Source organism: Dendrobates tinctorius, unplaced genomic scaffold (genome assembly GCF_039654945.1).
Source record: "Dendrobates tinctorius isolate UK_male_01 unplaced genomic scaffold, ASM3965494v1 ptg000059l, whole genome shotgun sequence".
Classification (NCBI taxonomy): domain Eukaryota; kingdom Metazoa; phylum Chordata; class Amphibia; order Anura; family Dendrobatidae; genus Dendrobates; species Dendrobates tinctorius.
The window spans coordinates 11774754-11888588 of record NW_027361727.1 but is presented as its reverse complement, the minus strand read 5'-3'; the positions used below and the strand labels follow the sequence as shown (position 1 = coordinate 11888588).

At 47.7% G+C, this 113835-nt stretch overlaps 1 protein-coding gene across 1 annotated transcript; it reads left to right on the top strand.

Annotated features, from left to right (window-relative positions):
- Positions 1 to 24044: 24044 nt before the first annotated feature.
- Positions 24045 to 113588, top strand: LOC141092344 (serine/threonine-protein kinase VRK3-like). The gene is made up of 15 exons (XM_073578413.1): positions 24045 to 24338; positions 25651 to 25793; positions 34832 to 34951; positions 41252 to 41380; positions 52144 to 52287; positions 56501 to 56547; positions 57061 to 57127; positions 60276 to 60369; positions 61874 to 61976; positions 82050 to 82139; positions 91102 to 91234; positions 108736 to 108853; positions 109440 to 109498; positions 110217 to 110358; positions 112445 to 113588. Exons 2-14 carry the CDS (start codon positions 25652 to 25654, stop codon positions 110351 to 110353), a joined length of 1383 nt encoding a protein of 460 aa, XP_073434514.1. The 5' UTR covers positions 24045 to 24338; position 25651; the 3' UTR covers positions 110354 to 110358; positions 112445 to 113588.
- The last annotated feature ends 247 nt before the right edge of the window (positions 113589 to 113835 follow it).

Below are 113835 nucleotides of genomic sequence, written 5' to 3'. Positions count from 1 at the left end.
AGCGGAAGTGTATTAATTCGCCTGACAGTTTCTGTTACATTTGTGGTGAATATACAGTGTTGAAGCAACAGCTGAATATTGCAGACTTTGTGAAAAAAGTATACTTTGCATATTTCGGACTAAAGCTTGGAGATCAAGATAAAGCTTGGGCGCCTCAAAGTGTGCAAATGGTGTGTTGAGGACCTCCGAAATTGGTTCAAGGGTAAGAAAAAGCTTTCCGTTATGGGATTCCTATGGTATAGCGAGAGCAAAAGAACCATAGTGACGATTGTTACTTTTGTTCATGCGATGTGAAAGGGTATAATTCAAAATGGAAGCATTCCATTTCATACCCCAATATTCACTCAGCAATTCGTCCCATCCCCCATGGCACAGATATACCAGTACCCAAGGCCCCTGCTACCTTGGAAGAGATAACTAGCTCCGATGAAGGTGGAGTCATACCTGAACCAGATGATGAATCAAGTTCTGACTTTGAAGATGATACAAGACCAAAATTGTTTTCCCAGGAGGAGATGAATGATTTGGTAAGAGACTTGAATCTTCCCAAAGATGCCGCTGAGTTACTCGGATCAAGGCTCAAAAGCAAGAATTTATTGTTGCCAGGAGTGTCTTTTTGATAGTTCAGACACCGTGAAGACGAGTTTGTTCCTTACTTTGCCCAGGAAGATAAGTTGGTTTATTGTATCGATGTCGAAGGTTTGATGGGTCAATTCAAAATCCAATATGATTCAGCGCAATGACGTCTTTTTATAGATTCTTCAAAAAGAAGTATTGTGTCCAGTTTTGGGCACCACATTTTAAAAAAGACATCAACAAACTGGAGCAAGTTCAGAAAAGAGCGACCTGAATGGTGACCGGTCTGCAAACCCTGTCTTATGAGGAAAGGTTGCAGGATTTGGGAATGTTTAGTTTGCAAAAGAGAAGACTGAGAGGAGACTTAATAGCTGTCTACAAATATCTAAAGGGCTGTCACATTGTAGAAGGATCAACTTTATTCTCATTTGCACAAGGAAAGACTAGAAGCAATGGGATGAAACTGAATGGGAGGAGACACAGATTAGATATTAGAAAAAACTTTTTGACAGTTAGAGTGATCAATGAGTGGAACAGGCTGCCACGAGAAGTGGTGAGTTCTCCTTCAATGGAAGTCTTCAAACAGAGGCTGGACAGACATCTGACTGGGATGATTTAGCGAATCCTGCTTTGAGCAGGGGGTTGGACCAGATGGCCCAGGAGTTCCCTTCCAACTCTACGATTCTATGATTCTAAGACTCAAAGCAGTTTTACTCCACAATGGCGGTTTTTATGCTTCCATCCCTGTAGGTCATTCCATACACCTCAAGGAAACCTACGAGAACTTGGAATTGGTTCTTCATAAACTTAAATATGAAGACCACGGTTGGCAAGTGTGCGGGGATTTCAAAGTGTTGTGCATGCTGCTCGGGCAACAGGCTGGGTATACCAAATACCCTTGTTTTCTGTGTCTATGGGACAGTCGAGACCTACAAAATCACAGGACCAAGAAGAATTGACAGCCGAGAGTCCTCACAGTTGGTGAAAAAAATGTCCTCCGAGAAACTTTGGTTCCTCCCCATAAATTTCTTCTACCACCCCTCCACATCAAATTGGGATTGATGAAGCAATTCGTAAAATCACTTCCAAAAGATGGAGAATGCTTCAAATACTTGGTCACCAAGTTTCCAGGCCTCTCGAAGGCAAAATTGAAGGAAGGTGTGTTCGTCGGACCAGACATTAGAAGGCTTATAGCTGATCAAGAGTTTATCAATACCATGACGCATCCTCAAAAAGAAGGGTGGATTGCATTTAAAGAGGTCGTAGAGAAATTTTTAGGCAATAACAAAGACCCTGACTACAAAAAAATCGTTGGACGAATGCTGAAAGCATTTCAAGCTTTAGGTTGCCTGATGAGTTTGAAAGTGCATTTCCTCCATTCCCACCTTGACAACTTTCCTGAAAATTTGGGAGCTGTGAGTGAAGAGCAAGGTGAACGATTCCACCGAGACATTAAAGAGATGGAAAGAAGATACCAGGGAAGATGGAGCATTACAATGATGGCAGACTACTGTTAGACGCTTCAGAGAGACATTACAGATGCTACTCACAAGCGTAAATGTACCAAGAGAAGCCTCACAGGGAAGAAGAATCGATTTTAGTGTGTGTTAGTGAGCTCATTGCAGTTAAAAAAATGATTTTCATGAAACATTTGTAATAAAAAATTAATTTTATGAGTCTATTTTCATTTATTTTGAGGTATTGTCTTATTTAACATAGTTACTTAAATTGTCAGAAAACGTGATGTTCTATGACAAAGCGGATGTCATTTTCGGATTCAGCGCACTCAAAAACATAAAGATTACATGGAATAATCAAAACAGCTCTTGAGAAAATTTTTTTTGCAGACCTGTTATTCAGCATTGCTGTTTCCTCAGATTGTCAGCTCTTGTGATCAGGCCCCGGCTCCTCGCTCCGGTCTCTCCTGTACAGTGAGGCCTCATTATACCCCTGTATAAGGATCTAGTGACACAGTGTAGACTGTTATTCAGCATTGCTGTTTCCTCAGATTGTCAGCTCTTGTGATCAGGCCCCTGCTCCTCGCTCCGGTCTCTCCTGTACAGTGAGGCCTCATTATACCCCTGTATAAGGATCTAGTGACACAGTGTAGACTGTTATTCAGCATTGTTGTGTCCTCAGATTGTCAGCTCTTGTGATCAGGCCCCCGCTCCTCGCTCCGGTCTCTCCTGTACAGTGAGGCCTCATTATACCCCTGTATAAGGATCTAGTGACGCAGTGTAGACTGTTATTCAGCATTGCTGTTTCCTCAGATTGTCAGCTCTTGTGATCAGGCCCCCGCTCCTCGCTCCGGTCTCTCCTATACAGTGAGGCCTCATTATACCCCTGTATAAGGATCTAGTGACGCAGTGTAGACTGTTATTCAGCATTGCTGTGTCCTCAGATTGTCAGCTCTTGTGATCAGGCCTCTGCTCCTCGCTCCGGTCTCTCCTGTACAGTGAGGCCTCATTATACCCCTGTATAAGGATCTAGTGACGCAGTGTAGACTGTTATTCAGCATTGCTGTTTCCTCAGATTGTCAGCTCTTGTGATCAGGCCCCGCCTCCTCGCTCCGGTCTCTCCTGTACAGTGAGGCCTCATTATACCCCTGTATAAGGATCTAGTGATGCAGTGTAGACTGTTATTCAGCATTGCTGTTTCCTCAGATTGTCAGCTCTTGTGATCAGGCCTCTGCTCCTCGCTCTGGTCTCTCCTGTACAGTGAGGCCTCATTATACCCCTGTATAAGGATCTAGTGACGCAGTGTAGACTGTTATTCAGCATTGCTGTTTCCTCAGATTGTCAGCTCTTGTGATCAGGCCCCTGCTCCTCGCTCCGGTCTCTCCTGTACAGTGAGGCCTCATTATACCCCTGTATAAGGATCTAGTGACGCAGTGTAGACTGTTATTCAGCATTGCTGTTTCCTCAGATTGTCAGCTCTTGTGATCAGGCCCCCGCTCCTCGCTCCGGTCTCTCCTGTACAGTGAGGCCTCATTATACCCCTGTATAAGGATCTAGTGACGCAGTGTAGACTGTTATTCAGCATTGCTGTGTCCTCAGATTGTCAGCTCTTGTGATCAGGCCTCTGCTCCTCGCTCCGGTCTCTCCTGTACAGTGAGGCCTCATTATACCCCTGTATAAGGATCTAGTGACGCAGTGTAGACTGTTATTCAGCATTGCTGTTTCCTCAGATTGTCAGCTCTTGTGATCAGGCCTCTGCTCCTCGCTCCGGTCTCTCCTGTACAGTGAGGCCTCATTATACCCCTGTATAAGGATCTAGTGACGCAGTGTAGACTGTTATTCAGCATTGCTGTTTCCTCAGATTGTCAGCTCTTGTGATCAGGCCTCTGCTCCTCGCTCCGGTCTCTCCTGTACAGTGAGGCCTCATTATACCCCTGTATAAGGATCTAGTGACGCAGTGTAGACTGTTATTCAGCATTGCTGTTTCCTCAGATTGTCAGCTCTTGTGATCAGGCCCCAGCTCCTCGCTCCGGTCTCTCCTGTACAGTGAGGCCTCATTATACCCCTGTATAAGGATCTAGTGACGCAGTGTAGACTGTTATTCAGCATTGCTGTTTCCTCAGATTGTCAGCTCTTGTGATCAGGCCTCTGCTCCTCGCTCCGGTCTCTCCTGTACAGTGAGGCCTCATTATACCCCTGTATAAGGATCTAGTGACGCAGTGTAGACTGTTATTCAGCATTGCTGTTTCCTCAGATTGTCAGCTCTTGTGATCAGGCCCCAGCTCCTCGCTCCGCTCTCTCCTGTACAGTGAGGCCTCATTATACCCCTGTATAAGGATCTAGTGACACAGTGTAGACTGTTATTCAGCATTGCTGTGTCCTCAGATTGTCAGCTCTTGTGATCAGGCCCCCGCTCCTCGCTCTGGTCTCTCCTGTACATTGAGGCCTCATTATACCCCTGTATAAGGATCTAGTGACGCAGTGTAGACTGTTATTCAGCATTGCTGTGTCCTCAGATTGTCAGCTCTTGTGATCAGGCCCCCGCTCCTCGCTCCGGTCTCTCCTGTACAGTGAGGCCTCATTATACTCCTGTATAAGGATCTAGTGACGCAGTGTAGACTGTTATTCAGCATTGCTGTCTCCTCAGATTGTCAGCTCTTGTGATCAGGCCCCCGCTCCTCGCTCCGGTCTCTCCTGTACAGTGAGGCCTCATTATACTCCTGTATAAGGATCTAGTGACGCAGTGTAGACTGTTATTCAGCATTGCTGTCTCCTCAGATTGTCAGCTCTTGTGATCAGGCCCTGGCTCCTCGCTCCGCTCTCTCCTGTACATTGAGGCCTCATTATACCCCTGTATAAGGATCTAGTGATGCAGTGTAGACTGTTATTCAGCATTGCTGTCTCCTCAGATTGTCAGCTCTTGTGATCAGGCCCCCGCTCCTCGCTCCGGTCTCTCCTGTACAGTGAGGCCTCATTATACCTCTGTATAAGGATCTAGTGATGCAGTGTAGACTGTTATTCAGCATTGCTGTCTCCTCAGATTGTCAGCTCTTGTGATCAGGCCCCTGCTCCTCGCTCCAGTCTCTCCTGTACAGTGAGGCCTCATTATACCCCTGTATAAGGATCTAGTGACGCAGTGTAGACTGTTATTCAGCATTGCTGTGTCCTCAGATTGTCAGCTCTTGTGATCAGGCCCCTGCTCCTCGCTCCGGTCTCTCCTGTACAGTGAGGCCTCATTATACCCCTGTATAAGGATCTAGTGATGCAGTGTAGACTGTTATTCAGCATTGCTGTCTCCTCAGATTGTCAGCTCTTGTGATCAGGCCCCTGCTCCTCGCTCCAGTCTCTCCTGTACCGTGAGGCCTCATTATACCCCTGTATAAGGATCTAGTGACGCAGTGTAGACTGTTATTCAGCATTGCTGTGTCCTCAGATTGTCAGCTCTTGTGATCAGGCCCCTGCTCCTCGCTCCGGTCTCTCCTGTACATTGAGGCCTCACTATACTCCTGCATAAGGATCTAGTGACACAGTGTAGACTGTTATTCAGCATTGCTGTGTCCTCAGATTGTCAGCTCTTGTGATCAGGCCCCCGCTCCTCGCTCTGGTCTCTCCTGTACATTGAGGCCTCATTATACTCCTGTATAAGGATCTAGTGACACAGTGTAGACTGTTATTCAGCATTGCTGCTTCCTCAGATTGTCAGCTCTTGTGATCAGGCCCCTGCTCCTCGCTCCGGTCTCTCCTGTACAGTGAGGCCTCATTATACTCCTGTATAAGGATCTAGTGACGCAGTGTAGACTGTTATTCAGCATTGCTGTCTCCTCAGATTGTCAGCTCTTGTGATCAGGCCCCCGCTCCTCGCTCCGGTCTCTCCTGTACAGTGAGGCCTCATTATACCCCTGTATAAGGATCTAGTGACACAGTGTAGACTGTTATTCAGCATTGCTGTGTCCTCAGATTGTCAGCTCTTGTGATCAGGCCCCCGCTCCTCGCTCTGGTCTCTCCTGTACATTGAGGCCTCATTATACCCCTGTATAAGGATCTAGTGACGCAGTGTAGACTGTTATTCAGCATTGCTGCTTCCTCAGATTGTCAGCTCTTGTGATCAGGCCCCTGCTCCTCGCTCCGGTCTCTCCTGTACATTGAGGCCTCACTATACTCCTGCATAAGGATCTAGTGACGCAGTGTAGACTGTTATTCAGCATTGCTGTCTCCTCAGATTGTCAGCTCTTGTGATCAGGCCCCCGCTCCTCGCTCCGGTCTCTCCTGTACAGTGAGGCCTCATTATACTCCTGTATAAGGATCTAGTGACGCAGTGTAGACTGTTATTCAGCATTGCTGTCTCCTCAGATTGTCAGCTCTTGTGATCAGGCCCTGGCTCCTCGCTCCGCTCTCTCCTGTACATTGAGGCCTCATTATACCCCTGTATAAGGATCTAGTGACGCAGTGTAGACTGTTATTCAGCATTGCTGTCTCCTCAGATTGTCAGCTCTTGTGATCAGGCCTCTGCTCCTCGCTCCGGTCTCTCCTGTACAGTGAGGCCTCATTATACCCCTGTATAAGGATCTAGTGACGCAGTGTAGACTGTTATTCAGCATTGCTGCTTCCTCAGATTGTCAGCTCTTGTGATCAGGCCCCTGCTCCTCGCTCCAGTCTCTCCTGTACAGTGAGGCCTCATTATACCCCTGTATAAGGATCTAGTGACACAGTGTAGACTGTTATTCAGCATTGCTGCTTCCTCAGATTGTCAGCTCTTGTGATCAGGCCTCTGCTCCTCGCTCCGGTCTCTCCTGTACAGTGAGGCCTCATTATACCCCTGTATAAGGATCTAGTGACGCAGTGTAGACTGTTATTCAGCATTGCTGTGTCCTCAGATTGTCAGCTCTTGTGATCAGGCCCCTGCTCCTCGCTCCGGTCTCTCCTGTACAGTGAGGCCTCATTATACCCCTGTATAAGGATCTAGTGACGCAGTGTAGACTGTTATTCAGCATTGCTGTCTCCTCAGATTGTCAGCTCTTGTGATCAGGCCCCTGCTCCTCGCTCCGGTCTCTCCTGTACAGTGAGGCCTCATTATACCCCTGTATAAGGATCTAGTGACACAGTGTAGACTGTTATTCAGCATTGCTGTTTCCTCAGATTGTCAGCTCTTGTGATCAGGCCCCCGCTCCTCGCTCCGGTCTCTCCTGTACAGTGAGGCCTCATTATACCCCTGTATAAGGATCTAGTGACGCAGTGTAGACTGTTATTCAGCATTGCTGTGTCCTCAGATTGTCAGCTCTTGTGATCAGGCCCCCGCTCCTCGCTCCGGTCTCTCCTGTACAGTGAGGCCTCATTATACCCCTGTATAAGGATCTAGTGACGCAGTGTAGACTGTTATTCAGCATTGCTGTTTCCTCAGATTGTCAGTTCTTGTGATCAGGCCCCTGCTCCTCGCTCCAGTCTCTCCTGTACAGTGAGGCCTCATTATACCCCTGTATAAGGATCTAGTGACGCAGTGTAGACTGTTATTCAGCATTGCTGTGTCCTCAGATTGTCAGCTCTTGTGATCAGGCCCCTGCTCCTCGCTCCGGTCTCTCCTGTACAGTGAGGCCTCATTATACCCCTGTATAAGGATCTAGTGACGCAGTGTAGACTGTTATTCAGCATTGCTGTTTCCTCAGATTGTCAGTTCTTGTGATCAGGCCCCTGCTCCTCGCTCCAGTCTCTCCTGTACAGTGAGGCCTCATTATACCCCTGTATAAGGATCTAGTGACGCAGTGTAGACTGTTATTCAGCATTGCTGCGTCCTCAGATTGTCAGCTCTTGTGATCAGGCCCCTGCTCCTCGCTCCGGTCTCTCCTGTACATTGAGGCCTCACTATACTCCTGCATAAGGATCTAGTGACACAGTGTAGACTGTTATTCAGCATTGCTGCTTCCTCAGATTGTCAGCTCTTGTGATCAGGCCCCCGCTCCTCGCTCCGGTCTCTCCTGTACATTGAGGCCTCACTATACTCCTGCATAAGGATCTAGTGACACAGTGTAGACTGTTATTCAGCATTGCTGCTTCCTCAGATTGTCAGCTCTTGTGATCAGGCCCCTGCTCCTCGCTCCGGTCTCTCCTGTACAGTGAGGCCTCATTATACCCCTGTATAAGGATCTAGTGACGCAGTGTAGACTGTTATTCAGCATTGCTGTCTCCTCAGATTGTCAGCTCTTGTGATCAGGCCCCTGATCCTCGCTCCGGTCTCTCCTGTACAGTGAGGCCTCATTATACCCCTGTATAAGGATCTAGTGACACAGTGTAGACTGTTATTCAGCATTGCTGTTTCCTCAGATTGTCAGCTCTTGTGATCAGGCCCCTGCTCCTCGCTCTGGTCTCTCCTGTACAGTGAGGCCTCATTATACTCCTGTATAAGGATCTAGTGACGCAGTGTAGACTGTTATTCAGCATTGCTGTTTCCTCAGATTGTCAGCTCTTGTGATCAGGCCCCCGCTCCTCGCTCCGGTCTCTCCTGTACAGTGAGGCCTCATTATACCCCTGTATAAGGATCTAGTGACGCAGTGTAGACTGTTATTCAGCATTGCTGTGTCCTCAGATTGTCAGCTCTTGTGATCAGGCCCCCGCTCCTCGCTCCGGTCTCTCCTGTACAGTGAGGCCTCATTATACCCCTGTATAAGGATCTAGTGACGCAGTGTAGACTGTTATTCAGCATTGCTGTTTCCTCAGATTGTCAGTTCTTGTGATCAGGCCCCTGCTCCTCGCTCTGGTCTCTCCTCTACAGTGAGGCCTCATTATACTCCTGTATAAGGATCTAGTGACGCAGTGTAGACTGTTATTCAGCACTGCTGTTTCCTCAGATTGTCAGCTCTTGTGATCAGGCCCCCGCTCCTCGCTCCGGTCTCTCCTGTACAGTGAGGCCTCATTATACCCCTGTATAAGGATCTAGTGACGCAGTGTAGACTGTTATTCAGCATTGCTGTTTCCTCAGATTGTCAGTTCTTGTGATCAGGCCCCTGCTCCTCGCTCTGGTCTCTCCTGTACAGTGAGGCCTCATTATACCCCTGTATAAGGATCTAGTGACGCAGTGTAGACTGTTATTCAGCACTGCTGTTTCCTCAGATTGTCAGCTCTTGTGATCAGGCCCCCGCTCCTCGCTCCGGTCTCTCCTGTACAGTGAGGCCTCATTATACCCCTGTATAAGGATCTAGTGACGCAGTGTAGACTGTTATTCAGCATTGCTGTGTCCTCAGATTGTCAGCTCTTGTGATCAGGCCCCCGCTCCTCGCTCCGGTCTCTCCTGTACAGTGAGGCCTCATTATACCCCTGTATAAGGATCTAGTGACGCAGTGTAGACTGTTATTCAGCATTGCTGTTTCCTCAGATTGTCAGTTCTTGTGATCAGGCCCCTGCTCCTCGCTCCGGTCTCTCCTGTACAGTGAGGCCTCATTATACTCCTGTATAAGGATCTAGTGACACAGTGTAGACTGTTATTCAGCACTGCTGTTTCCTCAGATTGTCAGCTCTTGTGATCAGGCCCCGCTCCTCGCTCCGGTCTCTCCTGTACAGTGAGGCCTCATTATACCCCTGTATAAGGATCTAGCGATGCAGTGTAGACTGTTATTCAGCATTGCTGTGTCCTCAGATTGTCAGCTCTTGTGATCAGGCCTCTGCTCCTCGCTCCGGTCTCTCCTGTACAGTGAGGCCTCATTATACCCCTGTATAAGGATCTAGTGACGCAGTGTAGACTGTTATTCAGCATTGCTGTTTCCTCAGATTGTCAGCTCTTGTGATCAGGCCCCCGATCCTCGCTCCGGTCTCTCCTGTACAGTGAGGCCTTATTATCCCCCTGTATAAGGATCTAGTGACGCAGTGTAGACTGTTATTCAGCATTGCTGCTTCCTCAGATTGTCAGCTCTTGTGATCAGGCCCCTGCTCCTCGCTCCGGTCTCTCCTGTACAGTGAGGCCTCATTATACCCCTGTATAAGGATCTAGTGACGCAGTGTAGACTGTTATTCAGCATTGCTGTCTCCTCAGATTGTCAGCTCTTGTGATCAGGCCCTGGCTCCTCGCTCCGGTCTCTCCTGTACAGTGAGGCCTCATTATACCCCTGTATAAGGATCTTGTGACGCAGTGTAGACTGTTATTCAGCATTGCTGCTTCCTCAGATTGTCAGCTCTTGTGATCAGGCCTCTGCTCCTCGCTCTGGTCTCTCCTGTACAGTGAGGCCTCATTATCCTCCTGTATAAGGATCTAGTGACGCAGTGTAGACTGTTATTCAGCATTGCTGTCTCCTCAGATTGTCAGCTCTTGTGATCAGGCCCTGGCTCCTCGCTCCGGTCTCTCCTGTACAGTGAGGCCTCATTATACCCCTGTATAAGGATCTTGTGACGCAGTGTAGACTGTTATTCAGCATTGCTGCTTCCTCAGATTGTCAGCTCTTGTGATCAGGCCTCTGCTCCTCGCTCTGGTCTCTCCTGTACAGTGAGGCCTCATTATCCTCCTGTATAAGGATCTTGTGACGCAGTGTAGACTGTTATTCAGCATTGCTGCTTCCTCAGATTGTCAGCTCTTGTGATCAGGCCCCTGCTCCTCGCTCCGGTCTCTCCTGTACAGTGAGGCCTCATTATACCCCTGTATAAGGATCTAGTGACGCAGTGTAGACTGTTATTCAGCATTGCTGTCTCCTCAGATTGTCAGCTCTTGTGATCAGGCCCTGGCTCCTCGCTCCGGTCTCTCCTGTACAGTGAGGCCTCATTATACCCCTGTATAAGGATCTTGTGACGCAGTGTAGACTGTTATTCAGCATTGCTGTTTCCTCAGATTGTCAGCTCTTGTGCTCAGGCCCCCGCTCCTCGCTCCGGTCTCTCCTGTACATTGAGGCCTCATTATACCCCTGTATAAGGATCTAGTGACGCAGTGTAGACTGTTATTCAGCATTGCTGTGTCCTCAGATTGTCAGCTCTTGTGCTCAGGCCCCTGCTCCTCGCTCCGGTCTCTCCTGTACATTGAGGCCTCATTATACCCCTGTATAAGGATCTAGTGACACAGTGTAGACTGTTATTCAGCATTGCTGCTTCCTCAGAGTGTCAGCTCTTGTGCTCAGGCCCTGGCTCCTCGGCTGTAGCCTTACCATGTATTGTGGCATTTTTTTGTTCATTTCCTTTGTGAATTACTGTAGTAAAGTGTTGTGATATGTGTTGGTGCACATGATGCATCCTGATGCAAACGCAAGTCCGTGCATCCCTATGTTCAGTATAGGGATGTAATCTGGATCAGGATGCATCAGGATTGCTACCCTTCACAATGCACCGAACCAAAACGCTAGTGTGAAATCAGAGCCACTCGTGCAGCCCCTAACCAAGGTGCCCCCATATTATATACATGCTCCCAATACATTATATTAACATTAACACACTATAACATAGGGCACAAGCCCTTCTAGTGAGGTGGGAAAGATCACTGTATGACAGTTTCAAAACACAAGTCATAAGTAACAACGTTAACAATACAATAATTAAAGCAATATAAGACGACCCTGCTCGTGAGAGCTTACAATCTACAATGAGGTGGGGGAGATACAGAGAACAGGTATGTATTTACAATGGTGTATTTATAGTGATGGTACAGCCATCTTGAGGGAGTGAAGGATGGATGAAGATAGTGAATGGGCTACACACGCACCCTTACACATAGAATGACTGTGATTAGTGAACGTGATAGGCCGCTCTGAACAAAGGTGTTTTGAGGGAGCGCCTAAAACTATGCAAATTGTGGATAGTCCTAATTTCTTGGGGTAGAGCAATCCAGAGGATTGGTGCAGCGCAGTAGAAGTCTTGGAGTCGGGAGTGGGAGGTACAGATTAGTGCAGAGGTTAGTCGAAAGTAGTTTGCAGGGCGCAGCGGTCGATTAGGCCAATAGACAGAAATGAGGGAGGAGATGTAGGGGGCTTTGTGGGTGAGAACAAGTACTTTGAATTGGATCCTATAATGACTGGGCAGCCAATGTAAGGACTGGCGAAGAGCAGACGCGTCCGAGTATCGATTAGCCAGATAGATGACCCTGGCTGCTGCATTAAGTATGGACTAGAGAGGGGATAGTCGAGTAACGGGGAGGCCATTTAATAGAGCGTTGCAGTAATCCAGGTGGGAGTGGATCAATGCTACAGTGAGGGTTTTTGTTGTTTCCATGGTGAGAAAAGGGCGGATTCTAGAGATGTTCTTTAGGTGTAAGCGGCAAGAGTGGGCAAGAGATTGTATATGGGATGTGAAGGAGAGATTGGTGTCAAACATAACGCCCAGACAGCGCGCCTGGTGCCGGGGTGTTATTATAGTGCCACCCACGGAGAGGGAAATGTCAGATTTAGGGAGGTTAGTAGACAGTGGGAGTAGAAGTTCAGTTTTGGAGAGGTTGAGTTTCAGATACAGAGCAGACATGATGTTAGAGACTGCGGACAGACAGTCACTCGCGTTCTGTAGTACATCGGGGCTAAGGTCGGGGGAATGACGTATATAGTTGTGTCATCAGCATAAAGATGGTACTGAAAGCCAAATCTGCTGATGGTCTGTCCAATTGGGGCCGTGTAGAGAGAGAAGAGAAGGGGGCCAAGGACTGAGCCCTGAGGTACCCTGACAGCGAGAGGAAGAGGAGATAACATGGAACCAAAGAACTAAACACTGAAAGAGCGGCCATAAAGATAGGAAGAGAACCAGGAGAGAGCAGTGTCCATAATGCCTAGTGACTGGAGCCTAGAGAGTAGGAGATGGTGGTCAACAGTGTCGGAAGCTGCAGATAGGTCAAGAAGAATGAGCAGAGAGTGGTTACCGTTACGTTTTGCTGTCAGAAGGTCATTGGTCACTTTGATGAATGCAGTTTCAGTCGAATGTAGGGGGCGGAAGCCGGACTGTGAAGGGTCTAGAAGGGAGTGAGTGGAGAGGTAACGGGTAAGGCGGGAGTAAACTAGGCGCTCCAAAAGTTTAGAGATGAAGGGGAGATTGGAGACTGGTCTGTAGTTGTTTATGCACGATGGGTCGAGACTGGGTTTCTTTAGTAATGGAGTAACGATGGCATGTTTGAAGGAGGATGGGAAAATGCCCGAAGAGAGAGAGAGATTAAATATTGCAGTTAGGTGAGTTGTGACGACTGGAGAGACTGGAGGAGATGTGAGGGAATGGGGTCGGTAGTGCATGTGGTTGGACAAGAGGAAGAGAGGAGTCTGGAGACTTCTTCTGTGATGGGATCAAATGTGGAAAGTGAGCCAGGGGAGATGCAGGAAGGGATGGGAGTCACAGCACTTGGTGGTTGGGAGCAGATTTCCTGACGGATATTATCTATTTTTTCTGTAAAGTGGGAGGCCAGATCATCAGCACAAATGTCTGTGATAGGGGCTTGTGCTTTTGGCCTGAGGAGGGAGTGAAAAGTGTCAAAAAGTTTCTTGGGGTTGTTGGCTAGTGAGGAGATCAGGGTGGTGAAGTAGGTCTGTTTGACGAGGTGAAGGGCAGCGTTATAGATTCTTAAAATAAATTTGAAGTGGATGAAGTCTTCTGGTGTGCGGGTTTTTCTCCATATGCGTTCAGCACTCTTAGAGCATCGCTGGAGAAGTTGAGTTTGCGGTGTGAGCCAGGGCTGTTTTACTCTGTGCTTGGAGGTTCTGAGGGTGAGGGGAGCTACTTGGTCAAGGGTGCTTCTAAGAGTGTCATTATAGTGATGAACAGCCAGATCAGGACAGGAAAAAGAGGAGATTGGGGACAGTGATGAGTGTAGGGAGTCTGAAAATGTCTGAGGGTTAATGGCTTGTAGATTTCTGATTGTGTGGTAGGTAGGAGTGAGCTGGGGTGGGCGAGGATTTGTGAGCGTGAAGGAGAGTATGTTGTGGTCAGAGAGTGGAAGCGGTGAGTTATTTAGGTGGGAGATTGAACAGAGCCAGACAAAGACCAGATCAAGGGTGTAACCATCCTTGTGTGTCTCGGAGGTTGAAAGCTGCGAGAGGCCTATAGAGGTGGATAGTGATAGAAGCTGGGATGCAGATGTGGAAGTAGGGCTGTTAATGGGGATGTTGAAGTCTCCCAGTATAAGAGTTGGTAGTTCTGAGGACATGAAGTGCGGCTGTCATGGTCACGTGTGACTGAACACACCACCTCCAGCAGGGCGAATTTATATGACACGCGTGACCCTGGATACACCGCCTCCAGCAGGGCGAATTTAAATAATAGAATGTGCAGCCGGATACACGGCCTCCAGCAGGCGAATTTCAGTAGTACACGTATGTCTGGATACACCGCCTCCAGCAGGGCGAATTTCAGAATAAAGGGGAAAACCAGGAAAACAATTACAATAGTGGCCCTGCGATAGGGAACGGGGACGTGGAGACCTCCTGCACTCCCCTGAGTCAGTGTCTCTACACTCCTAATGATCCCTAAGCCAGTTCCGCAGCGGGCGCCGATCAGGATACCTGAAATCCCTAGCTCGCCCTGAATCAATCCCTTACTAGTGAAGTGGACGGTGCAGAAACTAATCCCACCACTGCACTAAAACACACATTGAGGAAAGTGACAAACAGGGAAACACCACTTAGCTTTGCTCTGTTGCTAATGCTCCAAGCAACAGAGTCCGACACCTGAGTGCATCTTTTCCTCCAACCGGATCCAACACCTGAGTGCAGCTTTCCAGCAACAGAGTCCCGCATCTGAGTGCAGCTTTTCAGCAACAGGGTCCAGCATCCGAGTGCAGCTTTCCAGCAACAGAGTCCAGCATCTGAGTGCAGCTTTCCAGCAACAGAGTCCAGCATCTGAGTGCAGCTCTCTTCCAGCAATAGAGTCCAGCATCTGAGTGCAGCTTTCACCATAGCTGCCACTCCACCAAGCTTTGCTAGAACTCCTCGCTGAAACCATAGCTGCCACTCCACCAAGCTTTGCAAGAACTCCTCGCTGACACCATAGCTGCCACTCCACCATGCTTTAACTCCTCGCTGACACCATAGCTGCCACTCCGCCAAGCTTTGCCAGAATTCCTCCCTGACACCATAGCTGCCACTCCAGGATTCTGACTGAGCTGCCAGGAACTCTCTCTAGCTCCTTCCTTCACCAAGGATGGTTGGAAAACACCAATATCACCAATAGTGAGAACACCTGACACACCTTTATAGTTAGGAGCCAGAGTCTCACACCTGTTAGAGATTCGCGTGCAATAATGCTCACCGCCACCGGGGGCAAACTAGAACAAAAGACCACTGTGTAATAACCCTAATGGCCACCGGGGGCAAAACCAACTCTAAGCAACCAGCTCAAAGGAAAAAAAAGGTTACTTATTCAAAACTTGTCATCATGACAGCGGCAGCCAGGCAGAAAAGTGGTCAAGGAAGTGGGTGAGTGAGCCTGGGGGCCGGTATATGACCGCTACTCTGAGGGAGAGGGGACAGAAGAGCCTGATGGTGTGGACCTCAAAAGAAGGAAATGAGAGTGATGGAACTGGGAGGTTAACCTGGAAAGTGGATTGTTGGGACAGGAGTATGCCGACTCCACCACCATGTCTGTTTGTGGGTCTCGGGGAATGAGAGAATTGTAAGCCATCATAGGAAATGGTAGCACGACAGACAGTGTCAGAATCCTGAATCCAGGTTTCAGTGAGGGCCAACAGATTAAGAAAGTTGTTCAGAAAGTAGTTGTGCAGGAAAGGAGGCTTGTTACAAACAGACCGTGGATTCCAGAGGGCACAATTAAAAGATGGAGATGAGGGAGTGCAAGTAATATTAATAAGATTATTATGATTTCGATATGAGGTAGGGTAGGGGTTGAGGTTGGGGAGTGGTCGACCACGGTTGGGGGAGATGTCCCTTGAAATCAGTAGGAGTAGGAAGATAAAGAGCAAATGGTTGTTTGAATTCCAAGTAGTTTTTTTCTGCGATGTGTTTGGGCAAGATGGGCTGAGGTTTTTCAGGAAGGTGAGAAGTGTATGGCAGCTGTACATGGGAGAGGGAAGTATAGAGGGGTTGATGTATATGAGTCGTGATGGCGGGGGGGATGGGGTGGTGAATGTGGATGGCAAGGGAGCACAGGAGGATAGAAATAAAGCACATGGTTAAAAGGGAATGCAAAGTGTGGGTTACCCGATTCTTGCCATGGATAACTGTTGTTTGCTTGATGCTTAGCTTCTGTGATGCTTTGCTTATGGGATGCCTGTGGGGTGCACGCAGGCATTCCATAAGCAAAGCATCACAGACAGTGCTTCCCCTTAGACCCCACTACAGGGTCAGGAGAGAGGGATTGTGGGAGCTGGTTTGGTATAATTTGGCAGCTGGGGCCAGCACACCAGGGGGTGGTTAGATGATCAAAGGCACGAGACCAGGCTGCATCTATATGCTATAGCATCTTCCACCTGATAAGATCTAGAGAGGCCCCAGTCAGGGATATAAAGGTACTATCACACTTAGCGATGCACCAGCGATCCCGACCAGCGAAATGACGCAGTCAGGATCGCTGGTGCATCGCTAAGTGGTTGCTAGTGAGCTGCCACACAGGCAGATCTCACCAGCGACATAGCAGGGGTTGGGGGTCGCTACTTACCTGTCAGACGAGGCGATCCTGACATCCTCCCGCCCGCGTCTATGTGTCGCTCGTCGCCACCGCAGGAAGCCCAGCAGGAAGCTGACGACGAGAAACGGCCCAGGACGTGCTCGCGCGATCAGCGATAACCAGCGGGGGAACGGTCGGAGGTAAGTGTCACACATATCGATATCGCTAGCAATATCGCTGCTGCGTCACAAAAACCAGTGACGTTATAGCGATATTGCTAGCGATATCGCTTAGTGTGACAGGCCCTTAAAGCAGTAAGTATTAAATACAGTGCAACAAATGAATTAGGCCGGGGTCACACTAACCGACGCAAAATACGGTCTGTATTTTACATGCGTAATACGGATGAATGGCCCCTAAACAGTGCTCCGTATGTCATCCGTAATCAAGGTGTGGTCGCGTATTTTGTGCATGTCAGCATCCGTATGTAATCCGTATGTAATCCGTATGGCGAGATTTTCTCGCAGGCTTGCAAAATGGACATATAATGGAGCCCTATGACAGGGTTTATAACAGAAACCAAAGAATAGATAAAGACACATAGAATGCATATATATATATATATATATATGTATTCTATGTGTATATATCTATTCTTTCTTTCTTTATTAAACCTGTCAGTGTGAGTTTACTGTACAGCGCACTGAATTGCCGGCTTTGCTAAAAGACACCGGTTGCGTATTTCTCGCAAGTCACATGTGTGGTCCGTGTGTACTCCGTATTTTTTGCGCACCCATAGACTTGTATTGGCGTATTACGGGCGTAGTACGCTGACAATCTCAGCATGCTGCGATTGGCACGGAGCGTAGAATACGGATGAGAAATATACGGCTGGTGCGAGGGACCCCATAGAGAATCATTGGTCCGTGTCTAATGCGTGCTTTTAGCGCCTCTCACTCGGCCGTATTCCTTGCCAGTGTGACCCCGGCCTTATACCAAAACTTTAGCAGGCACATTAAAATATGTAGCAAAATGGTAAAGCAGCAGAAGACAGACAGCAAGGAGAAGTATGGACTTGTACCATTTGGATATATTGCAGTAGAAATGACAGCCAGCAGAGGTGGGGAGTTCTGCCATTCAGGCTGCTTGCTAACAGTGAATGGAGTGAATTCAATACTTACCTTACCCTTAGGGCTCATACTCACTTGTGAGAGTCTCTCGCATGAAAACCTGGCACTGCCGCCGACACTGGGACCGGAGCGTGCGGCTGTATAGAAATACATGTAACCGCACACTACGGTCCCAATGCCGGCGGCAGTGCCAGGTTTTCATGCGAGAGACTCTCACAAGTGAGTATGAGCCCTTAGCAGCAACAACTGACGTCGTCTATCCTCCTCCCTGTAGTGTTGTCCTGAATCGTCCTCACTCCTTAGACTTAGGCTGGCCCTGCGTTCAACTGGATCCATTACATGGTGACACTAACGCTATGTAACGGATGTGTTAACGCACCCATTGGCCACAATACTAACGCATCCAAACGCATGCCAAATCGGCATGATGCATTACTTCATGACGTACCCTTGAACGCGGTCTGCAGCATTCGGGGGGGGGGGCGTCATGAACAGTGGCGTAGCAACTGTTTGTGGCGCCCGGGGCGGTCGAAAAATTTGCCGCCCCTTTGGTCGTTGATAATTCGGAAGCATCCGAAGAGCCCACACTACACTCAAAGATCTAATTTTTAGTCTGCTACTAACTCTGCTATTATTTCTAAATTTCTAGACTTTCAACTTCTTGCAGTTCTCTATATATATGTATGTATTAGCTTGATGATGCTGGATGAAGACCTAATGGCTTTTTTTAATAATAATTTTTAATAATGTGACAGAAAAAAAACCAGAAAGTACAAATTATTTTGGCGGACAGGGGGCGGACACTGACAGCTTGGGGTCCCTGTGCAAGAAATGTGTCCGGGCCCCCCTCCTTTTATGGCGTCAAAGCTACGTGTGTGTGTGTATATATATATATAGATAGATAGATTATTGATATTATATAGCCACACACACACATACAGGTATATATTACATAGTCTCCTTTATTATGTATATTGCTGTCCCATACACAGTGCCTTCTCTTGTTATGTACAGTTCTGTCCCTTACATATTGGATTATATAGAGCCCTGTTTTTTATTACATACCGTCCTGTCTTGTTAGCTGTATAATGCAATGATGGCTGATGGAGCATGGGAAAGCTTCCTTTCTAATGGAGGAGCTGATGGACTGGTCGTCTGGTCACCGGCTCCTCGATCAGCAGTCATTTTATATCTAACAAGAGAGGGGACCATGTAATAAAAGAGGGCGCTGTGAATAACAAAAATAACAAAAATACACTATGTAAGAGACAGCACTATACATAACAGCAGAGGAAGCTATATAATAAGGGACGGCACCATATATAACTAGAGAGGATGGTAGGTAATAAGGGGCGGTGTTATACATAATAAAAGAGGAAACTATGTAACTAAGGATGGTGTTATACAGAATTAGTGAGTACACTATATACTAAGGGACTGTGTTAGACATAATAAACGATAATGTCTTCCTCCACCTCCCCCTGTTCCTAAGGCCATTATAAGTCCCCCTTCCTCCCATCCCAATCCCCCACACCCCTCATTGTCCTCCTCCCCTCGCATCCCATTATTGTCCTCTCCCCCACCTCCATCATTTTCTTCTCCACCACTATCTTTGCTTTCTCCCCCACCACTCCCATCATTGCCCATTCCACCACCTCCATCATTTCCTCCTCCTCCACCACCCCCATTTATTGCCCTTTCCACCACCACCATCATTGCATTCTCACCCACCACCCCATCATTGCCCTCTCGACCATCACCCCATCATTGTCTTCTCCCCATCACTGCCTTCTCCATCACCCCATCACTGTGCCTTCTCCCCATCACTCCCATCATTGCCTGCTCCATCACCCCATCACTCCCATCATTGTCTGCTCCATCACCCCATCATTGCCTGCTTCATCACCCCCATCATTGCCTGCTCCATCACCCCATCACTGCCTTCTCCATCACCCCATCACTGCCTGCTTCATCACCCCATCACTCCCATCATTGTCTGCTCCATCACCCCATCACTGCCTGCTCCATCACTCCCATAATTGTCTGCTCCATCACCCCCATCATTGCCTGCTCCATCACCCCCATCACTCCCCTCATTGCCTGCTCCATCACCCCATCATTGCCTGCTCCATCACCCCCATCATTGCCTGCTCCATCACCCTATCACTGCCTTCTCCATCACCCCATCACTGCCTGCTCCATCACCCCCATCACTCCCCTCATTGCCTGCTCCATCACCCCATCATTGCCTGCTCCATCACCCCCATCATTGCCTGCTCCATCACCCCCATCACTCCCCTCATTGCCTGCTTCATCACCCCATCATTGCCTGCTCCATCACCCCATCACTGCCTGCTCCATCACCCCCATCACTCCCCTCATTGCCTGCTCCATCACCCCATCACTGCCTGCTCCATCACCCCCATCATTGTCTGCTCCATCACCCCATAATTGCCTGCTCCATCACCCCATCATTGTCTGCTCCATCACTCCCCTCATTGCCTGCTCCATCACCCCATCATTGCCTGCTCCATCACCCCATCATTGCCTGCTCCATCACCCCCATCATTGCCTGCTCCATCACTGCCTGCTCCATCACCCCATCATTGCCAGCTCCATCACCCCATCATTGCCTGCTCCATCACCCCATCATTGTCTGCTCCATCACCCCATCATTGCCTGCTCCATCACCCCATCATTGCCTGCTCCATCACCCCATCATTGTCTGCTCCATCACCCCATCATTGCCTTCTAGACCATCACTCCCATCATTGCCTGCTCCATCATACACACAGACACACACACACAGACATACATACATACATACACACAAGACACCACCTCTCTCCTCTCACCTGTCCGCAGCATCGCCCGCGCTTCCTCCCTCACACAGCAGCGGCCGCTGAATGATGACGTCACTCAGCGGCGCTCCTCTGTGTGAAACAGGAAGCGCGGCCTCCGGGCAGGAAGCAGGACGGACCATTGCCGCTCCGCTCCTGCTATTCACTCTTGCAGGCAGCGGAGCTGCCGTGATCGCATCGCTCCCTGCCCGCCGCTGCACTGCACTGCAGGGTGGAATTGCTGCTGCCGCGCCGCCCCCACACACATGCCGCCTGGGGCGGACCGCCCCCCCCGCCCCCCCCACGCTACGCCAGTGGTCATGAAGTAACGCATCATGCCGATTTTGGCATGCGTTTGGATGCGTTAGTATTGCGGCCAATGGGTGCGTTAGTGCCGCTATGTGACGGATCCCGTTGAACGCAGGGCTATTAACGCAATGTGAACCCGGCCTAACACTATGAGAAGATGATATACCAAACAATGTGCGGAGTCTCTCCTCCTGCACACACCATATACTGTATGTATACGCCAGGGAGGAGGGGCCGGTGAAGTATATATTTGGGACTAAAGGTAACGCACAGGCCATTGCAGATGATGATGATGAGCTGCGTCCCTCCTCTTACACAGTCACATGTCATATACGCCATGGAGGAACTGGCAGGATATTTTCCGGACTGAAGGTAACTCCCCTGCATTTATCCACAGTCCACAATTCCACCTTTCCCTCTCTCCCCCAGATGAGTCACAGTCAGGCCCTGTCACACTAAGGCCTGTTTCACACTTCCGTTTTTGTGTCCGCCAAACGGATCCGTTTCCGTTTTTTTGACGGAAACGGATGCTAACGGATCCGTTTTTTAAAACCCGGATCCGTTTTTTGACGGATCCGCAGTAACCGCTATGGGACAAAAACGGATCCTGCAAAAAAATTGGCGGATCCGTTTTTTAACGGAAACCAACGGATTTTGACGGATTTGAAAAAACGGAAGTGTGAAACAGGCTTAAGTGATATCGTTAGCAATATCGCCATAACGTCACTGGTTTTTGTGATGTTATAGCGATATCGCTATGTGTGACACTTACCTCCGACCGGCTCCCCCGCTGGTTATCGCTGATCGCGCGAGATCGGCCTGGGCCGTTTCTCGTCGTCAGTTTCCTGATGGGCTTCGTGCTGTGACGACGAGCGACGCGTGGACGCGGGCGGAAGGACGTCAGGATCACCTCGTCTGACAGGTAAGTAGCGACCCCCGACTCCAGCGATGTCGCTGGTGAGATCTTCCTGTGTGGCAGACCACTTAGCGATGCACCAGCGATCCTGACCGCGTCATATCGCTGGTCAGGATCGCTGGTGCATCGCTAAGTGGTCGCTACTGAGCTGCCACACAGGAAGATCTCACAGCGATGCAGCGCACGATACTCACCTTTCACACACAGCGATCCTGACGTCCTCCCGCCGCGTCCAGCGTCGCTCGTCTCCACACAGCAGGAAGCAGACGACGAGAAATGGAGCCGCGCGATGAGCGACAGACAGCGGGGGAGCGGTCGGAGGTAAGTATCACACACAGAGATATTGCTATGTGTAGAACCCCCTTTAGTGTGACAGTACCTTAAGCTGAAGCAGCAATGGCGGATCTTAATAGGGGCGGATGGGGCGGTCGCCCCGGGCCCAAGGTTTTTTGGGGGCCCAGGGGCAGGGGCGGGCTGGGCCGGGTGGCAGAGAGGCAAATGCCCCCCGGACCGCTCCCCCAGCACCTGTACAGGGCCGGCCATGCCCTGTGCTGTGACGCCGCCTGCAGCAGACAGCCGCCCGCCCGGGTCAGATGTCGGGCGTGCGCGATGACGTCATCGTGCACGCGCCGACATGTCCCGGAGGATGCTGAAAGCAGAGGCGCTGCTGGGGAGCGAGCCGGCTGTGAGGTAAGTATGGGGAATTTTTTTTATTTTTTTTAATTTATAAAATGAATTAAATGGGGGAGGGGGTGAGTGGGGGCTGTACACAATGAAGGGGGGTGACTGGGGCCTGTATATGATGAAGGGGGGGTGACTGGGGCCTGTATATGATGAAGGGGGGGTGACTGGGGCCTGTATATGATGAAGGGGGGGTGACTGGGGTTGTACAGGATGAAGGGGGTGAGTGGGGGCTTCACAGGATGAAGGGGGGATGAGTGGGGGCTTCACATGATGAAGGGGGGTGAGTGGGGCTTCACAGGATGAAGGGGGGATGAGTGGGGGCTTCACATGATGAAGGGGGGTGAGTGGGGCTGCACATGATGAAGTGGGGGATAAGGGGGACTGCACATGATGAATTAAGGGGTAAGTGGGACTGAACATGATGAATTGGGGTAAGAGGGACTGCACATGATGAATTGGGGGTAAGAGGGACTGCACATGATGAATTGGGGGTAAGGGGGACTGAACATGATGAATTGGGGGTAAGAGGGACTGCACATGATGGATTGGGGGTAAGGGGGACTGAACATGATGAATTGGGGGTAAGGGGGACTGAACATGATGAATTGGGGGTAAGGGGGACTGAACATGATGAATTGGGGGTAAGAGGGACTGAACATGATGAATTGGGGGTAAGGGGGACTGAACATGATGAATTGGGGGTAAGGGGGACTGCATATGATGTGGGGGTAAAATTAACTGCACATGATGATGGGGGAGTGGGGCTGCACATGAAGTTGGGGGAAAGGGGACTGCACATGATGAATTGGGGGTAAGAGGGACTGAACATGATGAATTGGGGGTAAGGGGGACTGAACATGATGAATTGGGGGTAAGGGGGACTGCACATGATGTGGGGGTAAAATTAACTGCACATGATGATGGGGGAGTGGGGCTGCACATGAAGTTGGGGGGAAGGGGACTGCACATGATAAAATGGAAGGGGGGATAAGGGGCTGCAAATGATGAAGCGGCACTGCAGATGAAGTGAGTGGGTGATAGGTGACTGCAATGGATGAAGTAAGGGGACTTCAAATTAAAGTGGGGACATTAAAGTGGATCCCCTATGGCCAGGATCACGTTGGGCGATTTTGTGCGTATTGGCCGTAGGCCTACAGCTTATGTGCAACGTCTTTTTAGGCCATGTCCACACGTGGTGGAATGGTGGATGGTTTTCCGTATGGACCCGCAGCAAACCAAGTGCTGCGGTCCGTACGGCTGTCAATTCCCGCACGGGGACTGCAGCGCTCAGGTGGGAAGGGGGGTACAGGGGCCCAGGTTTTATGAACAGCCCCGGGCCCATAGTCCACTTAATCCGCCACTGTGAAGCAGATAAGCTGCTGCCAAGAAAGGAACAAAAAAAAACCTCCGCTCGTTCTCCCTGCAGAGCCGGCTCATTTCATTCACAGCAGGGAGCCGGCTCTTTGTATCGGATCGTTCACGAACGACACATCACATTATGAACGTGTTCCTGTGGAAGCTGATACACAATCGCTGTAAGGATCCAGTGTGGGTTAGGTGGGAAGAAGTCACATGATCCGGACCAGTGCGCCCTGATCCCACCAAGTGCCCACAAAGGACTCATAATCTCACAGAAGCTGCAGTCATCATGAGTGGGCGTTACCCCGGGAATTGGGGCGTTTCTAGGCCGGAGGGGGTGGAGCTAAAGCGTCTAAATTATCAGTCAGCAGATACAGCATCACGTGACCGCTGTCATAGGGGCGTGCGGCGAGGACGTGCACCACCTGTGCTTCCCGCCGATCACCAGCAGAGGGGGCTACTGCACACAGCTTCCGCGAAGTTTCGCTTTCACTGGCGGCTGGTCACGTGTCAGCGACGACATCCTCATCAAGTGTATTGTCTGTTACCAGTCAGCGGCAGTCGCTGGAGTCACCGGGTGAGTGCTGGGTGTATGTGACTGACTGTCACGTGTGTGATTGACTGTCGTGTGTGTTTGTGTGTCTGACTGTTGTGTGTGACTGACTGTCACGTGTGTGTGTGTGTCTGACTGACTGTCTCGCGTGTGTGACTGACTGTCGTGCGTGTGTGTGTGTGTGACTGACTGTCGTGTGTGTGTCTGTTGTGTGTGACTGACTGTCCTGTGTGTGTGCGTGTGTGACTGACTGTCCTGTGTGTGTGCGTGCGTGACTGACTATCGTGCGAGCGTGACTGACTGTCGTGCGTGTGTGACTGACTGACTGTCGTGCGTGTGTGACTGACTGACTGTCACGTGCGTGTGTGACTGTCGTGCGTGCGTGACTGACTGTCACGTGCGTGTGTGACTGACTGTCACGTGCGTGTGTGACTGACTGTCACGTGCGTGTGTGACTGACTGTCACGTGCGTGTGTGACTGACTGTCACGTGCGTGTGTGACTGACTGTCACGTGCGTGTGTGACTGACTGTCACGTGCGTGTGTGACTGACTGTCACGTGCGTGTGTGACTGACTGTCACGTGCGTGTGTGACTGACTGTCGTGTGCGTGTGTCTGACTGTCGTGTGCGTGTGTCTGACTGTCGTGTGCGTGTGTCTGACTGTCGTGTGCGTGTGTCTGACTGTCGTGTGCGTGACTGCGCTGTAGCTGGGACGTTCCACCATGCTGCGCCCCCTCGCTGCGCTGTAGCTGGGACGTTCCACCCCGCGGGGCCCCCTCGCTGCGCTGTAGCTGGGACGTTCCACCCCGCGGCGCCCCCTCGCTGTGCTGTAGCTGGGACGTTCCACCCTGCGGGGCCCCCTCGCTGCGCTGTAGCTGGGACGTTCCACCCCGCGTCGCCTCCTCGCTGTGCTGTAGCTGGGACGTTCCACCCCGCGTCGCCTCCTCGCTGCGCTGTAGCCGGGACGTTCCACCCTGCGGGGCCCCCTCGCTGCGCTGTAGCCGGGACGTTCCACCCCGCGGCGTCCCCTCGCTGCGCTGTAGCCGGGACGCTCCACCCCGCGGCGTCCCCTCGCTGCGCTGTAGCCGGGACGCTCCACCCCGCGGCGTCCCCTCGCTGCGCTGTAGCCGGGACGTTCCACCCCGCGGCGCCCCCTCGCTGCGCTGTAGCCGGGACGTTCCAACCCGCGGGGCCCCCTCGCTGCGCCGTAGCCGGGACGTTCCACCCCGCGTCGCCTCCTCGCTGCGCTGCAGGTTGAACTATACTTTGTCCTGACTTGTGTCTTTACGTTCATCACACTGGTTGTTGGTTTTCATTTTTCTCTTTTCATTTGCAGAATGAAAATAAATTTTTGCCCTCAGTGTGGGAAGAAAGCAGAAGACAAGTTCATCTATTGCCCATTTTGTGGAATAAAATTTCAGAGAGAAGAAACTGCTGAGTCCGAGAGTGATTCAGAGGACGACCACGTCCCCCCGCCAGGTACAGACACCTGTGTGCGACCGTCTGGTGTTACTGCGTGGCCTCTTCACAGCTGCTCACCGGGTACAGTCCAGATCTAACTCTTGTCAGGCTGGAAATGTCTTGTTATAAGATTTAGGGCCATGATTTAGCAAAAAATCATTGTCGGTACGGTGTGTAGCAAATGAAAGTGACTCTGATCTGTTATAGTAGATTACAGCTTCTCTTTGCCTTGTACTCTGTATTTCCCCCTCACTGGTGCTATGGCCGGAGTGTACCCCTGTATGCCCCCTCACTGATGCTACGGCTGGAGTGTACCCCTGTATGCCCCCTCATTGGTGCTATGGCCGGAGCGTACCCCTGTATGCCCCCTCACTGGTGCTACGGCCGGAGCGTACCCCTGTATGCCCCCTCACTGGCGCTTTGGCCGGAGCGTACCCTTGTATGCCCCCTCACTGGCGCTTTGGCCGGAGCGTACCCTTGTATGCCCCCTCACTGGCGCTTTGGCCGGAGCGTACCCTTGTATGCCCCCTCACTGGCGCTTTGGCCGGAGCGTACCCTTGTATGCCCCCTCACTGGCGCTTTGGCCGGAGCGTACCCTTGTATGCCCCCTCACTGGCGCTTTGGCCGGAGCGTACCCTTGTATGCCCCCTCACTGGCGCTTTGGCCGGAGCGTACCCTTGTATGCCCCCTCACTTGTGCTACAGCCAGAGTGTACCCCTTGTATGCCCCCTCACTGGCGCTTTGGCCGGAGCGTACCCCTGTATGCCCCCTCATTGGCGCTTTGGCCGGAGCGTACCCTTGTATGCCCCCTCATTGGCACTTTGGCCGGAGCGTACCCCTTGTATGCCCCCTCACTGGTGCTACAGCCGGAGTGTACCCCTTGTATGCCCCCTCACTGGCGCTTTGGCCGGAGTGTACCCTTGTATTCCCCCTCACTGGCGCTTTGGCCGGAGCGTACCCTTGTATGCCCCCTCACTGATGCTACAGCCGGAGTGTACCCCTTGTATGCCCCCTCACTGGCGCTTTGGCCGGAGCGTACCCCTGTATGCCCCCTCACTGGTGCTACAGCCGGAGTGTACCCCTGTATGCCCCTTCACTGGCGCTTTGGCCGGAGCGTACCCTTGTATGCCCCTCACTGGTGCTAGAGCCGGAGTGTACCCCTTGTATGCCCCCTCACTGGCGCTTTGGCCGGAGCGTACCCCTGTATGCCCCCTCACTGGCGCTTTGGCCGGAGCGTACCCTTGTATGCCCCCTCACTGGTGCTAGAGCCGGAGTGTACCCCTTGTATGCCCCCTCACTGGCACTTTGGCCGGAGTGTACCCCTGTATGCCCCTTCACTGGCGCTTTGGCCGGAGCGTACCCTTGTATGCCCCCTCACTGATGCTACAGCCAGAGTGTACCCCTTGTATGCCCCCTCACTGGCGCTTTGGCCGGAGCGTACCCCTGTATGCCCCCTCACTGGCGCTTTGGCCGGAGCGTACCCTTGTATGCCCCCTCATTGGCGCTTTGGCCGGAGCGTACCCTTGTATGCCCCCTCACTGGTGCTACAGCCGGAGTGTACCCCTTGTATGCCCCCTCACTGGCACTTTGGCCGGAGTGTACCCTTGTATGCCCCCCACTGGTGCTTTGGCCGGAGTGTACCCCTGTATGCCCCCCTCACTGGCGCTTTGGCCGGAGTGTACCCCTGTATGCCCCCTCACTGGTACTACGGCCGGAGTGTACCCCTGTATGCCCCCTCACTGGTGCTACGGCCGGAGTGTACCCCTGTATGCCCCCCACTGGTGCTACAGCCGGAGTGTACCCCTGTATGCCCCCTCACTGGCGCTTTGGCCGGAGCGTACCCTTGTATGCCCCCTCACTGGTGCTACAGCAGGAGTGTACCCCTTGTATGCCCCCTCACTGGCGCTTTGGCCGGAGTGTACCCTTGTATGCCCCCTCACTGGCGCTTTGGCCGGAGTGTACCCCTGTATGCCCCCTCACTGGCGCTTTGGCCGGAGTGTACCCTTGTATGCCCCCCACTGGTGCTACAGCCGGAGTGTACCCTTGTATGCCCCCTCACTGGCGCTTTGGCCGGAGTGTACCCTTGTATGCCCCCTCACTGGTGCTACGGCCGGAGTGTACCCCTGTATGCCCCCCCACTGGTGCTACAGCCGGAGTGTACCCCTTGTATGCCCCCTCACTGGCGCTTTGGCCGGAGTGTACCCTTGTATGCCCCCTCACTGGTGCTACGGCCGGAGTGTACCCCTGAATGACTTTTATTGCGCAGCTAAAACAAAAATGGATTTTTGGGAAACACAGGTCTACACGTTCTGAGCTCACACGCTTCTTATGCCAATAAGAAGGAAGTGAGGGAAATTATCAAACCATGGAACAGCGAACACTAATGTAAGGACATGTGAATGAGTCTTACAGAAAATCGCATGTTGTATCATACAGATTCCAGATCTGAAGATAACAACCACCAGAAGAATATGTATGTGTGTATATACAAATGGCTGAAGAACAAGTTATTAACCCCTTTCTGCCATTAGACGTACTATCCCGTCCATGTGCCCTGGGACTTATTTCTCAGGGACGGGATAGTACGTCTAATGCGATCAGCGGCGCCCACGTGGTCAGCGCCGCTGATCGCGGCCGGGTGTCAGCTGATTATCACAGCTGACACCCGGCACAATGTGTCAGGGGCGGTCACGGACCGCCCCCGACACGTTAACCCCTTGTAGACCGCGATCAAACACGATCGCGGTGTACCAGGGGTTAAAGGGAAGCATCGGCAGGGAGGGGGCTCCCTCCGTGCTTCCCTGAGCCCCCCACAGCAGCGCAATGTGCAGCGCTGCTGCGGGGGACTCCTTCCCTACAGGCCCCTGGATCCAAGATGGCGACGGGGGCCTGTAGGGAGCGGACTTCCTCACTGCCTGCAAAGCGCAGGCATGAGGAAGTCTGCAGAACTGCCTGTGACAGATTGCTGATCTGTCACAGTGATCTGTGATGTGACAGATCAGCGATCTGTCACAGGACAGTGATGTCCCACCTGGGACTATGTAATAAACTTAAAAAAAAAAGTAAAAATAATTTTTTAAAAATCGCTAAATAAATTAGTAAAAAAAAAAAAAAAATATTCCCCAATAAATTCATTTTTTGAAAATAAAAAAAACAAAACGATAAAAGTACACATATTTGGTATCACCGCGTCCGTAGCGACCCGCCCTATAAAACTGTCCCATTTGTTAACCCCTTTAGCGAATCCCTTAAAAAATAAAAATAAAACACGAAGCAAAAAATAATGATTTATTATCATACCACCGAACAAAAAGTGCAATAACGCGCGATCAAAAAGACGCATATAAATATCCATGGTACCGCTGAAAACGTCAGCTTGTCCCGCAAAACACGAGCTGCCATACAGCGTCATCCGCAAAAAAATAAAAAAGTTATAGCTCGCAGAATAAAGCGATGCAAAAAATAATTTTTTTTATATAAAATTGTTTTCATTGCAAAAAACCAACAAAGCATAAAAAAACCAACCTAAATGAGGTATCGCTGTAACCGACCCGACCCGAAGAATAAAACCGCTTTTTCAATTTTAACGCACGCGGAACGGTGTAAACGCACCCCCCAAAAGAAATTCATGAAACGCTGGTTTTTGTTCATTCTGCGTCCCAAAAATCGGAATAAAAAGAGATCAAAAAATGTCACGTGCCCGAAAATGGTACCAATAAAAGCATCAACTCGTCACGCAAAGAATAAGACCTCTCATGACTCGGTGGGTCAAAATACGGAAAAATTATAGCTCTCAATATGTGGTGATGCAAAAACTATTTTTACAATAAAAAGCGTCTTTTAGCGTGCGACAGCTGCCAAATATAAAAACCCGCCATAAATAGTAAATCAAACCCCCCGTTATCACCCCCTTAGTTAGGGAAAAATAATAAAATAAATGTATTTATTTCCATTTTCCCATTAGGGTTAGGGCTAGGGTTAGGGGTTGGGTTAGGGCTCAGATTAGGGTTAGGGGTGTGTTGGGGTTCGGGTTGGAGTTAGAATTGGGGGTTTCCACTGTTTGGGCACATCAGGTGCTCTCCAAATGCAACATGGCGTCTGATCTCAATTCCAGCCAATTCTGCGTTGAAAAAGTCAAATGGTGCTCCTTCCCTTCCAAGCTCTGCCATGCACCCAAACAGTGTTTTACCCCCACATATAGGGTTATCAGCATACTCAGGACAAATTGCAAAACAACTTTTGGGGTCCAATTTCTCCTGTTACCCTTTAGGAAAATAAAAAATTGGGGGCAAAAATATCATTTTTGTGGAAAAAAATGATTTTTTTATTTTCACACCCAGGCGTTATAAACTTCTGTGAAGCCCTTGTGGGTTGAAAGTTCTCACCACATATCTAGATAAGTTCCTTGGGGGGTCTAGTTTCCAAAATGGTGTCATTTGTGGGGGGGTTTCCACTGTTTTGGTACATCAGGGGTTTTCCAATCGCGACATGGTGTCCGATCTCAATTCCAGCCAAAAACGTCAAATGGCGCTGCTTCCCTTCCGAGCTCTGCCATGCGCCCAAATAGTGGTTTACCCCCACATGTGGGGTATCAGCGTACTCAGGACAAATTGCACAATAACTTTTAGGGTGCTGTTACCCTTGGAAAAATAAGAATTGAGGGTGAAAAGATCATTTTTGTGGAAAAAATATTATGTTTTAATTGTACCGCTGTACGTTATAAACTTCTGTGAAGCCCTTGTGGGTTCAAAGTTCTCACCACATATCTATATAAGTTCCTTGGGGGGTCTAGTTTCCAAAATGGGGTCACTTGTGGGGGGTTTCCACTGTTTAGGTACATCAGGGGCTCTCCAAACGCAACATTGCGTTCGATCTGAATTCCAGCCAATTTTGCATTGAAAAAGTCAAACGGTGCTCTTTCCCTTCTGAGCTCTGCCCCGAAACAATGGTTCCCCCCACATATCGGGTATCAGCGTACTCAGGACAAATTGCACAATAACTTTTGCAGTCCAATTTCTCCTTTTACCCTTGGTAAAATAAAAAAAATTGAACCTGAAGTATTTTTTTTAGTGAAAAAAAGTTAAATGTTCATTTTTTTTAAATATTCAAAAAATTCCTGTTACACACCTGAAGGGTTAATAAACTTCTTGAATGTGGTTTTGAGCACCTTAAGGGGTGCAGTTTTTAGAATGGTGTCACTTTTGGGTATTTTCTATCATATAGACCCCTCAAAGTGGCTTCAAATGTGATGTGGTCCGTAAAAATAAAATGGTGTTGCAAAAATGGGAAATCGCTGGTCAATTTTTAACCCTTATAACTTCCTAACAAAAAAAAATTTTGGTTCCAAAATTGTGCTGATGTAAAGTAAACATGTGGGAAATGTTACTTATCAAGTTTTTTGTTTGACGTATCTCTGTGATTTAAGGGCATAAATATTCAAAGTTGGAAAATTGCGAAATTTTCGAAATTTACACCAAATTTCGTTTTTTGTCACGAATAAGCGCAAGTTATTTGAATGAAATTTTACCACTAACATGAAGTACAATATGTCACGAGAAAACAATGTCAGAATCACCGGGATCCATGGAAGCGTTTCAGAGTTATTACCTCAGGGACAGTGGTCAGAATTGTAAAAATTGGCCTGGTCATTAACGTGCAAACCACCCTTGGGGCTTAAGGGGTTAATATATTAGTGTAAATCAGTTTTATAATGAATCTAGTATTTAGTTTGAGGATCCAATGTGCTTTACGTTTGAGTAAAGTTTTGGTCCGATTTCCACCTCTCCAGGGACGATGGACCCTGGCGTTCCTCCAAAACATCTCTCTATCCCTGACATGGAGCATTTGATCTATAATGAATTGATCTTCGCGTCATGTAAATGTTCCGCTATTCTGATCTTAAACGTTCGTATGACTCAACCCTCATATTGAGCAGCACAATTCTGACATTCAGCCAAGTACACAACGTGTGGTGTTGCAGTTAATGGAGGAATTAATTTGAATATGTCGTGGGAAGAACTATGGTGTGTGATGAAAATTGAAATGTTTTGGACGTGTATTTGCATAAGCTGCATTTTGGAAGACCGCACTTAAAATTCCTTTTGATAGTTAACCAGGATTGTTGTGTTGAACCGCATTCACAAAAAAAATCTAGGAAATAAAATATATCTCCTAGAGATTTTGCTTTCTGGGCAGAGGATAAAGTATTGGCAAGTCTGTGATCTTGATAAAATAGGGAAAGATTTTTATTGAAAATTATTTTACCGTATATACTTGTGTATAAGCCGAGATTTTCAGCCCATTTCTCGGCTTATACACGAGTCATATACCTGGGGGGGAGGGGGAGCAAGGGTGTCAGAGATCATACTTACCCCCCCCCCGGCGCGGTCTTTGCAGCCCCCCGCTTCTCCCACGGTCTCCCTTCCTGTGTTCAGTGGTCACATGGTACCGCTCATTAAACTCATGAATATGCGCATATTCATGAGTGTAATGAGTGGTATCATATGACCGCTGAAGGCAGGAAGGGAGACCGTGGATAAGTGGGGCTGCAGAGACCGTTCCAGGAGGGGGTAAGTATAGCGATATCCACCTGTCCCGGGTCCATCACTGCTCACTGCTGTCTGCTGCCTCCTGTGTCAGTGACGTTTAGCCAGCAGAGGGCGCGGTGACGTGGTTAGTGCGCGCTGCGCCCTCTGCTGGCTGAACAGTCACTGACAACAGGAAGCCCTCAGGTGCCGGGTCCTGAGCAGGAGAAGTGAGTATGGCTTTTTTTTTAGCAGCAGCATATGGGGGCACAATATATGGAGCATCTTATGGGGGCATATTATATGGGGACATAGTCTATGGAGCATTTTATGGGGCATAATCTATGGATCATCTTATAGGGCATTTTATGGGGGCATAATCTATGGAGCATCTTATGGGACCATAACCTTTATGGAGCATTATATGGGGCATATTATTCTATGGAGCATCTTATGGGGGCATTATTAACCTTTGTGCAGCATTATATGGGGCGTATTTTGTATGGAGCATCTTATGGGGCCCATCATGAACTGTATGGAGCATTATATGGGGCTCCTGATTCAATATGGATATTCAAAAACATTTAACCTACTGATGTCTCAATTAATTTTACTTTTATTGGTATCTATTTTTATTTTTGAAATTTACCAGTAGCTGCTGTATTTTCCACACTAGGCTTAAACGCGAGTGAATAAGTTTTCCCAGTTTTTTTATGGCAAAATTAGAGGGGTCGGCTTATACACGGGTCGGCCTATACACGAGTGTATACGGTAATCGCTTCATAGTCCGTACTGAAAGAGGTAACAAAAGTGATTTTATCTGAGAAATTATTGTGTTGTTGGTGGAGCATCTAATAATCCAGCTATCTTCTGGGCTCATGTGAGAAGATTTATGATGACTTCTGGCACAAAGTCTATTTTTAATGATGGTGGATTCTTCACCAAAAGAGAAGTAATCCGAGTAAACCCACTGGGAGACTTTTAATAACTTGGTGGAGGTGGAAGCTAGTGGCGTGGAGAACTGATTTTTTTTTTTTTTTTTTTTTCCCCCCCCCCAGTGCGTTTTCTATATAGTTTGGTATGAATAGACTTGTTTTATTGATTACCAGTGAGCAAAACATCAAGAAACGATATCTGTGAACCAAGAGATTCCACGGTAAAATGTAAATTCGAAATGTTATTGAGAAAGGTAGTAAATTCTAGTGATATTAGTTAAATTATAATGTCCCTGTCTTATGAGTAACAGGATTTTTGGTTGCTTACCATAAAATCTGTTTCTCTGAGCCTTCATTGGGGTGTGTCCATGGTTCCTGTGTCCCCCAATGAAACGATGGAGAAAGTAGGTCGTCAATATATCTACCATACCATATGATATTGTAACGGAATGGATTGGTAGGCAAATGTAATACCGTTTCCTCCCACCACGCCATGTAAAGGTTAGACAGAGGTGGTGAGAAATTGGCACCCATCGGACAGCCTAGGATTTGGAGGAAAAATGTATTAAAGGAAAAAAAAACTGTTGGTAAAGAAAAACAAGGTAACTTGTAAAATATCAATGAACAATGGTGAATATCCACTATATTTAACCCCTTAGTGACAGAGCCAATTTGGTAATTAATGACCAAGGCCTTAGAAAGAACATGCCATTGATCGGCAGCAATGATCGTAGCAAACGGATTCAAGACAGTACAATGGTCCGTATCAGGAGCACGGTATGGTATACTGTATTCCTCTACATGCTGCAAAATTCCACTGCCATTCTTCCACCACTCCTTGGTTTGTATGCAAGTATTCTACCACCACTCCTTGATTGATCTTCCACTACCCTTATACTAGCAACAGATAATTGTATGATGTAAAGGGATTTCCTTTTTTCATTGACGTCCCGTCCATAGAATACAACATCAATCCTTGATTGATGAGAATTGGGTCACTGGGATCACAACACTTTGAGAAATCTTACAGAATTGCATTTGCAGTCATAATTACTTGCAGAGCATTGAGCTGCCATGAGTGGAGGGGTAGGGTTCTATAATGCACCATTATATTGAATACCGGTAATTGAAATTCTAAAAGTTTGGGAACCGTCACTTACACTTTAAAGGGAATCTGTCACCCCTTTTTAGTGATATCATGTAAAGATATCACCCAATTGTGTGTCCCATAAGGATTCTTTTAGGATTTTTTATTCCCCCCCCCCGACCATGCACCTTTGATGCAAAAATACCTTTGTTATCTTGGTGAAGAGGTATGCAAACCGCCGTGGTCTGGCCCGATGGGCGTGGCTTAGTCGCCTTCTCACCCCCCCTCCTCAGCTTGCTGAGCGTAATTTTCTTCTGTGAATATCACAGATAACATTGTTTGCCGCGCTTGCGCATTCAAAGAGGCCTCCAGCGGCTGCGCAGTATGCTTTGCCCAACTGTGGGCAAAGCATATAAGCGGTACATGTGACAGATTCCCTTTAAAGGCGGATTTTGTATGACATCGATAATATCTAGTGCTCTTACCGTCTACATTTTTTCTTTCTTATAGGACACTGGACACCAGTAAAATCTTCTCCAGATGGTACGTCTTTCCAGAAGAAATTAAGCTGCGATTGTTCAGATAAAGTAGCACAAGACAGGGAATGGCCCAGTACTTCTCCCAAAGCTGGTAAGACTTCCTTCTTTCCTTTATTTGTTACTCCTTTGTAATGTGAGTTGACGATTGACATAAAAAACTATTTCTTTTTCAGTGTATTAATCATACAGTAGTCATACATCATAAAATGTTGCAACTTTTTCTTTATCGCCTTATTGGGGGACACAGATGACCATGGGTGTATGCTGCTGCTGCTAGGAGGCTGACACTATGCAAAACAAGAAACTTAGCTCCTCCCCGGCAGTATACACCCACCGACAGGCACCAAGCACCTCAGTTTGTGCTTAGTGTCTGTAGGAGGCGGACCGGGATCTCCCCAGATCCGCATTTAATCCTTTTCTTTTCAGGTTTTAGTTGTGTTTTTTAATGATTTCCCCTTTCTTTTTCAGATACAGCTCAGGAAACGGGATGTGAGTTCATCCTGCTTTTCCTATTAATGCGGCTGAGCGAGCAATGTGGTATCGCCCACATCGCAACTCTCAGGCCCGCAGGCAGGACCTTTCCCTATCACTTTCGGGTGCTAGGGTCCATGGATAGGTGTCCGGTCCTTGCCGATTCCCCTCCTCATCCCTCTCCCAGGACAGGGCTGAGAGGAAGACGGCGGTCGCCAGCGGTGACGTTTCCCCTGACATGGGGATTGAAGCCGTCTTCTGCACCATACGGCGGTGCGGGTACTGAGGATCACCTCTCCCAGCGGCCTGCGCTCTATCGTGGGCCCCTGTGGTCAGCCTCTTCAGGGACATCAGGTAAGCTTGTCTGAATGTTCCCTGCAGCCCTGCGCTCACAGACCAATCTAGGACCACATTCAGCAATCACGCAGCAGAGTACCTCTCCTCCTTTTTGAATTTCCCGCTCTTTGAACCAGCGCTCTGTCAGGCGCGCGTCCCTCCTGTCGCGAGCGGGGGGGGGGCGCGCTTCCTCCGTCAGCGCTCCCCGTCCTCATTATTCAGCCCACAGGGAGGGAGCGCTTTCGAGCCCGGGGCGCCGTCGCTAGTGAAAGCTGAGGGAGTGCTTTCACTTTCATTTTCAAAAGTGGTTCTCTCTCTCCCTGCGCGCGCTTTCCCCGCACGCTTTTACACCCTATCTCAGGGCTGCTTTCATTTCAGCCCTGTCAGTGTCTTTAGCCGTCCCCCTCCCCTCTGGGGTCTCAGCCAATCGCACGGTGCGGTGGCTTAGCCCCGCCCACCGCCAGCGTTCCTTCCTGGATTGCCGAGCTTCTTCCTCCTTGTCTCCGGACCTCGCCTGGGGGACACATCGCTTCTGATCCTCGGTAGGCTAGACGCTGACTATCCCTGACGCCTAACTTAGCCCCCCCCCCCCCCCCGCAGTTTCCTCAGGCTGTGTTTTTTCTGCACTGAGACTTATGCACAACCCTGCAAGGGCCTTCTGCTCCAGACCCACCACTACTCACTACGCCTGCGCGCGCTGTAAAAAGAAGTGAGCTTCGGGTCAGTCGTCTCCCCTCTGCCTGTCCTGCAGCCCTTCCACCATGTCGGCCCCTCAGGAGCACTCCGAACCCCGGGCGGAGACCACCCCACCCCCGGAGTGGGCCGTGGCGATGTCTCCAGTCAGTTTCTGAGCTGACCAAGGTGTCTCAATCGCTGGTCCAGGTCTTAGAGCGGTTACCTCAGTTATCTGCAGTCACCTGTGCACCGACCTCCTCGCATAGTGAGTCGCCAGCACCGGACCGTGGCCCTCAGATGGACAGACCAAGTAGGGGCTCTAGGAAGCGGGTCCTGTCTGGCTCTTCTTCCGGTTCGCAGGGTCCCTCCGCTTCTCTCAGGCTACGCTCCTCGTCTCCCTCTTCGGCAGACGATCCGGGGTCAGACGAGGATTCACAATCTGGATCAGACTCCGAGGCGGACGACATAGCTAGAACTCGGGAGATGGTAGATAGTCTCATATCGGCTATATACCAAACACTCAAGATAAAGGAGGATAAGGCCCCCCCTCAGGAATGCTCTGTTTCCCTTAAGAAGGCGAGGCCTCCATCTCGAACCTTCCCTAATAGGGATTTCGACACTTCCTTAGCCAATCACTGGCAACATCCTGAGAAACCTTTCTCAGGCTGCAAGTACTTAGATGTACTTTATCCCTTTGATGCGGATCTAGTCACGAAATGGACCAAAGCTCCCGAGGTAGATCCACCAGTTTCTCGTATTTCCTCTAAGACGGTCCTTTCCCTTCCGGACGGAGCTTCTCTTAAGGACCCATCAGACAGGCAAATAGTCGTTGGCTAAGTCTATCTTTGAGGCATCCGGTGCATCCCTCTGCCCTATCTTCGCATCCGCTTGGGTGGCGAAAGCCATTTCGGCTTGGGCGAAAATTCTGCGCAGGGGCGTTTCAGCGGCAGCTCCTCAGGACGAACTGGCAGATTTAGCAGACCAAATTAATCACGCAGGCAAGTACCTTCTGGCCGCCTCCTTGGACGCGGCAGGGTGCGTTGCTAGAGCTAACAGCAACATTGTGGCAGTACGCCGCATTCTTTGGTTGAAGTCTTGGAATGCGGACACCACCTCAAAGAAGTCTCTCACCAACCTGGCATTTCACGGCACTAGGCTCTTTGGCACCAAGCTGGATCAGTTAATCTTGGATGTCACTGGTGGAAAGAGCACTTCCCTTCCCCAGTCCCGCCCTAAGAGGTTCTTTAACAAGAAGGCTTCTCGGCCTTTTAGGTCCTTTCGCCCCTTCTCTCCCACAGACGGTTCATCCCAGCAGGACCGTAACACTGCTTCCAATGACCGGAGAAAGCCATCGTAGAGTCTCTGCGTTCGGTAATAGCCTCAATGGAGCCCGGAGAGTTTCTCTGCTCGGTGGATATACAGGATGCCTACCTCCACATCCCCATTTCTCGGCGGCATCAGAGATACCTCCGCTTTGCGATTCAGAACAACCATTATCAGTTCGCGGCCCTTCCCTTCGGCCTAGCCTCCGCCCCTCGTGTCTTCACGAAGGTGATGGCAACAGTCATGGCCATCCTTCGATCCAGAGGGATTCTTGTCATCCCTTACCTGGACGATCTCCTGATCAAGGGCTCGTCCCGCCAAGACTGTCTTCACAGCCTTCACATAACCTTGGATGCCCTCAGATGCCTGGGATGGATAGTCAACAAGGGCAAGTCCACTCTGTGCCCTACCCAGCGTCTGACCTTTTTGGGCATGGAGTTCGATACGAATCTGGCCCGAGTGTTCTTACCGAGGGACAAGTTTTCAAGCCTTCGCAAGGGGATCCAGTCCCTTCGGCGCTCGAGGGTCATGTCCCTTCGGTCCTGCATGAGAGTCCTGGGGAAGATGATGGCCTCTATGGAAGCAGTGCCATTTGCACAATTCCACTCTCGCCCTCTCCAACTGTTCCTCCTGTCAGTCTGGGACAAGACCTCGTTTTCTCTGGATCGCCCCATTCTTCTTCCGCTCAGAGTCAAACAATCGCTGACTTGGTGGACGTTGTCGGCGTCAGTTCTCCGCGGAAGATCCTTTCTCCCGCCTCGGTGGCAGGTCTTCACCACCGATGCCAGTCTCCTAGGATGGGGGGCGGTCTACTATCAGAGAACGGCCCAAGGGCGTTGGAACGCCCAGGAGACTCTTCTGCCCATCAACCTTCTGGAGATCAGGGCAATCTTCCTCGCTCTCCTTCGTTGGCAGCATCTTCTAGTAGGCAAGCCGGTCCGCATTCATTCAGACAACGCCACGGCCGTGGTGTACATAAACCACCAGGGCGGTGCTCGCAGCAGGCAGGTGATGTCAGAAGTGGCAAGGATACTTCGTTGGGCAGAGCGTCACGTGCCGGCGATTTCCGCCGTTCACATTCCAGGGGTGGAAAACTGGGCAGCCGACTTCTTGAGTCGCCAAGGGCTAGCATCAGGCGAATGGTCCCTTCATCCCACAGTCTTCAGCCAGATATGCCAGCGCTGGGGCACCCCGGACGTCGATCTCATGGCCTCTCGGATGAACAACAAGGTTCCTCACTTTGTAGCCAGGTCCAGGGATCTATTAGCCGTCGGTTACGACGCCCTAGTAATCCCGTGGTCCCAGTTCCACCTACCTTACCTGTTTCCTCCGCTTGCCCTGATCCCAAGAGTGGTCAAAAAGATAAAGTCAGAGGGCATCCCGGTCATCTTAGTGGCTCCAGACTGGCCGAGACGCCCTTGGTACGCGGAGCTGGTGAACATGCTCACGGACGTCCCCTGGAGGCTTCCAGACCGTCCAGATCTTCTCTCGCAAGGCTCCCTTTACCACCAGAGTTCTCAGTCTCTGAGTTTAACGGCATGGCCGTTGAGGCCGCGATTCTGAAGGAATCAGGGTTTTCCAACCGGGTCATTCAGACCTTGATTAAGGCTCGGAAGCCTGCTTCCTCCCGCATTTACCATAGGTACTGGAAGGCCTTTTTTCGTTGGTGTGACGAAAACGATGTTTTTCCACTATCGTTCTCAATTCCTCCCATTCTTGGTTTCCTCCAATCCAGCTTGGATGCAGGCCTATCCCTCAGTACTCTCAAAGGCCAGGTATCTGCCCTAGCAATCCTCTTCCAGACGGATCTAGCTTCCTTACCGCAAGTGAAGACTTTTCTCCAAGGAGTCGCCCATGTGGCTCCTCCTCATCGTTCTCCGATAGATCCATGGGATCTCAATCTTGTTCTTGGCGCTCTCCAGAAGGCGCCGTTCGAGCCGATTCAGGACATCCCTCTGTCTCTTCTTTCATGGAAGGTGGCTTTTCTAATCGCCATTACATCCATCAGGAGAGTTTCTGAGCTGGCGGCCTTATCCTGTCGTTCTCCTTACCTTATCCTCCACCAAGATAAGGTTGTTCTCAGGCCAGTTCCTTCTTTCCTTCCGAAAGTGGTATCCCCCTTTCACATTAACGAAGATATCGTCCTTCCATCATTTTGTCCTGCGCCTGCTCATCCTCTGGAAAAGTCGCTCCACAAACTGGATGTAGTGAGAGCCTTGCGTGTTTACCTTGCCAGGACCGCTTCCTTTCGCCAATCTGATTCCTTGCTGGTCATTTCTGAGGGTCGCCGGAAAGGTCTTCCGGTTTCCAAGTCCACATTTGCTCGTTTGATTCGGTCTACCATCCTGGAAGCCTACCGTCTTAAGGAGAAACGGCCCCCTCCGGGGGTGAAAGCCCACTCCACCCGAGCTGTAGGGGCTTCTTGGGCTGTGCGACACCAGGCTTCGGCTTTACAACTTTGCAGAGCCGCGACCTGGTCATCTTTGCACACCTTTGCGAGGTTCTACAGGGTTCATACCCAGGCCTTGTCTGATGCAGCTCTTGGTAGGAAGGTTCTGCAGGCGGCGGTGGCGCATCGACCGACCTAAGCCCTTCCTTATTTCGTTCCTTTATTGCTGTTCCCACCCTCGGGACTGCTTTGGAACGTCCCATGGTCATCTGTGTCCCCCAATAAGGCGATAAAGAAAGAGGGATTTTAGGTTCTTACCGTAAAATCTCTTTCTTGGAGCCTTCATTGGGGGACACAGCACCCTCCCTGTTTAAGTAGTACCGTGTTGGGTCTGAGAGTCCCTTGTTGAGTTGGTACATATGTTTATGGTTTTGGTTGCTTCTTCTACTGCTTTTTCACCAACTGAGGTGCTTGGTGCCTGTCGGAGGGTGTATACTGCCGGGGAGGAGCTAAGTTTCTTGTTTTGCATAGTGTCAGCCTCCTAGCAGCAGCAGCATACACCCATGGTCATCTGTGTCCCCCAATGAAGGCTCCAAGAAAGAGATTTTATGGTAAGAACCCAAAATCCCTCTATTTCCTTCATGACCCACAGAATAAAGTTAACACTTGACATAAATTTAAAATGCCCATGATAGAAGAATTGCGGTTTGGTTTATATTCCTTTCCACATAGTTTAATAAAATATATTTATTTTGATATAGCTAGATAGACATCGGAAAAGTATGGGTGCCAAGCCTCCCTGGCGTCGACCAAACCATCCCAATGCAAAAAGCAATTGGAGGCAGCACACCAACAAAAAAAAAAATAAAAAATTTTGTTTTATAGCTTATTTTGGCAATGGCTCATGTTCACACTGTAGACCTGCTCCAAAATTTGACACTGACAAGTACAACTCCACCACCAAAAAGTGAGCCCTCATATGACTACATCAACAAAAAAGGGAAAAAAAAAGTTATGACTCATGGAACGGAACAAAAAGTTTGGTAAAAAAGTTGTTCAGCATAAATGCCAAAACTGAAGTGGATGGAAAGGGGTTAAAATGCGGAGGGTTTCTAACTATTAACTCAATTTTTTTAGTTCAAATATAGTAATACCTATAAGATCTTAATATTATAAAACTGTTGACTTATTTTAAAGTCGGAAGTCAAAAATGCAACAAAGGAAATCCGACAAGTTCACCGAGGACTGCGCTGAAGAGAAAAGTGAACTTTACCCCAGAAAAGGAACAGGTGGAAAAAAATGAAGCTTCACCAGCAAAAACAAAGAGTAAGTCATTATGATTTTTTTTTTTTTTTTTTTAACCCTTACTATTAGTGTAAAAAAAAAAAAAAAAAAAAAAAAAAAAATTACTGAGAACTGGAAGATCTGAGTAGACACTGTAGACAATCGTCTTTTGAAGCCGGGACTAAGGTTTATTAGAGAAGCGCAACAGAGCAGATACAGAAGACGGGTGAGCTGAAGCGTGCAGACACACAGGTAGGTGTCCAGACAAGAACAACAACGGTGGGCAATCTGGCGATGGTCTGGCCCGGACAACAGTATAAGGGGCTTTTTAGACATGGTTAGACAAAGAAAATGACTTACTGCTGCAAAAGACGTATACAGTTTAGAACAAAGCATGCAATGATACAACATTTGAGTATGGTGACAAACCTCACTATAATGTTATAAATCTCCATGTGTCTTGTAGCTAATGACATTACTCGCATCACCGCTCACACAATTCTTGACACATTTACAGCCCAATGTTCTTGCTTTCTATTTCAATTCAGCATACGTACAGTACTATTCACTACCATGTAATACCACATATTAACTGTCACGGGCCCCTGCGGCTGTTCCAGTTGGCCTTTATAGACTCCATCTGTACCTGATAATGACTCTGATGTCATTTGTGTCTCCATTCCTGTGAGAGCTTCAAAACCTGCATCTCATTAGCTGCAAAGTTTGTTGGGTAGAGTTTGTCCAAGATGGCTGCAAGGTCCAACATGACTGTTCAACATACTGGGACTGATAATTCTCTTAAAATTCCCCTTCTCATACTCTTTGCAGAGTACAACTTACAGTGCTGTAATATGCAGAGGTGAATTATGGTAAACTGGATTAGCGGGAGGGCCCATCGTTTCATACACTCGGATTTTGTGTTGGAGGGGCTGCTTAAACTTCGTTCGGTAGTAGCAGGACCAAGTCTCTTAGGATTACGAACCCTGAAGGAAAAAGGTGTCTTATAATGCCTCACGAAAGGGGTATGATTATGAACTCGGGATTGAAGACTGTACAACTCCTCAAAAGTAGTTTAGGGTTTTTATTGAACAGCTTCTGTCTATAAGGCTTCTTTTACTCTTCCCGGGTTTTTTGCGGCCCGTTTTTGAATTGCCGTGATTTTTGCGGTCTCCCGTAAAAACGGGCCGCAAAAAACCCCTCTCGGATTGCTGTTTTCCCCTGTTTTAACAAATTAGTGTGAAAAAATACGGCGATCTGCAAATACGGTGTACCGCAAAAGCAAGCTACTGTTGAAATGTATTGTGTCCGTGAGCCGTGAAAAATATCAAGCAAGCTCGATATTTTTTCACGGCCGTATATACGGCACATGGCGCTCCAATGAATTTTGGCAGGACGTTTTTGCGGCCCCATAGAAATCTATTTGGTCCGCTAAAACAGCCCGCAAAAACACGGCAAGTGTAAAAGAACCCTAGCACGTACAATAGGCAACCAAACAAAGCCCATTTCATTAATAAAAGCCCATACTAGGGGATATGCAAAGAAATATCCTACTGCTCTGTTAAGGGGCAAACTATCCCCAAAAAACACACACAAATATACAGTAAAAAGTCATTAAAGTATTAGTCCCTTTAGTAGTTAAGTCTTTTGATCCTTGTCTTATTGTTTGGTTTCCGGATCTTCTCCCCCTTCTCACACTTCACAGTATCAGATTCCCACTGTATAGTGTGAAAAAAATATCTCCCGATCATTCGGTAGCTTCATGGTCACAGGAGTCGAACATGAAAATCTCCGTTTGACCTTGGGAGAAAAAAGTGGAGTATCAATCCTTACCAGAAATCTCAGTCAGATAATTAAGAATTGTACACTGATCAATATGAACAATTTTAATCTCTTTATCTTTTTTTTTTTTTTAAACTCTGCACACTTTCAAAACTGGGGTCCATGACTTGGGAACAACAAGGGGACCTTTCCAATAGGCTTCCCAGGGACCTATCCTGAAATTTTTTTTTATCATAATCTGGGCTTGTTTCATACACTGTATCCTTCAGTCTAGTCTGTAAAATTACGGTAAGCAAGAAAATCTCACTATATATTTTACATGATTCGGTCCAGTAAGTGTCTCATGAACAGAGTGAAGTCTTTTTCCACGGGGTTTAAGCCGCATACAAAGTGAGTAGTCACTGGAGAAGGACATCATGGTCGGACGAATAGGAGGAAGACCCGCAACCCGATGGCTTGATACAATCAAGATAATGGAGGAGAAGACCCTGGTGGACCTATGTGGTTTGCCCAAGATCAATCTTCCTACAGAATTTCAAACCATCCAGTCACCATGGCTCAAGATCGAGCTGAAGGTCGTTAATAATAAAGCATCCTAGAATATTAACCTGGTGCATTCAACTGGCTGTAAAATTCAGGACTATCTTTGGGTCACTTTGTGAAAGTACAGAGGAGACAGATGTATCACCAATGTAGGCTTGGATGTGAAAAAGGATGGGAAGGGTCAGGATTAACGCAGAAGCTGCCGTGAGGGCGTGCTTCAGACCCTCAAAAGTCTGTAAGGCGTCTCCCTGTACAATGACAGGGGCATGATCATTATCCACTTCTTTTAACAAGTCATACACTGGTTTAACTAGATGGGAAAAGTCCTCAATAAATTCTCTGAACAAAATGAACAAGACCAAAAAACTTTCTAAGCTCAATAATATTGGTTGGTATGGGGACAGCTTGAATAGTTTTTACCCTATCATGCGTGGAGTTTTTTTTTTTTTTTTTTTTTTTCATTTGTCTTCTGAAAGTGACTCACCCAGAAATTTTACCTCTGACTTCATCAGTTGTACTTTATGCAGGCTCATTTTGAGTCCTGCGTCATGCAGGGTCGGACACACATTCGTCAACAGTTGGAATTAACAGGTCATCGACATGTTGTAGGACTTTGTCTCCACCGTCAAAGGGTTCTACCTGGCAGCTCCAGGTATTAGGGGTACTGAGGAAAAGCCATTTGCAATTTCCAAACAGGAAAACACTTTAAAATCACTCCTCAACCATTACATAACTTCGGGGACAGATGCAAGAAGGTGAGCATCTGCAGGAGTGTACTTACAAGTCTACAACCATTTGAAATCTGCCATCTTCTTTTTTTACAGGTAAAATGAGACTGTTACATGGATAATTAACTTTTACAACACTTTGTTTTTCCAATTCACTGACCACAACCCATACGTAAGGGACTGCGTCCGCAATAGTTCAGTACTGATGCTGGAAAGGAGGCAGCTTTTCACCATTCATTTTGCGTTAACCCACAATCAGTTTTCTTTGAAATCCACAATTCGGGGAACCTTTTTTTTTTTCCCCAATTCATTTTTTTAAAACCTCATTGTCAACATTTACAACACATTCCTCAGTTCATGGACCTAGACTGGTAATGGGTAATTTGTGACTCTTGAGCTCCTCTTCCACAGACACAATTGCGGAACAAATAGTTGTTCTTTTGTCCCGCCACAGAACTTTGTTACACGAATCAACAACAATCCCTGTTGCTTCCAAAACATCAGAATCCAGAATAGTGGAACATAACTGTGGATTTACCCAAAATATGCATCGAAGACCCCTTTGCATCTATCCCCTTGTGTCCTGAAATCTCAGGTTCACTGGGCAACTTTTTATAGCTTGAATACAGGAGCTTTCAAACCCTACCAAAGTGGTAGTCTCCGGCAGTCCAGGGGGTGACTGCAATTTGCGTCCTGAAGACATCAGCCTTTCTATTCTCTCTATCGTAAGGTCTTCTCCCATCATGCCCAGGAAAATGAGAGCAAGGGGAACAAAGGGAGCACCCCATCAGATATGGTTTCCTGCCGTGGGAAGCCCAAAAAATCCATCAACTTCATCTGGGAATGGCTTCCATCCCACAGCTCCCACCTCCGCCCCAAAGAGGTCTTCTATAAAAGCCCTGTCCTCGTGCTCTTGCGATTCCTTCATTAAAGGAGTATAGGGACAAGGAGGAACGGCTCTTTCCTGAATAGCATTGATCTCTGGGCTCGGATGGCTGGGAACTGGCTGGAGTACTAGGCTTCTGAGAGACAGGTTTAACCATTTGAAGACCGTTTTACTGCCTAGGATCATTCACAACCGGATAAGGACATCATTGGTTAACAAAGTTTCTGCGTCATCAATAGATTCAGCATTCTGCCAGAATCCTGACTTGAAAGTCCCCTCTAAGGGTATTTACTTTCTTTACAAACTATTCCCTAATTGCATAAACTCTATCCTAAACTGCTCCTCCCATGCTTTCAAGATGTCTTGTCAGCACATTGTGTTTCTCATAATGTTCTTCCATACATTCTTCTATGCTAAGTCTCCAGTCCTTTTATCTTATCCCTGCCAACTTCTTGCTCCTCTGCTCCACTTCCCATCTCATCAATGACTTTTGGCAAAGCCAGGTATTCATACCTTCTCTTTCTGTACTATCTCTGCTTGTTTAAGAGTTTCATTCAGCTGTCCTGCTCTCTCTCTCTGAACAATACCGCTCCCTGGATGATCATCACTTAGACATCCTGCAAGACTGCATGTCAACGGACTGATCAAAAGCCGCTGTTCTGCTACAATCTTTGCCTAACACCCTCTTCTTGTCTACTTTCCTGCTTTCTTCTGTAAACCATGACATACAATTTAGCCAAGTGGTTTCAATATTAACCCGCTCCAGCTGGGGAGTGGTAGCGTGCTTTTCTGCCTGTTTCCTTAACCACTCCATACCGGAGGACTACAAGGGCGCTTTTTCCTCCTCTGTGGTATCAACAAATGCAATTTAAGCAAAGGATAGATACTCACATCTCTCTATATGGCTTGAGTCAACCAAAAGCCTCTCTCGCTGCGCTTGCCAGGCATCTCCCTCCGTCTTTTATAGCTTCTCTGCCACCGGGCACCAAACTCTTCTTTGCACACATACTTGTAGATAACTCACACAGAGATTTCTTGGTTAAACATATATTTTTATAATGCTTAGTTTTGTTTTTTTGTAGTTTTCTTATAAAAATTCGGTCAGACTAGGAGGCACTTCACGAGAAATTCTCTTTCTGGCTGGTTTCCTTTCAGCGACTTCTACGTGGCGCCATGCTTTTTTTTTTTTTTTTTTTTTTTCACCCTCCAGTTTGTGGCTCACCTACATATTCCTTTGAGGTTCTTCTGGAGGCAGCCCTCCTGGCTTAGGCTGCGCTACTTGTAAGAAGGTCCTTACTGGGAACTTAAAGATCTGAGAAGACACTGCAGACAATCCTTTGAATCAGGGACTGAGGTTTATTAGAGGAGCGCAACAGAGCAGATACAGATCAGCTGTGAGCTGAAGCACGCAGACACGGCGCAAGTGTCCAGACAAGTACGGCATCAGTGGGCGATCTGGCGATGGTGTCCAATATGGCTGATCATTCTCTTACAATTAGTCTAGGGCCAGACAACTGTATTTTCTCTCATTCTAAAATAAAAAAAAAAAAATTATGCTAATGACACTCTTCTCAGAGTGTGATCCACTTTTCTCGGATGAGGAGAAGATGGGGAGAAATAATTTCTCCATTCTGTCAACCCGTGAAAATCCACGTCATCTAACTGCAGTCTGATTTTGTTCCACGGACTCGCTGACCTGCATGGCCCAAATGCGATCCCAATATCTGATGCAAATCTTGCAAGCTGCAATTTTTTTTTTTTATCCCCTCTAACCGACTCTGTCCAAGGAAAAAAATCAGACTTGTCCATGGCCACAAAGAAAAACAATAGTCCGATCCGATGTTTTGTCAGATCGCATTTGGATCGAGAATTCCGTTTGTCTTCATGACCGCTTACAGCCATTTTTCATGTTTTTAGCTTCCTGTAGTCTTAAACCATTCCACAATTCCACCATTGTTGTTTAAGGCTGTGTGCCCACGTTGCGTTTTTTTAAGCGTTTCCGCAGCGTTTGTGCTGGCTCAGACGCTAAAGAAACGCTTAAAAGAAGCTTCACATTAAACTGCATTAGTTTTTTCGCTTTTTGTGCCAATGCATGCATTTTTAAACACTCAGAAATCGCTTAGCGGCTAAAAACGCAGCATGCTCATTAATTTCCGCATTCCTGAGCGTTTTTAGCCTCCAATGTTCCCAGAAAACGCGCGGAAAAAAACGCGTCAAACGCACGTCTTTTGTGTAAAAAAAAAAAAAAAACACGCAAGAAACACTCGTTTTCTGGGAAGGGGATCAGTTTCCTGAGCGTTTAAAAACGCTAACGTGGACACATAGCCTAAAGGTTTGTTCTCATGAAGTGAACTGTGCATCAAAGATGACCTGTTAACGAAGAACAGTGTAAATCAATTTGCAGGAATCCTGTCCAGCTGGTACGTCAGTAACTTGCAGCCTGCCTTCGCATGGGAGAGCTGAGAATTTCTTCCTATTTTCCAGCGTCTGCGGCTTTTTCTTTTGATTAGGCAATTTGACATGTAAATATTTTTTTTTTTATTTTCAAATATTGAAATAAATGTTACATAAAAATCCAAGTCGCTCTCCGTTTCCTGTTATTAAAACTAAAAAACAATCGTTATTGCTGCCATCTGCAATGGTCCATACTAATAAAATATCCTATTTATCCCATAAAGTACTGGATGCACCTCATGGAGATTGTGCCGTTTTATACCTGGTAATATACATAAGGTAAAATTGTCGGCCCCAGAGGGGTCTGTCGGCGATTTTTGTCCCCCTTTTTCTTCTGAAATTTACTCAAAATCCGATAATGGAAGAGTGCAATTAGCGCCAGCTCGTGTGTACGGCCAGCACAAAGCATTTCAGCCAAAATTGCCAAAATTAAGAATAGTTTTTAGTTCTGTTTGATATATGGCTGCTGAAATGCCATAACCCATCTTTCCTGATCCCAATCACCCGGTATCTCTCTGCTATTACTGGTAAGTCCACTGGCTGCTGCAATACCATAACCCATCTTTCCTGATCCCAATCACCCGGTATCTCTCTGCTATTACTGGTATGTCCACTGGCTGCTTTCTCACCTTATTTCCTTGATGCTAACACACAATTGGCCTTATCTGTCCATTTGAATCTATCTCCTTTTGCATTTTCTCTTCTGACATCTAATTAATCGTCTCCTGTGTCTGTCCAGTCTCCCTGCTGCTCCTCCCTTCTGATCACACCTGGGCCTTTTCATGTGCTGTAATATTGCTATAAATTCAGAGCCATAGGTCTGTCTGGACCTGGGTCTGTGTTTGCAAGGATGTCTTTTTAAGGGTAACATCAGAAATATGCCAGACATGAGCCAGAAGTGACCAGAAGGTACGACTAACCGCTGTGATAACATGTACTAAATTTCTTTTTCCTTCTAACTTACTCTCACCATGCTGACATACGCTCTAACAGTTTTGGCTCCATTACCCCTCACTCTTGTTCGCTATCCGCAAACCCCAGCACCCACGAACCAAATAATAATCTCTCCTTCCCTCTTGCCTCCCCACCTGACCTCCTCCGCTGACCTGCTCCTCGACCTCAGATCTCTCCTAATAAAATACCAAACAAGCCACCCACCCTCCTTCTCCCACCTGCTCTCCCTCTCTCTGCTTATCACTGCTGACAACATATCTCCCAACCCTGGACCCCCACAGCCCATACCTCCCATTATTACCCCCTTCTACCATTCTCAACCCAATATAAACACCAGAAATCTTTCCCACCTCAAATCTGTTCCCTTGACGCCCATCACACTGCTCCCACTCTGGATCACTCTGGAATGTCCGCTCTGTCTGCAATAAACTCCATGTGATTTACAACCTCTTTACCTATCGTAATTTTTCCTTCCTTGGCCTCACCGAAACATGGCTGACACTCTCCGACACCGCCTCTCCTACTGTGCTATGTTACGACGGCCTCCACTTAACCCACACTCCTCGCCCTGGCAACAGACATGGTGGAGGATTGAGCTTTCTCCTTTCTTCCAACTGCACCTTCAACCCAATCCCGCCTCTTACCTCCCTAATCCTCCCCTCTTTTGAAGTCCATTCTGTCCGCAACTACTCTCCCTCCAACCTCCAAGTGGCCATCATATGCCGACCTCCGGGCCCGACCACTGCCTTTATTGACCAGTTCTCCACCTGGCTCCTTCACTTTCTCTCCACTGACATTCCCACCATCATCATGGGTGACTTCAACAGCCCCATTGACAACCACCAGTCAGCAGCCTCCAAACTCCTGTCCCTTACTTCATCTTTTGGACTTACTCAGTGGTCCTCCTCCGCCACCCACACAGACGGACACACATTAGACCTGGTCTTCACCCGTCTCTGCTCCCTATCTAACTTCACAACTTCCCCTCTCCCTCTATCTGACTACCACCTACTCACTTTCTCATCCCTGTCCTCCTCACCTGTCACCCATATCCAGCAACATGCGCACCCCCGCAGAAACCTCGCACACTCTGACTCTACTCTACCACTGTCCTCCATATCTTCACTCCATGACACTGCCACTAGTTTCTACAAAGCCACTCTTGCATCAGCCATCGACTCGGTCGCCCCTGTCATGCATAACAGAGTGCAACGAATCAATAGACAACCCTGGCACAATAACATCACTAAAAAGCTTCAGCAAGCATCCAGAATTGCAGAACGGCGCTGGAAGAAAACACATTCGCAAGATGATTTCACTGCACTCAAGCAAGCAACACTCGCATTGAAATCTGCCCTCACCTCTGCTAAACAGGCCTACTTTACATCCCTTGTATCTTCCATATCCCACAAACCCAAACAGTTGTTCAATACTTTTAACTCCCTCCTCCGCCCACCACTGCCCCCTCCAACATCCCTAATCTCTGCAGAGGACTTTGCCGCACACTTCAAAAACAACATAGACCAAACACGGCAAGTCTTTATTGCTCAACCAACACAACCCCTTGGACACCAGACCAGTGCCCAAACTCCATAACCTCCCTATCTAACATCACTGAAGGGGAGCTTGCTCATCTTCTCTCCAAATCACACCTCACCACTTGTGCACTTGACCCTATCCCATCCCACCTCCTCCCCAATATCACCACCACTCTTATCCCATCCCTAACCCAAGTCTTCAACCTATCACTAACTTCTGGTACCTTCCCTTCTGCTTTCAAACATGCCACAATCACACCTATCCTTTAAAAAGCCAACCCTCGACCCAACAGCCACGTCCAGCTATCGCCCAATATCACTGCTCCCATTCGCTTCTAAACTCCTGGAGCAGCACGTCCACGCTGAACTTTCCTCCCACCTCTCATCTAACTTGCTGTTTGACAATATACAATCTGGTTTCCGTCCCCATCATTACACTGAGACAGCCCTGACCGAAATTACCAATGACCTACTTACAGCCAAAGCTAACAGACAATACTCTGTACTCCTCCTTCTAGACCTGTCCTCTGCTTTCGACACAGTTGACCACTGCCTCCTACTACAGATCCTCTCCTCCATTGGCATAAAAGACCTCGCCCTATCCTTGATCTCCTCGTACCTTTCCAACTGCTCATTCAGCGTCTCCCACTCCCACACTACCTCCTCATCCCACCCTCTCTCTGTTAGTCCCCCAAGGCTCTTTTCTAGGACCCCTACTCTTCTCAATCTATACACTTGGCCTGGGGCAACTCATAAAGTCCCATGGATACCAGCACCACCTTTTATCCCAATGATATTCAGATCTACCTCTCTAGCCCAGACGTCACCTCTCTGCTCTCCAGAATCCCACAGTGTCTATCAGCCATATCCTCCTTCTCCTCTCACTTCCTGAAACTTAATGTGGACAAATCTGAACTGATCATCTTTCCCCATCTCACAGATCTTCCTTACCCGACCTATCTATAACAATTGATGACATCATGCTTTTCCCCGTACCAGAGGTCCGCTGCCTCGGAGTAACCCTTGACTCTGCCCTGTCCTTCAAACCGCACATCCAAGCTCTCTTCACCTCCTGTCACCTCCAGCTCAAAAATATTTCCAGAATCCGTCCCTTCCTCAACCCTCAATCTACTAAAATGCTTGTGCACACCCTCATCATCTCCCACCTCGACTACTGCAACATCCTTTTCTGTGACCTCCCTGCTAACACCCTCGCACCTCTCCAGTCCATCCTTAACTCTGCCGCCCGACTAAATCATCTCTTTCCTCGCTACTCCTCCACTTCTCCCCTCTGCAAATCTCTTCACTGCCTCCCATTCCCTCAGCATATCCAATTCAAATTACTAATACTGACCAACAAGGCCATCTATAGCCTGTCTCCCCCATATGTCTCTGAACTAATCTCCCGATACCTTCCCTCATGTAATCTCCGGTCCTCTCAAGACCTCCTTCTCTCCTCCACACTTATTCGCTGCTCACCCAACCGCCTCCAAGACTTCTCCCGAATAGCCCCCATCCTCTGGAACGCTTTGCCCCAACACTTCCGACTATCAACCACACTCGGATCCTTCAGACAGAACCTGAAAACCCATCTCTTGAGGAAAGCCTAAAGCCTGCAATGATCCCCACTGCCACCTCACCACTACTGGAGCTACCGCCTCACCACTACTGGAGCTGCTGCAACCTCCCCAACCTACTGTCTCCTTCCCCACCATCCTGTAGCATGTAATCCCGAAATAGCAGGGTCCTCTCTCCTCTGTATCAGTCTGTGATTATTAGTTTGTTTACTGTAAGTGATATCTGTAATTTGTATGTAACCCCTTCTCATGTACATCACCATGGAATCAATGGTGTATAATAATAATTAATAATGTATGTGTAATTTTGAACTTTTATGGGGTTTTTTCTCTTTCCTTATACAAGATGAAATAAGCCCCAGGAGTAAGAAAGCGAAGTACGTACCAGTGCAGCCACTGCCAGAAAATGACGTGGTGACCGATAATAACAACACAAAGTGGGTGCTGGCCAAGCTCTTGTCACAGGAGAAGACCGGCTTGTATTACGAAGGTGGCTTTTTAGTATAATGTTTTATATCATTTTTGCACATATTTATACAGTGGTATGTACAGTGCCTACAAGTAGTATTCAACCCCCTGCAGATTTAGCAGGTTTGATAAGATGCAAATAAGTTAGAGCCTTCAAACTTCACACAAGAGCAGGATTTATTAACAGATGCATAAATCTTACAAACCAAAAAGTTATGTTGCTCAGTTAAATTTTAATAAATTTTAAACATAAAAGTGTGGGTCAATTATTATTCAACCCCTAGGTTTAATATTTTGTGGAATAACCCTTGTTTGCAATTACAGCTAATAATCGTCTTTTATAAGACCTGATCAGGCCGGCACAGGTCTCTGGAGTTATCTTGGCCCACTCCTCCATGCAGATCTTTTCCAAGTTATCTAGGTTCTTTGGGTGTCTCATGTGGACTTTAATCTTGAGCTCCTTCCACAAGTTTTCAATTGGGCTAAGGTCAGGAGACTGACTAGGCCACTCCAACACCTTGATTTTTTGCCTCTTGAACCAGGCCTTGGTTTTGTTGGCTGTGTGCTTTGTGTCGTTGTCTTGTTGGAAGATGAAATGACGACCCATCTTAAGATCCTTGATGGAGGAGCGGAGGTTCTTGGCCAAAATCTCCAGGTAGGCCGTGCTATCCATCTTCCCATGGATGCGGACCAGATGGCCAGGCCCCTTGGCTGAGAAACAGCCCCACAGCATGATGCTGCCACCACCATGCTTGACTGTAGGGATGGTATTCTTGGGGTCGTATGCAGTGCCATCCAGTCTCCAAACGTCACGTGTGTGGTTGGCACCAAAGATCTCGATCTTGGTCTCATCAGACCAGAGAACCTTGAACCAGTCTGTCTCAGAGTCCTCCAAGTGATCATGAGCAAACTGTAGACGAGCCTTGACATGACACTTTGAAAGTAAAGGTACCTTACGGGCTCGTCTGAAACGGAGACCTTTGCGGTGTAGTACGTTACTTATGGTATTGACTGAAACCAATGTCCCCACTGTCATGAGATCTTCCCGGAGCTCCTTCCTTGTTGTCCTTGGGTTAGCCTTGACTCTTCGGACAAGCCTGGCCTCAGCACGGGAGGAAACTTTCAAAGGCTGTCCAGGCCGTGGAAGGCTAACAGTAGTTCCATAAGCCTTCCACTTCCGGATGATGTTCCCAACAGTGGAGACAGGTAGGCCCAACTCCTTGGAAAGGGTTTTGTACCCCTTGCCAGCCTTGTGACCCTCCACGATCTTGTCTCTGATGGCCTTGGAATGCTCCTTTGTCTTTCCCATGTTGACCATGTATGAGTGCTGTTCACAAGTTTGGGGAGGGTCTTAAATAGTCAGAAAAGGCTGGAAAAAGAGATAATTAATCCAAACATGTGAAGCTCATTGTTCTTTGTGCCTGAAATACTTCTTAATACTTTAGGGGAACCAAACAGAATTCTGGTGGTTTGAGGGGTTGAATAATAAATGACCCTCTGAATAAACTTTTCACAATTTAAAAAAAAATTAAACAAAGAAATAACATTCTTTTTTGCTGCAGTGCATTTCACACTTCCAGGCTGATCTACAGTCCAAATGTCACAATGCCAAGTTAATTCCGAATGTGTAAACCTGCTAAATCTGCAGGGGGTTGAATACTACTTGTAGGCACTGTATATTGCAGGTATACATGATGTAATACGAACAGGGCCGGGGCTACCAGTGACTTTTGTCAGTGCAGTAACCCATTCTCCATAACTTCATCAGCGCACTTTACTTACATTATGTTTTTTGTTTTTTTTGCTGTATTGATAATTTCTGCACTAGATCCCTTTTCACTTTGATTCATGTATTGCAGAAAAATTGTGGGAGAAAACATTAAATTCATCAGTGTGAAAATCCCTTACAAATGAGTCATATTTCTCATAGTTTGTATGACATTTTTAGCATTTTCACACTGGTTCCTAGGCCCTTTACTAGCTCACACTTCCTGTTTTGTACAGATAATTTTTCAGCACTTATCACAGAGACCATTATAGTAAAATTTAGCACCTCTATGTACAGTAGATAACATAGGCTAGACCATTCACGAAAGGTGATGCCGCAGCTCACCTCCTCCTCCTGTATAATGACTGATAACATCTCTATATACACTAATAACACAGCATCTACCATACACAATAGATGATATCACCGCTCACCTCCTCCTATACAATGACTGATAACACCTCTACAGTATATACATTAGATACCACAGTATCTGACATTCACAATAGGTGATGTCACAGCTCACTTCCTCCCCCTTCATCTAATTGGGAGGGCGGCTGCAAGGAGAAAATGAAGTTATATTCCAATTGCAGCCTCTCTCTTCGAGTCATTGGGGCAGCACCGTCACAGTGAACAGTCAGCGACTATCACAAAGTGAGCACATGACTCAGTGAGCGCAGCTGTAATCTCTCCCCGCTCCTGGAATCACTTCTGGTTATACTGTTGGGAGCGCAAAGCAGGGCATCAGTGAAGGAGGGGGGGAATTATAGCAGCGCTCACTGTAATGAGAGGTGACTGTCCACTGTCCTGGTGGCGCCTCCATGACTTGTAACGAGTGGCTGTAGTGAGAATATAGCTTCATTTTCTCCCTGCAGCCGCTCTGTCTATTAGACATCTGAACATTTTTTAAACTTGTATTTACCTGCAGATTATCACCAAGGCTGCAGGTTACTACATGGATCATTTTGCTGAAAAAGAGAGTGGACAGCACCTCCAAAATCGTACAATGATCTAATGCCGCTAGGCAGAAATACATATGACTGAACATGAGGGTCTTAGTTTAACATTGTGATGAGACTGTATGAAGCCCACTGCCACGTCACTGCAAACCTGGTAGTGGGTCCCTACCGCCCTAAGGGAGCAGAGCCGCGCGGCGATGCAGAGGCAGGGCAGACGGCCCGGTGTCTTCAGACCACGCCACCACAGCAAACTACATGGATCAGTTTCTGGTGGCACATTCTCCGGGCACAGGTTTCATTCTACAGAGTAACACAAAATGAGTAGATTTAGAGAATATTTTTGTCATCGTGATAACCTCTCTGTAAAATACAGTTATGATATTTGTATGGTGTGTGTGTATGTACATAATATATATTAGTCCTCAAGATGAAGTCAGCACACCAAAAGAGTTCGTCAAAGTGCTATTTATTAGCCCATCTGGCTTTTTTCACATATATATGCATGTATGTACCGGTGTATATATAGTCTTTATCATCTCTATTATGTTAGTATTTTGACGACTATAAGATGCTTTCCAAAATTTGGGTTGGAAAATGGGGGGGGAAATTAAATAAAATGGTGGTGCGCCTTACAGTCTGTTTTAACAGTGGCTTACCAGGAGGGCGGTGGAGTGGGGTCATAAGAGGCAGGGTGCTGTTTCAGGAAGCCGGTGGTATGAGTGGGAGATGCTGCAGGCCCTCATAAGATGTCTCGGCGACTGTTAGCGGTTTCCCATTTCCCAATGTTCTTCCTCTGGACTTCGGGAAAATGGCTGCCGGAGGCAGCGTCCTCGCTCCACTGCTGCCACCCCCATCTTCTCTCTTTCCTCGGTAAGCTACCTTCGGGTTGTAAGACGCACCACCATTTACCTCCCAAATTTGAAGGGGGAAAGAGTGCATTTTATAATCCAAAAAATCGCAGCAGCAGTGTTACATAAAAAAATGTTTTCATTTATAATTAATTTATTGCCTAAGGCTAGTTTCACATTAGCGCTTTTGAACGCAGCGACGGCCTGCGCACCGCCGCCGCTAATCCCCGCCCCCTGCCGCGCCTTCGCCAGTAGCTCCGCCTACTGGCGCATAACGCTGCATGTGTCCTGCGTTCCCTATCTTTATCACTGGGGGCGCAGGCCGTGCGCAGTATGCGTTTGGCGGCGCATGCGGCCTTTTGACGGTGCGCCGAGCGCAACCAAACTGCAGCAGGTTGCATTTGGCGCAGGTCAGCGCACCGTCAAAAGGATGTATGCGCCGTCAAACGCATACTGCGCACGGCCTGCGCCCCCAGTGATGAAGATAGGGGACGCATGCAGCGTCATGCGCCGGTAGGCGGAGCTACCGGCGGAAGCACGGCAGGGGGCGGGGCTTAACGGCGGCTGTGCGCAGGCCGTCGCTGCGCTCAAAAGCGCTAATGTGAAACTAGCCTAATATATAAATAAGTAATAAAATATTTTTTTTTATATCTTTACAAGTGCATAGATCCTCTAAAAAAGACAAGAAGCGCTATGTCTTAAAGCTGGTAGGTCATTATAATTAAAATGCTGAATGACTGGCAAAGAATAAGTTTTAAAATCAATGTGTGATTACGATGATCCCGATGAAGAGCAAATTAATAAGTTTTATGTATAGAAATCCGATATCACTTAAAAGTTAATAGAAATCCCGAGTCTTTCTGTACTCGGGAGTCCAGTGGGCGGTTTCACTTGATGATTGACAGACTTTCAAGTATACATGTGTGCTTATAAACAGAGCTGATGATCAATGACTTAGACCACCTACTGGACTTCCACTACATCCCACTTTAAGTATGGGTGTAAAGGAGCACGGTCAGGAGGGTGGAGTTCACTCCAAAAATGCAGATCACTTTTTAATTTTAAGTAAAGCTCGATTTACCCTGGGGAAAAAATCGTATTTTCTGTTGTAGTTTGCTGCTACAGGCTGATGTGTTGGTGTTTCTAGCAGTGATACTTCACGAGACCCATAACTTTAAAAAGCATTTCAAAACTGTTTTTCTTTATTTTCACCTTTTAAGGATGCCAAAGATGGAAAGATTTACAATGAACGGACATTTTTCCAAAGAGCAGCTAAGAAAGTGACAGGTATGTGTACAGTATACAAAACCACGAAAACTGCCCGCATGAAATCTGGAAAACCCACTGATATCTGCATTCTTCCCTTACAAAAAGAACAATCTGCGTTTTTGCAGTGTGCGAGTGTCTATATACATATAACTGCACATTTCTGACTATAAAGGCACTTTATTTAGCAAGAAAAAAACTTGCTAAAAAGTGTGTACCTCTAAAGGTGCTGTCACACTTAGCGATGCACTAGCGATCCTGACAACAATATGACCCGGTCAGGATCGCTGGTGCATCGCTAAGTGGTCGCTAGTGAGCTGCCACACAGCAGATCTCACCATCGACATAGCAGCGGTCGGGGGTCGCTACTTACCTGTCAGATGAGGCGATCCTGACGTCCTCCCAGCCGCGTCCACGCGTCGCTCGTCTCCACAGCAGGAAGCTGATGACAAGAAACGGCCCAGGCCGTTCTCGCATGATCAGCGATAACCAGCGGGGGAGCCGGTCGGAGGTAAGTGTCACACATAGCGATATCGTTAGCGATATCGCTGCTGCGTCACAAAACCAGTGACATTATAGCGATATTGCTTAGTGTGACGGGCCCTTAAAAAGTCCAGGAGGAAGCTTTTGCTGTCATAAAGAGGAGCATTCGTATAGTGTCCTTCCCAATAACTGAGAAAACTATGCACTGGCACAGTTCTCTCTCCTGCCCCACACTAATCTATCTGATCAGACAAAAATGGCCAAAAAGATATTTAAAGGGGTTCACTACTCGGACACCCCCTTCTCAATCCCTATGGCTCCTCCTGGTAAAATCTTCATAAAAATGAGGATATGATCAAAATACTCATTTGCCCAGTAATTGTGCACACAGTGTATGTTCTTAGGTTTGCATCAACCAGATGTGTGTTGGTTTGTTTTTATGTACCCTATTTTTCGGATTATAAGACGTGCTTTTTTTCCCAAAAAATGTTTTGGGGAAAATGGGGGTACGTCTTACTATGTTGCTATACCTTACCGGCTGAGGTGGAGCAGGGTCCCAGGGTTGCTGCTGGAGGAGGCAAGAGTGGAGCGTTGCTGCAGACCGCAGGCTAGGATGATGGGGTGTTCCGATGTGCGCTGCTGCGGGTGTTCGGTGGTGCGGTGGCTCTGCCGACATTTTGTGAAAGCCCAGAGCCCCCGCACTTACATGGTTTACTACGCTTGGACTCTGGGGAAAAATGGATGTCGGGGAAGGCTCATGAGATCTCAGCACCAAGATCTCCATCAGCACATGCGCCGCTCCAGTCAGCCATTTTCCCGGAGTCCATTGCATAGTAAACCTTGTAAGTGCGGGGGCTCTTGGCTTTTAACAAAATGTCGGCAGAGTCCCCGCACCACCGAATTGCGAGGTACATCCAAACACCCCATCATGCCAGCCTGCGGCATCACCCCACTCCTGCCTCCTCCAGCAGCGACCCTGGGACCCCGCTTCACCGCAGCCACCACCCCGGTAAGCAGTAAGATGCATGGATTGTAAGAAGCACCACCAAATATTTTTTTTTTTTTTTTTTTTCCTGCTCAAAATTTGGGGTGCGTCTTTTAATCTGCAAAATGCGGTGTATATATGTTTATATATTTTTTGCCTATAATGAGTGAATTCTATAGTCTGAAAATTAGGTGATTATACAACATTCAGATATACAGAGAGGGTGGACAGCAGTGTGAGCAGCACCTCTGGCATCTCCAGTATTAGATCAGATTGACAGGATGGACTGCAGTGTGAGCAGCACCTCTGGTATCTCCAGTATTAGATCAGATTGACAGGATGGACAGCAGTGTTAGCAGCACCTCTGGAATCTCCAGTATTAGATCAGATTGACAGGATGGACTGCAGTGTGAGCAGCACCTCTGGTATCTCCAGTATTAGATCAGATTGACAGGATGGACAGCAGTGTTAGCAGCACCTCTGGAATCTCCAGTATTAGATCAGATTGACAGGATGGACTGCAGTGGGAGCAGCACCTCTGGTATCTCCAGTATTAGATCAGATTGACAGGATGGACAGCAGTGTTAGCAGCACCTCTGGAATCTCCAGTATTAGATCAGATTGACAGGATGGACTGCAGTGTGAGCAGCCTCTTACCTTAGCAGTCCTGGTGTCTCCATCATTAGAACAGAAAAACAAGGTGGACAGCACTGTGAGCAATCTCTTCTTACTTCAGCACTCCTGGTGTCTCCATCATTAGATCAGATAATCAGGGTGGACAGCAGTGTGAGCAGCCTCTTCTTAACTCAGCACTCCTGGTATCTCCAGTATTAGATCAGATATATAGGGTGGACAGCATGTAAGTGACCTCTTTTTACCTCAGCACTCCTGGTATCTCCAGTATTAGATCAGATATACAGGGTGGACAGCAGTGTGAGCAGTCTATTCTTACCTCAGCACCCCTGGTATCTCCAAAGCCGGATTCACAGTTGTACTGCTTAATGGTGATGTGTGATGGTCTCCATGCTGCTGCAGTTTGAGAGTGTGCTACAGAGAGAAAAGAGTGAGTGATTTTCCTCTTCTCTGTGTGTGCTGTGTATGGGAGAAATCCTAGCAGCTGGTCATCACCCACTAGCTCAGAGACAACAGAAAATTAGAAATGGAGCTTGTAGAGTGTAATATTGGTGATTATATGCAGGATACAAGTCATATAATCATCAGAAATGGTGGTATTCTTATGTTACCCCAGATATATATGCAGTGGGTGTCAGCTGGAACAATTACAATTCTATCAATAATGCCTGTGGCATCTAAGGGATTTGAGAGGGTCTGTGTGCTCCATTGACTCCCCCGAAACATAGTTCCAGGGTGCCCAGTGGGTATTCATAACGACCATAACACTTTTTCAATTTAAATTGATTTATTTAAAAAATACAGAAAAAAGTACACATAATTGCGGTAGTATTGTCAGATCACTATAGGTCATTGTACCTTTTAACCTGTATGATAAGCGTAGTAAAAAAGAAAAAAAAATTGGCAGAATTCTTGCCATTCTGACCTCTGAAAAAAAGCCATATGTTGAATTGAACAGCTCAAAAAGAAATTATGGAATTTCAGGTTTTTGTTTTTGATTTTTTTGGGACTTTTTTTATTCCACAATTTTCACTGTATGCCTAATGTGTTTTTTTTGTTTTCCCCCAGTTGACAAATGGAAGAAGTCTCACAATTGCCCGGCACTGGGGATTCCTACTTGTATTGGTTTTGGTATGCACTGTTTGGAGAAACCCTGTTACAGGTAACAACTACCATACTGTAGCTTGGATTTTCTGGCTAACAAAACAAAGCACAATAGAAGAAAAAATAAAATTGCTTCTTAAACTGATCTCATTTTAATTAGTGTATGTAATGATAAACGTAATATATCTTGTTAAACAAAAATGCTTCTGTCCTTCTATACCTGGCTATTGCAGTGTCTGTAACTGTTCACAAACTCTGCACTCACTGAAAAAAATTTACATCCACGAGGGGACCTGAAAGGTGATGTTGGAGGAGAGAAGGGTCAGACAGTTGCAATTTTTGTGACCCGATTGTTTTGTGGATAGCCACTGCAAGATGCATCTGGTGGCTGTTTCCTCCACTCTCCCCATAGAGAACACAAGTACTCCCGATGGAGCTGGGCATTTATGTGTCAGGGAGAGACACTAAGAGAGAGCTGTCAGGCAAACAAGTGATCACCAGACCGCTATCGAAGAGGCATGGCCCACGTTGGGTATAATATCCCAAACACTCTGCTCCTGCTGGTTTTGGATGGGGATACAGACAAGCTGACATCTCCCATGGAGAAGCAGATGCGACCCGATTAAACTGATCTGGGCCCTGTGCCTGCTTGGATGCAGAATTCAGGGGTTGTCCAGACTTGGGGTGCAAGTACGAAGTCACTCTGTGACTTCAGATTTGTGAATCCTCACAGTGAGCACACTGCACCCTGTCAGGATTCTCCAGGACTGAGAGCGGTGACCGCAAATATGCAATTTCCATACATTCAGTCATGTGCCGACTACACCCATGCAGCTTTCTAGTCGGGACATGTGCTGTCAGAGTGACTGCAGACTTGAACTCCAAGCCTGGAAAATGCTTTTAACTATATATTGCAGTAAATAGAATGAGCAAGTGTAGGTTATAAATATACACAGCTCTGTCAAAAATTAAGAGATTACCACATCAAATCCCTATCATGGGCAGCCCAATGTACAGACCTGAACCCCATTGAAAATTTCTGGAATGTAATCAAGAGGATGATGGATAGTCACAAGCCATCAAACAAAGAAGAAATGCTTACATTTCTGCACCAGAAGCCGTGTGAAAGACTGGTGAAAGCATGCCAAGACGCATGAAAGCTGTGTTTAAAAACCATGGTTATGCCACAAAATATTGATTTCTGAACTTTTCCTGAGTTAAAACATTAGTGTTGTTTCTAAATGATTATGAACTTGTTTTCTTTGCATTATTAAGTTTGGTAACAAGGGTGGAACTGCATTTTTCTTTTTCTCCTTTCCACAGCACTTAGAACATTTTCACCTGTGTTTCAGCACATTATATGGTAAAGAGAACTTGTCACTCAAAGCTAAAATTAGTTCCACAAGTTCCAATCCCTCGTTCAGTTATGTTTGCGAGATAAGTGTTCTATACTAATCATATTAATTACATAGGCTATTCTACAAATAAAAACACAAATGTTTTTACTAATTTTATTTTTTAATTTTTTTATTTTAATCTTTTATATTTTGTGCTCTTTGCAGGTTTTTGGTGTTTTCTGAACTCGGAGACAATCTTCAGACTATCCTCAGTGAGCTCAATGATCGACTGCCTGAGATTGCTGTCTATCAGATTATTTACAGGATGGTAGGTGACCATGATTTTACTTAATGTTCCACGTTAATTATATAAATAAAATCCATTCATATATACAATTCTCCTTTACCTCATTAGGGGACACAGGACCATGGGTGTTATGCTGCTGCCACTAGGAGGACACTAAGCAAAATACACAAAGTTAATACCTCCTCCGCAGTATACACCCTCTGCTGGTTCTCTCGTGAAACAGTTCTTGCTTAGTGTCTTTAGGAGGCACTAGGGTCTGGCTTCAGATCCCAACTTTATTATTTTATTTTTACTTTTTTTTTCTCACAGATTGAAGGGCGACGGGGCCTTTCATGGTCCCGATCTCCCAAAAACATCAACAGGCGGGAACGCGGAGTGTCGCCTCCCCGCACCCCCCTCCTGCAACCCCTGTGTCTGTCTGGGCTCATCTTAGGGGCGATGGATCCTTTATTGGGTCCGCTCTCTCCACACCAACAACGTATGGGAACATAGAGTGTCGCCCTCACGTACCCCCTTCCGGAGCCAGACCTGCGGACAGGCTTCCCATGGCTCCACCACTGTCAGAAAGTGGCTGGTGCCAGGAAGCAAATGACCCCTCTCCACCTCCCCATGTCCGGCCCCGTGGGGGATAGGCGCCCGATCCCCGTGCAGGCCGCCGCAGCCTTGTTACTGCCGCAGCCTTCTCATTACCGCTACGGCCTTCTCTCATACGCCGCTGCCTTTACCGCCGCGGATGTTCCGCAGACGTCGCCGCTGCCGCGACCTCTAATTTAGTCCCCGGCTTCTGGCTGCGGTAGACCCAACAGCCGCCCACAGTCCCGTCCGGCTTCACCCCTTCATGGCCGACTCTGCCCCCTTCCCGAGCGCTTCTGGCCGGGCCTGTACAGAGCAGGCGGGGACTCGCTCTGCATATTTTTCCTGGCCTCCCCTACCTTTTCTCCGCCCACTGTCTCTGGCGCTTCTCGCAGTTCACGAGAAGCGCCAATTCTCCTATCGGACATCACTTCCTGGCGTGTCCTAGGCAGGAAGATTGTGGGGGACGCCATTACCCTCTTCAGATCCGCGGCAACAAGCACTTCTCTGGGGGTACGCAGGACCTGGGTAAGCACACACCGCTGCAGGTCCACACTGCTTAACCCCTCCACTGCAGGCACACACTGCTTAACCCATACGCTGCAGGCACATCCCTGCAGCTTCCTTTGGAAATTTGCATTATGTCTCAATCAAAGGCTAACAAGAAGGTGGATAAGACTCACACAGTGATCTACGCCTCATGTACCTCATGCAATGTTTCCCTACCTCGGAAACATCCTAAACCTCTGTACAGGCCGAAGCCTCAGGCTCTCAGGAGCCCCCCGCTACTGTTGAGCACAGCGGTGCCAGCCTCCCTGAGTGGGCTTGTTCCTTGACACAGTCCATGGCTTCTCTCACAAAGGCCATAGAATCCTTTCGTGATTCCTCCTCAAGCCAGGGCATCTCTTTACCCCCTGTAGAGGGTCCCGCGGTCCCTGTCTGAAGAAAGCTTCTGTGGCCGGACGGTGACGGAGGGTACACATTCCTCTAGGAAATGTACCCATGACACATCCCCATGGAACTCCGATGCATCTGCATCCGCTAGCTCTGCATCTCGTTCCCCTTCACCAGGGGCTCGCTGTGAGCACAACTCAGAATACGAGTGAGACGTGGCCCCAGACCCGGACTCCCCTGAGTTCCAGGTGTTAGGCGTCGGATTCCTGCAGCTGCACAGCAGGAATCCAGAGCCATACATCCAGCGGTCTCCCATTCCTTTCCGGCCGCTCAGGGACCTGTACAACAATCTCGGTGATCCAGGTGCCCTGCTCAGACCAGCTCTCTGGGTCTGGATGTTGCTGCCACCTCTGGACCAGCAATGGTAGCGCAACCTGCTTTGCATTGCAGGGAGCCACTCCAGAGGCTGTCCTCTCGCCGCGCTACTGGTCATGCCCACGGGACGATCTCCCAGTGGAGATCGGGGGGTCATGTGCTCAGGTCCTTGTCCTGATCTGATTGGCCCATCTCAGAGGTCTGGAAGGTCCCGGAAGCGCATGGCTATAAAAGGCCTGCATGGCCGCTCGGCCATGCGCTAGTATAGACTATACTTGCTATGTGTGAATGGTGACGGATGTATGATTCTGGTGACTGACTCATTATGAAACCCCTTCCCTCTGATATTACGCATGTGGATAGGGAATTAGTTATAGTCAGCGCCAGTCAGTGGCAAGCCATGCGCCACAGTGCACACCGCACCGCTACACTAGCGTCCGATAGTATGATGCCTCACGGCACTGTTGTACAGCGGCAGTAGTTACTGCCGTGCTTCAGTTAGCAGCACTTATTGGCGTTCGCGGTAGCGACGCCGCACGCACGGTATGTCAAGACGGACATTGACCTCTGCCTTGGGCCATGTCCTGTGACCATATACCGTGTGTGCACGCCAGCTGAGACCTGTGAAGCTAACAGGCTCGGCGTTTATGCTTTATTTGTACTAAAGCGCCTCTGTGAGTTTAACAAAGTCCGCTCTGCGCACCTCGGGTGACGTTTAACCCGAGCGCAGTATACCGCCATATAGAGTCTGCCATTACCCAGCAGTGGTTATTACACCTACTGCACAGTGGACCCCGGGCAGCGAAGGCACTTCCTATTATTTATATTTAGTGCATTCCGCCGTCCATAACATTATACTAGCGCCAGGGTCTGGCTAGTAATGGCGGCCCTGCAGCAGCTGCAGCGGTACATTCAGCAGCTGGAGAGCAGGTTGGCTGCTATCGAGAGCTCCACCTCAGCTGCGAATGCTACGGTAGCCGCTGCTCAGGCAGTCGCAGAGGCTGTCTCACACGTGCCCATACTCATGCCTATGCCGACAATATCTCGCCTCCCGCTCCCCGACAAATTTTCGGGTGACAGCGCCACCTGTAGGGGATTCGTGAGTCAGTGCTCTATCCAGCTTGAGTTACTGGCTGCACGGTTCCCTACAGAGCGGGCTAAGGTGGGGTTTATTGTTTCTCTTTTATCTGGCAGGGCATTAGAGTGGGCTACGCCATTGTGGGAGCGTGATGATCCCGTGGTTTAGGGGGCTGCTCAGTTCCTCGCGGCTCTGAAGCAGGTATTTTTGGGACCACGGATTACGCACAACAGCTCTCTCCAATTATTGGCCCTAACACAGGGGTCTCTCTCGGTCAGCCATTATACCGTCCGATTCCGGACATTGGCTTCCGAACTAGAGTGGCCCGATAAAGCACTCATCCCTGTGTTTTGGAGAGGGTTAGCAGAGCATGTCAAAGATGCTCTAGCAACCAGAGAGGTCCCTACAAGTCTGGAGGAAGTGATTGCCATCTCCACCCGCATTGATCTCCGGTTTACGGAGCGCGAGCTGGAACGTGCGCAATCCAGACGAAGGGTTAACTTGGCTCCCACCTTCACCGAGCCGCTAAGATCTCCCGCTCAGAAGCTTACATCCTCCGAACCTATGGAGGTGTCTCGCACCGGCCCCAAGCCACGTCCGGTGCGAAGCTCCGCACGTTGTTACCAGTGCCGGCAGTTTGGTCACTCGGCTAGCACATGTCCTCTGCGGTCGGGAAAACGATCACGTCCAGTGGTCGTAGGTGGTGGTCAGGCAAATATGAAACCCTTTTCTCCCAAACCGGTATTCTGAGGGACATTAGATAGCGGGGCCTCCACCTGGGAGGTAGAGGTTACCGTGGATTCCGGGGCTGAGGGGAACTTTTATGTCCTCGACCTTCGCCCAGAAACACGCTATTCCACTGGTGTTACTGCCCCAAAGTCTGACCATCGGGGTGGTTAATGGTGCACCTTTACCATCTCAGGTGACCCACCAGACAGCCCCACACGGGCTCTCAATCTCACCCTCTCATCATGAGATTCTGTCTTTGTTCATTTTGCCAGATGGCATCGACCAGGTGCTTTTCGGAGTTCCCTGGCTCCGTTGTCACTCCCCTCATATTGATTGGGCTTCGAGGAATATACTGGGTTGGAGCAAGGACTGTGAGGGAAGGTGCCTGAGGGGCAGTGTTCAGGTAGCTTCCACTGAAGTGCCCGCGGATCTCTCCGCGCTTCCTAAACCTTACCACCAGTACGCGGACGTCTTCTCTAAAAAATCTGCGGAGACGCTCCCGCCGCACCGTCCTTACGATTGCCCGATAGATCTTCTGCCAGGCACGGAACCTCCTAGAGGCAGTGGCGTGGCGGGGGGGGGCGATCCGCCCCAGGCGGCACGTGTGTGGGGGCGGCGCGGCAGCAGCAATTCAATTCCTCTCCTCTGGGAGAACAGCGCGGACTCCGCTGAGGCACAGTGCAGGCGCTTTCTACCTTCTACGCCACTGCCTTGCTGGACTCGGACTCGGAGCCCCGGCTGCTTTCCGCTCCTGAGCCGGTGCTGGGCGGAGGTGTTGGCCGCTCGGGGCTGGTTGTTCGGTCGGAGCTGCCAGAAGAACACGTGGCGTGTGGCTGAGGTGACGCAGGAGGAGCGGATCCCGGGACACAGGAGCCGGTGAGTGAGGGGGACGGCGGGAAGCGCTGCCCAGCCTGCCCATGATGTCTGTGAGGGGAGGGAGACACCGCGGTATGTGATTGCCCCTTGAATTTCATTCCATCATGTAATGTTATGCTACAGGGGGCGGCATCTAGGTAATTACTCCCTCTCCCCCATTTACTAATTCTAAAGTTGAGGCTCCCTAATCCTTGGAGTTGGATTGCCTACATCTTCATATAGCTGATATTATGCAAAAGAGTTGGGCTCTGTAGGGAGAGGACATGGGGGCTGTGCAGAGGAGGACATGGGGGGGCTCTGTAGGGAGAGGACATGGGGGGCTGTGCAGAGGAGGACATGGGGGGGCTCTGTAGGGAGAGGACATGGGGGGCTGTGCAGGGGAGGACATGGGGGGGCTCTGTAGGGAGAGGACATGGGGGGCTGTGCAGGGGAGGACATGGGGGGGCTCTGTAGGGAGAGGACATGGGGGGCTGTGCAGAGGAGGACATGGGGGGCTCTGTAGGGAGAGGACATGGGGGGCTGTGCAGAGGAGGACATGGGGGGGCTCTGTAGGGAGAGGACATGGGGGGGGCTGTGCAGAGGAGGACATGGGGGGGCTCTGTAGGGAGAGGACATGGGGGGGCTGTGCAGAGGAGGACATGGGGGGGCTCTGTAGGGAGAGGACATGGGGGGGGCTGTGCAGAGGAGGACATGGGGGGGCTCTGTAGGGAGAGGACATGGAGGGCTGTGCAGAGGAGGACATGGGGGGGCTCTGTAGGGAGAGGACATGGGGGGCTGTGCAGAGGAGGACATGGGGGGGCTCTGTAGGGAGAGGACATGGGGGGCTGTGCAGAGGAGGACATGGGGGGGCTCTGTAGGGAGAGGACATGGGGGGCTGTGCAGAGGAGGACATGGGGGGGCTCTGTAGGGAGAGGACATGGGGGGCTGTGCAGAGGTGGACATGGGGGGGCTCTGTAGGGAGAGGACATGAGGGGGCTCTGTAGGGGGAGGACATGGGGGGGCTCTGTAGGGAGAGGACATGAGGGGGCTCTGTAGGGGGAGGACATGGGGGGGGCTCTGTAGGGAGAGGACATGAGGGGGCTCTGTAGGGGGAGGACATGAGGGGGCTCTGTAGGGGGAGGACATGGGGGGGCTGTGCAGGGGAGGACATGGGGGGGCTCTGTAGGAGGGACATGGGGGACTGTGCAGGGGGGTACATGGGGAAGCTGTGTAGGGGAGGACATGGGGGGGCTGTGCAGGGGAGGACATGGGGGGCTGTGCTGGGGGGTACATGGGGAGGCTGTGTAGGGGAGGACATGGAGGGGCTGTGCAGGGGGGTACACGGGGGAGGGGGGCTGTGCAAGGGGAGAACATGAGGGCTCTGTAGGGGGTGTACTGTGGGTCTGTGCAGGGGGAAGACACGTGGGTCTCCTTACACTGTTTTATGGTGCAGCTCTCGGCAGGGCAGTGGTGGAGGTTCAGTAGGGTCATCACGCTAATACATACACATATATATATAGAGAGAGAGAACTGCAAGAAGATGAAAGTCTAGAAATTTAGAAATAATAACAGCAGAGTTAGTAGTAGACTAAAAATTAGATCTTTGAGTGTAGTGTGGGCTCTTCGGATTCTTCCGGATTATCAGCGACCAAAGGGGCGGCAAATTTTTCGACCGCCCCGGGCGCCACAAACAGTTGCTACGCCACTGCCTAGAGGCTGTGTGTATCCGCTGTCACTCCCTGAGACAGAGGCTATGTCTTAATATATTCGGGAGAACCTGGCTAGAGGTTTTATCAGAAAGTTGGTGTCGCCGGCTGGTGCAGGGTTCTTCTTCGTGCAGAAGAAGAGCGGAGAGTTACGTCCCTGCATTGACTACAGAGGTCTTAACGCCATAACAGTTAAAAACAAATACCCTCTCCCGTTGATCTCTGAGCTATTTGACAGGTTGCGAGGGGCCCGGATCTTTACGAAATTAGATCTACGGGGGGCGTATAACCTGACCCGCATTCGCGAAGGAGACGAGTGGAAGACAGCCTTTAATACCAGGGATGGCCACTACGAATATCTGGTCATGCCCTTCAGCTTTTGTAATGCGCCTGCTGTCTTCCAGGATTTCGTCAACGACGTCTTCCGCGATATGCTCTCCACCTCGGTGGTGGTCTATCTGGATGACATCCTCATCTTCTCGCCAGATTTGACCTCCCACCGGAGAGACGTCTGCAGGGTCTTGGACCGTCTGCAGGCGAATTCTCTTTTCGCCAAGCTGGAGAAGTGCCAGTTTGAGCAGGAGTCCTTGCCGTTCCTGGGCTACATCATCTCGGCCCAGGGGTTGGCTATGGATCCGGCCAAACTGCAAGCGGTAATGGACTGGCAGGTACCACACTTACTCAAAGCGGTGCAGCGCTTCCTAGGGTTCATCAACTATTACCGCCAGTTCATACCTCACTTCTCCACACTGGTAGCTCCTTTGGTTGCTCTCACAAAGAAAGGAGCCTAATCCTAACGCTTGTTCTGAACAGGTCTCCAAGGCCTTCTCGACGCTAAAATCCCATTTTGCTGGCGCTCCCATCTTACACCGTCCCATTGTGGATAAACCGTTTATCCTGGAAGTGGATGCCTCTTCCGTCGGTGCAGGAGCAGACCTTTTCCAGAAGGATGCTCAAGGTCGGAAGCATCCCTGCTTCTTCTTCTCTAAGACCTTCTCACCGGCAGAGAATAACTCCATCGGGGAGCTGCTAGCAATGAAGTTGGCCTTTTCCGAGTGGAGACATCTCCTGGAGGGAGCCTGGTTTCCCTTCCAGGTGTATACGGACCATAAAAAGCTGGTCTATTTACAAACGGCCCAGCGCTTGAACTCTCGTCAAGCTAGGTGGTCGCTCTTCTTCTCCCGCTTCCGCTTCACCTTGCACTATCTCTCTGGAGAGAAGAACGTCCGTGCGGATGCTCTCTCGCGCTCGGTGGTCTCAGCGGAGGAAGGGGAGGCTGAGCCATGGTTAATTCTCCCTCCGGAGAGCTTTACGACCGTGGCTTCAGTTGCTCTCGAGTCAGTACCACCGGGCAAGACCTTTGTGCTTCCTCAGCTACGGCCGGAGGTTCTCGCCTGGGCACACGCGTCCAGGGTGGGTGGTCACTTTGGCAATAAGTGGACCACAGAACTCCTGGCAAGGTCGTATTGGTGGTGGCACATGGCTCGAGACACTAAGGAATACATACAAGCATGCGTCTCGTGTTCACGGAACAGGTCCTCTAGACAGAGGCCGGCTGGGTTATTGTACCCTTTGCCGGTGGCGGATAGACCTTGGGAGATAGTTGGCATGGATTTTGTGGTTGGCCTGCCCAAGTCTGGTGGCAGTATGGTCATCTGGGTGGTCACCGACCATTTTTCTAAAATGGTGCATCTGGTGCCACTCGCACGGTTGCCTTCCGCTCGTGGTCTTGCGACACTGTTCATAAAACATGTATTCCGTCTGCATGGCATGCCGGACAAAATTGTCAGTGATCGAGGTCCCCAGATCGCATCCCGGTTTTGGAGGGAGCTCTGCAGCCTACTCAGCATTGAGCTAAACCTGTCCTCCGCTTACCATCCCGAGACGAATGGCTTGGTTGAGAGAGCCAACCAAACCTTGGTCACGTACCCTGCGGCATATCGTCTCTGCCAGGCAGGATGACTGGGCATCCTTGCTACCATGGGCTGAATTTGCCCTGAATAATGCAGTGGCTGATTCCACTGGTCAGACGCCGTTCCTTCTAAATTATGGCCAACATCCGCGCGTCCCTGTCCCGATGCCAGTGTCCTCCGCTGACTCCAGGATGGCAGACTGGGCAGTGGAGGCTCGCGACATTTGGGATCGCACTCAGGATGCTATTCGTGCCTCTAAAGAAAGAATGAGGGCATCCGCCGACACACTTCAGCGACCCGCTCCAACCTTTTCCCCCGGCGACTTGGTGTGGCTCTCTGCTCGAAACATCAAGCTGCGGGCCGAGTCAACCAAGTTCGTGCCGCGATACATCGGACCTTTTTAAGTTTCTCGAGCGAATCAGCTCGGTGGTCTACCGCCTGGCTCTTCCTCCACAGTTAGCCATTTCTTACGTTTTCCATGTGTCCCTTCTCAAACCGGTTCACATGACCCGGTTCTCTGAGTCATCTGCCGGGTCATCAGACTTGTCTTCGGACGAGTTTGAGGTTAACGCCATTGTGGGACGCAGGATTGTGCATGGCAAAAAGTTTTATTTGGTGGACTGGAAGGGTCATGGTCCAGAGGCCCGGACCTGGGAGCCAGTGGAGAACATCCACGCTCCGCTCCTGATAGCGGCCTTTGAGCGTAACGAGGCTCAGGGGGAGCCTAGGAGGGGGGGTAATGTTAGGCGTCGGATTCCTGCAGCTGCACAGCAGGAATCCAGAGCCATACATCCAGCGTTCTCCCATTTCTTTCCGACCGCTCAGGGACCTGCACAGCAATCTTGGCAATCCAGGCGCCCTGCTCAGACCACCTCTCTGGGTTTGGATGTTGCTGCCACCTCTGGACCAGCAATGGTAGCGCAACCTGCTTTGCAGGAAACCACTCCAGAGGCTAAGTCCTCTCGCTGCGCTACTGGGCATGCCCACGAGACGATCTCCCAGTGTAGATCGGGGGTCACGTGCTCAGGTCCTTGTCCTGATCAGATTGGCCCATCTCAGAGGTCTGGAAGGTCCCGGAAGCGCATGGCTATAAAAGGCCCGCATGGCCGCTCGGCCATGCGCTAGTATAGACTATACTTGCTAGATGTGTGAATGGTGACGGATGTATGATTCTGGTGACTGACTCATTATGAAACCCCTTCCCTCTGATATTACGCATGTGGATAGGGAGTTAGAGTTATAGTCAGCGCCAGTCAGTGGCAAGCCATACGCCACAGTGCATACCGCACCTCTACACTAGCGTCTGATAGTGTGATGCCTCACGGAGCTGTCATACAGCGGCAGTAGTTACCGCCACGCTGCAGTTAGGCAGCACTTATTGGCGTCTGCGGTAGCGACGCCGCTCGCACGGTAGGTCAAGACGGACACCGACCTCTGCCTTGGGCCGTGTCCTGTGACCATATACCGTGTGTGCACGCCAGCTGGGACCTGTGAAGCTAACAGGCTCGGCGTTTATGCTTTATTTGTACTAAAGCGCCTCTGTAAGTTTAACAGAGTCCGCTCTGCGCACCTCGGGTGACGTTTAACCCAAGCGCAGTATACCACCATATAGAGAGTCTGCCATTACCCAGCAGCGGTTGTTACACCTACTGCACGGTGGACCCCGGGCGGCGAACGCACTTATTATTACTATTATTTATATTTAGTGTTTTCCGCCGTCCCTAACACCAGGAGTCTATAGATTCTCTCATCGAGGCGGTTAATCACACTCTGGAAATAGGCGAAGAACCTGGTACTAATCCGGATCACCCGGTGTCTTTTAAACGAACAAAACTGCCTCTGTTATGATTGAGTCACCGTAGGAGGCAGACACAAAAATAGAAGCTACGTCCAGAAAACCAGAGAAGTTGGCAACTATCAGATTTCAGACCCCTGAACCTATCAACACAACTAGCAGTAGCCGTGGGGGGTTCCTATGATTCCCTAGACCCCTTGATCACAGCCTGGAGCGCTAAATAGCCTAAAGACAGAAAAGGAAATCTAAACTGCCCCAGAGCAGACCCCAAAGTAAAAGGCAGCCCCCAACATATAATGACGGTGAAGCAAGATGAAAAAACACTCACACAAATAGAAAGATAGGCTGAGCAAATGATGGGGCCCAAGCTAGCTAAACAGAACAGGAAAGGAAGGTTGCTGTCTGCAATCTGCCAAAACCCTATCAAAGACATAAGCCAACAAGCTGATATGAAAAAGACCCTGAAGCAGTTAGGCTTCAAAAACGAAATCAGCACTCAGGTATTTTCAGAAGACAGAGCTAAAGGAATTCAGCACACCCCAGCAGGGAATGGCAGAAAAACAAAGCAAAACAAAGTCTAAGCACAAATGCAAAAGGACGAGCAGAAAACTTGGCTTTAGAGGAGCAGGAATTCAGACTGGTCTCCAAGGATCCCACAGAGAAATCACCCGCAGGGCAGAAGGGCGTCGGCAGCCTTATATCCAGTCAGTAACTCCACTCAGCCAGTCATCATCATCAGACTCAGGTGTTTGATAATCAGGCTCACTACCTTTCTTTACCAGAAGAGGGAGTTCCTCGGGTCTCAGTAATGAAGGGGAAAATGAACTCACAACAGTACCTCCCCCTTGAGGAGGGGTCACCGAACCCTCAACCACCCCACCAGGGCGATCAGGGTGAGCCCGATGAAAGGCACGCACCAATCTTTTGGCATGAATATCAGAGGCAGAGACCCAGGAATTATGCTCCTGACCATAACCCTTCCACTTAACCAAATACTGGAGTCTCCGTCTAGCCAGACGGGAATCCAGTACTTTCTCTACCTCATATTCCATGTTACCTTCAACCAATACAGGGTCTGGAGGTGCCACCCCCGGAACAACAGGTTCAACAAACCTCTTCAACAAAGACTTATGGAACACATTATGGATTTTAAATGTGACAGGAAGAGCCAAACGAAAAGAGACCGGATTAATAATCTCCAAAATCTTGTAAGGTCCAATAAATCTAGGCTTAAACTTAGGAGAAGCCACCTTCATAGCAATATTTTTTGATGATAACCACACCATATCACCAACCTTAAACTGGGGACCAATGGTCCTATGTCGGTTGGAAAACCGCTGGGCCTTTTCCTCGGAGAGAGGTAACTTATCCACCACTTGGTCCCAGATCTGGTGCATTCTCTCCACCACAGTGTCAGCACCTGGGAAGGCAGAGGGCTCCACCTGCCCTGAAGAAAATCGAGGATGAAACCCAAAGTTACAAAAAAAGGTGACATCAAAGTGGCAGAACTAGCTCTATTATTTAAAGCAAATTCGGCCAAGGGCAAAAATGAAACCCAATCATCCTGATCAGCAGAAATAAAACATCTCAAATATGACTCCAAGGTCTGGTTTGTTCTCTCTGTCTGCCCATTGGTCTGAGGGTGAAAAGCAGAGGAGAAGGACAACTGAATTCCCAGCCTGGAACAGAAAGTTCTCCAAAATCTAGACACAAACTGCACTCCTCTGTCAGATACAATGTTCTCAGGAATCCCGTGCAAGCGAACCACCTGTTGTAAAAACAGGGGCACCAACTCAGAGGAAGACTGCAACTTAGGGAGTGGTACAAGATGAACCATCTTAGAGAACCTATCACAAATCGCCCAAATAACAGTCATCCTTTGAGAGACAGGCATATCAGAGATGAAATCCATTGAAATATGGGTCCATGGCCTCTTGGGGACAGGCAAAGGCATCAACAACCCACTAGAGCGAGAACACGATTTAGACCGGGAGCACGTCCCACAGGACTGCACAAAATTCCTGACATCACGAGACAAGGAGGGCCACCAAAAAGACCGACTCACCAGATCTCTAGTACCAAAAATACCTGGATGACCAGCCAAAGCAGAGCAATGAACTTCAGACATCACTCTCTTCTTCCACTGGTCAGGAACATACAACTTTCCACTGGGACAACGCTCAGGTTTGTCCTCCTGGAACTCTTCCAGAGCACGTCTCAAATCGGGCGAGATGGCAGAAAGAACTACCCCTTCGCCTAAGATGGTAGCAGGCTTGGTCACCACAGGAGAATCAGCAAAAAAGCTCCTAGAGAGGGTGTCTACCTTGACATTCTTAGTTCCAGGAAGAAAAGAAACCACAAAATCAAAACGTGTAAAAAACAAGGCCCACCTAGCCTGTCTAGGGTTCAAGCGCTTAGCCGACTCTAGGTAAATCAAATTCTTGTGGTCAGTGAGGACCACGACTTGATGCTTAGCTCCCTCCAACCAATGTCTCCACTCCTCAAATGCCCATTTCATGGCCAACAGTTCCCGATTCCCCACATCATAGTTACGTTCAGATGGAGAGAACTTTCGGGAAAAGAAAGCACAGGGATTCATTTTAGATGTTACAGGATCCTTTTGGGACAAAACAGCTCCTGCACCAATCTCAGAAGCATCCACCTCTACCTGGAACGCAAGTGAGACATCAGGTTGCCGCAAAACCGGGGCGGAGGTGAATCTTCGCTTCAGCTCCTGAAAGGAAGAAACAGCCTCCGGAGACCAATTTAACACATCAGCACCCTTCTTAGTCAAATCAGTCAATGGCTTGGCAATACTAGAAAATTTTGCTATAAATTTCCGATAAAAATTAGCAAAACCCAAAAACTTCTGGAGGGCCTTCAAAGAAGTGGGCTGAACCCAATCGTAAATGGCCTGTACCTTGGCCGGGTCCATTTCAGTAGTTGACGGGGACAAAATCCCAAAAAAGAAATCCTCTGTACTCCAAAAAGGCATTTAGATCCTTTGACATACAGGGAATTCTCCCTCAAGATCCGGAACACAGTCCGAATATGTTCCACATGAGAATCCCAATCCTTGGAGAAGATCAAAATATCATCCAGATAGATAATCAAAAATTTATCGACAAAATCTCGGAAAATATCGTTCATGAAGCACTGGAAGACAGAAGGGGCATTAGTGAGCCCAAAAGGCATCACCAGGTACTCAAAATGTCCCTCCGGAGTATTAAACGCCATCTTCCATTCATCCCCATGCTTAATGCGAATAAAATTATACGCCCCCCTGAGGTCAAGCTTGGTAAACCAGCAAGCACCTTTAACTCTGGAGAATAGATCAGAAATCAGGGGTAACGGATACTGATATTTAACAGTAATTTTGTTGAGGGCACGATAATACAAGGTCTTAATGATCCATCCTTTTTGGCTACAAAAAAAAAACCGGCATCTAAGGGTGACGAGGATGGTCTAATATGACCCTTCTCCAACGCCTCCTTAATATAGGATCGCATAGCCTCGTGCTCGGGTACAGATAGATTGAAGAGCCGACCCTTGGGAAATTTACACCCCGGGCTCAGTTCAATTGCACAGTCATAACTCCTATGAGGAGGCAGAGACGCAGACTCATTCTCACTAAATACATCATAAAAATCTGCCAAATAATCAGGAACATCATGCGACTGAGGAGAGGTGGAAAACACCGGAGCCTCACTAAAGGCACACCGACAACCCCAACTCACCACAGACACAGATTTCCAATCCAAAACTGGATTATGAATTTGTAACCAGGGAAACCCCAGAACAATAGTATCATGCAGATTATGCAACACCAAAAATCTGCAATTTTCTTGATGGTCTGGGGCGACCCGCATTACCACCTGGGTCCAAAACTGGGGTTTATTTTTAGCCAAAGGAGTAGCATCAATCCCCCTCAAAGGGATAGGCATCTGCAGAGGTGTCATCGGAAATCCACAACGTTTAGCAAAATCCAAGTCCATTAGGTTTAGCACTGCTCCCGAATCCACAAAAGCCTTGGCGGAAAATGTGGACAGGGAGCAGATCAGAGTAATAGCCAGAAGAAACTTAGGTTGAACACCACCAACAGAAAACGTGTGTGCAAAGCATTTCTCTCGTTTAGGACAGACAGAAATAATATGCGAGGCATCTCCACAGAAAAAACACAACTTATTACGCCTTCTGAACTCCTGACGCTGCTCTCTGGAAAAAACTCTATCACATTGCATAGGTTCAGACATTTGTTCAACAGGTGGCAACACCTCTCGTGCAGCTTTGCGTTCGCGCAAACGCCGATCAACCTGAATGGCTAATGACATAGAATCGTCAAGACCAGAGGGAACAGGAAATCCCACCATAGTATCTTTTACGGCTTCTGACAACCCCTTCCGAAAGAGAGCAGCCAAGGCATTATCATTCCAGGTAGTAAGTACTGCCCACTTTCGGAATTTTTGACAGTACAATTCTGCAGAATCACGACCCTGGTTCAATTCCAGCAGGGTCTTTTCAGCCTGATCAATGGCATTAGGTTCGTCATACAACAACCCCAAAGCTTGAAAGAATGCGTTCACATTAGTCAGAATAGGATCATCTGGTTTCAAAGAAAACGCCCAATCCTGGGGATCGCCACGCAGCAAAGAGATGACAATTTTAACCTGCTGCGCGGAGCTCCCTGACGAGTTAGGCTTCAAGGCAAAAAATAATTTACAATTATTTTTGAAATTCAAAAATTTAGACCGATCCCCAAAAAATACATCAGGTGTAGGAATCTTTGGTTCAGCAGCATGTGAATGAGCAAGGTAGGCGGAAATTCCCCGCACTTCAGCAGCGAGCTGCTCCACACGATCAGACAATTGCTTTATCTCCATTGAGAGAAAAAAAAATTCCCCCTACGGCCTCAGAGATATAGAGGAAAAAATATACACACCTTTTTTTTTTTTTTTTTCAATTCTTTCCTGCTATTGAGTACCCTAGGATCTGCGGTTTGGCGGGTGATTCTGTTATGATTGAGTCACCGTAGGAGGCAGACACAAAAATAGAAGCTACGTCCAGAAAACCAGAGAAGTTGGCAACTATCAGATTGCAGACCCCTGAACCTATCAACACAACTAGCAGTAGCCGTGGGGGGTTCCTACGATGCCCTAGACCCCTCGATCACAGCCGGAGCGCTAAATAGCCTAAAGACAGAAAAGGAAATCTAAACTGCCCCAGAGCAGACCCCAAAGTAAAAGGCAGCCCCAACATATGACGGTGAAGCAAGATGAAAAACACTCACACAGATAGAAAGATAGGCTGAGCAAACGATGGGGCCCAAGCTAGCTAAACAGAACAGGAAAGGAAGGTTGCTGTCTGCAATCTGCCAAAACCCTATCAAAGACATAAGCCAACAAGCTGATATGAAAAAGACCCTGAAGCAGCTAGGCTTCAAAAACTAAATCAGCACTCAGGTATTTTCAGAAGACAGAGCTAAAGGAATTCAGCACACCCCAGCAGGGAATGGCAGAAATCCAGAAAAACAAAGCAAAAACAAAGTCAAAGCACAAATGCAAAAGGCCGAGCAGAAAACTTAGCTTTAGAGGAGCAGGAATTCAGACTGGTCTCCAAGGATCCCACAGAGAAATCACCCGCAGGGCAGAAGGGCGTCGGCAGCCTTATATCCAGTCAGTAACTCTACTTAGCCAGTCATCATCATCAGACTCAGGTGTTTGATAATCAGGCTCACTACCTTTCTTTACCAGAAGAGGGAGTTCCTTGGGCCTCAGTAATGAAGGGGAAAATGAACTCACAACATGCCTCACAGGGTTTTGCTAACCACCCTGAGTTTACAGACATTCTCAAGAGGCATAGAAGTCGCCAGATAAGCGTTTCACATGCCTAAAGCCGCTAGAAGCGCGGTACCCTTTTGCACCTTCTCTGAGACAGGAGTGAACTAAGTCACCTGCAGTAGATCCACCCATATCGAGACTCACTTCAAAAACTCTTCTGTCTTTGGCTGATGGATCTTCCTTTCAAAATCCCACTGATCGTCAGATTCCTGCCTGGCCAGGTCAGTCTTCGAGGCTGCTGGAGCAACTCTATTTCCTTCTTTTGCCACAACTTGGGTAGCTAGAGCTATGGTAGCCTGGGCGGAGGCCATAGTGAAAACCAGTAGGGACAATAGCATGGTCAGGGGTTTGCACCCTTCCTTCAGACCTTCTAACTCCTGGAGAAACAGATCTCCCCGATCCGCAAGTTCCCTTCCCAACGACTTCGTGCCGTGTCCGGAGGAGACAGGCAGGGTAGGCGGCCATCTGATTTTGTTCCGCCAAGTCTGGTTAATGGTCATTCACGACCAATGGGTCAGAGATCTCATGTCTTCCGGATACAAAATCGAATTCACGTCACCCCCTCCAACACGTTTCTTCCAGTTTCGTCTTCCAAAGCCCAAGACGCATGCAGTCCCCTTTTACCAGGCCTTATACGCCCTCCGCAACAGCGCAGTCATCGTTCCGGTTCTTCCCACGGAAAGGTTCAAGGGCTTTTACACGAACCTGTCCGTGGTCCCAAAGAAGGACTGAACCATGCGTCCCATTCTAGACCTAAAGTTGTTGAAAAAATTCGTCACAGTGCGCCACTTCAGGATGGATTCCCTCCATTCCGTCTTTGCTTCTCTGGAGAAAGGGGAATACTTTGCGTCAGTCGACATCAAAGACGCATATCTTCACATTCCAATCTTCGAAAGTCATCAAAGATTCCTACGCTTTGCGGTCGGAGACGAACATTTTCAATTCACTGCTCTGCCCTTCGGGCTTGCCACCGCCCCCAGAATGTTCACAAAAGTCATGGCAGCTGTCATGTCTATTCTACACTCCCGGGGCTTGGTGATTCTACCCTCCCTTGACGATCTTCTCCTCAAAGGTCCATCCTATCGGGCTTGCGCAGAGAGCGTCAGTGTCGCCATCGACACTCTGTCTCGCTTAGGTTGGCTAGTGATCCTGGAGAAATCTTCCCCAGTTCCATCCCAGCGAATTCCCCCTTTTTGGGGATGATCTTGGACAATTCCCGAGTGGTGGTAATTCTCCCTCCGGAAAAGATTTCCTCTCTAACCCGAGGAGCCCAATTGCTATCTCTGGCCCACTCTCACTCCCTGCAGTTCGCCATGCAGGTCCAAGAGAAAATGGTGGCATCCATCGAGGCAGTGCCGTTTCCCCAACTTCACCTCCGTCCCCTGCAATAGGCCTTGATCTCAGGCTGGGACAAGAATCCAGCCTCCTTGGGTTGCCGCTTTCGCCTGGCACCCAGAATCAGGTGGTCTCTCAGATTGTGGACTGCAACATTGTCATTGGATCAGAGAAGGTCCTTTCTCCCTGTATACTGGCTGCTAGTGACCACCGACGCCAGCCTCCTCGGATGGGGTGCGATCTTTTGTCACCACACGTCTCAGGGATGTTGGTCTACTCAGGAAGCCAACCTTCCGATCAATATCCTCGAGATCCGAGCGATAAGGCTATCTCTTCATCAATCCCACCACCTTTTGGCAGGACGTCCCGTCCAGATCCAATCAGACAATGCCAGGGCTGTGGCGAACATCAATCGCCAGGGAGGCACGCGAAGCAGAAGAGCGATGATCGAAGTGACACACATTCTGCAATGGGCCGAGACAAATCAATCGCTCATCTCTGCAGTTCATATTCTGGGAGTAGAGAATTGGGTGGCAGACTTTCTCAGCCGCCAGGGCATAGCTCAGGAGAGTGGTCTCTTCACCCGGAAGTCTTTCATCAGCTTTGCCGCCAGGGCATAGCTCAGGAGAGTGGTCTCTTCACCCGGAAGTCTTTCATCAGATTTGCCACCGTTGGGGCACTCCAGATGTGGACCTCATGGCCTCCAGGCTGAACGCTAAGGTTCCGGCATTCGTAGACCGATCCTGCGATCCGTTGGCCATCGGCTCGGAAGCTCTAGTACTTCCATGGAGCCAATTTCCCCTCCCTTACATCTTTCCACCACTTCCGCTGATCCCAAGGGTCATTTGGAAAATCAAAACGAAAGGCATTCCGGTGATCCTCATCGCTCCAGACTGGCCACACCAAGCCTAGTACATCCAGTCGCCGACGTTCCCTGGCGGTTACCGGATCGTCCAGATCTATTCTCCCAGGGACCCATTTTCCACCAGAACTCGAGAGTGCTGAGTTTAACGGCTTGGCCATTGAATCCTGGATCCTAGCCTAGGCCGGGTTCTCGCGTCAAGTGGCATCTACCATGATGAACGCTAGGAAGCCTGTTTCCATGCGTATTTACCATCGCGTTTGGAAAACGGTTTTCTCATGGTGCAAAGTCAAGGTTCGGTCCCTGTTGGTGTTTTCCATCCCCTCCATTCTGGAGTTTCTTCAAGCGGGATTAGATTCAGGCCTAGCGCTGGCCTCTATCAAGGGTCAAATATCTGCTATATCCGTCCTTTTCCAGCGACAGCTTCCAAACCACAGGTTGACCTTCATGCATCTTGTCCCCCCATGCAAGATGCCTTTGGAAACTTGGGACCTTAACTTTGTCCTCAGTGCCCTACAAGAGACCCCCTTCGAGCCAATACAGGATGTTCCTCTCTCTCTTCTTTCATGGAAGGTTGCCTTTCTTGTGGCAATAACATCCATCGAACGGGTCTCGGAACTGGCGGCTTTGTCATGCAATCCTCCGTTTCTGATTTTCCACCACGACAAGGTGGTGCTCAGGACGTCCCCGTCCTTCTTGTCTAAAGTCATCTCGGCTTTTCATCTGAATGAATACATAGTTCTGTTATTTTCTGTCTGGCTCCAGTCCATTGTACTGAGAAGGCTTTTCACACTTTGGATCTGGTGTGGGCGCTCAGAAAGTATATTTCCAGAACAGCGTCTTTCCGCAAATCGTATGCCCTTTTTGTGCTAACGGAAGGTCACAGAAAAGGTCTGCCTGCTTCTAAGGCCACAATAGCCAGATGGATCCGTCCAGCGATCCAAGAAGCTTACCGTGTCAAAGGTCAGCCTATCCTTGGAGGAATTAAGGCACACTCCACTCGGTCAGTGGGGGCTTCCTGGGCCATTCGGCACCAGGCATCAGCACAGCAAGTGTGCAAGGCTGCGACTTGATCCAGTCTTCACACGTTTGCTAAGCATTACAACATTAACTCTCAAGCTTCTTCAGATGCGGCACTCGCAGACAGATTCTGCAATCGGCAGTTTTGCATCTGTAGGCTTCATTTAATCTTTTAAGCTTTGGGTGTGTGAGGTTTCACTTGTTGTGATGTTTTCCCCACCCAGGGACTGCTTTGGAACGTCTCATGGTCCTGTGTCCACCAATGAGGCGAAGGAGAAACAGGGATTTTTGTGTACTCACCGTAAAATCCTTTTCTCCGAGCCAATCATTGGGGGACACCGCACCCACCCTGTTAGCCCGTTGGCTTGTAGTCTGTGTAGTTTTTGATATATTGCAATTCTGTTTGTGAGCTCCTACTGCTTTGGCACCAAACTGGTTCAGGATAGAGCCAGCAGAGGGTGTATACTGTGGAGGAGGAGTTAACTTTTTTGCGTATTTTGTTTAGTTTCCTCCTAGTGGCAGCAGCATAACACCCATGGTCCTGTGTCCTCCAATGATTGGCTCAGAGAAAAGGATTTTACGGTGAGTACACACAAAAATCCCTGTTTAAAACTGGTTATTGATGCTGATCCCACATATCAAACAGGAGAAAAAAAACATTATTTAAAGAAAAATAATCATGTAACTAATAAGGATGACATAAGTACTTGCTTATGAAAGGGTGTACATCGGAGGGTGCAACAGGGAAACTATTGATAGGCCCGGCATCTTTTTGCTCAACTATGTGACAGCTGGACCGGGGCAGTCTTCTGTACTGAACAGCTGACATCCTGGTGCAATGACTAAACTGCCATGGTCTGGCTGCCACAGAGGATGGCGAACCAGAACCATCCAGGAGTTATGGCCATTAGTTGTAAAGACTGCTCATTTCAATGTCATAACAAAAAAAACTGTAAAAAAAAAAAACTATTGTAGTGGAATGTAAACGTGTGCTTCATACAGCTAATAGTTTATACCACACACTTCACTCAATATTTTCTGTCTCAACATTATGCTTTGTAAATAACCCATACTTTTTCATTATACGTGAAAAGTAAGTAAATCTGTTTATAATTTTTTCAGATTGACGTACTGGAATTTGTTCATGAAAATGAGTATGTCCATGGTGATATCACAGCTGAGAATATATATGTAAGCTCGGATTATGAGGAGGTAAGAAATCATATTGTAATTATTGCACTTTTTTATGTTCAGATACAAAATATCGGTGGATTCGCCATGTAGACCAAAACATGGAATACGCCAAGAAAAAATAAAGAGCATGAACCGCACCTCAAAAAAATTATACGTTGATCTAATGCCGCTAGACAAAAATTTATATAACTGAACATGAGGTTCTTAGTTTAACATTCTTTGGTGTTGCTGCTGTGTGGTGGCCATCGTTGCTGTGGTTTTGTGCTGGTGGGGTGGCGCGGTCTGGAGACACCAGGCCATCTATCCTGCTGGTGCATTGCCACTGTGGCGGTGGTCGTCGCACGGCTCCACTCCTTTAGGGCGGTAGGACCCACTATGATGTTTGCTGTGACGTGGCAGTGGGCTTCATACATTCTGATCAGAATGTTAAACTAAGAACCACATGTTCAGAGATATATATATATATATATATATATATATATATATATATATATATATATATATATATATATATATATATATATATATATATATTATTTTTTTATTTTATTTTTTTTTTTGCCTAGTGGCATTAGATCATTTTATGATTTTTAGAGGTGCTGTCCATTTTCTTTTTGTCAGCAAAATATGGAATACCAAAGGTTTGAGTAGCAAAACCAAAGTTATTCCTGCCATTGGGGGTCACAGAGACCTTTGGTTATAGCTGCTGTCATTAGTAGGAGAACACGAAGTAGTTAACCCCCCCTCCCCCCAAGGTGGTTTGCACGTTAATGACCAGGCCAATTTTTAAATTCTAACCACTGTCCCTTCATGAGGTTATAGCTCTGGAGCGCTTCAATGGATCCCACTGATTCTGAGATTGTTTGTTTGTTTTTTTTCGTGACATGTTGTACTTCATGATGGTGGTAGAATGTCTTCGATATGACTTGCGTTTATTTGTGGAAAAAAAAACGAAATCTGGTAAAAATTTGGCAATCGTAATGTAATCGGGAAATAGCAGAAACCCCCATAAGGGACCCCATTTTACCATCTACACCTCACAACGAATTCATCTAGGGTTGCAGTGATCATATTGACACCACAGGTGTGTCACAGAATTTTATACCACTGTGCAGTGAAGAAAAAATAACTACTGTATATCCTCGTGTATATACCATTCTTGACTGGCCCAGCCAGAGCCCTGACCTAAACCCAATTGTGCATCTCTGGAGAGACCTGAAAATGGCTGTCCACCAACGTTCTCCATCCAACCTGACGGAACTGGAGAGGATCTGCAAGGAAGAATGGCAGAGGATCCCCAAATCCAGGGGTGCAAAACTTGTTGCATCATTCCCAAAAAGACTCATGGCTGTACTAGCTCAAAAGGTGCTTCTACTTAATACTGAGGAAAGGGTCTGAAAACTAATGGCCATGTGATATTTCAGGTTTTCTTTTTTAATAAATTTGCTAAATTTTCTACATTTCTGTGTTTTTTTGTTTTTTTTTTTTCAGTCAAGGGTGCAGAGTAGGGTGACCGCAAAAAATCGATGTCGGAATTTTGTCCGTCTGGACCCCACAAAACGATTCCCCTTTCCAGATATTGAGATAGCCAAAATTTGAGCTCGATCAAACGACGTTAACCCGTGCCGCTCGTCGCTCAAAGTTTGAAAAAATCCAAATTGAGGTATTTTAAGATTTAGGTATTTTGCATAGTCTGTTAGACTATAAAGAATGTGACAACAACATTGCAGAAATAGCCCTGACCAAATTTTCGAACCATTTGTGGTATTTGAATGCAGAGTTGGTGGGATTATCGTTTTTTGATCCCACCATTACAGACAATGAAAAGTTGTTAATGGCTAATAAATTGCTCAGTAGCACAGATGAACCATCAGAGCACGCTAGGGTTGTAAATCCAAAAGTTAGGAAACAAAAATTAAAAGAGGTAGGAAGTAACCGACTTTAACGACCTTCTGACAAAAGATGAAGAACAAAAGCAATATGTCCTGCAAGTTGTAAGCAAATGCCGAGCATTATATTCTGACGTTTCAAAAACTACTTTAACAAAAGCTCTAGAATAGATTAGATAACTATGTAAAATTATCAACTCATGTAGGTTAGCATGCTCTGATGGTTCATTTGTGCTACTGAGCAATTTTTGGCTCTCTCAATATCTGGAAAGGGGAATCGTTTTGTGGGGTCCAGACGAACAAGATTCTGACATTTTTTCCCCCCCATATGAGATCCGGTCACCCTAGTGCAGAGTGTACATTAATAAGAAAAAAATGAACTTTTTTGCATTTACCAAATGGCTGCAATGAAACAAAGAGTGAAAAATTAAAAGGGGTCTGAATACTTTACGAACCCACTGTAAGCTGAGATTTTCAGCACATTTTTGTCGAGAAAGCCGGCGGAGCTGCGGCAGGAGCTGGTGGCTGCGGCACAGTGACAGCTGCAGCCGCCGGCTTCCAGAAGACATCATACTCGCCATCCTCATGCCATTGCTGCATCTCCATCCCGGTGCCAGCAGCTCTGCCTGTGCTGAGAGGTCACGTGGTACCGCTCATTAAGGTAGTGAATGTGCACACGTCTCCAGTCCCATAGGTGTGGAGCGCATATTCGTTATCCTAATGAGAAGTATTACATGACTGCTCAGCACAGGAGAGCTGCTGGCGCCGGGACAATGGAGATGCAGTGACAGCGCGAGGAGGGTGCGTAGGACAGGGGAGGGTGAGCCATGCATCCAACGAAAGGATGAGGGGGCCATGCATACAACAGGGGTAGCCTTGCATACCAGGACAGGACGGGGGGAGCCTCGCATAGCAGGACAGGATGGAAGGGAGGAGCCACATATGTGGGGACAATACATACCTGGTTTATACTTGAGTCAATAAGCTTACCCAGTTTTCCGTGGCAAAATTCGGTGCCTCGACTTATACTCGGGTTGGCTTATACTCACGAATATAGGTTACATTTTTACCACCAAAATTTTGTTTGTCAAAGATTTTACATTTTCACTCTGGGAAATGGGTTAAAATGGCACTACAATTTCTACTGAATGTGGCAATATCCCATATGTGGCTGTACAGTACTACTTAGCCACATGGAGAGACTCGTAAGGAGGGAGGGCTATTTGCCTCCTGGAGCGCAGATTTTCCTAGAATAGTTTGTGTACTCCATTTACAGAGCCCCTAATTCCTAGAAGAGCAGAATTCCCCCTCAAGTGACCCCATTTTGGAAATTATATGCCTTTGGGAATTTATCTACAGATGTAGTGACGATTTTGACTCCCTGGGTATTTTCCAGAATCGAGCAGAAATGAATGTTGCTGAGTGAAAATTGCAAACTGCTGCTGTAGTGACCAGTATGTTGCAGTCACCAGTACATTTTGCCCAGCCCGTGATTCTGGAGACATGCACCCGTAAATTAGGCAAACGCTCATTGCTTCAGAAATACCAAACGTGGGCGCTATATGTGGTTTAAGCACACTGGGCTCAGAAGGGAGAGGGCATTTGGATTGACCAACGGGGGTTCTGTCTGAATCACGTATTTCCGAGATTTACACAGAAACCCTGGTGTGAGCGCTCGGCGCAGGATAAATGTGCACCAAGCCTTATTGTGAACTTTGGGAGGCAGAATGAACAGATCAACAGCAGGTGAAGAATTGGTTTCATTTATTTATTTTTTTTTAAATTTCACTCCTTTCCTAATGCGGTAAGCCCCACCTCCTGCCGCACCTCCGCCGGTAGTTCCGCCTACGGACGCAAGACGCTGCCTGCGTCCCCTATCTTTAGCACTGGGGACGCAGGCCGTGCGCAGTATGTGTTTGGCGGCGCATGCGTCCTTTTGACGCTGCACCGAGCGCACCAAATTGCAACCTGTTGAGTTTGGCGCTGGTCGGCGCAGCGTCAAAAGGACGCATGCGCCGCCAAACGCATACTGCGCACGGCCTGCGTCCCCAGTGCTAAAGATAGCGGACGCATGCAGTGTCATGCGTCCGTAGGCGGAGCTATAGGCGGAGGCGGGGCTTGGCGGCGGCCGTAAACGCTAATGTGAAACTAGCCTAAAAGATTAGGCGACTTTATTCTTTGTGTCTGTGCGATTACAGGGATACCAGATTTATATCAGGTTTTTATTTTTGGCTGCTGGCACACTTTAAAAAAAAACCAACTTTTTATTACAAAAAAAACTAGTTTTTGCATCTCCATATTGAGAGCTAGAATTTTTTCATATTTCAGCCAACGGTCATGTGAGGTATTGTTTTTTACGTAACGAGTTGACGTTTTTATTGGTACCGTTTTCGGGCACATGACTTTTTTTTTGCTATCGCTTTCTATTCCGATTTTTGGGAGGCAGAATGAACAAAAAACAGCAATTCAGGAATTTTTTTTTTTCTTTGTCGTTATGCGTGTGAAAAAATAGATAATGTAGCTTTATTCCTCAGGTCAGTATGGTTACAACGATACCACATTTATATCTTTTTTTTATGATCTGGAGATTTTACACAAATGATAGTTTGTAGAGATAGAGAATATATATATATATATATATATTATATATAAATTTATTTTCTTGAAAAAAAACATTTAAGACTTTTTCAACTTTCTTTTTGTTTTGTCCCACTATGGGACTTTTATTTTTTGCAGGCTGGTCGCTTGTATAGCATATAGATGCAGGAGCATCCCTATACTATGCAAACTGTCACCGCTACACCGACAGGCAAACTTGCTGATCATGCTGAAAGTAAGATCGAGCAACTTTGCTGGCTCTGGTAACCCAGATGTCATCATGAAGACATCGGGTCAACATGGCAGCGCTCGGACCCTGCGATGATGTTGCGGCATCTCTGATCCAAGGGCATAGGGGCTTTCTTCCCTCTGTATGCTTCCAAAATGCTGCAATTGAGTTTGATTGTAGCATTTAGGGGGTTAAAGCGCCAGGACTAGTGCAGGACCGCTCCTGGCACTGAGTGGCGGGGTGTCAGCTGTCAAGAATCAGCTGACACCCGGCGCCAATCGCACGTGCACAGCCTCTGTGCTCGCGAAATTGCCTGGACGCATGTAAGTACCAGACCACAGGGACGTATGGATACGTCTTGACTGGGAAACTGGTTAAAAGGGATCTGTCTACCTCAGAAAATGCTACGTGGGGATAATCTGCAGGTTAATAGCATCACAAAGCTGCTCGGCCGCCATACGGTAAGTGCAGCTACTGGGGGAAAATATGGATTTGTTTCCTTTCAGGACCTGCCAGCTTTCAGTCATAGGTGGGTGTTGTGAGTTCATTCTCTGGTTAGAATTTTGGATAACTAGAGGCGGAAGACCTGTGAAGACTCAGACGTCAAGGTTAGATTTCAGAAAGGCAGATTTTAAGGGATTCAGAAAGAGAATTGGAGGGATCCAATGGCTGGATATCCTTAAAGACAAAAATGTCCAGGAAGGATGGGAAAAATTGAAAAATGAAATTCTCAAAGCACAGTTGTTAACAATTCCGAAAAGAGGGAAGAATAGGAAGCATTTAAGGAAACCAGGATGGATGAACACAGAACTTAAGCACATGCTAAAAAGGAAGCAAAAAATGTTTATAAAATGGAAAGAAGGAGGCATATCTAAAGAAGAATATAATGCTGTCTGCAGAACCTGCAAGGCACAAATCAGATTATCTAAAGCTGAAAATGAATTGAGGCTTGCAAGAGATGTCAAAAGCAATAATAAAGGATTTTGGGGATATGTCAAAAGTAAAAGAAAAGTCAAAGATGCTATAGGATTTTTACAGGATGAAAATGATGAAATGGTAAGACAGGATGTTGAGAAGGCTGAACTTTTAAATTCCTATTTTGCATCTGTTTTCTCTCAGAAAGGAAATGTAACATCAACTGTTATTCACTGTCCTATTAAGGGAATAGAAGAATCCAGGATATCTATAAACAGAAAGATAGTGAGGAAACACTTAGCTAACCTAAATGTATTCAAGTCTCCAGGTCCAGATGAATTACACCCCAGAGTACTGAAGGAGATAGCAGAAGAAATTTTTGAACCCCTCTCCATAATCTTTGAAAATTCTTGGAGAACAGGAGAAGTGCCAGAAGACTGGAGAAGAGCAAATGTTGTTCCTATCTTCAAAAAGGGGAAGAAGGTGGACCCAGGCAACTATAGGCCGGTGAGTCTGACTTCTATACCAGGAAAGATCTTTGAACAAATTATTAAACAACATGTATGTCAATACCTGGATAAGAATGAAGTGATTAAACAGAGTCAGCATGGGTTTGTAACTAATAAGTCATGTCAGACTAATTTAATTTCCTTCTATGATGGTATTACTGATTGGGTGGATCAAGGAAATGCTGTAGATATAGTATATCTTGACTTCAGCAAAGCAAAGTCTCTCATACAATCCTTATTGAAAAAATGACTAAGTATGGAATGGACAAGGCAACTGTTAGGTGGATTCATAACTGGCTTAGTGATCGGACCCAAAGAGTGGTCGTAAATGGCTGCACATCCAGTTGGAAGAATGTCTCAAGTGGGGTACCACAGGGCTCTGTCCTGGGCCCTGTATTGTTCAACATCTTTATCAACGATTTAGATGAAGGAATTGAGGGTAAACTGATTAAATTTGCTGATGACACAAAGCTAGGAGGGATAGCTAATACTAGAGAAGAGAGAGAGAGGATTCAAAAAGATTTAAATAAACTGGAGAAGTGGGCAGCAACTAACAGAATGGTTTTTAACAGGGAGAAATGCAAAGTACTACATCTGGGCAATAAAAATGAAAAAAGCATATATAGAATGGGAGGAATAGGGCTAAGTGACAGCACATGTGAAAAAGACTTGGGTATACTAATAGATCACAGACTGAAATATGAGTCAACAGTGTGATGCAGCAGCAAAAAAGGCAAATGCAATTCTAGGATGTATTAACAGAAGCATACAGTCTAGATCACGTGAAGTAATTATTTCCCTCTACTCCTCTTTGGTCAGACCTCATCTGGAATATTGTGTCCAATTTTGGGCACCACATTTTAAAAAAGACATCAACAAACTGGAGCAAGTTCAGAAAAGAGCGACCAGAATGGTGACCGGTCTGCAAACCCTGTCTTATGAGGAAAGGTTGCAGGATTTGGGAATGTTTAGTTTGCAAAAGAGAAGACTGAGAGGAGACTTAATAGCTGTCTACAAATATCTAGCAATGGGATGAAACTGAATGGGAGGAGACACAGATTAGATATTAGAAAAAACTTTTTGACAGTTAGAGTGATCAATGAGTGGAACAGGCTGCCACGAGAAGTGGTGAGTTCTCCTTCAATGGAAGTCTTCAAACAGAGGCTGGACAGACATCTAACTGGGATGATTTAGCGAATCCTGCTTTGAGCAGGGGGTTGGACCAGATGGCCCAGGAGGTCCCTTCCAACTCTACGATTCTATGATTCTATGATTCCCCTTCTGAACTCCCTCTGGTGGTGTCGGGAGGTGGTGCGGCTGGTTTGATCGGTGGAGATGCCACCTGAGGATGGGGATGATGATTGGATCTCGGGATTCTCAGATTGGATTTAAGACAGCCGACGCCCTATTCAGTTGCTAGTGATTCCTTCTGGCTTGTCAGATCTTGGTTTTCAGCTCTGTTCCAGTCATCTAAAGCTAAGTTTTTCTGCTAATGTTCACACTTGATTTTGTTGGTCTACTCAGTTTTTTGGTGTGGTCAGCTAGCCCCTGCTGGGGGCTGAGCTGAATTTCCACTCTTATTTATCAGTATTTTGCCAATTGGCTTTTTGTCCCTTACTAGTTCGGTCTCTTTTTGTTCTGTCTCAGAATATTTCAGAGTGCCGATATGGTGGGAGAAGTCTAGTGACTTCAAGGTTAATTTTGCTATCAGAAGTGTTGGACATTATTTTTGTAGGGTTTTTGCAGGTTGCAGACAGTCTCTTTCCTTTTCTGTCTAGATAGTTTGGGCCCCATCATTTGCTCAGCCTATTTTCCTGCCTGTGTTTGTACCTTCATCTTGTTTCACCGTCAATACATGTGTGGGGGCTGTCTATTCCTTTGGGGTCTGCTCTGGGGCAGTTAGTTTTCCCTTTTCTTGCTTTAGGCTTTTGTAGTTCTACGGCCGTGACGAGGCGTCTAGGAACATCGTAGGCACGCTCCACGGCTACTGCTAGTTGTGTGGTAAGATCAGGGTTCTGCAATCTGCATAGTTACCAACCTCTCTGGTTTTCTGGGGCTTAGCTTGTTTTGTTTTTTTTCTCCTCGGCGACCCATTCATAACAGGTGGGGCATGAATCGGCAACAATCACCTCTCGCAGCACTATACTGTGAGCAACGGCTATAAGCACATCCCTGCACTTTGATTTACAGTATAGTATGCAGTGCTGTGAGCGATGGCTGACTAATTGCACAATGTACGGCCTCATGACTGAAAGCCGGCAGCTTCTGGGAGGAAGTACCGTAAGTTCTCCCAGTAGCCGCACTTCCTGTAAGGCAGCCAGGCAGCATTTTAGTGCTATTTACCTGTTGATTAACCATATATCTGCAGATAAATGCAGATAGGGCAGCACGGTGGCTCAGTGGTTAGCGCTGCAGCCTTGTAGCGCTGGGGTCCTGGGTTCGAATCCCACCAAGGACAACATCTGCAAGGAGTTTGTATGTTCTCCCCGTGTTTGCGTGGGTTTCCTCCGGGTACTCCGGTTTCCTCCCACATTCCAAAGACATACTGATGGGGGCTCACAATCTAAATTCCCTATCGGGGACAGTGATGAAAATGTGTGTAAACTGTAAAGCGCTGCGGAATATGTTAGCGCTATATAAAAATAAAGATTATTATTATTATTATTATTATAAAGGGAACCTATCATATTGGAAAACATTTTTTTAATTGTTTGCTCATCCCATTGACTATACCCCTCTTGCATGCCATGTATAGATAGTTTATGGATTGGTGATTGTAAAGGAATCTCCTATGTTGTGCACACAAACACTGGAGCAATAAATGACTTCTATCATCCTAGGTCTACCTCGCTGGATATTATAACGCATTTCGCTACTGTCCTGATGGAAACCATGTGGCACAGAAGGACGGCAGCAGAACGCCCCATGACGGAGCGGCCGAGTTCATCAGCCTGGATGTTCACAAAGGCACCGGTATGTATTTTTTATCTTTTGTATGCCGATGTGGCATTGTATAACAGTAAAATTATTATTTATTATCTCTTAGCACACTTTTACCATTCATATTGATTACCGACTTTGAGTAAAATGGGGTTTTTTAGATTGCAGTATTTTTTCAATTTTTATTAGCAGCCTGGCATATGGTTTAAGCTTGTAAATATTTCAATTAAAGTGCACAATTATTTACTGATGATGTATTGATCGATCTGCATAATGATGGAGCAGCAGCATCTTTCTGTACCTAACCCCATTCAATTAAAGGCTGTAAATAATAAAGTTGCATGAACTTCTAGTCTGCAATGTTCATTCATTTTCTGACCCACTGATAATCAGTTAGCAGCCTGATCCAAGCTTCAGATTTTTCTCTTGTAGTACTGTCTCTCCCGGTATTACAGGCTAGGTTTTGGCTCTCTGTGTATCCTGGGTGCAGCAGTCCTCTCTTGCCTTTATGTATTGGCGCCGCTCCAATACTGCACCTATTTCCTCTCTATGTGCTTCCCTCCTCGTAACCAGTTTATTTTTCTCTGCTCTCCATCTTTTTTTTTTTTTTTTTTTTAATTTGTTTATTAAACTTCAGGGTACAAAGAATGTACAACATACACAATGATTTATGATAACAAGCACTTTACAAAGCATACATGCCTCCATCCATAATAAAATATAATACAAAGAGATTGCCCACTCTTATAGATAAACAAGGTAATGTCTACATTTCCTTTCAAACATATGCAAAAAATGACTGTTTGTGTTTCCCCATATCACTCTAATTTCACATACCTTGTCATGTCATGCAGCAGTAAAAACTAACTAAAACTCCTAAACTACAGCTACCACTACATCAACTACTATCCGCTATTTCCGCAGCCTGGTTTCCCATACCATATTATGTCACATGTGATGTTCAGTCTTGCAAAGTGAGGTGAGAGGAATTCCACCTCTCCCAGATCTTTCCAAATTTACCCGGGCATCCCCTATTTTGGAACAGCGTGTGCTCATATGGAATAATTGAATTCACCAGTTTAATCCAAAATTTAAGTGAAGGATCCGATCCCCCCCATCCACCTCAGTGCCAGCACCTTCCGTGCCATAAACAGCATCTCGCGCAAGAAGATCCCAGTGTAGCGATCCCAGATCTCCTCCTCCCACACCCCAAACAAGCAGACCAATGGCTCTAGAGGGACAGGGGTCTGCACCAGGGACGTCAGTAGTGTAGTCACCTCTCTCCAGTAGTGCAGGATAGTGGGACATTGCCACACCATATGGATAAAATCAGCATCTGGCGAGTGGCATCGTATACACTTCGACGATTAAAGCCGACCCATCCTAAAAAGTCTCAGTGGAGTCCAAATATGATTGATTTATTATATATAATTGTATCATTCTGTTATTAATGGATGGTGACACTCCAATCGGAGACTCCAGAATCTCCTCCCACTCCTCCTCTTGCGTATCGGGAATGAGCTGTTCCCACTTCATCTTAATAGAGCTTATGGCCGATTCTGCCCCTACCGACAGCATATATGTGTACAGAGAGGAGATGAGACCCTGGGGACCCTGCGAATTAAGGATTCCTATCAGAGGTAAAGATGAAATAGTACGGGCCACACCCCCATCCCTCATGTGTGACTGAAGAGCCGATCTCAGCTGCAGATAGCGAAAAAATTGAGATCTCAGAATATCGTGTGTGGCCTGCAATTGTTCAAAAGACTTTAAGGTCCCCTGGTCCTACAAGTCTCCCACTGATGAGACGCCACACTGAGTCCAAAAAACAGCGGATGAGTGATTCAGCAGCTCGGGAAAATAGTTATTACTCCACAAGGGCATTTCAGCTACAACATCTCTAAACCCTATTATCTTCTTGATTTATCTCCATATTAATCGTGCCAGCCGGAACAGGGGCAGCAGACGTGGAGCGCTAATTCTGTCCAACTCAAGGAAACCTAATGGGCAATCTGCTTGCGCAGCGTGGAGCAGGTGGCTTTCAGAATTAGGGAGGGAACTACCCGGCATCCATTTATTTAAAGCTTTCGCATACCCAGCCAAGTAGTATAGGAAAAAATCTGGCAGCGCCGCCCCACCTCCCTTCCTTGGTCTTTGTAGAGTGGACAATTTGAGTTTAGGCCTAGTTTTCCCCCAAATAAAGGACGTGACCAGAGAATTAAGATTAACAAAAAAGGACTTGGGCACCGCTACCGCACTGTGTTGGAGCGAATAGACAAATTTAGGGAGTAATATTTCAATCAGGTTGATGCGTCCAGCCACAGATAATGGGAGCCTACTCCAAGATGCAAATTTAACCTTAACTAGATCCAGCAGCGGATGGACATTAAGTTGTAGATCAAGTGTACTATTATTAGAGATGTGAATGCCCAAATATTTAAAACTAGATACAATAGGCAGCGAGGAGAGAGCCTCCAGCCAGGGAATCGGAGCTTGGGAAAGGGGTAACAGGCCAGATTTTTCCCAATTTATATGTAAACCTGAATACTGAATTTATCTATAAGGGAAATCACCTGCGGCAAAGTTTCTTCCACATCATTCAAGAATATCACCATGTCATCGGCATATAGGCATGTGGTATCTACCCGACCTGCTATATCTATACCTCGGATATTAGGGAAGGACCTTATGCGTATCGCTAGTACCTCAATCGCAAGGGCGAAGAGAGCCGGGGAAAGAGGGCAACCTTGACGGGTTCCCCTATGCAACTCGAAAGACTCAGATATAGAATTATTTATTATAATACGGGCCTTAGGTTTCTTGTATAATATTTTGATCCATGTTATAAACTGATTGTCAAAGCCATACCTTTGCAAACATGCGGAAAGGAAAGGCAATTCAAGAGAGTCAAAAGCCTTGGCAGCGTCTAACGATGTCAATGCCCATCCATTGTCTGGCACCAGGGAGCTATATTGGACTATTGATTGGACTCTTCTGATATTAATAGAGGTACTTTTGCCAGGCATAAAGCCTGTTTGATCTGGATGTATGAGATTCAATCTGGTAGCCAGAATTTTGGTGAAAATTTTATAGTCCACTTTCACTAATGAAATGGGACGATAGGATCCACAGTCTAAAGGGTCCTTCCCCTCCTTCCGAAGCACTATATTAGCCCCGTAAAAGGATTCAGGCATAGAATTCCCCTCCCATATTCCCCGAAACACCTTTACCAGAAGTGGCGTCAATATATCCCGATACTTCCTATATAGTTCAATAGGGAACCCATCAGGATTATTATTATTATTATTATTTATTGTTATAGCGCCATTTATTCCATGGCGCTTTACATGTGAGGAGGGGTATACATAAAAACAAGTACAATAATCTTAAACAATACAAGTCATAACTGGTACAGGAGGAGAGAGGACCCTGCCCGCGAGGGCTCACAATCTTCAAGGGATGGGTGATAATACAGTAGGCGAGGGTAGAGCTGGTCGTGCAGCGGTTTGGTCGATCGGTGGTTACTGCAGGTTATAGGCTTGTCGGAAGAGGTGGGTCTTCAGGCTCTTTTTGAAGGTTTCGATGGTAGGTGAGAGTCTGATATGTTGTGGTAGAGAGTTCCAGAGTAGGGGTGATGCGCGAGAGAAATCTTGTATGCGATTGTGGGAAGAGGAGATAAGAGGGGAGTAGAGAAGGAGATCTTGTGAGGATCGGAGGTTGCGTGCAGGAAAGTACCGGGAGACGAGGTCACAGATGTATGGAGGAGACAAGTTGTGGATGGCTTTGTATGTCATGGTTAGGGTTTTGTAATGGAGTCTCTGGGCAATTGGGAGCCAGTGAAGGGATTGACAGAGGGGAGAAGCTGGGGAATAGCGGGGGGACAGGTGGATTAGTCGGGCAGCAGAGTTTAGAATAGATTGGAGGGGTGCGAGAGTGTTTGAGGGGAGGCCGCAGAGCATGAGGTTGCAGTAGTCAAGGCGAGAGATGATGAGGGCATGGACTAGGGTTTTTGCAGATTCTTGGGTGAGGAATGAACGGATGCGTGAAATATTTTTGAGTTGAAGTCGGCAGGAAGTGGAAAGGGTTTGGATATGTGGTTTGAAGGAGAGATCAGCGTCAAGGATTACTCCGAGGCAGCGAGCTTGTGGGACTGGGGAGAGTGGGCAGTCATTTACTGTAATTGATAGGTTCGTAGGGGGGGTCACGTGAGATGGGGGAAAGATGATGAATTCTGTTTTGTCCATGTTGAGTTTCAGATATCTAGTGGAGAAGAAGGATGAAATAGTGGACAGACATTGAGGGATTCTGGTTAGTAGGGAGGTGATATCTGGTCCAGAGATGTAGATCTGTGTGTCATCAGCATAAAGATGATACTGAAAGCCATGAGATTCTATGAGCTGTCCCAGGCCAAAGGTGTAAATAGAGAACAGCAGGGGCCCTAGGACTGAACCTTGTGGGACTCCGACAGATAGGGGGCGAGGTGAGGAGGTGGTGTGTGAGTGGGAGACGCTGAATGTCCGGTCTGTTAGGTATGATGAGATCCAGGAGAGGGCCAAGTCTGTGATGCCGAGGGATGAGAGGGCCTGTAATAATAGGGAATGGTCCACTGTGTCAAAGGCAGCCGACAGGTCCAGGAGGAGGAGGACAGAGTAGTGTCGCTTGCTCTTGGCAGTTAAGAGGTCATTGGTGACCTTAGTAAGGGCAGTTTCAGTGGAGTGGTGTGACCGGAAGCCAGATTGTAAGCGGTCGAAGAGGGAGCAAGAAGAGAGATGGGAGGACAGTTCAAGGTAGACGTGTTGTTCCAGTAGCTTGGAGGCGTATGGGAGAAGTGATATAGGGCGATAGCTAGATACAGAGGATGGGTCAAGAGAGGGCTTTTTGAGGATAGGTGTGATGGAGGCATGTTTAAAGCTTGAGGGGAAAACACCAGTTGTTAGTGATAGGTTGAAGAGATGGGTTAGGGTTGGGATGAAGACTGTGGTGAGGTTTGGGATGAAGTGGGATGGGATCGGGTCGAGTGCACAGGTGGTGAGATGTGATCTTGAGAGTAGAGTGGAGAGTCGATCTTCTGTAATGGTGGAGAAGTTGGTTTTGAAGGTGGAGGGCTGGGAAGTCGGGAGGAAGGGCTCTGGGGGTTGTTGACCAAAACTGTCCCTGATGTTATCAATTTTCTGCTTGAAAAATGAGGCAAAGTCTTCAGCTGAGATGAGTGGGGAGGGAGGAGGTGCTGGGGGGCGGAGGAGAGAATTGAAGGTGTTGAATAACTGTTTAGGGTTGTGAGACAGGGAGGATATGAGAGATGAGAAGTAGGTTTGTTTAGCTGTGGCGAGTGTGGTCTTGAAAGTAGTGAGGGACTGTTTGAATGCGATGAAATGCTCGTTGGAGTGGGATCTTTTCCATCTGCGCTCAGCAGCCCTGGAAGCTCGCCTCAGCTCTTTGGTCAGGCTGGTGTGCCAGGGCTGTCTGTTGATTTTGCGAGTTTTGGTATGTGTAAGTGGGGCAGCGGATTCCAAAGCTACAGCTATTGTGGTGTTATATAGAGCGGCAGCGTCATCCGCATTGTGTAAGGAACTTATATCTGTAAGAGGGAGGAGGGATTCGGAGAATGAGTGTAGGTCAAGGTGTTTAAGATTCCTGCGAGGGTGTGAAAGTTTGTGGGGTGGGGATTGTAGACATGGAGTGAAGAGGGAAGAGAATGTGAGCAGGTTGTGGTCAGAGAGAGGAAGAGGTGAGTTAGAGAGGTTAGATAGGGAGCAGAGGCGGGTGAAGATGAGGTCCAGTGTGTGGCCATCTTTGTGGGTGGCTGTAGAAGACCATTGAGTGAGGCCGAAGGAGGAAGTGAGAGATAGAAGTTTAGTGGCAGCTGAGAGGGAAGTGTCAATGGGGATGTTGAAGTCGCCCATGATGATAGTAGGGATGTCCGCGGAAAGGAAATGAAGTAACCAGGTGGTGAAGTGGTCAAAGAAGGTGGTGGCTGGCCCTGGGGGGCGGTAGATGACAGCCAGTTGGAGGTTGGAGGGGGAGTAGATGCGCACAGAGTGCACCTCAAAGGAAGGGAGGGTAACAGAGGGTGGGATTGGGGTGAAGGAGCAGGTATCTGACAGGAGAAAACCAACTCCTCCACCATGTTTGCTGCTGGGGCGGGGGGTGTGAGAAAGGTGGAAGCCGCCATACGAAAGTGCAGCAGGAGAGGCTGTGTCAGAAGGGGTGAGCCAGGTTTCGGTGATGGCGAGGAAGGAGAGTTTGGTAGTAACAAAAAGATCATGGATGTAGGAAAGCTTGTTGCAGACAGAGCGAGCGTTCCACAGAGCTCCTGTTAGTGGGACTGGGGAAGCGGGGGCTGGGTGAATGGGTATAAGGTTGGAGAGGTTACGGAAGGTTGTGATAGAGTGTGGATGGGAGGTAGAAATGACTGTGGGAATGTGGTGAGGAGGACCAGGATTTGGAGAGATATCACCAGCAGTGAGAAGGAGCAGAGAAAGTGTTACCAGGTGGGAGCAGGAGAGCAGGAGCAGGATAGCGTTATCTATCTCTTCTACGGTGAACTCAGCGTCCATAAGGGCTCGCTGTTCCGAATCTAATGTGGGGAATGATATATCTGACAGATAGTCTAAACACCCCAAAGTGTCAAAGTCACTTTTAGATTCATATAGTGACCTATAATAATCCCGAAAACAGCCAAGAATATCCACGGTCGAAGACACCAGTGTACCGTCCATCTTACGAATTTGCAATATCATATTAGAGGTGTTATGTTGGCGCACCAGGTAGGCCAAAAATTTGCCCGCCTGGTTCCCCAATTCGAAATAGGATTGACGAGTAAAGAATAATTTACGCTTAGATTTAGTGTCCACGTGCTGAGTATATAACCTTTGGGCAGCCAGCCACTCATTCCTGTTCCCACTAGTTTGGTTAGATATATGTGACGACTCCTGGAGTGGACCCTCTGGGTCGTGACACCAACCCTCCCAGGGCGAGCTGACCTAGTGAAGACCACCCCCTATGCAGGGAGTGTCAGGGGCAAGCCCCAGGGGGTGAGGCACCACGACTGCAGGCACCAGGCGGACGGCTCACAGGAGACAAGAGTGGGTGAGTGTGTCTGCAGGAACGTGTAAAGCGTGGACACGGGAACACGTGGTATACAGAGACTTCGTTCGTCCGGGTGTGAGTGGAGCAGGATGCGTGCAAGGAGCACGTCAGAGCACTGAGTCAGGCAGCAGGTGTGCCAGGAGGTGTAACAGAGTACAGGAGCAGGGTGTGTGCCAGAGGGCACAACTGAGCATAAGACAGAGCGCAGGATTGGTACGTGTGCCAGGAGGCACAACAGAGTAAGAGACAAAGCACAGGGTCTGAGTGTGTGCCAGGAGGCACAACTGAGTATAAGACAGAGCACGGAATCAGTGTGTGCCAGGAGGCACAGCTGAGTATAAGACAGAGCACGAAATCAGAGTGTGTGCCAGGAGGCACAACTGAGGATGAGACCGAGTACAGGGTAAGAGCGTGTGCCAGGAGGCACAACCAAGTACAAAGCAGAGTGCAGTGTTGTGAGTTCATTTTCCCCTTCATTACTGAGGCCCGGGGAACACCCTCTTCTGGTAAAAGAAGGTAGTGAGCCTGATTGTCAAACACCTGAGGCTGATGATTGTGACTGGCTGAGTGGAGTTACGGACTGGATATAATGCTGCCGACGCCCTTCTGCCCTGCGGGTGATTTCTCTGTGGGATCCTTGGAGACCGGTCTGAATTCCTGCTCCTCCAAAGCTAAGTTTGCTGCTCGGCCTTTTGCTTTTGTGCTTTGACTTTGTTTTTGCTTTGTTTTTCTGGGTTTCTGCCATTCCCTGCTGTGGTGTGCTGAATTCATTTAGCTCTGTCTTCTGAAAATACCTGAGTGCTGATTCAGTTTTTGAAGCCTAGCTGCTTCAGGGCCTTTTTCATATCAGCTGGTTGGCTTATGTCTTTGATAGGGTTTTGGCAGATTGCAGACAGCAGCCTTCCTGTCCTTTCCTATCTAGGTAGTTTTGGGGCCCCGTCTTTGCTCAGTCTATCTTTCTGTCTGTGTTAGTATTTTCATCTTGCTTCACCGTCATTATATGTTGGGGGCTGCCTATTGCTTTGGGGTCTGCTCTGGGGCAGTTTAGATTTCCCCTTTCTTTCTTTAGGCCTATGTATTTCTTCGGCTGTGATCGAGGGGTCTAGGGCATCGTAGGAACCCCCCACGGCTACTGCTTGTTGTGTTGATAGGTTCAGGGGTCTGCAATCTGATAGTTGGTCTGGTTTTCTGGACTTAGCTTGTATTTCTGCTTTTGCCTCCTACGGTGACTCATTCATAACAGATTCACCCGCCTTACCGCTGATTCTAGGGTACTCAATAGCAGGAAAGAATTGTAAAAAAAAAAAAAAAAGTGTATATTTTTTCCTCTATATCTCTGAGGCCGTAGGGGAAATTTTTTTTTTTTTCTCTCAATGGAGATAAAGCAATTGTCTGATCGTGTGGAGCAGCTCACTGCGGAAGTGCGGGGAATTTCCGCCTACCTTGCTCATTCACATGCTGCTGAACCAAAGATTCCTACACCTGATGTATTTTTTGGGGATCGGTCTAAATTTTTGAATTTCAAAAATAATTGTAAATTATTTTTTGCCTTGAAGCCTAACTCGTCGGGGAGCTCCGCGCAGCAGGTTAAAATTGTCATCTCTTTGCTGCGTGACGATCCCCAGGATTGGGCGTTTTCTTTGAAACCAGATGATCCTATTCTGACTAATGTGAACGCATTCTTTCAAGCTTTGGGGTTGTTGTATGACGAACCTAATGCCATTGATCAGGCTGAAAAGACCCTGCTGGCATTGAGCCAGGGTCGTGATTCTGCAGAATTGTACTGTCAAAAATTCCGAAAGTGGGCAGTACTTACTACCTGGAATGATAATGCCTTGGCTGCTCTCTTTCGGAAGGGGTTGTCAGAAGCCGTAAAAGATACTATGGTGGGATTTCCTGTTCCCTCTGGTCTTGACGATTCTATGTCATTAGCCATTCAGGTTGATCGGCGTTTGCGCGAACGCAAAGCTGCACGAGAGGTGTTGCCACCTGTTGAACAAATGTCTGAACCTATGCAATGTGATAGAGTTTTTTCCAGAGAGCAGCGTCAGGAGTTCAGAAGGCGTAATAAGTTGTGTTTTTTCTGTGGAGATGCCTCGCATATTATTTCTGTCTGTCCCAAACGAGAGAAACGCTTTGAACACACGTTTTCTGTTGGGGGTGTTCAACCTAAGTTTCTTCTGGCTATTACTCTGATCTGCTCCCTGTCCACATTTTCCGCCAAGGCTTTTGTGGATTCGGGAGCAGCCCTAAACCTAATGGACTTGGATTTTGCTAAACGTTGTGGATTTCCGATGACACCTCTGCAGACGCCTCTCCCTTTGAGGGGAATTGATGCTACTCCTTTGGCTAAAAATAAATCCCAGTTTTGGACCCAGGTGGTAATGCGGGTCGCCCCAGACCATCAAGAAAATTGCAGATTTCTGGTGTTGCATAATCTGCATGATACTATTGTTCTGGGGTTTCCCTGGTTACAGATTCATAATCCAGCTTTGGATTGGAAATCTGTGTCTGTGGTGAGTTGGGGTTGTCGGTGTGCCTTTAGTGAGGCTCCGGTGTTTTCCACCTCTCCTCAGTCGCATGATGTTCCTGATTATTTGGCGGACTTTTATGATGTATTTAGTGAGAATGAGTCTGCGTCTCTGCCTCCTCATAGGAGTTATGACTGTGCAATTGAACTGAGCCCGGGGTGTAAATTTCCCAAGGGTCGGCTCTTCAATTTATCTGTACCCGAGCACGAGGCTATGCGATCCTATATTAAGGAGGCGTTGGAGAAGGGTCATATTAGACCATCCTCGTCACCCTTAGGTGCCGGGTTTTTTTTTGTAGCCAAAAAGGATGGATCATTAAGACCTTGTATTGATTATCGTGCCCTCAACAAAATTACTGTTAAATATCAGTATCCGTTACCCCTGATTTCTGATCTATTCTCCAGAGTTAAAGGTGCTTGCTGGTTTACCAAGCTTGACCTCAGGGGGGCGTATAATCTTATTCGCATTAAGCATGGGGATGAATGGAACACGGGGTTTAATGCTGCGGAGGGACATTTTGAGTACCTGGTGATGCCTTTTGGGCTCACTAATGCCCCTTCTGTCTTCCAGTGCTTCATGAACGATATTTTCCGAGATTTTGTCGATAAATTTTTGATTATCTATCTGGATAATATTTTGATCTTCTCCAAGGATTGGGATTCTCATGTGGAACATATTCGGACTGTGTTCCGGATCTTGAGGGAGAATTCCCTGTATGTCAAGGGATCTAAATGCCTTTTTGGAGTACAGAGGATTTCTTTTTTGGGATTTATTTTGTCCCCGTCAACTATTGAAATGGACCCGGCCAAGGTACAGGCCATTCACGATTGGTTTCAGCCCACTTCTTTGAAGGCCCTCCAGAAGTTTTTGGGTTTTGCTAATTTTTATCGGAAATTTATAGCAAAATTTTCTAGTATTGCCAAGCCATTGACTGATTTGACTAAAAAGGGTGCTGATGTGTTAAATTGGTCTCCGGAGGCTGTTTCTTCCTTTCAGGAGCTGAAGCGAAGATTCACCTCCGCCCCAGTTTTGCGGCAACCTGATGTCTCACTTCCATTCCAGGTAGAGGTGGATGCTTCTGAGATTGGTGCAGGAGCTGTTTTGTCCCAAAAGGATCCTGTAACATCTAAAATGAATCCCTGTGCTTTCTTTTCCCGAAAGTTCTCTCCATCTGAACGTAACTATGATGTGGGGAATCGGGAACTGTTGGCCATGAAATGGGCATTTGAGGAGTGGAGACATTGGTTGGAGGGAGCTAAGCATCAAGTCGTGGTCCTCACTGGCCACAAGAATTTGATTTACCTAGAGTCGGCTAAGCGCTTGAACCCTAGACAGGCTAGGTGGGCCTTGTTTTTTACACGTTTTGATTTTGTGGTTTCTTTTCTTCCTGGAACAAAGAATGTCAAGGCAGACGCCCTCTCTAGGAGCTTCCTTGCTGATTCTCCTGTGGTGACCAAGCCTGCTACCATTTTAGGCGAAGGGGTAGTTCTTTCTGCCATCTCGCCCGATTTGAGACGTGCTCTGGAAGAGTTCCAGGAGGACAAACCTGAGCGTTGTCCCAGTGGAAAGTTGTATGTTCCTGACCAGTGGAAAAAGAGAGTGATGTCTGAAGTTCATTGCTCTGCTTTGGCTGGTCATCCAGGTATTTTTGGTACTAGAGATCTGGTGAGTCAGTTTTTTTTGGTGGCCCTCCTTGTCTCGTGATGTCAGGAATTTTGTGCAGTCCTGTGGGACGTGCTCCCGGTCTAAATCGTGTTCTCGCTCTAGTGGGTTGTTGATGCCTTTGCCTGTCCCCAAGAGGCCATGGACCCATATTTCAATGGATTTCATCTCTGATATGCCTGTCTCTCAGAGGATGACTGTTATTTGGGTGATTTGTGATAGGTTTTCTAAGATGGTTCATCTTATACCACTCCCTAAGTTGCCGTCTTCCTCTGAGTTGGTGCCCCTGTTTTTACAACAGGTGGTTCGTTTGCACGGGATTCCTGAAAACATTGTGTCTGACAGAGGAGTGCAGTTTGTGTCTAGATTTTGGAGAACTTTCTGTTCCAGGCTGGGAATTCAGTTGTCCTTCTCCTCTGCTTTTCACCCTCAGACCAATGGGCAGACAGAGAGAACAAACCAGACCTTGGAGTCATATTTGAGATGTTTTATTTCTGCTGATCAGGATGATTGGGTTTTATTTTTGCCCTTGGCCGAATTTGCTTTGAATAATAGAGCTAGTTCTGCCACTTTGATGTCACCTTTTTTTTGTAACTTTGGGTTTCATCCTCGATTTTCTTCAGGGCAGGTGGAGCCCTCTGCCTGCCCAGGTGTTGACACTGTGGTGGAGAGAATGCACCAGATCTGGGACCAAGTGGTGGATAAGTTATCTCTCTCCCAGGAAAAGGCCCAGCGGTTTTCCAACCGACATAGGACCATTGGTCCCCAGTTTAAGGTTGGTGATATGGTGTGGTTATCATCAAAAAATATTGCTATGAAGGTGGCTTCTCCTAAGTTTAAGCCTAGATTTATTGGACCTTACAAGATTGTGGAGATTATTAATCCGGTCTCTTTTCGTTTGGCTCTTCCTGTCACATTTAAAATCCATAATGTGTTCCATAAATCTTTGTTGAAGAGGTTTGTTGAACCTGTTGTTCCGGGGGTGGCACCTCCAGACCCTGTATTGGTTGAAGGTAACATGGAGTATGAGGTAGAGAAAGTACTGGATTCCCGTCTGGCTAGACGGAGACTCCAGTATTTGGTTAAGTGGAAGGGTTATGGTCAGGAGGATAATTCCTGGGTCTCTGCCTCTGATATTCATGCCAAACGATTGGTGCGTGCCTTTCATCGGGCTCACCATGATCGCCCTGGTGGCGTAGTTGAGGGTTCGGTGACCCCTCCTCAAGGGGGAGGTACTTTTGTGAGTTCATTTTCCTCTTCAATACTGAGGCCCGGGGAACTCCCTCTTCTGGTAAAGAAAGGTAGTGAGCCTGATTGTCAAACACCTGAGGCTGATTATGATGACTGGCTGAGTGGAGTTACGGACTGGATATAAGGCTGCCGACGCCCTTCTGCCCTGCGGGTGATTTCTCTGTGGGATCCTTGGAGACCAGTCTGAATTCCTGCTCCTCCAAAGCTAAGTTTGCTGCTCGGCCTTTTGCTTTTGTGCTTTGACTATGTTTTTGCTTTGTTTTTCTGGATTTCTGCCATTCCCTGCTGGGGTGTACTGAATTCATTTAGTTCTGTCTTCTGAAAATACCTGAGTGCTGATTCAGTTTTTGAAGCCTAGCTGCTTCAGGGCTTTTTTCATATCAGCTGGTTGGCTTATGCCTTTGATAGGGTTTTGGCAGATTGCAGACAGCAGCCTTCCTGTCCTTTCCTATCTAGGTAGTTTTGGGGCCCCATCTTTGCTCAGTCTATCTTTCTGTCTGTTTTAGTATTTTCATCTTGCTTCACCGTCATTATATGTTGGGGGCTGCCTATTGCTTTGGGGTCTGCTCTGGGGCAGTTTAGATTTCCCCTTTCTTTCTTTAGGCCTATGTATTTCTCCGGCTGTGATCGAGGGGTCTAGGGCATCGTAGGAAACCCCCACGGCTACTGCTAGTTGTGTTGATAGGTTCAGGGGTCTGCAATCTGATAGTTGCCAACTTCTCTGGTTTTCTGGACTTAGCTTGTATTTCTGCTTTTGCCTCCTACGGTGACTCATTCATAACAGTGCAGATTCAGAGCGTGTGCCAAGAGGCACAACAGAGTGCAAGGCAGGGGACCTGAATACAGCGCACAATAATCAGGCACCTCCCCTAGTGGGAGGTCGTCTGATATAGCACATGACTACTACTGGTTCCGGGTCAGGACCTAGCCAGAAAGCACATGACCACTACGGGTTCCGGGTCTGGTCCTCCATTACCATAGAGAGGACCGAGCCCTATACAGCACTGACAGGAGCGCGCAAACGTGACATGTAGGAGGAGACCCGGGGACGAGAGCTGCGCGGGCGCACCCGATGGAACCCCCGGAGTGACCGCGGCTCCGGAAGAGATGACGTCGGGACCGAGGTCCCGCCCCCAGGTGAGCACGGCGTGACAATATATATGTTGCCTCTGCATCTTTCAATTGTTGCTCCACCTCGTCATCCTTCCCTGCGGTTACCCGCTTAATATAAGAGATCGTGGAGGACAAACAGCCCCTCAGGTATGCCTTAAGGGCATCCCAAAATAAATTAATATCCCGGGGTTCCGGGTGGGACGCGATGAAGCAATTCAACTGATCGATCGTTCTGTCCGTAGACCCCATCAATTTTAACCAGAAAGGATTTAATTTCCAAGCTATCCCACTGTTTACTCGCCCATATTTGAGTTTAAGGACGACCGGACTATGATCAAAGATTTCCCCTACTTCCATGTTCTATATCAGCCACCCACATTGCTAGACCGCCAGAACCGAATATATAGTCTATGCGTGATAGAGAGCGTTTGGTGGATGAGTGACAAGTGTATTCCCGTAACTTGGGGTGACGTACCCTCCACAAATCCAACCACCCGCCACCCCCCATAAATGATGACAACGGGGTTGTAGTCGCTGGGGAGGACCCCCTAGTCGTTAGATCATCCAGCCTCAACTTATCAAGGTGATTATTCATAACCATATTAAAGTTGCCCATACAAATAACATCTGCGTCTGGATAGTCAAGAGCAAAACTCATTGCCTTCTGCAGAATGGATATTCGAGCCGGAGGGGGGTTATAAATACATAAACAACAGGAAATATGTGGTCTTATCAATGCGTGGACAAAAATAAAACGACCCTCAGGATCCCTCCGAGTTTCCCTCGCCTCCCATCTGACGTCCCTATGTACCAACAGCGAGACCCCCCTCGAGTAGCTGGTGTGGAATGTATGGGCAGACCACTGTACCCAGGGTTTCTGTAGGCACCGCGCTGTATCCCTAGTCAGGTGCGTCTCCACCAAGGCCACAATGTGAGGGCGATAATGTCTGACCTGTGAAAAGACCTTGATCTTTTTTCGAGGAGTTTTTATTCCCCTCACATTCCATGTGAAACATATTAACTCCGACCCCATATTTTGCTCCTCTGGACATGATGCAAAGTGTTACCCGGGCAAAGTGTAGAGACATCACATGGAGACTGAAATTGTTGTCGACTGCGATTATAACCAAAAAAATACCAAAATCCTCTGCGGAAAAAAACCAACAAAGTGAATAAACAACAAACAACGTAGGAGCAAAGTCCTGTACTCCCACCACAAAACAAACAAGGGGATACCATCACTGAGCCCAGTGTCCGGTATTGTTGATATCCTGGACGCCTTCAAGTAAAGCTCCAATCAGCCGATTAATGGAAAAATACCAACTGACAATAAATGCCTTAGGATTCCTTTTCAGCAGACCCTCCATGAGATCGCAGCCACTCCGCCGCCTCCGCCGGATCTGTAAAAAACGAAGTAGAACCCCCGTGGACCTCCCGGAGCCGGGCCGGGTAAATCATTGAGTACACAACATTTCTCTCCCGTAGATGTCTTTTGACCTCCGTAAAGTGTGCCCGTTGTTTCTGGAGTTCCGCAGAGAAATCCGGGAAAATTGAGATCGTGGCATTGTTGAACTTAATAGGGCTTTTTTGCCGTGCCAGCCGTAGAGCCACGTCTCTATCCCTGCAATTGAGAATACGTGCCAGAAAGGGTCTTGGCGGGGCTCCCGGAGGAAGAGGCCTGGTAGGGACTCGATGAGCTCTTCCCACCGCAAATATTGAAGAGAATTCGTCGCCTAAAGTGGTTTTAAGCCAATCTGCTAAGAATTTCTCTGGATGCTGTCCCTCCGATCGTTCCGGCAGGCCAATAATTCGGATGTTGTTCCGACGCATTCTATTCTCCAGGTCATCTGCTTTTTGCCTCCACGCATTCATGGAACCTGCCACTTTCGTTAGTTTAGCCTCCATGGGCGTGATGGTGTCCACCTGGGATACCCGCGTCTCCACTTCCGTAATGCGCCCCTTCATGGCTTGCATATCTTGTCACAAGCATCCTGCCTCGGTATATACATCCTCTATCTTCCCAGACAGAGACGTCCTGGTCAAGGATATGGCTTGCATGAGTTGCTCGGACGCCTGTTTAAGCGTTAATTCCTCCTGCTCACACTCTCCCCCTCCTTCAGAGGGGCGGCTCTTACGCTGAGCTTGTGAGGAATTATTTTTAGTAGATCTAGAGCCCTCAGCATGATCCACTCTGGCATATTCTTTTAGCTTTTCAGGCGCTGTTACAGACCCCTTGGAACGACTCATGTTAGAGGCAGTGGGGCACAGCCAGATAGTAGAAACCGTGCACTCAGGATTCTCCAAATCAAAGTGACAGACAGTATGACGATCAAGTGATGACAGCAGGGTCCCAGGTACAGCACAGACCCACAGCGCCTCACAAAGAGGCAATGTCCAGCCCCAGGCAGCAAACAAGAGCCCCCACAGCCCAGGGAGCAACCCTCACAGGGACCACGGCCAGGGAGGGATCCAGGTCCTGACAATTATGGCGCTGGCAGGGCAGGCAATATGGTAAAAAGGGGGACGCGGTGCCCAATTTTCCAGGGCACACACCGCTTGTCCCCCACAAATGGTTAACTTTCTGCTCACCGTCCTGCTCCCTCAGCGCTGCAGCGATGGGGCCCGGCGCCGCGTCTCCAAGATGGCCGCCGCCCAGTGCAGGCCCCACCGGCCGCTTGAGTCTCCAGAGCCGCCGGCACCAAAGAGTCCAGCCCTGCTCTCCCGCGGGGGGGTCCAGGAGCGACCCCAGGTCAAGAGGGGTCAGAAGAAAGGCAAATGTGCCAATGAAACAGGGGTCCGCTGATCGGATGGTGTCAGGATGTCAGGAGCTTCCACAAAGCGCGTCCTACTCCGTCGCTGCCATAGCCACGCCCCCCCGCTCTCCATCTTTTTAGACACCTTTCCCCCTCTCCATTGCATATCTTTGTACAGCCCCCCCTGCCTTCTGCTATCTCTAACACCGAGAGAAGAGATGGTAAAAAAAAAATATTGTAATGAAGACCATTTAAGAAAGCTGCTTAGCTTTGCATTTAGAAAGCAAATAAGCAATTCTTTGACAAGGTGTACATGGCCTCAATGAGTCCATTCTGCCATTTTCTACAGAGCTGGTGGTCAGGAATTGCTGTACTTGGAAGATCTATGACGGCGACACTGTGCTAAATTAGGGAAAGCTTTAAAGGGAATCTGTCACCCCTTTTTTCAACTATGAACTGCTGGCACCAACATGAGGGGCTTATCTACAGCATTTTGTAATGCTGTAAATAAGCCCCCGATGTAAACTGAAAGAGAAGAAAAAGGAGTTATATTATACTTACCGGGGGGGGCGATCCGGTCTTGGTCAGATGGGTGTTGCGGTCCGGCGCCTCCCATCATCTAACGGTGACGTCCTCTTCTTTGCTGCCTGTCGTGGCTCAGGCGCACTGCTCTGCCCTGTTGAGGGCAGAGCAGAGTAATGCAGTGCGCAGGCGACGGACTCTGCTCTGCCCTCAATAGGGCAGATCAGTGCGACTGCGCCGGAACCACAACAGGCAGCAAAGAAGAGGACGTCACCGTTAGAAGATGGGAGGCGCCGGACTGGACGGCGACAACCATCGGACTGGACCCCCAGGTGAATATAATCTAACTCTTTTTTTTCTTATCTTTCAGGTTACATTGGGGGCTTATCTACAGCATTACAGAATGCTGTAGATCAGCCCCTGATGTCGGTGCTGGCAGCTCATAGTCGAAAAAAGGAGTGATAGATTCCCTTTAAGTAAAATCATCTGCTGGTCCCGTTTGGCTGATTGCTTGCCATTTACCCAAGTGATTAGAACTTACTCCATGCCTTTAAAAAGTGGATGACCCCCTTTAATTTTCATTTTTTTTCATCTTTGTTTTATTTTTTTTAAGGACCAACCCGCCGCAGTGACATGGAATCCTTGGGGTATTGCATGCTGAAATGGCTGCAAGGCTCCTTACCCTGGAGCGACAAAACAAATCCAGCCTCTATAATGGAGCAAAAACAAAGGTTAGTCTTCAGAATCACACTATCTCCGAACTTTAGCAGTGTATTTATGAATGATTTAACAGTTCGGAGCAAAGCGATGTTTTTCCGCTGGCTTGAACGTGGCTCTGTCCTGTGCTGCAAATAGAGCAGCTTCACCTCTGCACAATCGGACGAGTGCAGGTACAGCAGCGCTCTATGGCATAGAGATTGCAAATGCTACTCTCCTTGCCTAGGCCACCGGCCATCGCTGTTACTCTGCAGAGGTGAGGGATAGCATAGGTAAGAAGCAGTACACAATAGAAATAAAATGGCTTTGTTTTTTTTTTTTGTTTTTTAAACAGGGTTTTTATTAAGAGAGAATTTGCAAACTTATTTTTTTTTTTTTTTTTTTACAAGCACTTTGTAGTTTTACTCATTAACAATGAGAAAACATCTTGGGTAACAATGACTACTTTTCATGTACGGAAGCCAATATAGGATGACTCCCCATCCCCAGCGACGTTTGTGTCCTGACCTCAAACTTTGTCTTCAAAGGAATGTTAGAGGCTCAATTTCAGCGCTTTTTAGGAGGTAAATTGTTATTTATATGCATTGATTTTATTTCCAGGTTTCATACAGATGTACCCGGACTCTTGAAGCAATGCTACAACAGAAGCAAAACTCCAGGTACGGACAGTTTGCAAACAATTTAGTTGGAGACGCAGCTCTGAAGTCCACAGCTCAATGTCATACGGGATCATGAGTAAGCTGTATGGGCTCACTAGGTAAGCTGTATGGGCTCACTAGGTAATCTGTATGGGTCCCTATATCGCCCTATTATTGCACGCTCCAGAGGAGTTGCACAATCCAGTCCGGTATTTTCCCAAATCGCTGACCGTCATTTTCTTTTTTAAATTAGCAGAACTATGTGCCCAAGATTTTTTTTTTTTTTTGCTTTTCTGAAAAAAAAAAAATGGGTGAGCGATTGCCACAGAAGCCTAGTGTTTCTTTAACCACTTCACAACCTATAACGTGCAGCCTCGAGGACTTTAACATAGTATGCAAGCACGCCAAAGTCACTCGGTTAGCCTCTGAGCATTCTCCGAAAACACCTTATCCCAGCACGTTCGCTCATCGCTGTTTGTTACCCAAGTCCATCCAATAGACGATGAATGGAGCGGGCACACACATGAATCTGCTTTATTACTCCACAGGCCTTTTAGTCCTCCAATAATTGCTTTTTTGTCATCCATTCTATCCATAAGCGGCTCATGTGCGGGTCTAGTTTTGGCAATAACCGTTTTGTTACTTTCTTTGTGTGTTCTTTTATGTGCTAGTTAGAATATTTTATGTAACATATTGGAAAATTGTTTGTAAATGTAAATCTTTTGTATTCTGTGTGTAGACGTGGTGAAATCATTCTTGGAAAAAGTGATGAACATGAACTACATAGAAAAGCCGAATTACAAAGAAATTCGGGATATCTTCTCATCTGCCCTGCAGAAAGTCAGAGTTGGGCCCTATGATCCTGTACAACTTTAAAGAAGGTAATTTCCACCTATGTGACCGTCTTAAAGGGGTGGTGTTCGCTGACTACAGACACCGAGGTCTCCTGACCTGTAGGGTCTTTTTTGTACCCATTGGATAAGAAAAGACAGGGTGAACAGTTGCACACTGTAGCCCAAGTCGCAAGCCGTACCTGGAAAAAAAAAAAGAGAGAAAAGATTAATAAAGCACAACTAAACCTAGGGTAAGTTCTCCCGATGGTAGCGGTGCCATGCGTCATTCGAATTCCACGCCAATTCGACAGAATTAGACGATTATATAGTAGATATAATATATATGTGTATTTATGTATGTACGTATATTGCTCAAAAAAATAAAGGGAACACTTAAACAACAGAATATAACTCCAAGTAAATCATACTTCTGTGAAATCAAACTGTCCACTTAGGAAGCAACACTGAATGACAATCAATTTCACATGCTGCTGTGCAAATGGAATAGACAACAGATGGAAATTATTGGCAATTATCAAGACACCCTCAATAAAGGAGTGGTTCTGCAGGTGGGGACCACAGACCACATCTCAGTACCAATGCTTTCTGGCTGATGTTATGGTCACTTTTGAATGTTGGTTGTGCTTTTACACTCGTGGTAGCATGAGAGACTCTACAACCCACACAAGTGGCTCAGGTAGTGCAGCTTATCCAGGATGGCACATCAATGCGAGCTGTAGCAAGAACACCGTGCGGCCCTCCAAATAAATGCCACTCCATACCATTTCTGACCCTCTGCCAAACTGGTCATGCTGAAGGATGTTGCAGGCAGCAGATCACTCTCCACGGCGTCTCCAGACTATGTCACGCAAAACACAAGCCGCAGAGACACCATCACATGTTTCTCAATGCAAGTAATGACTAGCCAGGTCTTTCCCTGGGAAGGAACAACCACGGGAAGGGCAGTCTCCAATGAAGGAAACCACCTATGCCAAAACATGGTATCCATCCACAGACAGCTGTTTCGGGGTATTGCCCCTCATCAGTGTGGAGTAGGAAACTGGCTAGTAGGATCAATGCCTAGTAAAAGACTGTGAAAAAATGAGGATGAATGAAAAACATAAAAAACATGTGATGGTGTCTCCGCAGTGTTGGATGTTGATCTCCATGAGTTCATTCATCCTCCTTTTTCCAGACTGTCACGTCTGTCACATGTGCTCAGTGTGAACCTGCTTTCATATGTGAAGATCACAGGGCGCCAGTAGCGAGTTTGCCAATCCTGGTGTTCTGTGGCAAATGCCAAGCGTCCTGTATGGTGTTGGGCTGTGAGCACAACACCCATCTGTAGACGTCGGGAACTCAGACCATCCTCATGGAGTCGGTTTCTGACCGTTTGTGCAGACACATGCACATTTGTGGCCTGCTGGAGGTCATTTTGCAGGGCTCTGGCAGTGCTCCTCCTGTTCCTTCTTGCACAATGGCGGAGGCAGTGGTCCTGCTGCTGGGTTGTTGCCCTCCTACGGCCCTCTCCACATCTCCTAGTGTACTGGCCTGTCTCCTGGTAGCGCCTCCAGCCTCTGGACACTACGCTGACAGACATAGCAAACCTTCTTGCCACAGCTCGCATTGGTGTGCCATCCTGGATGAGCTGCACTACCTGAGCCACTTGTGTGGGTTGTAGAGTCTGTCTCATGCTACCATGAGTGTGAAAGCACAACCAACATTCAAAAGTGACCACAACATCAGCCAGAAAGCATTGGTACTGAGATGTGGTCTGTGGTCCCCACCTGCACAACCACCCCTTTATTGAGGGTGTCTTGATAATTGCCAATAATTTCCATCTGTTGTCTATTCCATTTGCACAGCAGCATGTGACATTGATTGTCAATCAGTGTTGCTTCCTAAGTGGACAGTTTGATTTCACAGAAGTTTGATTTACTTGGAGCTAGATTCTGTTGTTTAAGTGTTCCCTTTATTTCTTTTTAGGAGTGTATTATTAGTGCACTTATAAACTTACCCTGAGCTTCTTTTCCTTTCTGGTTTTGAAAGCGATCATGTTTTTTTTTTTTTTTTTTTAGTTTTGTTCTTGTTCTGTGCAGTTTGGGTTAATTTTGCTTTCTTTTTACATTTGCAGATTTGCAGCAATGTTGAAGATTGTTTGTTTTTATCAAACAGGAATAATCTCACCCATTTATGGTACAATGGATTACAAATATGCTACATTTCTATGGTGACCTGAATGAATCCAGATTCTTGTTGGCTTGAACTACTGTAAGGCTCTGTTCACACTCAGCGTTTTGCAGTGTTTATTTTTTTTTCACCTATACCGCAAACAGTTTTTTGCCATGTTTTTCAGCAGTTGTTTTGGGCGGGTACGGATTACATGTGTGATTTGCCTACTGTGCATATTTTATAGTTTTTTTTAACTTTCAAAAAAAGCAGCAACTTTTAATTTTTTTTTTTTACACTTTCTCATTGCTTTCTGTTTGTGAAAAAATGCTGCAAAAACACTGAAAATTGACACGCCGCAGATTTGAAAAATGCTGCAGTTCTGAAATTTGGTCAGGTAAAAAAGCGCATGCAAGATATTTTCGCAATCTCATAGCTTTTGCTGGTACTGTGAAATGCAGCTTCTTTCCTGCAGAAAAAAAACCGCTGCGTGTGAACATAGCCATCTATCATCATGTATTACCTGTGACAGTGTGCTGTATGCTGTCCTTACTGCTGACGGAGGAGGTGAGGCCGCGCTACTGAATCTCTCTATTTTACTGATTTAATGTATTTAACAATGTTTAGTTATTGTTTCCTGGGTTTGTTGGCTGTTTTTTTCTTTACTTGTGATACTAAACTGCTGTTTTTTGACATATGGATTTTAAATACTTAACATGGTGAAAAAAATTGTGAGAGAAGACATACAAAGAATCCATCCAACCTATCAAAGTTGGAAAAAGAGTAATTTTAAAATTATTTTTTCAGGGGGGGGGGGGGTGAGGAAAGGTATGCTGAACACACATTTTACGACATGGACTTTAAAGATCCTCCAAATGGTGTGTGAAATTATAATCTAATCTTTTCCTAATTTGTTCCTTTCTTTTTGTAGCACTGTGATATCTTCAGGATAAAGCGGTGACATTTTTTTTTTTTTTTAGTTTTTTTTTAATTTAAGGTCATTCTTTAAAATATTTTCATTCGCATCCTAATCACACTCCTTTTAATTTTATTGATTTGCTGTTATAAAAATAGTTTTAAATAAAATATTTAAATATACAACTTTGTAATTCACTGTTGTCTTGTTTTTTGGCCTGATTTATATCTGCAGAAATATTAACCCCTTAAGTAAAAATTAGCTAAATTCTTGCAAATTTTTAATTTTTTTTTGTAATCTTTTTTTAATTCCCTTCAAATTGGTGCAGGTTTTGGTTATGAGAACCCCTATTGATCGCTGAAAAGACCACTGAGAAACGCGTATTTCAGGACTCAGGAGCACATAGCAAAGTATGGATTCAATAGAAAATCAGTCTATTG

Excerpts from the sequence above, each read along its gene's own strand:
- LOC141092344 (XM_073578413.1), top strand. The coding sequence starts at position 25,652 with ATGAAAATAAATTTTTGCCCTCAGTGTGGGAAGAAAGCAGAAGACAAG. Across the intron at positions 57,128-60,275 it reads AGCAGCTAAGAAAGTGACAG|TTGACAAATGGAAGAAGTCT; the intron begins GTATGTGTACAG and ends GTTTTCCCCCAG. Across the intron at positions 91,235-108,735 it reads GGATGTTCACAAAGGCACCG|GACCAACCCGCCGCAGTGAC; the intron begins GTATGTATTTTT and ends ATTTTTTTTAAG.